This window comes from Macaca fascicularis, chromosome 4, assembly GCF_037993035.2.
Source record: "Macaca fascicularis isolate 582-1 chromosome 4, T2T-MFA8v1.1".
NCBI classification, from domain to species: Eukaryota; Metazoa; Chordata; class Mammalia; order Primates; family Cercopithecidae; genus Macaca; species Macaca fascicularis.
The window spans coordinates 41,037,947-41,182,125 of NC_088378.1; the positions used below are offsets into that span (position 1 = coordinate 41,037,947).

Here is a 144,179-nt window from a genome sequence, read left to right on the forward strand (position 1 = left end):
CCTGTGGGCCCAGGTTACCTTTCCCCAGATTACTCTGCTTTTTTTTGGTTTGCTGCCAGGAATCATCGTGTTGCTCTTTGCTTTGTATACACAAGCACATCTCTTGCCCAAATAGAATTCAGTTTCATCTTGGCCATAAACACCTTCAATTTTAGGAAGAGCTGTATGCTCCCTTTGGTTCTGGAGGCCCTGCTTATAGCCGGCACAAAAGGCCCAAGGCCAGACATGTTTCCTTTTAAGAAGGCCTGTTCCCATCAGGCTCCAAGAGGATAGGAGGGGACTCACTGAGGTTCCTGCTCATATGTGACCATATCAGAGAGACTTTCCCTGACTCCTTAATGTAAAATGGCACCCTCACTCACACCCAGACCCACAAAGGAGGCACTGTGCTCGCTACTGTATGTTCAAGGCCTGCAGCTGTGCCTGGCATATGGCGGCACAATAAATATTAACTGAATAAATGAATAATGAAAATAAAGTGAACACAAAAATATGAAAACAAGATATTTTTGCACATGAAATTGGCAAACTTTTTTTTTTCCACTCTGTCACCCGGGCTAGAGTGCAGTGGTGCAATCTTGGCTCACTGTAACCTCTGCCTTCCAGGTTCAAGTGATTCTTGTGCCTCAGCCTCTCAAGTAGCTGAGATTACAGATATGTGCCACCATGCCCGGCTAACTTTTGTATTTTTAGTAGAGACAGGGTTTCACCATGTTGGCCAGGCTGATCTTGAACTCCTGACCTCAAGTGATCTGCCCGCCTTGGCCTCCCAAAGTGCTGGGATTACTGGCATGAGCCACCGTGCCAGGCCTGGCAAACTTAAAAGTTTAAAACACTTGATAATACTCAGGGATGATAGCGGCATCTGGTAAGATTATAAATTAGTTTAAATTTATAATAAATTATAAATTAGTTTAAAAAGATTATAAATTAGTATACATCATTTTCCCCCTAGAAAACACTTAGAAAATATATTTTAAGAACGTTAATAGTGTACGTGTCCTCTGGGCACGTGACTAGGATCTATCACAGGGAAGTCTTTTAAGTGAGATGGGAATAAAAGTTGTACAGAAGGATGATCATTACCCATTATGGATTAGTTACATAAATTACTATAAATACATATGATTAAATATTATGCAATTTATTAAAATCTTATAGGTAAAATATATATAATGATATGAAGAAATTGAATGCTATAATACTAGTTATAACAGAAATAGAAAGACATACACATTTAAATGTAAATTGATAAACAGAAGCTCATTTTTCTTAATGGGCCTACTGGTTTGTATGGCAAGAGAAGTGAAACTGCCAAAAGTTTAGCCCTTGCTGAAATCCAGTAAATATGCTGGGATAGAGAAACCGACACCAGAAGACACAGGAGCAGGCTCAGCGAACCCTAGACCAACTGGGTGTGTAGACGTGTGAAATGCCTTAAATTCCCTAAAGTGATAGGTCTTTGGGAGACCGAAAATAAAAAAGGGCAGCACTGAGTGAAAAATCTATTGGCCATATCTATATGAAAGCGGATATTTCAAACTAGTACCCCTTCTCATCCTACACTCACGTAATTCACGTTGCCCTGTTAGTAGTTTTGGAGACATAATCTACTTTGTTAGCCAGGGTCTAGATGAGAACTAACTAGATGAGAACTAACTAGATAAGAACTAACTAGATGAGAACTCATCTGGCCCTAGCCAAGGTCTAGATGAGAACTGTTTCTCCAGGGACAAATGCCCTGGAAAATGAGAGAACTGCACAAAACTATATGAAAATCTCCTCTTAAATTCCAAGAGGAAATAGTTTTCTCCTAGACATCCTAGCCCTGGATACCCTCTCTCCCTGTGACTGCCTGGTTAGGTAACCTGGGCATAAAATTCTAAAGAATTTTTTTCTCTCTCTCTCCTCTCTCTCTCCTGCCCCAACCCCCACCCCATTTTGCTTTTCTTCTCTTCCTTCTTTCTCAGATGTAGAACGAATTCCGCATCTTGCCTCTTGAATCTCAATTTAGCATTTTTCTCACCTGAAGTATGACCTTGAGGTCTTACCCTCAATGCTAATCAGTTTATCAAAATATTTCTACCCAATAAAAATAAAGCACTTCCTCAGAGGAATCTCATTTAATAAAAGTTTCTCTGTTTCATTACATCTTTTTTTTTTTTTTTTTTACACAGGATCTCTCTCTGTTGCCCAGGCTGGAGTGCAGTGGTATGAGCTTGGCTCACTGCAACCTCCACCTCCCAGGTTCAAGGGACTCTCCTGCCTCAGCCTCCAGAGTAGCTGGGATTAAGGTGTGCGCCACCACATCCAGCTACTTTTTTGTACTTTTTTTTTTTAAATAGAGACGGTGTTTCGCAGGCTGGTCGAATTCCTGGCCTCAAAAGATCTGCTCGCCTTGGCCTCTCAAAGTGCTGGGATTACAGGTCATTACATTTTTAACAGTGGTGTTATGAAACTTGCAAGTATCATGTTAAAAACAAAATAATGTTAATTGATTCTTTTAGAGACCAGTACTTATGGTGCAATTTCCAGTATTTAGCACTCTCAAGTGATTTCCTTGCCTGATCTTACTCACCTTTCTGGCACCCCATAAAATAAGTGTTATATACTATTATTCAGATGAAGAAAATGAGTCACAAGGAAGTTAAACAGTCTAATGAAAATCATGCATCTAAAAGTGGTGAAGCTGGGATTTGAACCCAGTAGTTGGGTTTTTGGTATGGCATAGACATACATCTACGGAGGGATGAGGGACATTAAATTTTGATCCTGATACTGATGGAGAAGCAGGAGGGAGTATCAGATAAGTAAAACACATTTGGAAATAGGTCCTCAGAAACTTTTTCTTTTTTTAATCAATTTATTAATTATTCTCTATTTGAGATACTGTTCTTGATTCAGGAAGTGAGTTAATCAGGCACAAAACAGTTCTCAACTGCAGGTTTGAGCTTTGTCTTTCAACCATTTCAGAGCCCAAGGAGGAAGCTGAGTGGAGACGGGGGCTAGTGGTTAGAGGTGGCTCCTATACACTGTTCACCTTGTCTCCCAGCTCCTAAGTGAGGGCTGGTCCTTCAGGCTCGGCCCTTAGAGCCAGGGCCCCATTCTTGCACACCCCTTTCTATTTAGACATTCTGATTTCTTCTTGAACCTTCTGCCTCCTCCCTGTTATTTTTCCTAGCCCCTGTGACCTCTGCTGCGTATAGAGAAGAATTCCACTCCCTCACCCTTTCTGAACTGAGGTTGGTGGAAATGACCTTGGATATTGCATGTGTGGTATCTGCAAGACAATCAGAGCACATATGCCCCTAATGGATCTCCCGTGGGTTCTTATGCTCCAAGTCCTTTGCTCTCTCTAGAACTGTGCTACTGTGATTTCTCTTCATATCTGGGCTTCTATATGTGCCAAACCCAGAAAGGGGTAGGGTTGTGGGGGCAGAGGGATAGTGACCATTTTGCTGCCATAAGCCATTGTTTTTACAGCTCTGTTCTGCCGGACATCAATAATGAGAACATATTAATATCACAAAGTGTGATTTTTGGCAAGAGGGACAATAGTGACTATTATTTGGAAGGGATCACATGCTTTTTATAATTTTTAAAAAATAACACAGTCATACAATTATTATTCCTACCATTATACCACTTTTTACAAAATGCCAAAAAGCTTTCAAATCTATTATTTTTTTTACTCCTCACAACAACTTTAGGAATGTAAGTGAGATATGATTATCTTTTATGAATCACAGATTTGCATATTTTCCTCATTACTATTTTACATTTTCTGGCCTGTGATTAATATATTCAAGGAGTCTATTTTACTGCATCTGGCTAGCTTTTCTAAACTGTTTTCCATGGACTAATCTCTGTTTTGTTCCTTTTTATTTCTCACAGTGACAGGAAATAAAAATATTAAATAATAATTGCTACATTTAACATTTTTCTTGGTACTGATTTCAAGGAGGTTGGCTCCAGTGTTTCCCCATTTGTCCCTATTTTAAAATTTTATTTTCCTTTTGCATCTTTGTAAATGCTTGCATTTTTTTTTCTTTCTTGATGACAGATTACTATGCTTTAGAAAAATTTTGGAAAATATAAAAAAGCACAAAGAAGAAAATGAAAATCATAGGTAGTATGAAAATGTTTACCTAAAAATAAACCTGTAAACTATTTTATGTCTATTTCTATCCAGCTTCTCATATCCTCTTTATTGTTATGATACCATAAATTATTGAAATTCCTAATTGTTATGCATTTTTGTTTATAATTTTCCTTTATTTTAAGGGATACTATAGTACAATCTACTTACATAAGTATCAGAATACATCTGATACATTCCTAGTAAAATCACATAATCAATTTTAAGACTTTTGCTGAATAATACCAAAAGGCTATCCAGAAAAGTTTTTTTTTTTTTTCTTGAGACAGTGTCTCACTCTGTTGCCCAGGCTGGAGTGCAGTGGCACAATCTCTGCCCAGTGCAACCTCCACCTCCCAGATTCAAGCGATTCTCCTGCCTCAGCCTCCAAAGCAGCTGGGACTGCAGGTGCCCACCACCACACCTGGTTAATTTTTGTATTTCTAGTAGAGTTGGGGTTTCACTGTGTTGGCCAGGCTGGTCTCCAACTCCTGACCTCAAGTGAGCTACCGGCCTTGGCCTCCCAAAGTGCTGGGATTACAGGCATGAGTCACCACACCCAGCCAGAAAGTTTTACCAATATGTGCTTCCAAAAACATTGCATGTGTATTTTACCATACCCTAAATAGCCTTAAGTATAATCGTTATCTCAATCTTTGCCTATTTGATGAGTACCAATAATACTTTAGTATTGTTTTTGTATTTTAATCTCTCATAAAGCTGAGTATTTTTGGATGTATGAATTGCCTTTTGCCCACTTGCTTTGTCCATTTTTTTCTATTGAGAAGCTAATTTTAAAAAACAATCTGGAAAGAAATATTTCTATACTAAAGATATTAACCTCTCGCCTAGTACATATTTTAATTAGCTTGCTATTTGCTTTTTGAATGGTGTTTTAACAATTTTTTTTCCATTTAAAAATGATGAATGGTTATTGAATTTTACCAAATGTCTTATTTGTACCTATTGATATGTTTTCTTATTTTTAAATTTAAAGATGTGGGATATTGCAGCAATAACAATAAAACAACGTGTCAGACTACTCTTGTATTCCATAAACTACTTTGACATGCTATAATTTTGTTCATATTTGACAGTCATTTGAAAATGACTGGAGAACAAACCATCTCAAGTTATAAAAGATGCCAATCGTTTCCTGCCTCTGGGTCACTTCCACAGCTGAATAAGTGGCCCTGCCTCCCCAGCTCCAAGCCTCTGGTGAGGGCACTACAATTGGACACTTGACCTGAGGGTCCCCTCGGTAGACTCACCAGTGGCCAGGCTGGCATGACAGTGAAAGAGAACCAAATGGGTTTCCCTCTTGAGGACGTGGGACATTGAGTCAGTCCGTGGTGCATGCTGGAGCTGAGAGTTGAAGCCAGAAAGATGGGGTTGCAGGTTGGGCGGGCGGGTGCAACATGAAGGAGCAGGTATGCAAGAAGCCCTGTGGTTTCTGAGAGGTGGAAGATGCTCAGAGGGTTCCTGAAGGCTTTGGAGTTTCTCAGGTTTCCAGTGATTTTCAGATGCACCCTTTGTCCTTGGATTCTGTGAGAGCCCCCAGGATTCTTTCCATCACATGACTTCCTTTTGATTTTCCTTCCTTATTTAAAGTAGTTGGAGTAGGTTTCTGATTATGCAACCAAAAAGCCTTCGTGGGACACTCATGCACCTTCCTATCCACCCCCACTGGGTAAACTGTGTGGTTATGTGCTACCAAAATGCCAGGAGGTCACTGGCTTCCTACTGAAAAACAAAAGAGTTGAACTCAGCATTGTATGATCCTGAAGTTTCTCCCTCAGCGCTCTAGTTCTATGAGTCTTTGGAATTAATGGAGCTTTTTATTGGGACATTTTCTTAACCAAGCTTGATGGAACTCTAGAGGACAAGATTCAGCCCGAAGGGAGTGTGTTGTTGAAACAGACCCTTTAAGACAGGAATAAATTTTCCATTTTGAAAAAAATTACTTTTCCTTCAAATCTGAAGGGGCATTTTGCTTTCCTGTCATTGAATTGAAAAAGTACCTCTGTTTTTTTAAACAGTATAACTACAGCTGTCTGTCTGTGCTTCTCTTCACGTACCCAGACCAGGCGTCCGGCAGTGACGGGTAATCAAATCACCTCAAGGGACACTGAGCCATCTGCCCCTGATCTCAGCCCACAGAAGTGAGCTGTTGGAAAGGGTTCCAGCTTTTCATCTTTAGCCAGCAAGGTCCAATTTTCTCAATGAAAGTATTGATTTAAGTCTTTCAAAACAACCCCAGCTTCACTGACATCAAGGGGATAAATCACAGCATCAAGAGAAAAGAAAATCACACTGTGGATAAAGGTGTTAAGTTTTCTTTGCACTTTGGGAGGCCACAGGGGGAGCATTGCTTGAGCCCAGGAGTTTAAGACCAGCCTGAGCAAGATGGTGAGACCCTATCTTTATAATAATAATAATAATAATAATAATACATAGCCTGGTGTGGCGGTGCAGACCTGTAGTCCCAGATACTCAGGAGGCCGAGGCAGGAGGATCGCTTGAGCCCAGGATTTGGAGGCTCCAGTGAGCTGCAATCCTGCCACTGCACTCCAGCCTGGGTGACAGAGCAAGACCCATCTTAAAAAAAAAAAAAAACAAAGCTTTCTTTTACATGCAAAAGAAAACTCTGAAAAGCATTTCTCAAATCACTGACAGAAAAGATCAGCAAGATTAGCAGGATTTTAGGATTAGGAAACTATAGTCTTAGGAGGTAATGAGGAGGCTCAGAGTGACAAACTATGGTCCCCATGGAGCCAGCCCCATGCCGGGGTGTTTTTTCCACTAAAGCTGCTCTCGGGTGTGAGCGAGAGCCCTACAAAAGTTGGACAGATACATATTTTCTATTTTTTGTGTGTTTTATTCATCTTGTTGGTATAAAGATCGTGACTTTTCTCTTCTTATGGCAATCATATTTGAGTTATCTATCTATCTATCCAGCCGTATTTTAAAGAGACGAGGTCTTTGACTCTGTTGCCTAGGCTGGAGTGCAGCGTTGTGATCACAGCTAACTGCAGCCTTGAACTCCTGAGCTCAAGGGATCTTCCTGTCTCCGCCTTCCAAGTAGGGAGGAATACAAGTGTGTGGCACCATATGTGGCTAATTAAAACAGTTTCCTTTTTTTTGTAGAGAGGGGTCTCACTGTGTTGCCCAGGTTGGTCTTGAATTCCTGGTCTCAAGCAGTCGTCCCGCCTCAGCCTCCCAAAGTGGTAAGATTAGAGGCCCGAGTCACTGAACCCAGCCTGATTTGTGGTATATTTAAACAAATGAATGTATATTTATTTGAACTATCATATTATAATTGAACTGTCAAAAAATTCCTGGGCTATCAGTTGGGACATATGAAGAGTGACAAGGATTTCATAACATTTTTTTCCACTGAAGCCTCAAATGTACAAGAAACATCAAAATGGATTGGGTTTTAAATGATTTTTAAATTCCCGTTAATACCTATTCTATTCAGGAAACTTTGTGTCTTAGGTTGAATTTCCAGAGGTGGCCCCTGAGATGAAAATTCATGTGAAAGTACAGTAGTCCTACCTCATCCATGGGGGTTACCTTCCTTGGGTAGCTAAGCCCGCCAGAGGATGCCCAAAACTGCAGATAGAACCCTATATATGATATGCTTTTTGCTATGCATATGTACCTATGATAAAGTTTAGTTTATAAATTAGGCACAGTCAAGAGATTGACAGCAATAACTAATAATAAAATAACAACACACCAATGTTACTACCTTTACACCTTGGGGCCATTATTAAGTAAAAATAAGGATGACTTGAACACAAGCCTCGCGATAGGGAGAGTTGATCTGATAACTGAGTCGACATCTAAGTGGCTGATGGATGGTTGCATCTACAATATGGATACACCGGATAAAGGGAGGTTTCATGTCCCAGGTGGGATAGGGCAGGACGGCTTGAGATTTCATCATGCCACTCAGAACGGCATGCAATTTAAAACTTATAAATTTTTTATTTCTGGATATTTTATTTAATATTTTCAGACTTAAGTTGACTGCCAATAACTGAAACTGCAGAAAGTTAAACCTCAGATAAGGGAGGACTACTGTAGTCTATCAGGTAATATCTCCGAAGAAACTGGTAGTGGGGTGGGGAGGTAGGACAGGGAAGGGAAGGCCAAGCCAGGGTATGATATCAGAGTCCCACAGAATCTAACTCTTAATCCTGCAAGAAGACCACCTTGACTAGGGCAAGGGTTAAGAATAGATCCCAGGCTGGGCGTGGTGGCTCATGCCTGTAATCCCAGCACTTTGGGAGATCAAAGCAGGAGGATGGCTTGAGTCCAGGAGTTCAAGACCAGTCTGGGCAAAAAGTGAGATCCCTGTCCACCCCCATCTCTACAAAAAATAAAAACAATTAGCTGGGAGTGGTGGCACTCACCTATAGTCCCAACTACTAGGAAGGCTGAAGCAGGAGGATCGCTTGAGCCCAGGAGTTTACTACCTTTACATCCACTGCTCTTCAGCCTGGATGACAGCAAGATCCTGTCTAAAAAAAAAAAAAAAAAAAAAAAATCCCAGGAGATAGCACTTCTGGCTCTAGGGCCAACAGATTTGGCAGCCTGAGAGCAGTTTTGTGATTAAAAAACAAAACAAAACAAAACAAAAAAGCTGCAAATACTGGTTGGGGGACATCACACTGAGGGAAGGTTCTGTGGGGAAAAGGGATCCCATATGCCGTGGGTGGAGCACAAACAGTTGCAAGAACAGCTAAAGCTAACTTAGGTAAAGGGGTATCTCAATTAAGATTGCATTTGGCTGCATGTAATAGAAATCTGACGCAGTGCCTAACCAAAAGAGTTTATGTTCCCAATATACCAAGAAGTTCAGAGATTGGCAGTGCAGGATTAATAATTAATATAGCAGCTTCTCGATGTTATCAGTCAACAACATGCCAGCTCCGCCTTGCTTGTTGCTGCATGATTGCGAGATGGCTCTACTGCCTCCAGCCTCACATCTGCATTCCTGGCAGGAAGAAGAGGACCAGAACAGAAAAGGCTGTATGTCTAATAGGAAAGCAAATATTTTCCAGAAACCTCTAGCAGACTTCTGGTTTCTTTCCTATTGGCCATAACTGAATCACATAATTACCTTTAGACGTAAGGAATTCTGGGAAGGCGGCATATGGTTCCCTTGAAAAGAATAACTTTTCATTCTTTGCTTTTTTTTTTTTTTTTTTTTTTTTAATGGAGATGAGAGAATGGGCAATGACTGGGAATATGGTGGTGTCTACCCAATAGGGGATTTTTTTTTTTTTTTTTTTTGGTAAAAATATAATAGTAGGCTTTAGGAGCTTCCTAAGACAAGATTTAAGTACAGACAGCTTAGATATCTGAGGGATGGTGCCAGAACTGGCCAATGAGGAATTGAGGTAGGGCTAGTTTATGGGCAGTGACCTGTACAGTTAGTTGCACAGGGCCCTGCATGTGGAAGGGCCCTATGTTTGGTTTCATGCTGTGTTTGGTCACTGAGCACTCACATTCTGTCTTTGGACTTGTGTTATTAAGTCTGATGGGACAATGGAGCATATGTGTTTTTTGGACTTGTGTTATTAAGTCTGATGGGACAATGGAGCATATGTGAAGTGGCAGCACACGCCCTTGTTGGCTCAGGCTCATGGTACAGCGTGCAATGAGCAATGTGCATGCCAAGCAGTTAGTTGCACAGGCCAGGATGGGACCTGGGCCCAGATCGGTGGTAGCGATGATGGTGATAGCAGCAGCAGAAGCAGCAACTGTGGAGACAGCAGCCATAGCCCTGGAGACAGGAGAAGCTCTACACGAAGGCAATGCTAGGATTCATGTCGGGAGGTCAGTTTGCTGGTCTATCCCTGGAGCCCATTTCTGGGGCAACTGCACAAATCGTAACTTCTTGGCTAGAAACTGCTGGTTGTCAGGCAGTCAAACTTTATCAGTAAACTATTACAAAAATAAAAATGTACATGTAGACATTGCAATGAAACTTGTCGGGGAGTTATTAAGATTCTCCAGAATTTAGAATCCCTGGTTTTGGAAACTACCACAACACTGCAAAACAAATATTCACAAGGTTAGAAACAGAAATTAAATTTAAAGACAATCTCATTTGGTGAAAAAAACACAGTATTTTCATATAAAGCAATGGATGAATCAATTATTGATGAAGAAGACATTTAAAATTAAATTTTCTCTTGTAATTGAACATACAGTGATAGAATGCATAAACAGGTGTTTGCATTTTCAACAAATCATAAAGCCAGTTTCTTGTAAAACCTCCACAAGTTACAGAGAATGTAAGAGGAAATGAAAGACCATTGTACAATTTGCATTTAAAATAAAATTCAGACTTACATGAAACTGGTTTGTATGAAGAGTTAAGTCTTTTTAGAAAAATTATTCTAAAAGAATTGTCAGCTCTCGATGTACTAATATATATAATTTATCAGACATTTATCCCAATGTCATCACTGCCTACAAAATACTCCTTACAGCTCCAGTAACATTCACATCATCAGAAAAATCTTCCTTAAAATTAAAATTACCAAATTTATTTGCCATCTTGCATATTCCAAGAGCAACTCATGTGGCTTTCAATTATATCAATTAAAAATGAAGTTGCCGGCCGGGCGCGGTGGCTCAAGCCTGTAATCCCAGCACTTTGGGAGGCTGAGACAGGCGGATCACGAGGTCAGGAGATCGAGACCATCCTGGCTAACACGGTGAAACCCCGTCTCTACTAAAAATACAAGAAAATTAGCCGGGCGAGGTGGCGGGCGCCTGTAGTCCCAGTTACTCGGGAGGCTGAGGCAGGAGAATGGCGTGAACCCGGGGGGTGCGGAGCTTGCAGTGAGCCGAGATCGCACCACTGCACTCCAGCCTGGGGCACAGAGCAAGACTCTGTCTCAAAAAAAAAAAAAAAAAAAAAAATGAAGTTGCCAAAAGTATAAATTTTGATGACCTAGTAAACAAATTTGCAGAAGTGAGCCAGAAGAACCTCATGATCAATCAAGATACACTAATAAAGTACAGACATCCTCAGGTTCTGCATCGACGGATTCAACCAAGTGAGGATGGAAAATATTCAGAAAAGAAAAACCAATTAAAAAAAATACCACAATAACAAACAATACACACTAAAAAATACAATATGACAACTATTTACATAGCATTTATGTTGTATTAGGTATTATAAGTAGTCTAGACAGTAAAGTATGCAGGAGGACATATGTAGGTTATATGCAAATACAATGCCATTTTATATAAGAGACTTAAGCATCTGAGAATTTTGTTATCCAAGGGGGTTCCTGGAACTGATTCCCCTTGGATACCAAGGGATGACTGTATTGGCGGTGGTGGTAGCAGTGGTATTGTTACAAAAATGAGAGAAGAAACTCATAGACAGAAGATAAATAATAAATACATTATTATATTATATAAGCTTAGGACACCAAAAATATTTTCTTCAATTCGTAATTCTACTTTGTTACCTATGCATCACGATTACCCTTTGTTATGGACTGAACTGTGGTCACCCAAGATTCATATGTTGAATCCTTAACCCTTAATGTGACTGTATTTGGAGATAGGGCCTTTAAGGAGGTCATTAAGGTTAAATGAGGCCTTAATGGTGGGTCCTAATTCAATAGCACCGGTGTCCTAATAAGAAGAGGAAGAGACAGCAGAGACAGCGCTCACTGAGCCAGCACACCAGGAAAGACCATGTGAAGACATGGTGAGAAGGTGGTTGTCTACAAGCCAGGAAGAGAGCCCTCAGCAGAAACCAACTCTCCTGGCACCTTCCTCTGGGCCTTCAAGCCACCAGAACTGTGAGAAAATAAATGTCTGTTGTTTAAGCTACCATCTGTGGTATTTTACGACAATGCAAGCTAACTAATATGTATGCCCCATTACATTTTACCCATTACATTTTATAAGTAAGAATTTTTTTTTTTTTGAGATGGAGTTTCACTCTTGTTGCCCAGGCTGGAGTACAATGGCATGATCTCTGCTCACTGCAACCTCCGCCCCCCAGGTTCAAGTGATTCTCCTGCCTCAGCCTCCTGAGTAGCTGGGATTACAGGCACGCATCACACGCCCAGCTAATTTTTGTATTTTTGGTAGACATGGGGTTTCACCATTTTGGTCAGGCTGGTCTCGAACTCCTGACCTCGTGATCCACCCGCCTTAGCCTCCCAAAGTGCTGGGATTACAGGCGTGAGCCACCGCGCCCGGCCCAGAAAATATTTTTAAGGAAAAAAAACTTTATATTTTAGTGCCTTTACTGACATTTTCCTCTTACTTTTAAACAAGGGGCTCAACATTTTCATTTTGCACCAGGCAAACTACAAATTACAGAGGCGACTGTACTCTGAATTGAGGTCACACTCTGTGCCTCCCCTACGGCCTCAGAGCGATGGTCTCCCTGCTTCTGTCTGCTTCTTCTCTCTCTAGATCAGCTGCTTCCACCCTGACTCAAGTACACAACATCCACCCACTAATTCTGTCTCCATTTCTGAGAGAAAGAATCTAATTGGCTTAGCCCAGCCCATGCATTTGCTAGTCCAGGGTCAGGTGTCCTGTTCCAATGGGCTGAGGACACCTGGCTGTCCAGGCCCACACTTGCTGGGGCTCAGGTGGAAGGCAGTTTCAGAGGAGATGGCATGGACTGGACTTGTACTTCCAACTGAGGCACTTACGATGCTTTCACAGAGGATTGTCTGGCTTCGATGCTCCACTTCCTTTTACAAGGTGTTTAGCAGCTTCACTCCAAAAGAGAAATATAACCAATCACAGCTTAAAAAGCAGAAACCAATGCCCTGGCCTCAGAAGTATCTCAGGGCTGTCTTGCTCAGCTTTCCATTGACAAAGAACCCATTAAGAACAGGACTGGGGGAGATTTTCAACAGCATAATGCAAATGCTCGTAGGTTTTTAGTAAAGGGCACTCTAAACTCATTTTAGCATGGATTTTTGACATCCTGTCTCAACATTAAACCATGCTTCAAAAAAGTTAAACAGCAGCACTTTGGGAGCTCGAAGTGGGCAGATCACCTGAGGTCGGGAGTTTGAGACCAGCTTGGCCAACATGGTGAAACCCTGTCTCTTCTAAAAATGCAAAAGAATTAGTGCCGGGTGTGGTAGCATGCACCTGCAATCCCAGCTATTATGGAGACTGAGGCATGAGAATCGCTTGAACCTGAGAGGCAGAGGTTGTAGGGAACCAAGATTGCACCACTGCACTCCAGCAAGATTATGCCTCAAAAAAACGTTAGGCAGCAAAAATATAAATAAAAATAGAAATATTCATATTTTCTACAAAGACAAATTTTAAGAACATGTTTTTGGTAAGAAATCAGATTTATCATTAAAAAGCAGTGAAAGCAAGACCCTTGCTGTACACTTTTGGAAGCAAATTTGAAAGATTCCTGTTGAAATAAAAGTAGAAATTAAAATCATTGAATAGTAAAATATTTTATATAGTAACACCTCAGTTACCTAGAAGTAGGACTTAAGGGCAACTCCTGCCATCTGGAATACAGCAACGGAACTAAATTCCCTGAGGCACTGAAATAGTTTTCACAAAATCAGTTCACTGAAGCTCATTTGTTTTAGTTGTAGAAGAGGGACTCAGTCAGAACCTATTCACCCTTACTATTCACTGTCTAAATAACTTTGATTATCCAGTTTGCCACCCGCAGCAGATTAAAACCAACAATTTACTAGGGTAGCAGGGTGCTGCTATAATATAGAGAGTGATTATTGACATCAGGGAGGAAACGGGAAAGGAGGAACTGTCAAACCAGTTTGGAGATATTCAGTGCATACATGCATCCATGTACTTTTCTTAATGCACCTTTCTTACATACATTTAATTAGCATGGGCTGAATGCCAACTATTAGCCTATGACTGTGCTAGGTGCACAGAATACAGAGATTAAGAACTCAGTGTCTGCCCTTAGGGGCTTCTAATCTAGCAGAAAGGTTGACAAATAAAAAGGCAATTACAATATAATGTGGAGAATGATTAAGTGCCTGATTCGGGCTTAAATCAGAAGATAAGCTAAAATGCATTTCAAGTATTTCAGGTAAGACATCTGAAACCCCAAATTAAGATCGGGGTAGTGGGGATGCAGAAATGTGTAAGACCGAACGATGATGGAGGTAGAATTTGCACTGCAGGATGATGGATTGAGGTGAAGGGCAAGGGAAAAAAAAGAGTCCAGGATGTCACTCAGATTTTTGACTTTTGTGAAGAAAGAGTTAGAGGCTCCAGTCTCTCCGGAGGGCATCACCTCATTACAGCTGACATTTTAAATGAAGACTTGGGAATCACTGACAAAAGGTCAGAGAAGTATGAAATCCATTTAGTAGCGACTTTCTCTGCTGGCGAAGAAAACACCTCGTCTTAAATGACTGTTTTACGGAGGAGGTTTTGTAAGTTCCTTGAGGGCAGGACACCCAACATTTATCCTTACGTCCCCAGTGCCCCAATACAGTAGATGCTTAGTGACAACATCTTTATTGGATTTATAGAAACCAATTTAGATCATCTTGACCTTTTCTAGTCATCTCCCTTTAGGGTGTAAGATAAAACTGAGGAAATTTATAGATGTCTTTGGTCCTTGAGCAGATAACGGTCGGCTCTAGACATATTTCTCTTTCAAAAAAAATTTTCTTAGGAGAACTGAAAAGTCGATGTTGTTGTCTTATTGAATCAGATCTTAAGACCCTGACAAGCAACCTTTCCATCTCTTCAGGTTTTCAGCTCCTTTGAGAGTAGCAGACACCAATTAGCTTCCTGACTGGCTCTGGGGTGTTGAGAGAGGCAAGCAGTGGCACCTCAGGGCACCAGAGCAGCCCTCTGTCCCCACAGGCACTCTGCATGCTGACAGGTCCGGAAAAAGACTGTCATACCCTGAAGAAAAGGAGGCCTCATTCGGCTGACCTTGGGGAATAAAATGTCCCCTGAAACCTTTTAGACCCCTAGAAGATTCCTCTGGGGCTTCTCCTGGAAAAAAAGCTTGAGAGGCAACTTGTGAACAATTAAGTCATGACGCACTTAAAAAGAAAAGCTCAGAATTAGGTCAGAATTGGACAGGGGGAAAGAACCGTCTTGATGTGTTATGAAGCTTTTCAGAAACTGTTTCCATGATTTTTATCACTGACATCTATTGGAGTAATGTTATTTTTTATTTGAATATTTAATTTTCAAAGCTAAAGCCTGAGAAATAGAAGCATTTTATCTTTTACAAATAGCTGTGAGTCATGGTTTATATGTCTTGAGTTTTTCTCAGCTTTAAAATCTCAGTTGGTTGTGAAGTGGGGGAGAAAAACAAAATAATGAAATTGCACCAGGAAAACTAACTTCCAAAAACACTCCCAACAATGTTCCTTCTTGCATATGAAAGATATGTTATTACATCAGATTGCCACGTTTGTGAGCTTGAATAGCAGATGTCCTCATTACAAAATCTCTGACTAAGATGAACGTGGTGCTGCAGGGGATGGGTGCTAGAACTAAAACTAAACTGGACAGTGGGCCTTCTGGGTGGAGATTTATGTCCCTTGGCTGGAGGAAGCATGGTTGTGTGTGTGAAAATTCTTTTGAATTTTCCTGAAGCAGCTGTGATTTTCTGCAAAGCTGAACCCGAGGTGAGCTGTTTCCATTTCAGTCACCTCTTCATGGGGAGGTCACTTTGGAAGCATTTATCTGGTATGGGGGCCAAGACTCCTGGTAAGGGGGAGGCAGATGCAGAAGGAGCCCGTCTGGAGGGATGGGGTTCTCATCACCTCTCCCTGGCCTTGCTGCCTCCAACCAGGGGCCATGGTGACTATGAAGGGACGCAGTTAGTCCAGAGCCACCCTGGGAAAGATGTGACCTGCAGCCTGGCAGGCCAAGGACGTGTAGGGGGCTGCACCAGGCACAGCTAGTAACCCTACTCCGTTTCTGAACGTACGCGGGGCCGCTGCCAATGTAAAGCTCCCTGTTAAGAACAGGTCCTGGCCCTCAGCTGAGGGTCACGAAGAAATGACAGACTTTCCTGGCAAGACTGTGGGGATCAGATCCAGCCATTTTTAGATGTAAATGTCTGGCTTTGCCTGCAGCATTTCAAGGAAGACTTGACTGCTGTGCTTTGCCGCCCTCCGCCCCGCTCCCCTGCACTTACCCACCCACCTCGCCTGCGCTGATCCGCAGACGCGCGCGGGGAAGGGCACGCGCGATGCTTTCCCACGCGCTCAGCGGGCGCCGCTCACTGGAAACTCGCTCCGGATTCCGAACCCGAGAGCAGAGCAGAGCAGAGCAGAGGGAAGCCCCTTTGCTGTGGATGCAAGGGCGGCCTGAGCAGCTCCTTAGTGGAGAGCAACGAACACACTGAAATCTCGGAGCCTTCTCTGTCAAAGACATGTCGAGTTTGTGCATTCTGAGATCAATTCTGGGCTTTTCTGAAATTTTACTGGGGGTCCCAAAATTTAATTCGGAGGCGTTGCCTTCCGTTCTTCCCCTGAAAATAGAGATATGACACAGAAATCTTTGTTTACTAGCTCCCTTTCCCATCAGATATGTAGGGTCTTTATAAAATCCTTGTAAACTTTGAAACTTTAATAATTTTTATTCTACATACCATGGGCCTCAAATAGTACTTAAAAGGCAAACATGAAGATTGAAACATTTGCTTATACTATTGCACATTTGTATTTCGGATTCTATACAAACAAAAACGGCTTCCATAAGTGAGCATCTGTTTCCTATCTAACAGTATTAAAATGTTATAAAAATTCACACACCACTTGCAACTACCGAGTTTCCTTTGGTTCTTTTAAACAATTAAAATTAAATCATAATGGTTCACAGGTTGTATGAGCTCCCTTTTCTGTGACTGGGTTGAAGAGCTTTCCTTATCGACACTAGTCTTATTGGTCCTTAATTTCAGCTAGATAGACATCTCATGGAATTATTCATCTTCAGCTGTACTCATCTGGTTTCACTTCTTCATTTCAAATGCATTTTGAATGTTCTCATCTGAGCTTATATGCTGTGCCTGTCCTTAATAGCACTGTTGGAAAGATACTGTTCACTGAATTCTCACCATTCCATCCTAATTACTTTTTCTTTGAGGCTTTGGTCTTTACAATAGCCTAGAGGCCTCTCTGATCCTGAGGGTGGTGCCAGTAACAGAGTAAATGTGCTCCTAATAGAATTTCCACATTTTTCCTTTAAAAATACTTTTAAAATGTCACAAGTAATATATATTCATGATGAAAACTGAAAGTAGGTAAGCAGAAATAAAAACTATGCACTTATATGTACATATTTATAAATATGAATATGTTAAATGTATGCATACTTATAAAAATGTGATACCTTCCATTTTAAAAACATTTTTCTGCTAAATAAAGCATGAACACTTTCCTTTATTCTAATGGCTACTGAATTTGTCCATACAGATGTAATAAAATCAATTCAATTAATTATTGTTGGAGATGCAAATTACTGAAAAATATTTGCTATAGGAAATACAACAATGAACATCTTATATTCTTGTGCATTTGCCCAATTATTTTTATAAGATAAATTTTCTGGGACCCAATTTCATTTTGACCAGAGATTTTACTCATGGCTATAACCTGCCACCTTCAATGGGAGCTGATTTTGCTGATACAGAAGATAGTATTGCCTCTACTGAGTTCTTCATATTAGTTCCTCTGACTTGAGCCTTCATTCTAGTTACAGTCTCTCTGAAAATTTCTCATTTTGGGTTTTCTATTCCTTTACTAGAGACTATATGGAGCTTGGCCAAAGTGGCCTTTATAATTTCCCCATTTCCCCTTACGTTTCAACATCCTTCCTCTGCCTTCTCTTTAAATGCCCACAAATCTAGGCATAATTCTGTTCTTGACTTCCCTTCTTTGTAGTCTATGCTCTCCCTTAGCTAGTTTGTCCTCTGATTCTATTTATGAGAATGATTCATCCTTAAGCTCTTTTTCCCCAATTTTTTGATTTGTATTCCCATATATTCCTTGGTATCTTCCCATGATGATAGTGCAAATATCTTAAAGTTAGTATTCCCCAGACTCAATACTTTATTCCAAACTCCCAGCAAAACAAAAACAAGTGAAAATAAAAAACAAAACCAACCCCACCTCCCAAACAAAATAACTCATTTTCTTCTTCCATATTCTCTCTTTTAAAGTTGAAGGTGCCCACTGATCCACCATCAAAGGGTCATTCAGATTCAGATTGAATAGACATTTATTGATTGTATCAAATCATGTTAGTTTCCTGCTTAAAACTCTCTAGTGGCTTCCCATTGCCATTGAAGTGTAACTCAAACTCCTTACAGGAACCATCAGGCTTCTGTGATCTGGCCTCTGTCTGTCTCCTGCCCAGATCTTCTCCCAGGCTTCTCCTGCCTTTCTATGATCAGCTGCCTGCTTTCTGACCTTCTGTTCAAAGTACAAGTGGACGTGCATCTCAGAGACTGAGCACTTGCTCTTCCTTTGGCCAGAACCCCTTTTTGGATTATGTATTTGGTATTGTAACTAACAACTCATTGCCAACCCAAGAGCATTTCGATTTTCTGCTATATGTTTTTCTTTTGGAAGTTTTCTAGTTTTGAATTTCACATTTAGTCTATGATCTATTTTGAGTTAATTTTTGTGAAAGGTAGGTCTTTGTCTAGATTCTTCTTCTTCTTTTTTTTTTTTTTTGCATTATCTATCCAATTGTTCTAGCACCATTTGTTGAATGCTCAATCCTTTCTCCATTGAATTGCCTTTGGGCCTTTGTCGAGGATCAGTTAAATATTGTGTGGGTCTATTTTTGAGGACTAATTAATATAAATTTAAAGATTCCTTTATTCAAACATTCTATCAGCAAATATTTCATTCAGCAACTACTATATGATCAGTACTGCTTTAGGTACTGGGAACATATCAGTGAAAAACAAAATCTCTGCCTTCCTGGAGTTTACATTCTACAAGTCAAGCGATGTATGACTATGCGAATATTTTTAGAGTTATTCACGTGTCTTTCCCAGGTAAGTATGGCACACACTCCTATGCCTCAGTGTCTTTGCTCACACTTTCCATGCACTTGTTGGCTCATCACAATTTTGCACTGGGTGCTGCACACTGTGCGATGGGGATATGAAGACATTTCCTTTCCCTCCTCTCTCTTTTCATTTTACTTTCACTTTTTCTATTTATCAAAAAAGTGCAATAATATAATTCTTAGATTTAGGCATACCTGAGAAATTAAGTGCAGTAAGAAATGAGATATTGGCTAAGTTACATTTGAGAACATATTTTGATACTTCCAGCAAAGAAACCTCCATTCTAATGATAATTGCCTCTGGGGTTTTCTGAGCAACTGGGATAAGGCCAGATAATATTTATTTGGATTGAAAGGTGATAATAGGCAATGTTTTAAAAGTGTAAACCTAGCATTTATTTATACCTGTCTGATGCATAGTTTTTCTAGTAATGTTCAGTCCTGGTCTAGGAGTCAGAAAGAGATTTACGGAAATAAGTTAGCTTTTGAGTCTCATTTGTACAGTGTTTCCTTTTCTGGCAACCCAAAAACTTCATTAAGGAGAAAAGAAGGAAGTAAAAAGGACTTGCTTAAGCATCATCTCCATGAAGAAGGGGGAGGGGAAGATGACATTTCTAGACTGGAACTCATTTTTTGTAAGGATGAGAACTCAGAGGTGTCACTCTGGTGCTGAGTCCTCAGGGGGGAACTTCTGGGCTCCTGTGTGTCCCATTCTAGGATGGTATATTTGTCTGTTTTTATGCTGCCAATAAAGACATACCCAAAACTTAGAACAAAAAGAGGTTTAATTGGACTTACAGTTCCAATTGGCTGGGGAGGCCTCAGAATCATGGCAGGAGCCGAAAGACACTTTTTACATGGTGGTGGCAAGAGAAAAATGAGGAGGAAGCGAAAGTGGAAACCCCTGATAAACCCATCAGATCTCAAGAGACTTATTCACTATCACAAGAATAGCATGGAAAAGACCAGCCCCCATAATTCAATTACTTCCCCCAGGTCCCTTCCACAACACATGGGAATTTTGGGAGATACAACTGAAGTTGAGATTTGAATGGGGACACAGTCAAACCATATCAGATGAGTATTACTTGGCTCCTCTTCACTGTATACAAAGGGCAAGTTTATGGCAGTATATGAAAAATAGAGAATGAGTTGCAAGCTAGTCAATTGCATGGAATAAAAAAGAAAGAAGGCCCGGCGCGGTGGCTCAAGCCTGTAATCCCAGCACTTTGGGAGGCCGAGACGGGCGGATCACGAGGTCAGGAGTTCGAGACCATCCTGGCTAACACGGTGAAACCCCGTCTCTACTAAAAAATACAAAAAACTAGCCGGGCGAGGTGGCGGGCGCCTGTAGTCCCGGCTACTCGGGAGGCTGAGGCAGGAGAATGGCATAAAAACCTGGGAGGCAGAGCTTGCAGTGAGCTGAGATCCGGCCACTGCACTCCAGCCTGGGCAACACAGCGAGACTCCGTCTCAAAAAAAAAAAAAAAAAAAAAAAAAAAAAGAAAGAAAAGTGATTTCAGGGCAGGCGCAGTGGCTCACACCTGTAATCCCAGCACTTTGGGAGGCCGAGGTGGGTGGATCATGAGGTCAGGAGATTGAGACTATCCTGGCTAACATGGTGAAACCCCATCTCTACTAAAAATACAAAAAATTTCCCGGGCGTGGTGGTGTGCCCCTATAGTCCCAGCTACTTGGGAGGCTGAGGCAGGAGAATGGCGTGAACCCGGGAGGTGGAGCTTGCAGTGAGCTGAGATCTGGCCACTGCACTCCAGCCTGGGTGACAGAGCGAGACCCCGTCTCAAAAAAAAAAAAAAACCCCAAAAAAACAGATTTCAAATATTGTTTTTTCATACTTCATATTAGGCATTGAGAAGTGAAAGGGACTTTAGAGACCATTTATCCCAACGCCCAGCCCTGTGGAGGAATCTGTCTACAAAAGCTGTAGCAGTAACCAGCCTGTACTTGAACCTTTCCAGTGACAGGAAACTCAGTACCTCAGAACTGCCACTTAATTATAGAAGACTCTTCCTTACTCAGAACTGAACTGTGCCTTCCACAGACTCCCAAATGTGTATCCTAATTTTATTCTCTGAAGCAACAGACATATATATCTAATGTCCTCATTTGCAAGAAAGTCCTTTGCATATGGTTATCAGGGGTTCACTAAGTCTTGGATTCTTTCTCTCTGCACTGCCCCTTAAGTTTTGGCTTCGAGACTTTTTAAAGTTGTTTCCTGGTTGGCTGAAGCCCTTGTTAAAGGTGTTGCTCAAAATGAACACAACACTCCTGGTATTTGAGCGAAGGGTTTAGTTGATGTGGGTTGCTAACAAGAGACTTTTTTTTTTTTTTTTTTTTTTGACAGGGTCTTGCTTTGCTGCCCAGGTTGGAATGCAATGGCACCATCATGGCTCCCTGCAGCCTTGACCCCTGGGCTCAAGCCATCCTGCTGCCTTGGCCTCTTGAGTAGCTGGGACCGCAGACACTTGTCACCACATCAGGTTAATGTTTTTGAATTTTAAGTAGAGACAGGGTCTTGTTAGTTGCCCAGGCTGGTCTCGAACTCCTGGGCTCAAGTGATCCTCCCGCCTCAGGCCTCCCAAAGTGCTAGAATTACAGGCATGAGCCACTGTGCCTACCCAAGAAACACCTTAATTATACTTAACTATAATTCTGTTTATATGAATGTCTTACCTATACTTCTGTTTATATGTTTATACTCCTTTTTCTCCCAGAGGTTAAATATTTAAAGTTCCTCATTATGCCTGGACTACAGATGTTTCTACGTGAAGGTGTTGTTTCAATCTGTAATTTCACAATATTTTATTTTGGAAGCTGGTGGCTACAAGCTGGCAGGAAACATGGACCTTAGGAAAAGCAAACACATTCTATTTGCTAATGGTCACTAAGCGATTGTAACCAAGGCAAACTGTTACAGAAAGGAACAATCAGCTGAACTGTAAAGGCAGAGCGTTTGAGAAATCCTAGCCCTTTTTCCCTGCATGCTGAAATCAGCTAACAGAGATAAACTATTAGCTGCTTCTTAAAAAAGGGATTTGTTTACACTACGTAATTTTTATCAGTGGGACAGCCTGTTTGCCTGCCTGAGATCTTATTACTTATTAATGCATTATTACCTGTGAGTAAGAAAAAGGTGCTTGCATTTCAGAAGTTTGTGTGAATCATGTGTCCTCCTCATTTCCTACCAGGGTTCAGGTATTTGTTTATTTTGAATAATGACAGATCTCAGTAAAGCTAAGGTTTTAAGCTCATGCCCTTCTGCATAGAAGCTAATCTGTCAATGGCTCTTTCCTGTTCAGAATTTTAGACTTAGTAAAAAGTTTGCAAACTAAGAGTTTTTATAAACAGAATATGACTTCTAATATACTTGTTTCTGAATTGCAAGGGAAAATGTATGACAGCTCTCACAATTTCAAATGCCTTGACCAACGTCACAAAGCTAATACTGATTATGGAACCCATGAGTATGACACTAAAATTCAGGGGCTTTGGGATTCCATTGTTGTTTTGCTTAATTAAATATACATACATTAGGGCATGTATACTATACATGCTCAGTCTAAAGAGGAATAACCAAAGGAAAACTGTTGTTTTCACCACCATTTAAGGAGACCATTGCCAATTCCAATGTGACCTCTGTCCTTGGTTCCCAAGTGGGAGCCACAATCTCAAACTTTTAGTCATTTCCTTGTCTTACCACATATATATGTATCCCTAAACAATATACTGTTTAATTTTCTATGTTTGCATATTTTATACAAGTGGAATTCTGCTCTCTGTGTTCTTTTAGAAATCAATCTTTTTGCTCAATATTATGTTTATGAGATTCATTCATGTTACCATGTGAAATTGTAGTTCATTTTCAAAGCTTCCTTATGCCAAGCCTTTGTGTTCTTTTGCATATTAAATAAATGAATGATGCTTCTATGAACATTCTTATATGTGTTTTTATTGCTGTTTTTATTGTTTTATTTACTGAGCACTTATTTTGTGTCAGGCACTGTTTTAAGTGCTTCAAATATATTGATTCATTTAAATCTCCTGCAGCCCTCTGAGGTATGTAAAATTATTATCCTCATTTCACTGATGAGGGAATTTAGACCAAAGAGGTTAAGTTGCCTGAGGTGACAAACCTAGAAAGCTACAGAGACCAAGCATCTCGGCTTCAAGAGTCTATCCTTGCAATCAATACACCATACTGATTCTTCTTTGGCTTATCAATCCCTCAGGCAGTCAATTTGAAAAGTTCTAAGGTGTGTTTCCATTTGTCCATATATCCTTTTGTTAATCAAATGCTGGCAAATTCTTTTTAAAGCAAAAAGTCAACAAATTTAATAGAGATCCAATACGCCACATCTCCTTTTTGGGGGCTTGGGGTTAAAATCTCTATCATTTTAAAAATTTTACTCTTATATCAAATATCCTGATGTTTTTGCATTTCAAATCAATTTCAGAATGGGCAAGAATGCACTTGCCTGAGAAGAAAGAATAATATGTAAATAATTTTAACTGTATGAGACCTTTAAGAGCAGTATCTAATTCATATGCCCCTCAAAATGAGTTCCAGGGACAGGCAAATGACCAATGGTGTTTATCCCCGTCAGTGCTCATCTGTCTCAGTGGCCTGTGCATGAAAACATAAACATGAGCCATATGTCTATCTTCTGAGTTGGTAGAAAGCCTCCGAATACCACCTAATCCAGAAAATGACAGATTGAGAAATCTAAAGAGATCTGTTGGGAGAATAAGGGAGAAAATGCCTCATCTGCTTCCAGTTGTAGCAAAGAGCCCGAGCTTCAGTTCCTTGGGACAGGAGCCTCCACCCATCAACACAAGCACAACAGAAAGCACTGCCAAACAGCCTCACACAGCAGCCCTCATCCCCTCCCTCAAGGGAGTCTTGCATGTAGCGATGCTGAAAGAACCTAAACTCACTGGCATGAAAATCAGAAGTGAAAACCAAGGGGAAAATTTATTAAAGATTAAAACTAGTAGGACTGAAGTTTTGCAGCCACCAAACAGGCCAAGGAGGCTGGAGGAACATCAGTCCTGCTGAGATGGTCAAAGTAATGGCCTGCATGGCCAAGGCTGCCTTCAAGCACATGTCACTGAGGACCCAAGGCCTGGGAGAAGTGGTAGTAGGAACTAAGCACCGAGAGTCTAACTCCAATAAGGGATGATACATGACCAGAATAGTCATCCAGCCAGCTTGGAGAGGTAGTAATTTTCAGGAAATAGTGTTTTTGAGAGGTTCAGCTATGCTTAAAGGACTTACAGTATTTCTGGTTGCTGCTTGGCTAAATCTATTTTATTTTCATTTTCATTTTATTTTATTTGAGACGGAGTCTTGCTCTGTTGCCCCAGCTGGAGTGCAGTGGTGCCATCTTGGCTCACTGAAACCTCTGCCTCCCAGGTTCAAGTGATTCTCCCGCCTCAGCCTCCTGAGTAGCTGGGATTCTAGGTACATGCCACCACGCCTGGCTAATTTTTGTATTTTTAGTACAGACGGGGTTTCACCATGTTGGCCAGGCTGACCTCAAACTCCTGACCTCAAGTGATTCTCCCACCTCAGCCTCCCAAAGTGCCGGGATTATAGGCGGAAGCCACCATGCCTGGTCTAAAACTGTTTTAAAGCATTATGTTTGGAAAAAATATTCCCAATCTGTTGTTTCAAATGTTCTAGCTTGAATAAGGTTGGTGCATTATAAACTTAATCTGTAGTTAAAATCAGATAGTTACATATCTTTAAGTGAAAGGAACAAGTTATAAACTAATCCAATCTAATCCCCACTTTTGGCAAAAATATTTGCATACATGCAATGAAAATGTCCAGAAAGTCCTGCACCAAGGTTTATGAAGTGAGGCACTCTTGGCATTTTGGGCTGGATGACACTTTGTTATGGTAGGATGTTTAGCAGTATTTATTCCTGGCCTTGCCCCAAAGTTTGGGGACAAAACTTCCTCCAGTTGAGAATCATTTCTCTATTCAAATATGTTTATGGTGGTTAAATCTGGGTGAGAGTATTATGGGTAATTTTTCTTTCTTCCCCCATTTATTTCTAGTTATTCTACAATGAGTATGTGTACATATATCGTCATATATGTCTTCTATAATAAAAATAAAAGCTATTATTAAAATACCCATAACCACAGCACTATTTATTTTAAAAATTATGGGTACATGCTTTTGAGAAAAATCTTTGAAAAATATCTGTAGATAGAAGGTTTATGGAAGATATAATGTGGGGAATTAAAAAGGAAATAACGTTCTTCTAAGATAATTTAGCAAAAATTAATCTGCAAGATGTGGGGGTGGTAATGTGTGGGCCAGAAATAACTTGATTAATGACCCAGGGGTACCCATCCATGACAACCAATCCTCTGTTTAATGTTCTCATTAGATTTACCAAGCTGGCAGTCTTGTGTTCTGGGCTGTACAAATAGTTTTTCTCTGCACTGACTTCCTTCCAGTTGGGCTCAGCATGGGGGGCAGGGGGCACCAGATCTTTCCCATGTTATGGGCTCCAGTGACAAGTTCACTTCCCTCACTTCCTTCTTGAGAGGAAGACGTGGCGCTACGTTTCACTCACTTTGTAGTGGTGGTATTTTCGTTCACCAGTTGTTTAGGATTGATGGGGTGTGGAAATGGAGCTGCTAATAGATGTCTTTTATTTCTATTAGATAAGGAAAACTTAACTAATGTGCAAGTGGTATATAAAATCCTGGGAATAAACAGGGATAGGATGAACAGTATCGTTTTCCCTTGGTATTCATTGGGGATTGGTTTCAGGAACCCCGAGGATACCAAAAAAACACAGATGCTCAACTTCATGGTATAAAATGGTGTAGATAACCCACACACATTCTCCCGTATACTTTCCATCATCTCTAGGTTGCTTGTAATGCCCAACAGGCCTAGACATCACTTCATTTAAGTGCATTCAATGTAGCACTCAGTGTGATGCAAATTCAATGTTCACTTTTTGGAACTTTGTGGATTTCTTTTTTAATGAATGTTTGATTTGCTATTGGTTGAATCCATGGATGCTGAACCCATAGATACAGAGGGCCAACTGTACTTGTCGGACTCTGAAACTTCAACTTCTCAGCTCTGCCTGAACCTCAGGCATAGAGATGGAATCTGAAGCAGACCAGAGGGTGGCTTCTTGGAGATGGTGAGGCCTGGCCACAGAAGGAACAGGATGCATGACAGCTGCCTCCCACACAGATACACTGCATCTAAGAAGATGTCACCACTCCCATGAGAAATATATACTGTATGCTCATGTTTGAATGTGTGTGTATACCTATATAGATTCAATATATACATATGTTGCAAAGAACTGAAGCAGCAAAATTAGAGAACGCTCAATATTTCTGACATGCTTGGAATAACAAGAGATGTAAAAGCAACTCAGAATTACATTCCCCTTTTACAAAGCCAGATAATGTGGCTGAACCACTGAAGGATTTCAATCTGAGGGCACAAAGTAGGAAACAAATTTACTATTTACTCTCCGGTAAGAAAAACAGAGTTAGACAAGGTCTGCCTTTGAATCACTATAGTTGTATGTCTAAATGGCGTTTCTTTCTGGCAGTTAGTAATGGGACCTGGCAGTTAATGATGATGATGGCAAACACTTAGGGAGCACTCACTATGTGCCCAGCACAGGTCTAAATACCTTCTATAGTCCAACTCTCTTCATTCTCAAAACAGCCCTAAGGCAGCTCTTATTTCTATTGCACAGATGAGGACACTGAAGGACATATTAGGTGCTTAGAAAATATTTTGTGAATGGAATTAATAAGCAGAACTATCATCAATCACTTTATTTTTCTTTTGCTCTTAATAACAATTCATTCTCACTCTTGAACTACTTTTACAGTTAGTGTAATACATCTGTTCTTCAAAACCAGCAGAATCGTTTCCATAAAGATTGAGAATAACAGAACACTCTGCTTAATATAATTACTCTCTAGATTAAACCATTAGATCTGAAACTGTTTGCATTTGTGGGCAATCACAAAAGGTCATGACCCCAGAATCCATCTCTCCTACACGGTTGTCTGCCTGTACCAAAAATATCAATGAGGAAATATGGGTGATATTTGTTTTCTTGAAAGAGCATCAGTGGATTATGAGTTCATGGTTAAAACAAATATATATTAAGGCAAACCATATGAAGTTACTGCTTGTCAGATTAAAAGCAAAATATCAACAATTATATAGGGTTCAACTTAATAGATTTTGTCCCATTTCAAAGCAGTGTGACTGAAGAATTTAATTTTCTTAACGAGTGGTAAAGGAGATGGGAACAGTTACTGGAATTGAGCTAGAAAGCTATTGTTTTATGGCATAGTTTAGTTCCCACAGTAAATTTTGTCAAATTTTAATAAACGCTCCCTTACCTAGTCATTTAACTTATTTCTCTTGCATGTCCTATATTTACTTATGGGTTTTAGTATTATAAGAATAGAGGATATTCATTCGTAGATATTCCAAAGAGTCTTTGAACCACTGCCTACTCTAATGTTTAATATTATAATAGTAACACAGTGCTTTACAATAAGCCCCTACTAAATTATTGAGAGGACACTTTTCTGACTACAAAGAATACTCATTTATGTTTATACTCCAGAACTACTCATAAAGTATTAAAGATGGCCTCTTAAAGTAGCCAAGAGGGTGTGACATCATGAAGGTCTGTGCCTGATGTATTCACTCAAAATATGAATCATGATGATTAAATAGTTGAGGTTTTCAGATGTGACCAACTTACCACCAACCTGGTATATGTGCATGTTTTAAGTATCTCCTCCTGCTCGCAATAAACCCAGTCTGAAAAAGTGGTATTTATAAAGTGAATGATCTTTGGAAAATATTTTTTACAGTGCTATGTACACATGGGAAGTACTCAGAAAATAACTGTACAAGTATGCTTGTTCGAAAATAATGAACACAGAGGCCAGAGTATACCCACCTGAATAAATTCTGCACCCAGTCTGGCAAACATTTATTGACTGCTTTCTCTGCATAGAACAACCGGCCAGCCCCTGCACTCTAGGCACCCACCACCATCGTTAAGAGACCTGTGTGCATGAACCAATCAGACACGTGCTATGAGAATAGAGAAAAGAAATAAGTAATTCTCACAGACACTGACAAACTGGAAAAAACTTCTTTTATCCCAGGTACTTTATGGCTGGGATCAAAGGGGTGAATCACTTGTCTGCACAGTAGGGGTCTGGCAAAAGGAAGTGTTGGCATCAGTTTTCCATCTGCACATATAACCCCCATTCCTCCATGAATTGCATGAGATAGGTTTCATTTTCTCCTGGTGGCCGGTCTGGAGCCGGCTCCTCATAGAGCCTAGACAGAAGACCCTCCTCCCCGAGTCCATCCCCCTCAGAAGGCTCGCAGCCCTCTGAGTCCTGGTCGAAGCTGGACAGCGAAGGAATACACAGCCTGCCAGTTTGGGGGTCCCAGTCGACCAGGGTCGTCGACGGCTCTTCCTCTGGCCCCTCCTCTGAGTCTGTGTGCTCCCGCGTTAGGGGGTCTAAGTCTTGGAGCTGAGGGGTGTATGAGTACTGTAACGTTTGCGGGCCCAAGAGTGCCAACGCTGCCTGTGACTCCAATAATGTTCCTTGTGTGGACACCTCCTCCTGCAACCTGAGCTCCTGCTCTTCAGGCCCTGCACAAATGTCAGTGGTTCTGACATCACATTCATATTCAATGACTGTTTTATCTGGCGGTATTGTTCTGCTGAGGGACGCTTGCTGGGTGAGGGAAGTACCTTCTGCGTTTTCTTCAGAATCACAAACAATTTCCATCAAATGCGAGGCATACCCTAAATGTTTCACCTCCTCTTCCTCCTGAGGGGGCTTCAGGTTCCCGCTGGGCTGAGGATCATTAAGGCTGGATACATCACTGCTTTTTCCCAGTAAACTCATATCCTGATGAGAAATTTTAGAATCATCCGAGATATTGAGGGTGATAAAGTTAATCACGATTTTTTCAGCAGGCACAAAGAATCTTTTGTCAAATTCATTTCCATAAATCAAAATCTATAACGAGAAAAGAGAATGGTTTTCACCTTTTCACTTTAGAGAGACATTAGAAACAGCTGTTAGGTAGAATATCTTGTCACCAGATAGTTTTAAAGACCTACTCTTACCAACTCATCTAAATGAAAGTTATGCTTGCAATATACAGAAAACCTCACTCACTGGGAGGCAAGAGACCCAAGACACACAGAAGATACATGGAAGTGAGAAGCGGTTCACTGGGTGGGCATTTCTCCAGTCCAGGGCTGGGGCTGGGGCGTTGGTGCCCCCTCTTGTAACCGGCAGGGGAGTTCTTCATTTCTCGACCTTTTTTACATTCTGTAAAGTCAGAATCTTAGCCACATGAAGAGTAGCAAAGACTGAATGTGGCAGAGTTTGTGACATTGTTTTATTTATAGTTTGCTATGTACTTGTTAATAAGCTGTGGTTACCTGGGCTACCTGCTCTGTTTTTGGATATATTTGAAATGCGGACAGGCATGAGAACTGGATGTAGAAAGGGAGGGAAATACATGAGCAGGGATGGTTTTTACCCCTTATACCATTCTTATCATGCTATAATAGGGCCAAAAAAGGAAACTCATCTGCCAGTTTACGGTAGAGAGAGAAACTCCAAATCATGTCAGGGAAGCTCAGACGAGATTAAATTATTGCTGTGGGTACCGTGAAAGATACCTGTTTTCTAAGAGAGCATGAGTTACAATCCTCATTGTCACTCTACCATGTGATTTCATTTAACTTTACAAAACAGAACCTTCAGCCTCATTCTTTTACAACATTTTAAGTTTCTAAAAAATCACAGGTGGTCAATTCTCCTGTGAATGTTCCTTCCAGAAAAGGTCTCCCAATGCCATTAGGAAGCCAACTCTGAAACCTGAACGCAGGTAGAATCATAGAAAAACTTATAAACGGAACTAACAGGAACCAAGGTATGTTATCATGTACATGGGAACACATCTTTTAATAGTTCCCAAGAAAATGGTTTTGATTGTTAAAAATATGCTCAGCCCTCCAGAACCCTTCAGCACATGGTCCCACCTCCGTGGGTTTAATTCTTTCTTCTTTCTTGCTGCTTCTTACTGTGAAGGATTAAGTCCTGGCCATGTTCCTCCTAAGTGTGTTTCCATTCCATGTCTTTCTTGCTAACCTGATGTCCCACTCTGGCCTGTTAGACTTGAATCTTCTCTCCCCTGGACAAAGCTAGTTCCCTAGGTGCTTTTCTTGTTTCTAGTCTTACTCAGCTCCAAGTTGTCCTGGAACTAATATCTGGTTGGATCTAAACCTTGATACTGACTATGATGCTCCTAACCTAAAACCCTATGGAGATTTCTCTTTGCCGGTAGAATGAGGCTGAGCTCCTTAGAACAGCGCCTCAGTTCTCCCCTTACTTGGACCCACCGCCCGCTCTCCAGTCTCGTCGTCTTCTCTAGCTCCTCATCTGGAGCCTCCTGGTTTACGAATGTCATGCAGTTTCCACACATCCACCTTGCTGTTTCTTCTGCCTGCACTACGGATCCTAACTCCTACTCACCTCTCATAGCCAAGCCCTGGCATGACAGCTGAACCCCTGTGTAGGGTTTCAGGGCTTTCCTTGTAACCCCCGAGTTCCCAGTGCCTGCTCTCATCTTAGCCTTCATGTATTATTTTGAAATTCTAGTCCCCAACTAGGCTTGAACTTCTAGAAGGGCAAGGCAGGGATCATGACTGAACTTATCTGTGGGACCTTATAAAATTTGGTCATTACATAGAAAATCTTTTCAAAGCTAAGGAAAAAAACTCTGTCAGTGAGCTAATCCAGAAAGCAGGTTTTTTTTTTTTTTTTTTTTTTTTTTTTTTGAGACAGTCTCATTGTCACTCAGGCTGGAGTGCAGTGGCGCACTCTTGCCTCACCGCAATCTTGGCCTCCCAGGTTCAAGTGACTCTCCTGTCTCAGCCTCCTGACTAGCTGGGATTATAGTCATGCATCACCACACCTAGCTAATTTTTGCATTTTTAGTAGAGATGGGGTTTCATGCTGTTGACCAGGCTGGTCTTGAACTCCTGACCTCAAGTGATCCAACTGCCTCAGCCTCCCATAGTGCTGGGATTACAGGCATGAGCCACCATGCCCAGCCCAGAAAGTGTTTTTTAATTCACCAGCTATTTAACTTTAATTTCACGCTGCCCTTAAAGGGAACTGAATCTGCTCTAGAACCTCCTCTTCTGTCCTCCTGGAGGTGTACTATTATAATAAAGATCCCTGCCACACTAAGCACTCACCAAATTTGCTGGGTGTTTCTCTTTGCCGACGTGGATATATCGATAGATGGAATAGCCCATCACAGAAAAAAGAAACACAGTAACGGATACGGGCAGAACATACCAGAAGATGATTTTAGCTTTGAACTCTGATGATTGATCTGTTAAAAAAAAAAAAAAAAAAGGTGGGAAGTGGGGGGAAGGGTTAGATAGTTGTGATTTGATGTGATGGGAAAAACTGATATCGTTAAGTGGCTTCTGGGCAGATCACTTGCATTTGGGAACTCAGTTTTCTCACCTCTACGTTGAGAAGCTTAAGCTAAATGTTATAAGCGGTCTCAGAATTCTTACTCTCCCTGACAAGAGATGGTCTGAAGGAATCATCTGAACACACCTCAAGTGTTTAAGAATACATCAATCATCCAAGTCAGCACATATTCCACCATCATATATCTGGCTATGAGATTCATGCAGGTTTCTATATTTGAAAGTAAGTGTATTTGATATTCAAGTAACTCACAGAACTTCAAACAAACAACAAAACCCTCCAGTGAAGATCCCATTGAATTGCTCCACTTTTCCACGCCACATGTTTGACTCAATCTTTCTGCATGTTCACTGAAGGACATGAATGCATGGCGCCTCCTTTTATGTGAGTAGCAGAACCGTTTTTGTACTGCTTGACTGGACTTTCTGGGTAGGGCTGGAGCCTGGGGATGTGCGTAGGGAGGTGGCTGGACAGGGTACAGTGCGAATGGCAGTTAACTCCCTTCCTGGGCCTGCTGTGCTATAGGCTCATGATGAGTAAAAGTCTGCAGAGGAATGACAATACCTGGGAAATTGTTTTAATAAAAGTTTTAATAAAAGTGCTGGCCCACACCATTGATCAGGCCATATAGCTGATGACTAGAGCTCATTGTGACTCACTCATACTTGTTAAGCCACTGTGGTATACTTGGAAGTTGTGATGGTATATTTTACATGTCTAGTTGGGTAGGCCACAGTACTCAGATATTTGGCTAAACATTATTCTAGAGCTTTCTGTGAAGGTTTTTTTTTTTTTACTTTTTTTTTTATTTTTGGGAGACTAACATTTCAATCAGTAGGTTTTTGAGTAAAGCAGATTACCATCTATAATGTGGGTGGGCCTCATCCAATCAACTGAAGACTTCAATAAAAAATGTCTTCACGACCCAAAGGAACAGGGAATTCTGCCAGCAGACTGCCTTTGGGTGCGAACTGCAAACATCCACTCTTCCGTGGGTCTCCAGCCTGCCTATGCTACAAATTCGGACTTGCCAGCCTCCACAATCGTATGAGTCAATGCCTTAAAATAAATCAATATTTCTAAACAAACATCTATATGTATTCTATTGGTTCTGTTTCTCTGGAGAATCCTGACTGATACAGCTGTAGGAAAAAGAGCAGCTTCAGCACAAATGACAAAAGTCCGAGTGTGCTCCTTACACACTAACAAAACCAGCAGCAGTGTGACCGGAGCATCCTAATCCAGGAGAATGTTGGATGCTCTTGATGCTTGGGCCCAAGAGAAAGCAGCAAAGTCACTATCTGGTTAACTGTCCAGTTGAAAGCCTGGAAACAGATGTGTCATGGCTGATGAGGGTGGTCAACAAGAGCCGGTGGGAGAAGTCCCGCATGTGGGCCTCTTACCCTGCATAATTCCCACGGAGCACATTCACCACCAGCTTCCGCACAGAGACATGCCAGTGCAGCAGTGCGGATGCTGCGGGTGTCAGAACTCCACCTGCCCTGCTTGTAGCCTATAACTCAGTCCAACCCTCTTAATACAATCCCTGGTCCCTGGATTGAGCCTGTGCTAATTGGAAAGAGTCATAACAATGACTGACAGCATTTAGTATACACTAATCCATGTTTACTACAACAAACCTAATAAACTGTATCTGTATTTTAGGGATGGGGGACTAGAGAGCAGAAATGTGTTTTAAAAAATAGTTCCAATAGAGGCAATGCTGATTATTCAGAAAGCAGGTCCTCACACCAGTGTGTTCGAAAGATATCTCTGGTGATCTAACAGCTGGGATAGCAGGGGTTCAGAACCAGAAATAGAGCCTAGTTATTCCGTTAATTTTTCTTTCTTTTTTTTTATTTTTGAGACAGGGTTTCACTCTGTTGCCCAGGCTAGAGTGCAGTGGCACAATCACGGCTCACTGTAGCCTCCACTTCCCCAAGTGATCCTCCCATCTCAGCTTCCCAAGTAGCTTGGACTAAAGGTGTGTGCCACCATGCCTGGCTAATTTTTGTATTTTTAGTAGAGATGGGGTTTCACCATGTTGCCCAGACTGGTCTCGAACTCCTGGGCTCAAGTAATCCTCCTGCCTCGGCCTCCCAAAGTGCTGGTATTATAGGCGTGAACCACTGCACTTGGCCACTTTTTTCATATTAGTGAGAAGGTGAGCTTCATCTGCTTACCAAGAAGTTTTGAATTCAATCTGCATTTCATTGCTTTTGCTCCAATTGTGTTAATGATTTCCACTGGAAATTCATTCCCAGCAGCTGGCACTGATCAAGGTGTTAGTAGTAAAGAGAGCACTTCTCCCAAATACAAATACGATTTCTTCAATAGGCTTTGTTTTGCTTGGCATTTTAGTTTCATTTGATATATGGTAGAGACTCCTTCATTGTAAAAGAAAAGCTATGATAAGCTATGATAAAGACAGAGAGTCAAGGGTAAAGCCTTGCACTTTTCATATGTACTCACAAAGTTCCCTTTCTTTACTCTGGGACAGTTTCATCGTGAAAGGTGGGAGGAGTGAGGGAAGAGGAAAGCAGGGGTTATGGATTCCTATTCAAGGCTGGTGATACAGCCAAGGTGTGGCGTGGAGGTCGTGGGCTTCTGTCTCTAGCCCAGCTGTTTGGAAAAGAAGTGGAGGAACAATGGATGACGAGTCCTTCGACACAGGCAAACTTTAGGATTTATTTTCTTTGAATTTTCAAGTTTTGAGTTCAAGTTCCTCTCACTCTGAAGGCGGAAAAATTAAACGAATGCCAAGCTCACAACTCTATGTCTCCGCATAGGAATGGGTATCTCTAACCACGGTTTCCTGGAAGCCCAGTGTAGAAAATGTGAGCAGGAGATAAATAAAAGGAAACAGAGAGAAGTAACTGTAAGGACAAGGAAGTGATCACTGATTTGCAGATCCCAGACCCTCACTCAGACAATTAGTGGCACCTGAACACAACTGGAAGCACCTATAATTAGTATTCCCCAGGGAAAGTAAAAAATACATTCTCCTTTACAGTGGTTTCAGAATAACACTTTGTTTCTAGCAATAAAATTATCTGATGTTCTTGAAGACCAAAGAACTTCTATTGATCAGAGTGGTTATTTTTTATTTTTTGAGACAAGATCTCACTCTGTTGCCCAAGCTGGAGTGCAGTGGTGCACCCATGGCTCACTGCAGCCTCTCCTGGGCTCAGGTGATCCTCCCACCTCAGCCTCCTGAGTAGCTAGGACTACAGGCATGCACTACCATGCCTGGTTGACTTTATTTTTTGTAGAGATGAGATCTCACTATGTTGCCCAGGCTGGTCTTAAACTCCTGGGCTCAAGCCATCCTTCCTCCTTGGCCTCCTAAAGTGCTGAGATTTCAGGTGTGGGCCACCATGCCCAGCCTGATTATGATTTTAAAGAAGAAACAAGGCATGTGTAAAAGTGCCTCATTGTTATTTCACAAGGCACGTGGATGAGGGACCATGGGAAGATTGCTGGCAGTGGACACGGGACCCGTTTGAGTTCTCCGAGGGGGTGAGAACACTTCTGAACACTGACCAAGCTCAGAGGCAGAGCCTCAGGCTGCTCCATGCATTTCTGGTGGTAGTTGTTTCTGCCTTTGCCTCAACCTGTTTCTGTTAGACACAGATATGTCAAAACTTTGTCTAAACCATCATACCGACTTCTAATTTTAGCACATCTCCTTCCTAGACCAGCAAAGATTTTTAAAAGCTTACCTTTCAAAGTCCTGGCACACTGCTTCTCAGAAGGCTGAGCACGGCGAGGGGGACCTGGGACGAAGGACTCCACGTGGATGCAGTAAAGAGTGTTTGGCTCCAGCCAGGTGAGCACCAGTGTGTGGTTGGTCACACACTGGGACCACTAGGATAGGGAATTGCAAACACTGGTTAGAGCCAGACATTTCTGGGACCACCCCAGACAAATAACTCTAGAGGGAAATAAAAGACCAAGCCACCATTTAATCCTTTACTATCAGTATAAGCTGTTTTTTTTTTTTTTTTTTTTTTTTTTTCCAGCAACAGTTTCAATATACTCTTTTCCTTCAGCGCAGCAGAGCATGGTCAGGAACTGGACCAATGCTGGGAGGGATTCTAAACAACACACAGATAGTGTTCTCATTCATTGTCCTGGGTCCTGCTCACATTATTTTTTCTTCTTGGAGAAAGACTGTGCAAGTGAAAGCTCTCCATCAAAGTCAAGTGTACAATCTCTCTACACTCCAATAACAACACCATATCCTGTCAACAGAGTTTCTGTCAAGAAGATCTGAAGTTAGTTCTGTAAAATTTCTGTATAAAGGTTTCAACTGTATTTTGTGCAGCCTGTCTTTTGAATATCATGACTTCCCAGATTCACACGCAGAGAATCAAGGCATCAGAGTTGTCTGTTCCCACATTAGCTACAGAGGGGTTCATGAACACATGCCCCATCCCATTTCAGGCTTACCGTTCTATTTGATTTAGTATTCGACACAGACACGTTATACTTCAGATTGGAGTATATTTGTCGCATGGAAACAGGAAGGTCTTCTGGATTTCTCTTCCACTTCTCTGGAGCTGTTAGAACAACAGAAATGGACTTCTCATCTGTAGTCAGTGCCACCTCTGGTGGGCCAATTTGTGCTTAAAGTGGGAAGAAAGAGCGTATTATGCTCAGATGAAAAATTACCTTAGATAAAGCTACGATATAATCCTACTTGGATCGAGGCCCTAAAATACTTTCTTTTTCTTTCTTTTTTTTTTTTTTTTTTGAGATGGAGTCCTTTCCCTATCACCCAGACTGGAGTGCAATGGTGTGATTTTGGCTCACTGCAACCTCTGCCTCCTGGGTTCAAGTGATGCTTCTGCCTCAGTCTCCCAAGTAGCTGGGATTACAGGTGCCCACCACCACGCCCAGCTAATTTTTATATTTTTAGTAGAGACGGAGTTTCATCATGTTGGCCAGGCTGGTCTCAAACTCCTGATCTTGTGATCTGTCCACCTCGGCCTCCCAAAGTGTTGGGATTACAGGTGTGAGCCACTGCACTCAGCCTTAAAAGACACCTTCTTACAGGAGGTAAGAACGTACAAAGGTGGGCCTGAGTTATGCCAAATCTTGAAACCATTTCACAAGCCTGATCCAATGTTAGAACAGCAAATTAAAGTGTTCTATTTCCTTAGTCACATGCATAAACAGTAGATGGTTAATACAATCAAAACTCTGTAACATTTATGTGGCTTGAAAAGTTGGTGATAAATGACAACATGATTTGATAAGTGGAAAATCAGAGATGTGATTAGAATGATCTAGAACAGAGACCAGGCGACTTTTATCCTAAAGGTCTGGACAGTAAATATTTCAGGCATAGCAGGCCATATGATCTCTGTTGCACTATTCCATTCTTGTTGTAATGCAAAAGCAGTCTAAGGTAACTATGTAAACAAATGAGTGTGGGTTGTGTCCCAATACAACTTTATGAATAGACATCAATATTTCAATTTCCTTTACTTTTCCAATGTAAAATATTCCTTGGATTTTTAGAAACTATTTAAAAACGTAAATACCATTCTTAACTCTTTGACTGCAGAAAAACAGAAAGGGGGTTGCTGGATTTGTCCCAAGGGTAGTTTTCTGGCCTCTGATCCGGAAGCGCTCCCGCACTTACAGAGCGCTTGCAGAGCTCATTATGGCAGCCCTGAGTGGGTCCTTCATGACTGAGTCAGCCATAGGTCAGGGGATGGCAACGTTATAAAAGTAAATACCAGGAAGAAGTTGCCTTAATTCTGAGTTACACTTGGAAATTACATCATCACACCACCAAGTTCATACAAGAAGAAGCATAGTTGGATAATCAGGACAATCTTTAATCAATCTTGTGGAGACATTAATAGTCCATAAACCCACATTAAATAAAGTCATTTTGTTCCTCAAACAAACTTCCACTAAGTAGCTTCCACTAAGTAGCTTCCACTAAGTAGTAAGACAAAGTCAAAATTTAATATCATTGTCATTTAGTATCAATTTTGGATCTGGGAGAGATCTTAGAGACCACTTGGCTAAACCTTTCACTCTAAAGATGAGACTCAGGCTGGGTGCAGTGGCCCATGCCTGTAACCCTAACACTTTGAGAAGCTGAGGTGGGAAGACAGCATGAGCCCAGGAGTTTGAGACCAGCCTGGCAACATAATGAGGCCCTGTCTCCAAAGTCAGTCAGTCAATCAATCAATCAATCAACCAATAAAGGTGAGACTCAGAGCCAGCAAGGTTAAGGACTTTGTACTGCTCACTCAATCCAGTGGTCCAGAATAGAGCCAAGCAGAGCACCTTCCTCTGGGCAAGGCTGTCTATGAGGCTGAGACTGTTAAACCTGATATTAATACATGTTTAACTGACCATGGCAATAATGGCATTACTTACTTTCTAAAAAAGGATAGAACCGTCCACTTTCAGCCCATTTGGAACAGTTTGTTCCCCAAATGGCCTTAACTTTGGCATAATACTGGTGTTCGTAGTCAGAAGTTTCAGCAGAAAGATCACAGTAGGTTCTATTGATATTTCTGCATTCTGATTTATTCAGCCATTTCTTTTGCCCATATCTGCTAAGAAAGAAGCTGAATTAATAATGAGGTGCCCTCTATACTTTACAATAGAAAATGTAGTCATTTTATAAAACTGAATGGAACTGACGACCTTCTCTTCAGAAAAACAAAGGTGCCTGTCATCGAGATAAAAAAGAATCCACTTTTGCTGCGGGCAATTTTTTTCATTAGCTGTCAGGAACATGAGTCAGAGTTTCTGTAATCACCTTTCTTTCTGTGAATTATAATGTGGATAGTATATTTTGAACGCGTATATTTTATTGTTATTCTTTGGCTACAGTGAAATTTTTACATATTGTGTGATCAATTCTTCTAGTAATTATTTATGTAGGTTTTTAGTCTACTGTGCACACAAGGTCAGTTTGATGGATTGTCTGAAGAACAGTTCGTCATTTTTTTTCTTGGAAGAAAAATTACTTCGACGTTCTCAGTGCATATAAAAATCTAAGCATCAATGATTCTAGGGAAAATACATGAGGCTGGAATGCATACAGAAATTTGCATTTTTGATAATTATAGTGAGGATGATAATATTGACTAGGTTGGTCATATTGATTTTTCTTTTCTTTATTAAAACCACAACCCCCATAGCAAATAGGGAGGTGGCAATATTTTTAGCCCTTTTCAGGTGGGAGAGACTGAAGTGTAGGGTTCAGGTAACATGTGATAAGCCAGTGAAAGGGACAGGGAGGCAGAGTGGGAAAGGTGATGGGTTACAAGTGGCAGCCTAGGGAACAGCTGAGAGGACACTGCAGTGGTCCAGGGGAAGATGTAGGTCACTTGGACAATGATGGGGGCAGTAGGATGAATAAGGACAGGACAAAAGCAGGAAATATTAGGAGACAGGACTTGGTGATAGAAAACATGTGACAGATCAGGGAAATGAAGGTATTAAGGATGCCGTCTCTTTCTGTCTAGGGCAGACGGGTGGAATGGTGGTGATATTTACTACGATAAAGAGCACTGAGACAGAGCAGATTTGGGAAATGGATGGGGAGGCAGAGCAGAAGGGAAAGAAAACACGTTCACTTTTGATGCCTTGAGCCTGAGTATGTAACAGATATCCCAGTGCAGATGCCCAGCGGGCAATGGGTCTCAGGAGAGACATGTGAGTGGGAGGTAGGGATTTTGGAGTCAGTATCATCAAACTGCTCATTGAAGGCACAAGGATGAATGAACGATCCATGGAGACAAAACAAAGTCTAGGATAAAATTTCAGGAGCGTCAAGATTTAAAGGCTGGACGGAAAGAAGGCCTGGAAATAGCAACTAAAGAGGGATGAGGAAAAAACATATCATAAAGGTCAAGGGAAGAGTGTGTCTTGAGAAAGAGGATATGTCCATGTATTGCCAAAGCTTAAGGATATTTTCTCTTTTCAGAATATGGCAACAGATTTCTGAAAGTAGATGTTTCCCATTTCCTAAGTACCACACCTACCAAAAGACATCAGAAATATAGTCAGATCTTACTGATCAACTTCTCCATCTAAGTCATCACTGTTACTTAGGGGCTTTCAATTTTTTTTTGACCATGATCCACGGGGGAAAAATACATTTTACATTTTGATTCAGCTCACAAAATATAAAACTAACATATTAAAACAAAAATTGTGCAAGAAAATATTTAAACTTTACCACAGGCCTTGCATTCAGTTATTTTTCATTCCACTCCATTCCACACCATTCCATTCCTTTCCATCAAAAATAATGTCCCTCAACATTCATTTCATGAATCATCAAAGAGTCTTGAGTTGTGGTTTGAAGACTATTGCCATTGCCTATGCGACCCCTCCCTCCTCCCTCCTCAAACTTCCTCACTCTGCCAAAGGCAAGGCAGCTTCCCATGACAATGCTGATGCAGGAGAAAAGGCTCTTTACAAGATTTTCAGCAAAATAAATGAATGATGCCAGAATCACTCAGCAAATACTCCAGTAATGACACACACACATGGCAAATGGCCATGTGGGGCCCTCAGTGGTCTCTGATTTACAAGCTTTATCTCATCTAATTATCATAATAACCCTAGGGGGTAGGTACTCTTATTTTCATCCCGTTTTACAGATGAGGAAGCTGAGGCTCAGGAAGATTAAGGGATCCACTCAAATTCACATGACTAGTAAAAGGCATACCTGGGATTTGAACCATTCTTCCCTGATGCCAAAACTTCTGTTTTTAGTGCTACATTCTATTTTTTGTATTAATTGTTTTGGTGGATAGAATTTAAACTTTTGTTAAATTTTCATCTTGGAAACAAACTTCACTCAAAAGTATAAACGTATAATCTGCAACCTTCCCAGCTAGGTTCATAGCCTGGCTATGAACTGGGGACCGTCTGACTTCAGAGCTGAGCTTGGAGCCCTCTGGCAGTGAAATATGCTGCCCTATATTCCTGTCCCTCTCACATGCACAGGCATGTAAGAACGCCAACATGGCAAGCTTCTTTTTAAACACATATTTTTAAAAGTTGCACAGTCTAAGTGATCTGCTCACCCAGAGCAGTGATGACTATTTTTTAAAAATCCCTTTCTGAATCACATAAAACATAAAGGACAGAGCAAGCTCTTTGCTCCACCTAATGGATAAGGAGGCAAGGACATGCTCGTGAGTCTTTTTCCCTTTGCAAAGCAGTTTCTTTCCTCTAACACTGGCTACTGAGAAACTCCTTAGAAATGAGAATGAGGTTCTAGATTTGAGGTCACTGTGAGTCGCTGCTGAAGTCTTTCACTGGTTTTAGTGATCTGAATTTTTTTTTCAAAGACAAAACTGACTTTATTCTTTTTTGAAAATATGGTAATGTTTTTAAATTCAAACAATCAAACAATTCAGAAAGTATAATCAAAAGAGAAACAAATCATCCTAAAACCCATTACCCTGGAACATTTGGTGTGTATGATTCTGGATATCTCATTTTGCTTCTGTATAAACAGAAGGATGATATGATAGCAGAATAGATGGACAAAAATTAGATTATACCATACATATGGTTTTAATAAAAGTAGTCAATTCAATGTGCCTTGAACTTTGATAGAAAAAAGAAATTGACGCGAAATTAAAGGAACTGCAGAAGTGCAAATGTTTGTCACCACAAGAGATATTTGTTCCTAAAAGAGCTTTTAAATTAAGAAAATGATTTGTGAAAAATATTGAGAGGTTAATTATTAAAATAATAAAATATTGTCATTTTAGATCACATTGAATGGCTTCTGGCTATGAAAATCAGTACACTTATAGTCCCCCCACCTTTCCATCTTATATTATTGTTTAAATTCAGATTATTTCTAAGAAACTTCTACAATTACATTTCCATCACTATTTAGTCTTAGTTCTATATTTAGATAAATTCAATGCATGCTACCAGTCTTTTTTTGTCATCACTAAGTTCTTCTTTTGGGTTTGTCTTTATCTCTCTGTTAGCTGGAGGTCATCTTTAGTTAGTGCTCCACCTCATCCCCCAGGAAGGTCTCAGAAAAGTGATCTCCTGGGTTCCCACCCGCTTCCAAACACCAGTCTACTGAACTTAGTAAGAGTCTTAGGTCACACTTGTCTTTTCCTCAGAAAATGTATTCTATTGAGTGTTGCCAGATTGAAATTCTCCCTTTCTCCCAACTTGAGTTCTGCTTTTGCTAAAATGGCCATGAATCATTTAATTATCTTAAAGTCCAATAACTTCCCAGGATGTGTCTTGCTATTGTTCTTACCAATTTTTTTCTAGACATACCACACATTTATGACACACAGTTCCAAACAGTCTTTATTACCTGTTCAACCATTACTATCACTTAGCTCTAACAGGTTTTTCATCTTGATATAGTATTTTTATATTCCAGCATTTTCCTAAGCTCTGCACACTTCCTAAAAAGACATGTTCTTCCTGTTGTCTTTGAATCTCTTCTTTCACTGTTTTCTCTTCTTTGAGTTTTACCTTTACAGATCCTGTTGTTTATGCACTCTAACAAAATTATGGACTGTTATGTGTTTTAATTCTTCCTTACTTCCATAGCAAAGCTTTCTGGAAACTTGTATTCTTTTTTCCTCTTTCCCTCTTCCAGTAATTATGAATAGGTGCTATGCTAGTTCCTTTGGGACTTTTACTGTTTGAATGGGGCCAGCTGTTTGTTGAACACGCAAATGGACATAAGAATAGGGCTCAGATAATGAGCTTTTGCTCTCCATAATTTTTGTTTGTTTGTTTGAGACAAGACCTGGCTTTATTGCCCAGGCTGGAGAGCAGTGGCATGATCTCAGCTCACTGGAACCTCCACCTCCCAGCTCAAGCCATCCTGCCACCCCAGTCTCCGAAGTAGATGGGACTACAAGCACGCACCATCATGACTGGCTGATTTTTGTATTTTTTGTAGAGACGGGGTTTTGTCATGTTTCCCAGGTTGGTTTTGAACTTGTGAGCTCATGGGATCCACCATTTTCAGCCTCCTAAGGTGCTGGGGTTACAGGTGAGAGCCACTGCATCCGGCCAATTCTCTCCATAATTTTAAACTTCTGTTTCCATTAAACACCCTCTCACCAAATCTATTATTCCCTTTGCTCCCTGGGAAACCTGCCTGCCCTCAGGTTTGGGGCTGCAGGAGGCTGATGTTGTAGCCTTCCTGGGCTGCCTCCCAGCCAGTGCTACCTCCCTTTCCTCCTGCCCCTGGCTCACTCCCAGCTTCTCCCTGGGCTGTGACAGGGCCTCCACAATGGACATGTCCTGTGTGCCTGATTTCTATTTTAGCTCCTCCATCTGTGACATTCTGTGGCACCCAACTGGGGCTCCACGGGGACATTTCCTTAATTTCTGGTGGTGGCGATCCTTAGATTTCCATGCTCTCAGATTGTTAGGTGGGCTCTTGGTACTGTGACACTTATTTTGTGAAATCATTTCCTGTGATTGGAGGTGTGAAGGTATAGATTTGCTTTCAGTTTCTGTAGCTGTTTTTCTTCAGATACCACAGGATTTGGCTTGGATGGTTTCTAGTTTGTGGTTAGGGTTGTGGCCATTTCCTTTGTTTCTCTGAAGATGGACATTGACTGCCTGTTTTGCATTCTTTCCTGCTTGCAACGAGTTTTGAGGGCCAGATGAAATGTCTGTTCACTGCTATCTTTAAGTGCAACAGCTGATCGCACAAAATGTGCATGTGGTTTCAAGGAGTCTAAGGATGCCTGTAATTCCAAACAGCTTAGAAAATTCAGAGATGATGGATTGCCTTGTTTGCTCAGCCACCTAATAATGTTTTGACCAACTTTTCTGTCTAAATAACCTCGCCTTGCCTGAGCCTCCCAATGCCTCTGTCTCCATGAAGAAACTGTTTTCTAATTTAATCTTACAAAACATCAAGAAAACGTAACCTGAAATATCTAAAACTTTTCTCTTTTTCAAACACATTTAATACCGGAGAGAGTTTATCTTTGCACAATTCACAGGAGTCAGAGTCTTGTGTTTGTAAGCTAGCCAAAAGGAAAAGAAGAAACTTACATGAAATACTGGACAGTGTAAGTAACTTTAACTCCTTGAAGACACTCTGGTGGATTCCATTGTAGGACATTCTTCATGTTGATGGATAAGAAGGTGATGTTTGCAGGTTTAGGCAAACCACCAGAGACACAGGGAACTGAAAAAGGAGCAGAAAGGAATTGAAGTCTTAGTGGCAGAAAAGGAAAACATGATACCTGTAGTAGCTAGTCTCCAGAGATGGCCCCCGATATGGCCTTCCAGTACGCATGCCCTGTGTAACATCTCTCAAATGCAAAAGAGAATGTGGCAGAGGTGGCTCTGGGACTAAGCCAGGACTTTTGCTTTCCAAAAAAAATTCCCGAGTTGCTACGTAAAATGACAGCTAACTTACTAGAGAGACCATGCTGAGAGATTGCACAAAGAGAGGCTCAGTTGTCCTGGTGTCCCAGCTGAGCCCAGCCTTCCAATTAAGAGGCCACAATGAAGTCACTGTGGTCATTCTAGCCCCTTCTGTCACAGACTGAAGCTGCATGAGAGACCTCGCATGAGACCAGCAGAAGAATCATCTGGCAGAGCCCCAGTTAATCCCCAGAATTTTAAGAAATAATAAAATGATTGTTTTAAACCACTAAGTTTTGGGGATAGTTTGTTGTGCACTGCAGAGAACTAAAACAATCTCTTTATTAAATGTTAAAATAAAATTTAGAGTAGGTGACCCCGAGAGGCCAGAGTTTCAAAGGTTAGAATTGGGACTGCCTTTACTAAAGAACATAGTAAAGCAATAATTAGAAAAGGAACCAATGAAATAAGACAATTTATTTAAATAAACACTGATATGTTCACATAGGTGCACTCTAAGAAAAACTGTATCCTACAGGATTAATTTATAGAAATCCTTGTGGAGAAATGGTAAAGAATTGAGAAACTACTAAAAACTTGGAAAAGGAAAGGAGAGGCTACTGTCTTGTAAAATAAAGCAAAGATAATCCTTGAATTAAAGTAAATGAAAAAATTCAGTGGTAATATGTAGGATTCAAAATATTAATTCAAAATATTGGAAAGATCACAAGGCACAGAGTGATAATCAATCAGGTTTTATGAAGAACTAATCCTGTCACAAATATGCACATTCTAGTCAATCAATGAACTTGAAAAATACAAAATATTAACACTGCAAATCAAACTTAGGAAATAAAATTTAGTTCAGTCACTGATGGTAGGTCCAATCTTGGCTAAGTATCATAATTCTTGAGTAAAGTAGCTGGGACTAACGTCAGAGAAAGGAATTATGTGTGAGGTAATCCTTGGTTAAGATTAGTTCTATACAATGTACTGTTATTTTGCAAGCCAAATGAAAAAAAAATTATTTACTTTAGAATTAAACTTTGTAGGATCACCCTGATTCTAAGCAAAATTAGCTCTTTAGTGTAAAGATGGCTGAGTGTAGGTATGCTTGTGCTATAATTGTAATGACTCCTACTTTTAACCTTGCTCATAAAAAAAATTTTTAGTTTTATTTTTAAGAAAAAAGTTACTCACAGAGAAGCACAATCAATTGACCACTGCCGTGTGTGTGTGTGTGTGTGTGTGTGTGTGTGTGTGTGTGTGTGTGTGTTTGTGTGTGTGGTAGGGGTAGGGGAATCTCAAAAGGACATAGCCTGCCTAACATCTTCTTGTAATTATTTGGAACCATTGTGTAGCAAGTGGTGTTGGTATTTTCTGGAGATTACATAGAGTGAATATTTATCAATGATTTAATACTGCTTTATGGTACTACTAGGTTTACCAGGTTCTCAATTTTAATCAGATTTTTGAAGACAAAACAGAACATGGGGAGGCAGCACACTGAGTATAATACTTCTCAGCTCTTCAAAAATGCAGAACCCATTTAACATAAAAATTTCCAAGGATCTTTCCAGATCTAAAATGCTGTGGCCTGCATTTTTAGATGGCCCTAACACATGAAGAGTGGTTACCATGTCTTTATACAAAATAAAATAGACTGTGTATTATAATATCAGTGGTGAAAGACATTGTCAAAACATGGCTTTATAGAGCTGACAGGGAAATCAAATATTTTGGTTTGTGGCAACATGAGTTTGGAGATAGAACACGGAAGTTATCTTAGATAGTATAGTCCAGGCATATCGTCTCAAGTTTCAATCTATACAAATCTTTATCTTCTTCAACACTGTATTCTACTTGTCTTTTTTTTTTTTTTTTTTTTTTTTGAGACAGAGTCTCACTCTGTCACCCATGCTAGAGTGCAGTGGCATGATCTCAGCTCACTGCAACCTCCACTTCCCAGGTTCAAATGATTCTCTTGCCTCAGCCTCCCAAGTAGTTGGAATTACAGGCACCCACCACCATGCCTGGCTAATTTTTTTTTGTATTTATAGTAGAGTTGGGGTTTTGCCATGTTGGCCAGGCTGGTCTCCAGCTCCTGACCTCAGGTGATCCTGCCATCTCGGCCTCCCAAAGTGCTGGGATTACAGATGTGAGCCACCGCGCCTGGCCCTATTTGTTTTTTAATGTGAGTGAACAAATGACAGAACTCTCAAGATGCCTAAAACATACCCAAAAAAGTTTTGAGAAATAACTTGGAGTAAAAGGAATAGGCAATTTTATTTTACTTTAGCTTTTTTGGTTGCTGTCATAAGGAAACAAAGCAATTTTTCTCTTCTGAAATAAACTATACTCTGGAATGTGCTGTCAATAATTAATGTTCATTGATTCAGTAGACATTTTGATTAATGCTTTGTAATTGTCTAAACGGTCCTTCACAAATGCTATGCCAATCGTTGAAATGTTAGCAAACTCTGGTAATGATATTAAACCAACAGAATCAATAATGTGACAATAATAACATTAAAAAATAATGTTCTTATGCCATTCTATTCTTTGAGAATATATTTCATTATAAATGCTGTGGACTATGTACGCCTCCTCTGCACGTCTACATTATGAGTAAATCATTTCTATCACCATGACTGTGGTAGCTGGCCTCCAATAATCCCTTCCTCCTGGCATTCACAGGCTGTATTGTTCTCTCCCACATTGTGCCTGGGTTGGTCTGTGTGTCCAATAAAATATGACAAAAGCCAGGACAAAAGACACTTCTGAGATTAGGTGATAAAAGACACTGTAGCTTCTATCTTGTTTCCTTTGCCTTGGATCGTTTGCATGGGCAACACCAGCTGCCTTGTTGTGAGTGGCCCCGTGGAGGCCCATGTGGCAAAGTAACTGAGGCTTCCCAAAGCTGCTGAAGAACTGAGTGATGCCTCCTGCCAAAAGGAACCTTAGTGATCTTAGCAGTGGATCCTCTGACCCCAGTCCAGCCTTCAGATGCCTGCAGCCCCAGCTTGCCTCTTGACTACACTCTTGTGAAAGACCTTCAGCCAGCACCACTTGGCTAAGCCATTTCTGGAATCCTGACCCTCAAAAAATACGTGAGATAGTATTTGTTGCTTAAAGCTATTAAGTGTAAGGTAATTTGTTACCTAACAGTAGAGAATGAATACAACAACGATTCTAAAAGTGAAAGCATCTAAGACAGACAAATCACTGAAAACCACCCCCTCCATTCCCAATAATTTAATAAATGACTCTTGCCTTAACAATTTTGAGAAATATTCTTTCTAATAGTTCGATTTTATGTTTATGAAGAAAATTAAAAACTACCCAAGGAGAAGACCAGAAACTTACTATCTTTTTAATAGCAAGTGAAGATGACAGTAAAAACTTTTTGAAATTTTTTTAAAAACCCAAATGCTTAGTTAAGGTCATTGCAAATACACTGACAAGGTTTCAGAGTAACAAACACCTTTAACAGAAATCCACTTAAAAATGAATGTTATATTTTATACATTGTATCTGGGGGAAAATACTACAGCTTTTAGTCCTGCAGGTTCTTCCTCTGGATTGACATTATCTTTCCGATGGCAGAGGCAGAAAATGTTATCAGTTTTGGATCATCCTCTTGTCAATAAATCAAACTATTATTCAGGGGCAGACCTATCATGAGAAAAGTAGGTCACGTCTTGATATCAGCCCATCTCTAAATCTCTCCAGGACACAAAATATTCCTTGTTATGACATGGTCTGCTGGTTTTGAAACCTTTTTTTTCCCCTTAAATCAGAGCACATTAAGCCATGTTAGTCACCTTTCCTTATCAGGCAAAGTGCATCTTGTCTCCCTGCTTGTCGACATTTTATTTTCAGAAATGGATGTTTATAAATTGCTGTGGATTAGTAGTATTTTGTTAATTATGGACTTTTAATAGTTTGTCTTTGATCAATGGAAATAGATGGTTCTTACTACAGAGAGGTTTGACTTTTCTGCAAAGAGGAGTTAAAAGAATTCTCTCACATGGACTGCTTGTTCCTTTGGATTAGTTCTGGTTTCACCTGGAAATGGTATCATACATTTGAGTATTATTAAAAATAATGTTGTGGCCAGGTGTGGTATCTCACGCCTGTAACCCCAGCACTTTGGGAGGCCAAGGCAGGTAGATCACTTGAGGTCAGGAGTTCGAGACCAGCCTCGGCAACATGGTGAAACCCTGTTTCTACCAAAGAAAACAAGAAACAAAAATTAGCCGGCATGGTGGTGGGCACCTGTAGTCCCAGCTACTTGGAAGGTTGAGGCAGAAGAATCACTTGAACCAGGAAGGCAGAGGTTGCAGTGAGCCACTGCACTCCAGCCTGGGCAACAGAGTGAGACTCTGTCTCAAAAAATAAAATGTTGAAAGTGGGATCCACTTATAACAGGCTAAGAGGCTCTGTTTTAATAATAATAATAATAAATATCGTGAAAGCCTTTATATGTTATAACGTATTTAGTCGACACGAGCAAGTTGGTTAGCATATAATAGAAATAGTCGCTAACACTTACTAAATCCTTACCACACAGCCAGCATGGTTTATGTGCTTTATACAAACCAACTCATTCGGTTTCCATAACTCCTCTATGGTACGTACTATTGTTATCATCTCTATTATACAGATGAGGAAACTGAGGCACAGAGTTTAGTAAGTTGCCACAAATTCACACAGCTAGTAAGTGCAGGAGCTGGGTTCAGAACCCACACTCTTAACCTCCTCACTCACATGCCAGCGTTGTAAACCAAGTAGAATTTAAACAAAATTTAAAGACAAGAAAAGGCTGATGAGAAAACATGTATTAATCTATGATATTAACACATCAAATAATTTGGGAATTTAAAAATGTTAGATACTAATCTGTTCAGCAAAGTTTTTTGGGATCCCACCACATTTTGTTGTAGGAGGTCCTTTCCTTTTCCTGCCAGAATATGTACTCCCTTATCTGGTCCTAGGGAATGCAAGCAGAAACTCCTTTTTTGACACATTCTTCAGATGATATGGTGACCACAAAGGTAGGGATTCCTAGAAAACTGTGTTGGACTCTACTCTGGTTTATGTTTAGTTGCCGAGAACAGGATTTCTATTCATTTGAAACCACAGTCAAATTTATAGTTGTGGATACATATATTTCACCTTGGCCTTGGACTTTAGCCATTTGTCTCCCATATAAATCATACTATAGTCAATCCTATCTGTATTGATGAGAAACACCAGTTTGAGACTCATCTTATTCACTCATTCAACTCATATTTATTGGGTACTCTTATGGGTTGAATTGTGTCCCTCTCTTGCAAAAACAAATAAATACAAATAAAAGATATATTAAAGTTCTAACCTCTGAGTACTTCAGAATGTGACCTATTTGTAAATAGAGTTGTTGCAGATATAGTTAACATGAGATCACACTGAAGTCAGGTGGGCTCCTCATCCACTATAACAGATATCCTTATAAGAAGACAGCCATGGGAAGACACAGAGACACAAGGAGAATGCCATGTGAAGTTGAAGGACTGGAATGATGTACCTACAAGCCAAGAAATGCCTGGGACCACCAGGAGTTGGAAGAAGCAAGGAAGGAGGCTCCTCTAGTCTTCAGAAGGAGTGTGGTGCTACCAATACCGTGATTTTGACTTCTAGCTTCCAAAACTGTGAGAGAATGAATTATGTTGTTTTAAGCAACCTGATGCTACTTTGCCATGGCAGCCCTTGAATACTAACACGGTGCCTACCATGTGGATATCTTATGGTGAATAGACAGGTAAGTTCCTGCCCTTGTAGAGCTTCCAGGGCAGTAGGAAGACAGACACCATTAAAAAGTAAAAAACAAAAACAAATATATACATAATAAATTGGTGATCAGACTAAGAAAGGGAATAAGGCTGGAGTGGTGGGTCACAGAACCTATTTAAACAAGGCCTTAGGAGTCAGCTGTGGGATGAGAGGGCAGTGTTCTAGGCAGAGACCCCTGAGATGGGAAGGGGCCTATCCAAAAAGACAGTGTCTTTGGAACTGTCAAAAGATCAATTTGGAAAGCTGACGAAGAGGACAATGGCCAAGATGAAATCTGAGTACAAAAGAGCTAGATCCCTCATCTCTCTAAACCCTGGGAAAAAGTCTGGATTATATTTGAAATTCATGGGAAAGTATTGAATCCTTGGCAGCAGGGGAAAATATAAATCTATTTATATTTCAAATGGATCACTACACTCCTGAAGGGAGAAAAGACTGGATGGAACAAGAGAAGAAGGGAGAAGCTAGTGAGACCATAACTGCCGTAGCCCTAGTGTGCACCAAGATGCAGGCTGTGGAGAGGGAGATGCGTGGGAAGCTTGGAGCTCAAGTTTCAAACTAGAAGTGGGACCTGCTGATGACGCAGAACTGCATGGGTCCCATTAGGAAGACAGTGGCTGTGCTGTGAAAGTAAAATTAACAGATGAAGATCTAGCAAGGAATACTCATGCTTTTATCTATTTTGATGATGCAAAGGAGTCATAAAAAACAGAATTAGGCAAGTGCGTGGGCTCACCGGGTGCACGGGCTCACACCTCTAATCACAGCACTTAGGAAAGCCAAGGCAGGCAGATCACTTGAGGTCAGGAGTTCGAGACCAGTCTGGCCAACATGGTGAAATACTGTCTCTACTAAAAATACAAAAATTAGCAAGATACGGTGGCAGGCACCTGTAATCCCAGCTACTTGGGAGGCTAACGCAGGAGAATTGCTTGAACACAGGAGGTGGAGGTTGCAGTGAGCTAAGATCCCATCACTGTACTCCAGCTTGGGTGACAGAGTGAGACTCTGTCTAAAAACAAAACAAAACAGAGTTGGCACTTTTTTTTTAAAGGTAAAGAAATAGTACATTTAAAAAAGAAATAAATTTGATAACTAGTATTCTCTTTTGTTTAAAAAAAATTTGCAAAGTTTTTAGGCACTGTGTTTTTTTCAAGTTTGAAAAGCATGATGAAAGACATTCCTGAATAAACATTTCAATGGAGATAAATCAATTTTCTAACCTGCTAGTACTGATAAGATCACTGAATCAACACCAAAGTGAAAACATATCACACCCACATTGCTATTAGGAAATGTGTGCCAATTTATGGGTAACAAATGCACTTTAACAAATAGATTTATGGTCTGGAAGCACGGCTCTGATTCTCTGAGATATCTGAGATTTCACATCCCAAATTATAAAGCCACTGGATCGGTGCACATAGTTTTTATGTTTGGGGAGTGCCAGACCGTCATGACTTTGGTTTGGTACACAGATTCTTCAGATGGGCAGGTCCAATGTCTCCTTTTGCAATTCTGCCAAATGCACCGTGTTCACCAGCCACATGAAAATACCTTCAATACCCGAACCTACCCTGTTTATTCACATCTTTACAGTTTAGGTCCCTTCTGCCTCCAGTATTCTTTTGGAAATAAGAGACCCCTTGGTCTTCCATGTGTGCATCATTGAATAAATATTGGCTTGTGCTATTTTAATGACATGATTGTGCTGTGATGTGTAGGGTATGTGTGGTCTCTGCTAAAGTGAGCAATCCTGACTACAGACATCTGGGCAGGAGACTGATCTTTCCAGGGGAAGCAGAACTCAGAAGACTGAGGGAAGGGGCATCAACTCTGGACTCCCTTTGAGCTTTGAACGATGGAAGGATATGTGAGGGTGTAAAGATGGCCTCTGCTTTCACAAAGCTGTGAGGAGTTGGCAAGGAACTATCCACTTAATGAACTTCGAGGTAATGATTGATTTCCTGTAGCTTGTAAGCCACATCGAGATTTGTGTCCCCTCTCAGTGTTTATTTCCCTTTTATTATATTATGCCTTGGCACCATAAATGGAATGTGTGTGTTCCTTCTCCCCACCAAAAAATTCACAGGTTAAATCCTAACACCCAATGTATGGTGTTTGGAGGTGGGGCCTTCGGGAGTTGATTAGGTCGTAAGGGCAGAGCCCTCATGAGTGGGATTACTGCCCTTATAAAAGAGACCCCAGAGAGGTCCCTCTCCCCTCCAACATGTGAGGACATAGTGAGAAGACGACCATCTATAAACCAGGAAGTGGGCCCTCCCCGTCCACCAAATCTGCCTTGATCTTGAACTTCCCAGCCTCAGAAGTGTGAGAAATAAACTGTTGTTTATAAGTCACTTAATCTATCACATTCTGTTCTAGCAGCTGGAATGAACTAATGCATTTGGCCTTTGGGAAATTCTTGTAGCCCAGCTTCATTTATGCTCTAGCACCAAAGGAAAAAGTCCTCTGTTTGCTCTTAGGTCCTTCCAGTAGGAAGATAATGGATTACTAAGATAGATCTAAATGGGTAAATTTATCATTAGTGGAGTTTTATAAAATGTGGCTGCTACATTGGTTCTAAGAATTACCTTGAATACAGGTCTGTAAATATAGCAAAATGGTTTGTGACCTTTTCCTAATGGCCTCAAAGTGAATACCAGGGTTGCCATCTAAGTATGTTACAGTTTTAATTATGTGTCTCACAGTAAAAGTTACTTCGTTTTTGTTGTACTCAAGGAAAAGCCTATGCATAGATGAGTGCCTGATGAACACCAGTTAGAAGTGGTAAGGCTCTCAGGGCGAACTCACAAAGAGCCAGGGTAATCAGCCTCTGTGGTTAACCCAACCTCTCTCTTTTGTGGCTGAGGCATTTAGACTTTCCCATTATGGCCATCACCTTCATTAACCAGTACAGAAAGCAAACAAATCGCAAGAGACTGGACAGCCAAATGTGATCACTTCTGGAGACTCCCCTTGGCGACCATTCAAGTTTCTGAAGCTTATGACCAACTGGGGCAGCCCTAGCATTGCAGAAGCCCTGCTCAACCTTGCTCAGAGAAGGTCCCCAGATGTCCGACCCCCTTTACCCTTCTAAGGCTGAAGTTGTGAAGGAATCAGAGGCTCTGATCTGTTGGACACAGGACACCAGGTCTTATAAGGTCTTGGTATTCTCGATGTCTGGCAAATAAATGCTTTGGAAATGAACTGACCAGGAACCCTTGGGGCTGACGCAAATCATGGCAGATCCTAGATTCACATGAGCATTGAATTGAAGTGGAACAGCTTGAACCACCAAATCTGTGTAGCTTGAAATCACCTCGGTAAGCTTACATTACACACAGGACTGCACAGTCAGAAGATACCCAACAGCTGCGTTTTAATGAAGACACAGGAACCCACGGTATGGCAAGTGGTTGCTACATATTTTATGTGTATTTTTAAATAGGAAAATAGCTTCATAGGCTTGTTGGGGAAAAAAATTTCCACCCAAAGTGAGTTTTCTACTGTGGGAACAAGGTTAAAAGGCAGTACAAAAACACCAGAGGATGATTGACTAATTTCAGGAAGCGGATGTTGTAAACAATGACATTCTAACCACCAAAGAGCAAAACAGGTATGACTGCCTTCACATAGATTACCTTAAGCATTGTTTTAATTTCATCATGCTGAAAGGAAAGGCATGTTTTCTTCTGTCCCAAGTTACAAACTCTTTCTCTTGAAAAATATTAATTGATCTCCCTTCTTCTTCCTAATTATATATCAAGTTCCCACAAAAAGTAAGTCTTCTTTTTTTTCTGAGATGGAGTGTCATTCTTGTTGCCCAGGCTGGAGTGTGGTGGCGTGATTTTGGCTCACTGCAACCTCCGCCTCCCAGGTTCAAGTGATTCTCCTGGCTCAGCCTCCTAAGTAGCTGGGATTACAAGCGCCTGCCACCATGACCAGTTAATTTTTGTATTTTTAGTATAGATGGGGTTTCACCATGTTGGCCAGGCTGGCCTCAAACTCCTGATCTCAGGTGGTCCACCCGCCTTGGCCTCCCAAAGTGCTGGGATTACAGGCATGCGCCACGGCGCCCAGCTGAAAAGTCTTCTAAACAGCACTTAAAATATGATTCAATGAGTACCTACCTGAGAAAAAAGCTGCACAACTGTCTTCTATAAAGGACAGAGCAGGATTAGTTCCTTTGCACTTGATTTTCTTTCCCTAACCATCACCTCACTATTATTTCTCTGACTAATTGCTGGAACAGTGCGCTGCCTCAGTTTTCTCTGTAATAATACTGTCCATTCTTACAGGGTACTGCCAACTGCCCTAACCCAGTGGTTTCTAGTCATTGTTTATGTGAGTAGCTCAGGGAGAGATTCCAGAACAAAAGTTCTAGAGTCACACTGGAGCCTACTCCATGCTCTACGTCTTACCAGCTTTGTGCCCTCAAGCCAGTTACTTAACCTCTGTGCCTCTATTTCTCCATTTGGAAAATGGAACAGTACTATCTGCCTGTTAGGCTTGTTGCAATGATTAAGATTCTTCACATAGAGTTCCTGGAACAGTGTCTGGCACAAAGAAAGAGCTCAATAATTATTCGCTCAGTATTGTCCTCCAAAGTTACTATCCTCATTTTACAGCTTAGTGGAGAGAGGCCCAGGGAGGTTGAATGACTGCCCGTGGTTTTTCAGCCATTTGGTGGATGCTCAGGCCCAAGTGTGCTGGCCAAGACAGGGCTCTCCCCTGGGATACTTACCTTTAGGTGAGTGGGAAATGCTCCCAAGTACAGTGTTGTGGGAAGAAAAGATTATATGACCATGATCAATTCTGCATATTAGACTGTAGCTTCTAAGGAAAGATATAAGAAAGTCAATGAGGTAAACTCAAGTATTATTCTTTTAAGCTTTTCCTGGTGGAACTGTTCAGTTATATTCATGTGACAAATAGTTACTGGCACCTACTATGGGCTAGAAGTAGAATCTATGATAGGCACGGGGGTACAGTTGAGGACAGAAATAGACAGAAGGGCTGGGCGCAGTGGTTCACACCTGTAATCCTAGCACTCTGGGAGGCTGAGGTGATTGGATCACCTGAGGTCAGGAGTTTAAGACCAGCCTGGCCAGCATGGTAAAACCCCGTCCCTATTAAAATTACAAAAATTAGCTGGGCATGGTGGCGTGCCCCTGTAGTCCCAGTTACTTGGGAGGCTAAGGTAGGCGAATTGCTTGAACCCGGGAGACATAGGTTGCAGTGGGCTGAGATCATGCCACTGCACTCCAGCCTGGGTGACAGTGAGACTCCATCTCAAAGAAAAAAAGAAAAAAGAAATTGACAGAAGGCCTTGCTCTCATGGAGGAGATATTTTCTGAGTCTGGGGCACAACCATCAATATATTCTTTCTCTGCCAGGTACCTGCACATTTATATGGATGAGCAATACATAAGTCATACAGAAAAATTGGTGTCATTTTTTTATGGCCACACCTCCATAAGTAAATCTATGATGTGCTTAAACATGTTTTTTTAGTATTTTGCTGTTGGTGCTTCACAGCAAGTAAGACTTTAACATAGAGACTATTTAAAAAAATAAATCTATTGAAGTTTACCCATTAAAGAGAGTGTGTACCTTCAAAGTCATTTACTTGGGAGGGTTTATGATTATTCTCATGATACTTCTTAGGTCATGGCATTTGAGGGATGCTTCCTTTCAGCTACAATTACCTTTAGAGGTAGCTTAGAAACACGCAAAAAAAATTCAATCTCATTTTTTTAATAGTTACATCTTGCTTTTGCTCAATATAGCATTACCCAGCTTGATCACCCAAACTTGTGGAAAGTGGCTTTGAATGCTTTCAAAAATAAAATTCATTCCCCCAAGTTGAAAGTTTGCCACTCAATGGAATATTCTGATCAGTGTGTGCCAGGCTGTACCTGCAACTGAGAAAAGGGAGCTTATGAAATTCATTGTTGTGAGATTTTTGTGTGTAGCCTCCCATAATGACTATTATTAATTTGTATAAGCCAGCCCCATTGTTAGAAAACCAGTCCCACTACTTTATGTCATCTCTTAGATTATATAAAGCTCTTCCCTTACCTTTTAGAAAATAAACTTTTTGGGCCAGGCACGGTGGCTTGCACCTGTAATCCCAGCGCTTTGGGAGGCCAAGGTGGGTGGATCACCTGAGGTCAGGAGTTCGAGATCAGCCTGACCTATGTGGTGAAACTCCGTCTCTACTAATAATACAAAATTAGCCGGGCATGGTGGTGTGCAACTGTAGTCTCAGCTACTTGAGAGTCTGAGACAGGAGAATTGCCTGAACCTGGGAGGTGAAGGTTGTAGAGAGCTGAGTTCACTCCACTGCACTCCTGCCTGGGCAACAGAGCAAGAATCCGTCTCAAAATAAAATAAAATAAAATAAAATAAATAAATAAACTTTTTGAGAGTGAGTACCTAATGTTCTTCACATGTTATAATCTCCAAAGCATCTCAGTTGGTAGTAATGATCATCATAGTAACTGGAAAAGTAGATTCGAATGTGGGTTGAAATCTTTACTACTTGGTAATATGCCTCAGAAGGGAACATATAAAAGAAAGAACAAGGTCAAAGACAAACTGTTCAGGACCACTAAAGTACTGAAAAGAATAGCTGTTGGAAACTCCAAGTTCAATCAATAACTATTTCTTAAATATCGACAGTTTATTCCTCAACTCATTTTTAACACTCGTACTTCTTTTTATCCTCCTAGAGGTAATGCAATTCTTCCATTAATACCTTCATGACTTGAAATTTTCAGGAGGAAAGTCAACAAGATAAAAGTGGAAGAAAAAAATAATAGAAAGGGTAAAAAAAAAAAAAGAGGCAGAAATGATTAAATGGTAAATGATGCACGAAAGAACATTAGAGAAAGGGAGGAAAATAGAGATTCTTTCGTTTTCATTAAAGAATTATGGTGGAAAAATGTCAGCAGTTTGTGATTTTTTTTTTTTTTTTTTTTTTTGAGACAGGGTCTGACTCTATCACCCAGGCTGGAGTGCAGTGGCGTGATCATAGCTCACTGCAGCCTCAAAATCCTGGGCTGAAGTGATCCTCCCTCCTCAGTCTCCTGAGTAGCTGGGACTACAGCTGCATGCCACCATGCCTGGCTAAGTTTTAAAACACTGTTTTGTAGAGATGGGGTCTCACTAATGTTGCCCAAGCTAGTCTCAAACTTTTGGGCTCAAGCGATCCTCTTACCTCAGCCACCCAAAGTGTTGGGATGACAGGCGTGAGCCACCATGCTCAGCCACCAGTTTTCAAAGCATGTATCAGTAAGTACTTCAGTAAGCTGAAAAGCAACAGTAAGGCTATTTGGCAAAGAATAAATAAGATTGATGGGATGAAATACAGTGTAACTCTTTTCCCTCATGACACACACTTCTGGGTGCCTCCTTTACTCATAAAGACCACATGTCCCTATCATCAGCTTTCCCAAAGTTTTGTATTTATGTATCTAATTTATACTTTCACATGTGACATTGTCCTTAGGAAGGACAGAAAGAGTAAAGAAAAAGGAACAGTGGGACAAGACAATAACTAACATTATTTTTGTTGCCTTTCTCAAATGATTTAATCTTAACCAATCATTTGAGAAAGGTGGTGAAAATAATGTTAGTTTATTGATTAACCCCAAGAGTTGGTTCTTTTCCTTTTTGAAAGGGAAAAAATGAAAAAAAAAAAAAAAGGTTTCCCAATACTCAGGTGTAGTAACTTTTCAATTTGCCCAGTGGATGAGTACAGGGATGATTCAAACACTCCTTGGACATCTCTGGAGTATGCTTTCAGCATCATCTCCCCTTCACCTCCTCCACTATTATGTACCCATTCTCACCTTTTATACTTATTTCCTCCCAGCCACGCATCTCAACAGTTACTATTCATTGTAAATATTTACTGTTCTTTACCATTATCAATAACTATTGTTATTATATGAATAACTGCCATTATTATCAGTAATAAACATTGCCACGAATTACTTATCTGTGGAAAGCAGGCAAATGGCAGGCCAATGGCAGTGGACATCAAAAGACTTAAAACAGCCCATTTCCTGCAGGTGCATCCAATTCACTCGCCTAATGCTGGATACCCTTCCTGCACAAGTTACCTTTCATCCCATAACAGCCACAATAAATTAACAAACAGTGCTGTTGCTGGGGCTCTGGATGATGCAAAGTACAGCTGGGTATAGCTGGTTAACTGCACTGCTAGCTCAAAGATCAACTTAAACCACTGGTGCACACTTCAGAAATATGTCATGCGCTGCATAACGACGTTTGGTGATGCTGGTCCCATAAGATTATGTATATATAAGATGTGTATGTATTTTTAGGTACACAAATACTTACCATTGTGTTACAAATGCCTACAGTATTCGGTACAGTAGCATGCAGTACAGCTTGGTAACCTAGGAGCAATTGGCTATGCCATATATCCTAGGTGTGTAGTGATAGGCTATTTCATTTAGGTTTGGGTAAGTACATTCTATGATGTTTGCACAAGGATGAAATCACTTAAGGACACACTTCTGAGAAGGTATTCCCATCATCAAGTGATGCTTCACTGTCTAGAACTATGTCCTTCGTATAATCCTGTATCAGGTTGTGATCAAGAAAATGAAAGAGGATGGTTATCCAGTATGAGGCTGGGTGTGTTGGCTCATGCCTGTAGTCACAACATTTTGGGAGGCAGAGGTGGGAAGATCACTTAAGGCTGAGAGTTCTAGACCAGCCTGGCCAACATGGCAAAACCCCACCTCTACTAAAAATACAAAAATTATCCGGGCGTGGCAGTGCATGCACCTGTAATCCCAGCTACTTGGGAGGCTGAGTCATGAGAATCACTTGAACCTGGAAGGCAGAGGTTGTAGTGAGCCAAGATCGTGCCACTGCACTCCAGCCTGGGCAACAGAGCAAGATTCTGTCTCAAAAAAAGGAAAGAAATCCAGTATGGTATCCACTAGGAATGAATTAGAATAAGCTCTGTGGAGAGAAAAAAGATTGTTGTGTTGTTGCATAGGTGGTAATGTGGGGAGCCTCCTGGGGGAAACGTAAGAAATGTGGAGTGTTAGGCAGGGGCTAGTCTCAGTGGCAGGAGAGAGCTAGTGGGAACCAGGGTACAGAGGCCAGCCCCAAGGACAGAGTGACAGGGCAGGTTCCCTCAGGCAGGTGGAGGGCACAAGGCAGGTGAAGTGATGGCCTGGTACTGCCCAGGCAGTGGTCATCTCTGGGCCTCAGAAATCATGGAACCTACTCTTTCATAGATGAGAAAACCAAAGCCCATTCAAGGTAAGTGACTTGCCCACAGAGGGCAGTGGATGAGGAGGGGCTGAACTTCCATCCTCTGATTTCCCGATTGCTATTCTTTCCACATGGCCCTGAGATCCTGGCTCCAAGTTCTCACTTTCTGTTTTGGTGGAAGCATTTGTGTACAGTAATTTCAATGTTGCATTTCTTTTAACTTTCAAGAAAATAATGAACAGTATTTACTTCTGCTGATTGTTGCTTGGAATTTGGAGGCAAATGAGATTGATGGTGTGATCTCAACTGGAATCTCAGACTTTCCAATCACACACTAGGAAGATGGAAGTGTTCAGTAGCCATCAAAAACACTATCAGAATGGTGAATTGTTCTGAAGGTGACCCAGACTAGGATCAGACCTCTTTAAGGTTGAATTATGCCTTGATAAAGTTATGTAACTAAATGCAGTAAAATGAACAGTTTCCACACGCTGAACAGACCTTGCAGCAGTAGACTGACTCTTTAAGGTACCTGCATTATTTTGCCACAAGATATAAAAGAAGAGTAGTCAGGATAAAAGCAGGGCAATAATGAAGAGATGTCCACAAAGAAGAGTCCAAGTCCCTTGTATTAGTTTCCTAGGGCTGCCAAAACAGTACCACAAACTAGGTGGCTTAAAACAATGGACATTCATTATCTCACAGCTCTGGAAGCTGGATGTCTGGTATCAACGTGTCAGCAAGGCCACACTCCCTCAGATGGTTCTAGGGAACAATCCTTCCTTGCCTCTTTCAACTCCTGGTGGCCCCAGGTGTTCATGGCAACATCACTCAAGTCTCTGCCCACCTCAGCCTTCATGTGGCTTTTCTGAGTCCCATCCTCTTCTTACAAGGACACCAGTCCACCCTAATTCTGGGATGATTTCATTGTGAAATCGAATATAGTTTGGTTATGTGTCCTCACCCAAATCTCATGTTGAAGTATTAAAAATTCCCAATGTTAGAGGTAGGGCCTGGTGGGAGGTGATTCGACCATGGGGGTGGATTTCTCACGAATGGAATGCCCACAAAGTGGGCAATAGTGGTTTAGCACCACCCACTTGGTGCTGTTCTCCTGAGACTGAGTGAGTTCTCACAAGATCTGGTTGTTTAAAGTGTGCAGCGCCTCCCCACCATTGCTCTCTCCTGTTTCTGCTCAGGCCATGTGACATGCTTGCTCCCCTTCTGCCTTCTGCCGTGATTGTAAGTTTCCTAAGGCCTCCCTAAAAGCCAAGCAGATGCCAGCACCATGCTTCCAGTGTGGCCGGCAGAACCAAGTGCCAATTAAACTTCTTTTCTTTATAAATTTCCCAGTCACAGGTATTTCTTTGTAGCAAGGCGAGAATGGACCAATACAAAATTCTGAACTAATTACATCTGAAAAAATTCTACTTCCAAATAAGGTCACATTCTGAGGTTGTAGGTGGAAATTACTTTTGAGGGGACACTATTCAATTCACTGTTTCACTGGAACACCTCCCGAAACAACTTGGATACTGGACCCGGTGAGACAGTCCCTTTGATCTTGTTCATAACAGAGTCCTTAAAGGACTGAGTTGACTCAGGAAGTGGTAAATAGTACCTATGTCAGAAGCCACAGCATAATGTGTGCCTTTTGATTACTGTGGTTTGAGTGAGTATTGCAAGGAGCCGCAGACCACAGTGGCTTGCTGAGGCTGCCAATGATCTTGAGGTCAGTGTCCTACAGTCACAAAGCTCCTGACTCCTACCCACTAGATGACTACCACTCAGAAAAATCATCCTTTCCATGGGATTTTGCTATTACTGGCTTTTTGTTTGTTTGTTCATTTTTAGTGTTATAAGAAAGAATGTGAAAAGGAATATTAACTACTTGGTAATTTATACATGGAATATGCTGACAGCAGGACTTAGCTTTATTTGTTTGCTAATATTTAAATTTAAAAGACCTGAATTTATTTTATTTTTTATATTTAATTTTAAGTTTCAGGATACATGTGCAGAATATGCAGGTTTGTTACCTAGGTAAACGTGTGCCACAGTGGTTTGCTGCACCTATCAACCCATCACCTAGGTAATAAGCCCCGCATGCATTAGCTATTTATCCTGATGCTCTCCCTCCCCCAGCACCCCTCACAGGCCCTGATGAGTGTTGTTCCCCTTCCTGTGTCCATGTGTTCTCATTGCTCAGCTCCCACTTAAGAGTAGGAACATGTGGGCCGGGTGCTGTGGCTCACGCCTGTAATCCCAGCACTTTGGGAGGTGGAGGCGGGCAGATCACAAGGTCAGGAGATCGAGACCATCCTGGCTAACATGGTGAAACCCCATGTTATATTTTAAAAATATAGGAAACTAATACAAGGGACTTGTTTTATATTTTAAAAATACAAAAAAAAAATTGGCTGGGCGTCGTTGGGGGGCGGCTGTAGTCCCAGCTATTGGGGAGGCTGAAGCAGGAGAATGGCGAGAACCTGGGAGGTGGAGGTTGCAGTGAGCTGAGATCGCACCACTGCACTCCAGCCTGGGCGACAGAGCGAGACTCTATCTCAAAAAAAAAAAAAAAAAAAAAAAGGAGTGAGAGCATGTGGTATTTGGTTTTCTGTTCCTGTGTTAGTTTGCTTAGGATAATGAATTCCAGCTTCATCCATGTCCCTGCAAAAGGACATGATCCCATTCGTTTTTATGGCTGCATAGTATTCCATGGTGTATATGTACCACATTTTTAAAAAGAGCTAAATTTATATTGAATTATAAATATTTTATATAATACAGATGACAACCTACTTATGACTACTGATTGAATTACTATGGTTTTTCCTAAAAGTATTTAAGGCATTTATTCATAGAAAGGCATTTACTGGGATATCAAGTTTCTTTTCTGATTCACCTTTATCCTTGAGTAAGAAGAATGTGATGTGATATATACATATACATACATGTATATTAATTAACCAACAACTCTTATAAGTCTCAGTTGAAAGGACCTTCCTGTAGGAAGCCCTGCCTGACACTATTATTAGATCAGCTGTGTTATCCTATGCCTCTAAAGAAACTGTTGTCCTCAATTCTGGCATTTATATTTTAATGCAATCACTTACTTGTCTATATTTCTCTGAAGACTAAATGAAGAAAGGGACCTTGCTTTCTTGTTTACCCTGAAGCCTAGAGCAGCTCTTCATATGTGTAAAAGGATGACACTGAATGAATGAGTGAACAAAAAGCACTCGAAGGATTATTTAGAAATTATATTGAGTCGGGATATAGTTAAACTTTTTGAAAACTCAAAATGGAGGCATGGGGTATTAAGGTAATCCTATTTTGTTAAATCTGATCACTTCAAATACCTCATTCCCCTAAATTATGGGCTGCATGTGATATTCTACTTTGCACTTAAAATTGATACGCTAATTTAAAAAAATAACAAGTTGAGCATTTAGTAGATAATTCATAGACATTCTGCAACATAGATAGGTTCGTTGGAAATGGAGAGGGATGCTGGGCTGGAAGACTATGGGTAGTTATGCCTTACATATGAAAACGGTCTTTGTTGGAACAAGGCAGAGGATTTCTCAGGGCAACTGCTCCCTAAAGCAGGCAAGATGGGAGGCAGAGGTCTCAGAAGAGTGAGCTTCTCTGCTGGATATAAAGGTCTTTATTCTTGATATCAAGTAACCACTGACAGCTCTGCCTTATGGTCAAGTTATGGAAAGCACAAGAGAAGAGACCTTGTCCGGGCCCTCAACATTCTCAGTAGAGTCTTTCAGCTCTGACCCTTCTGCAAAAGTTTTCCTTCACTGGACACAGACTCCAAAACATGTTGGAGAGGAGGAACCACTGCATGTGGCTGAGAAAACAGATTCTTTTCCACCAGGATGCCCACAGATCCTGCTTGCTACTCTGTAAGTCTTTGAGGGTGGTAGATGTGATGAGTTGGACTGTCTTGCCCAAAAGAAATACGTTGACATCCTAACTTCAGTACTTCAGAAAGTGATCTCACTCAGAAATAAGGTCTTTAGAGAGATGAGCAAGTTACAATGAGGTCATTAGGGTGGGCTGAAATGCAGTATGACTGGTGTCCTCATAAAAAGGGAAATCTGAACACAGACGGACATGCAGAGTCTTCTGGAAGACTACGTGAAGGCAAACAGGAAGAACGCCATGTGAAGATCGGGGAGAGATCAGGGTGTCGTGTCTACAAGCCAAGGGGTGCCTAAGATTGCCAGCACCACCAGAAGCTCGAAGAGGCACAGAATGGATTCTCCCTCACAGCCTTCAGAACGAATCCACCCTGCTGACACCTTGGTTTCAGACTTCCAGGCTCCAGGACTGTGAGGCAATCAAGTTGCGTTATTTTAAGTCACCCAGTTTGTGGCATTTTGCCATGGCAGCCTTGAGAAGCCAATAGACTAGGTGTCTGTTGCTTCCTCGTATCTTTCCTCAACAATGAGCACAATGTTTATTGAAAAGAAAAATGAATGCTCTAAGAGCTGCTGGAGTCTCCTGAAAGTGAAGATGAGGGGATTGATGTTGAGCAAAAAAACAAAAACAAAGAAAATCCTGCAAAGTTGGTAAGGAGGACATTTAAATAGGGTTGATAATGTAAACAAATGGTTTAACTAGGAGCATATAGCTGCCAAAATATCCCACGTCATCAAAATGCAAATGTAGCTGTATGGAATGGAACTTTGGATTATCCAGCCGAGAGGAAGCTCGGTGAAAAGTAGACATGGTATATATGTTGAAATCAAGAAGTACAAACAAAGCTTCCCCACAAGTCTGTACAGGACAAAGTATGCCTTTTCTCTGTGTTGTGGGTAGAGCTGGCATTTGCTTGAACAGTGGATAGTAATTGAGGTATCCATTTTGGTGGTGCAAAGTGTAATGCAGGGATCGCTACCCTCAAAAAACAGACCCAATTTCGTATAGATATTTATAGTCAATAAAAATTGTCCTTTCAGAAAAGAGTAGCCTTAGTTGCATTTAAGACCATTGTCATAAATTCTAGATAAAACACTATGCCATACTTTCATTCTCTATACTGTAAGAAGCAAACAGAAACAAAATCACCTCCAGAGCAATATGAAATTCTGCGTTTGAATGAGGGTCTGTGTCTCACAGATGACAACAAAGATAAGGAAGGAGGGCGCCTTTTAGACATCAGAGGCCTGTGTTCATCAAGAACCTGATGCTGAATCACTGGAGGGTAAATGAACCTTCCAAGGTTCAGTGTTTAGAATGTCGTAGACCTTCTAACAAACATTGTGCAGTCTCATCATGATCTATAGGAAGTCAGCCCGAGAGGCTGCAAACAAACTGGAACATACACTGGAAATACTGGGAGAAAGAAGGCACCTGGCAGTTTTCTGGGGAAGTGGTTTTCTGGAGAGGAAAGAAGACACAGAGGAAATGTGATGGTTGCATTCAATGATCTGAACAACTTGTCCAGTATGACTTCATCAGCTTAGAATGAGGACTAACAACAAGTGAAAATTGAAGGATCAAGGCTCAGCTCATTTTATGAAAGAACTTTTTAATAGTTGAAATCTGCAGTGACAGGACATCCTGCCTGCCTGGGTGCAGGGTAGTGAGTATCCTGTGATGAGAGGTGCTCACATAGCAGACAGGTCATTACTTGGAAGTGATGCTGCAGAGGACAATCAAGAGAGTGGCAGCTGGGTGAGGTGACCTTTAAGGTCCTGTCAACTCTGGGTTTCTACATCAAAAGGAATTCTGAAAGATAAAGCAGAAGACGTATTTAATTTTAATGTCTCTGACCAGCATGCTTTCTTTCTATAGTTCTTTCGTTCTCCTTTTTTTTTTTTTTTTTTTGAGACAGAGCCTTGCTCTGTTGCCCAGGCTGGAGTTGCAGTGGGGAGATCATAGCTCACTGCAGCCTCAAACTCCTAGGCTCAAGTGATCCTTCTGCCTCAGCTTCCCAAGTAGCCTGGCATTACCAAGGCTGGCTATTAAAAAAAATTTTTTTTGTAGAGATGGGGTCTCTCCCAGGCTGCTCTCAAATTCCTGGCCTCAAGTGACCCTCCTGCCTCAACCTCCCAAAGGTCTGGGATTACAGGCATGAGCCATTACCCTCGGCCTTGTTCTCCAGTTTTATATGTAATTGATAGATCTTGGAATTGATTAAAGTGATTTAATTCATGTTTCTGTATTTTGTGTCATGTAGCATAAACTGTAGACTAAGAACATGTAAAAATGCTGTCAGAGCATCACGATGATAGCAAAAGTATAATGTTATAATTAAGATGGATAACGTGGTTTTACTCCATAAAATATATGCTGCCTTAAGCCTCAGATGATCATTTTTTTAAAATCAATATGGAAGTCAACATGTCAATGACACCTGGTAAAACTGTACTTTGAAGAAAATGGTGCAATAGAAAGTCATTTTTAAAATGTCAATGCATATAATGAAAGTTGATTTTAAGCAAACCATACAACTTTACTGAACAACCATTTTGTGAAAAATACTATGCCAAGCACTAAAAAAGGCAACATAGAGACATGCAGTATTAAAAAATTATAAAAACAGCAAATGCTTTATGTTGAAATGTTTATACTGAAATCTTAATTTTACAGCAGTAATCCCACTTGCCTATTGTCTTTACCCACAGTTTATAAGTAAATGAAATATATACGTCCTACCTCATGGTTCTAAGAGTCAGAGCTAAACGAAAAGGTATAATCAGGGAAGTGGTGCTTCCTCCTCAGCCCTACTACCTCGTTCCTATTCCTCGCCGCTTCCCATGGGAAACCAATCTCCTTGACTGCTCTCCAGGTGGCGAATACTGCCTTTCCTGAATTCATTCTATAGGAAGCTGAGTAGTTCCAGGCAGGAGGAGTACACATTGTGAGGAGTGAGGCTGGATATACCTATAGCCATACACTTGGATGTTGGGTACATGATACTCTCTGGGGAGGCTGGGGCTGGGCCTCAAGCTGATAGATGGCGAGGCCTGCAAATCTATAGATAAGAAATCACCCCAAATCTGCTTGAAAGGCAATAGGAGAGAGGTTGAAAAAGAAGACATTCTTTTTCGATAAAAAGAACACTTGAGCGAACAAATCTTCCATGAGGTGTGGTACAGAAATCAGATTTAGACCTGGATCTTAAAACATACACATATTTGCTCATCGGTGCAAAAGAAATTCAGAAAAAATAAACAAGAAATGAAGGAGATGGCATGGAATGTGGACCAAGAACAAAGTAGAAATGCTGTCAGAATAGCACAATGACAGCGTAAGTACAACGTCGTAATCACATTTATAGTGTAATGGGAAAGAGGTGGTGGTATGGTGAGGAATGGAAAGGGAGTAGTAGGGCTCAGGAGGGAGCCACAGTTCTCTGAGAAAACCGTTTTGTATAGTTCTGACTTTTATAAGCACAGTAATTATTTCACCTAGCTGCCTAATACCCCAAACGCCACAAACAAAACGACTAGCACGGGGGGAACCCAAATTGTAATACAAGTAGTTTAACAAATGAACTGAACTTCTCCCAAATGGATAGAATAACCACACCAAAAGGAGTAAAGAAAAAGAAAGGACTAACCCAGGTAACTTTGGTCAACAGTATCTTCACTGGATATTATAAAGATTAAGACAAGAAAACTGTACATAAAGGCTATAATTTAGTAAGTACATGTTTTTCTCATAGGAGCATGAGTTAGCAATCCTGAAACTATATTAGAATTAGGTAAATACGTCTATTGTAGATAATGACATCTGGGTTTCTCACTGTTAGACAAAGAAGCTATAAATGAAACAGGAGGGCTAGAATGAACCTTGACTGTTAGGTTGAAATTGGTGGCACCATTATAAACTCACGGTCTTAAATATATATACACACCCAGAGATAGATACAGAAATATAGATGTGCGTGTATAATTAGGTTAGTCTACACACACATATTTCTCAGCTCTGTCCACCGAGAGCACCTAGAAACAACATTCCAGTAGCAATAAGCATGCCTCACACCCAAATCTTAGTTTCTAAACACTTTTCTCCAATAGAAGGAACCAGAGCTTCCTAAGGAAGTCATTAATTCCAGGCCTGGGGCAGGGAAAACACAGATGAGTCTGGAATGCTGTTGGTGCTAGAAAGTTAATGAAGCGCTCAAAAAAGATGGGGTTCCTCTGAGGGACACAGAAGCCAAACTGAAGGAACTCTTAGTGGCCAAAGCTGGAACAGCATGAGCAATAAAACTGATAATGATAGTATTGGATTATAAATGAAAGAATAAGGCACATCCACGAGTCCATACTGATATACTTAACCAATTGAATAAATAACTAAAAAAGCAAAAAAGATGGCCCTTCCTTGCAACAGAATTCCAATGAATAAACGTGGAAGAAAAGAGTGAAATAAAAAATCACTACTAGACATAGTAGTTGTTGCAGTCAAAATCCACTGATGGATACTAAAAATAGTTGGGTGTGAGTTTGGGGAGAAGCAGGATTTTTGCATAATCTCAAAGTATCTGTCTGCAAAATATTTATTAGTCCCAAAGTGAAAAATGGTAACTTTATAGTAAACTCTGAAGAGACCACCTTAACCAAGCGATGAAGGTTAACATCACCATTAAGAAGACATGTTGATATTACAAATTCTTTGAAGTGACAATTTACGTGGCATTTTTGCCAAAATGGAATAACCTCATTCTAAGCTTGAGGAAACTTTACATGAACCCAAACTGAGGGATATTCTAAGGAAGAGGTAACCGGGACTCTTCAAAAGGATCAAGGTCATGAAGTAAAGAAAGGCTGAGGAACTGTCACCAATTGGAGGAGACTAAGGGGACATGATCACTAAACGTAATGGGAGATCCTGGATTGGATCCTGAAACAGAAAAAGGGCATTATTGGAAAAACGGGTGAAACTCCAACAAGGTCTATCATTTAGTAAGTAGTGTTATACCAGTGTTAATTTCCTGGTTCTGAACATTGTACAATGGTTATATAAGATGTTCTAACTGGGGGAAACTAGGTGAGGGGGATATGGGAACTCTTTATCCCCCTGTGCTGTTTCTGAAACTTTTCTGCAAGTCCCAAATTAGTTCAAAATTAAAAGTTAAAAAAAGAAAATAATTCTGCAAGTTTAATTAGTTCACTAGAATCATTTATGTCTCTGTGTGTGTGTGTGAGTGAAGTATTTCCAGGAATAACTTCTCAGTGAAATAAAATACTGAATGCTGCTATGTTTGTATCAAAGAAGAGACATTCTGACAAATACTCTCACTCCATTAATTCATTCTAATAAGCATAGTTGTTTTAATATCTAGACTGCAATCTAAAGCTCCAAAACTAAAGTTAGGTTTATTTGTTAATAGACATCATAAGATGTACTTTTTTCCTCTTTGGAGATTTAGGGAAGACCCTGTTGTTTTTGGTTGTTTGATATATATATACTTTAAGTTCTGGAATACATGTGCAGAACATGCAGGTTTCTTACATAGGTATACATGTGCCATGGTGGTTTGTTGCACCCACCAATCTGTCATCTACATTGGGTGTTTCTCCCAATGCTATCCCTCCCCTAGCCCCCACCCCCGACAGGCCCCGGTGGGTGATGTTCCCCTCCCTGTGTCCATGTGTTTTCATTGTTCAACTCCCTAGGGAAGACCTTCCTGAGGGAAGCCCATTGGCAGTGAGAGGCCAAAGTCTGAGCAGGAGTTAGCTGCAGATAGAGTGGGACAGTGGCATTCTAGCAGAGGGGCTGCCAGTATGAATCTCCAGTAGGAACTTCCAGAGGAACTGCCACTATGAGTGAGATGGGAAACACTTTGGCTTGCTCTGGGAAGTAGAAAAACGCCAGGATAGCAGGAACTAGGTGGTGTGAGATAATGCTGGAGAGACAGACAGGAATTGGCCACACAGGATCTTGTAGAAGAATTGAGAATGATTCCAGGAACAGTAGAAGCCTCTGAAGGGCTTTGAGCAGAGGAGACACATGACCTGAGAAGTCACCGTCTCCCACTCTATCTTAGTGACTTTAAATGCCTGTGTATATTATGCTAACCATGGTTCTTCATCTTTCCTGAGGACAGGATACGGGATAGGCCAACAGGGCAGAGTTTGATAAGCCATAGGGATAAACTTCCCTGTGAAATTCTGTCCCTGGAGGGGTCCAAGAGTGAATGACAGTGTCTCGCACCTGCCTTGAGGGGGCCGCATAGACATTCTGAATTCCGTTACAACTTTATCTGAAATGAAATACCATGATTTCCCTACAAGGTTCATGACATGATGAATTTTTTTTTTTTTCCTCTTTGGATGTTTTGGTATTTTACAGCCTGATCTGGCACTGAGGTGCGAGATGAAATTTTTTAAAAGTTCAAAAAATGAGAGCATTAAAGCATTAATCTACCTGAGAGTAGTAAATTCATAGAACTCTTAGTAAGCCCATGTTGTACAGAAGACATTGTAGTTAAACCTTCAATTAAGAGCAGGTAGTATCCAGGTAACTACATACAGCTTCTAAGGAGGTCTTCCCAGCAGTCCTTAGACCTTAGCCCGAAGACCCAGGAGAGGACAGGAACACCCTAAGAAGAGCTAAGAAAGTATCCAGGTCTCTTGGGTCAGAAAAGCGTTCTTATTGTTTCTTTTGCGAATTTTGTTTTGAAGTCAAGAATATTACTACCTGGTAATGTCAGCACCCAACGATTTTATTTCTCTTTCTCTCTTTCTTTGTTCCCCCGTCCCCCCAACAAAGACAGGGTCTCACCCTTGCCCAGACTGGACTGCAGTGGTGTGATCATAACTCACTTCAGTTTGGAACTCCTGGGCACACGGAGTAGCTAGGACTACAGGTGTTTGCCACCATGTCTGGCTAGTTTTTTATTTTTATTTTTTTAATTTTTAGTATAGACAGGGGTCTCCCTGTGTTGCCCAGGCTGGTCTGAAACTCCTGGCCTCAAGCAATCCTCCCACCTATGCCTCTGTCTCCCAAAGTATTAGGATTACAGGTGTGAGCCACGGCGCCCAGCCTTCTCTCTTCGATTAAAAATAAAAACAAATTTCTGTTAGTTGAAGGCTCAATATTTGCCCGTCAGTCGTTTCTTCCCATTCAGCTTACCCACGAATATTAAAAGGCAAAATAACTATAACTTCTGATAAATTTAGAAGATAAAATATTTTATGTATAATAGCTATCACTGAAAATCTCTTCAAGATCTGTGTGCATACTTTTCTTACCGTTGTAACTATATTGAACTTAACTTCTTCTTTAACTACCAAGGACTCCAGATTCACCGTCAACTTTCTTCCCGCATTCACTCTTACTGTTCAGTTCTGGGTTAAAAGACAGCGGGGCCTGAACCAAGTGTCTACAAAGCACAGTATCTGGAGAAACTTTGTTGTTGTTTTTTAAAATAACTTTTTAAAAAAAGGATCCCAGATATCTTGTTTTTTGTTTTTCTGTTTTTTAAAAAAAAAATCTTTTTCTCATATATGAGAAATACAGGAAAAAAAGCAATCAGGTGAATCATTTTGGTTTACTGGATTCCAACTGGTAGAGAGTTTAAACTTAAAAACCAAACAAAACGAAAGAGCTCTTCAGTTACCTTACGTCGTAAACGAGTTAAAACTTTTGTTATTTCTGAAAAATCAAAGAGCACTGTCTGTACATGGTCATAACTGCAAAGGAAACAACGGCGTACCCAGGGCAGGGGGAGCTTACTTTAAGAAGCTGCGTCTTTCTGGATCCCGTTCCTTCGGGGCTGACCCTTTCAGGGAGTTTGGTTTTTAAAGCGCGGATCTCGCGACGCGCGGCTTGCAGGACCGCGGGGCCCGGCGGCCGAGACGCGGAATTCACAGGGGCGCCTCGGCGCGGCCGCGGCGGTGGTGGCGGGAGCCTGGGACTTGCGGGCTAGGGGCCCCGCATGGTAACCGTCCCCGACGGCAAGTTAAAGGCTGTGGGCACTGCGCAGAGCGCCCCCGAACGAACTCCCCCCACCCCACCTCAATCCTCCAGACCGAAAGTGCGGAACGCGGGGTCCTGCAAACTTGACCCCGAGCCAGGGTGCGCGCGGCGGCGGCGAGTGTCCCCCGGGCTTCCCGCACCCCCGGGCTGGAAGCGCCGGCCCCCGCGCACCTCGTACTCCGCCTGCAGGAAAGCGAAACCCGGCCGGCGAGCGGGAGGGAAGAACTCGGTCGCGCGCTCTGCCCGGTGGGGCCCCGGCCGGGAGACATCCCCGACCCGCACCTGGCGGCGCGACCCACCTACCTGCCAGTCCCCACGGCGCCGCCAGAAGCAGCAGCAGCAGCGGCGGCAGCAGCGGCCGCAGGGCCGGGCTGCTGGGAGCCCGCATGGGCGGCTGGGCTGGGTCACATGTCGGGGGGCAGCAGACTGCTCCGTCCCATGCCCGCTGGAGCCAAGCGCGTCGGCGCGGCGCCTCCTTCTCTCCCGAAGCTCTGCGCGCGACGCTTCAGGCGACCCGAGGCCCAGGACCGAGGCGCCGCGGCCGCGTCCGCATTCCCCGGGCTTCCGCAGGAACCAGGGGCGAGCGACTCGCGCAGCCCCCACGCGCGCGACCCCGACTACCCAGCTGGATGGCAGCGCGAGGGCAGTTCTCGGGGATTTATAGTCCCCAGCCACTCGACTGTCAGTCCTGAGACACTGAAAGTTTCCACCTCTCCGGGCTCATGCCCAGACCAACCGAGTCACTAGGCAGGTAAAACCTTCTGGTAATGAGCGAGGTGAGCGCATTGCAAAGAGATTCTGGTATTTAGGCCGGTCTGATGGTCACTTAAAGTTCAATACCGGAAGACGGATGAAATGGAGAGTTATTTCTCAATATACAGTTAGGCACTCAGCCGTAGATCTTACAGTCATGCATCATTTAAGATGACAGGATTACCTCCTGAGAAATGCGTCTTAGGCGAGTTTCTTGTGTGAACATCTTAGAGTGTACTTACACACACCTATATGGTATAGCCTCTTACACGCCTAGGCTCTATGGTATAGGCTGTTGTTGCTCCTAGGCTACAAACCTGTACAGCAAGTGACTATGCTGAATACTGCAGGCAGTTGTAACACAATGGTAATATTTGTGTATCTAAACATGTCTGAACGTAGAAAAGGTACAGCAAAAGTACAGTATAGGGCACTTTCCATGAATGGAGCTTGCAGGACTGGAAGTCGTTCTGGCTGAGTCGGTGAGCGGTGAGTGAATGTGAACGCCTAGGACATCGCTGTGTAGTACTATAGGCTGTATAAACACTGTATTACACTTAGGCTACGCTAAATTTATTAAAAATTATTCCTTCAATAATCATAAATTAACCTTAGCTTACTATGATTTTTTACTTTCTACTTTTAAATCTTTTAAACTTTATTTATTTATTTATTTATTTATTTATTTATTTATTTATTTATTTATTTTTGAGACGGAGCCTTGCTCTGTAGCCCAGGCCGGAGTGCAGTGCGGGGATCTCGGCTCACTGCAACCTCTACCTTCCGATTCTGATGATTCTCCTGCCTCAGCCTCCAGAGTAGCTGGGATTACGTGTGTGTGCCCCCACGCCTGGCTTTTTTTTTTTTTTTTTTGTATTTTTAGTAGAGACTGGGTTTCGCCATGTTGGCCAGGCTGGTCTCGAGCTCCTGACCTCAGGTGATCTACCCAACTTGGCCTCCCAAAGTGCTGGCATTACAGATGTGAACCACCACACCCGACCTAAACTTTTTGACCTGTAATAACGTTTAACTTAAAACCCAAACACATTGTGCAGCAGTATGAAAATATTTTTTCTTTGTGTTCTTTCTTTTTTTTTCTTTTTCTTTTTTTTTTTTTTTTTTTGAGACGGAGTCTAGCTCTGTTGCCCAGGCTGGAGTGCAGTGGCCGGATCTCAGCTCACTGCAAGCCCCGCCTCCCGGGTTCACGCCATTCTCCTGCCTCAGCCTCCCGAGTAGCTGGGAGTACAGGCGCCCGCCACCTCGCCCGGCTAATTTTTTTTGTATTTTAGTAGAGACGGGGTTTCACCGTGTTAGCCAGGATGGTCTTGATCTCCTGAACTCGTGATCCGCCCGTCTCGGCCTCCCAAAGTGCTGGGATTACAGGCTTGAGCCACCACGCCCGGCCTCTTTGTGTTCTTTCTATAAGCTTTTTCTATTTTTCTTTTTCTTTTTTTTTTTTTTTTTGTTATAAACTAAGGCACAACCACACATATTAGCCTAGGCCTGCACAGGGTCAGGATTGTCAGTGCTACTGATGCCACCTCCACATCCTGTCCTCCTGGAAGGTCTTTAGAGACAATAGGAATGTTTCAGCTCCATTATAATCTTATGGGACCACTTTTGTATATGCAGTCTGTCATTGACCTAATTTGATTTCATTCAACTCTCACAACCTAAAATTAGGTCCTGGCCCAGTTTTCAGATGAGGCAAGGGAAACTCAGAAAGTCTAGGAATCAGCGTGAAGTCCCCCAAACCTGTGAGTGGCCTGTGACCAGTGGTGTGTGGACTACCACACAAGGCGGTGTGTTCTAGGTTCCATGCTCTTCATAATGGGAGCAGGGAAGAGTGCAATTAAGAGGTAAGTCTTGAAATACTATATGAAACATCCGAGAGAGGCTTGCAGCTTTGCACCTTTCTAGGTGGTTCTAAAGGTTGGGTGCAGCCGTAGAGAGATACACAATTTACCTCGGATGTGTTCCATCTCTTTTGCCCTTAAATGCCTGTTTTCAAATGCTCCAATGATACTCCAATTAGAGCAACTATTGTTTCCTTTTTCTTTTCTTTTTTTCTTTTTTCTTTTTTTTTTTAAAGTGGTCTTTAGTATTAAAAAAAGATCTTTTTTGGTGAGGAGGGAATAAGGAGATAGAGGATGGGGCACGATTTTCTGAGTTGCCTAAATATGCTACTTTCTCCTCCCTGAAAGACTTAGAAACAGAGGAGGAATCTGGGTCAGAGGGCCCCTTAGGCTGAGATGTTAGCTTCGTGGTGCTGAGACGTGAGGCCTCTTCAAACTACTTTTCTTGTTTGTTAGCTGGTTCTTTTCCTTTCCACCAAAAGGGGCCCTGAAGGAATCCTGAAAGGTGGACGAGGAAAGAAGGAACTTGCTTCCTATTTATTTGCTGTTCTTGTCACTAAGGCCCCACAGTGCCTCTTTACCCTGGCAAGGACAGCTAGTTCCAGGAGCAATTGTTTCTAGTTCCCAGCTCCTTCCTATACTCCCAGAATCAGCTTCACTGCATCTCCTGAGAAATAACAGCACTGAGTAGGCTGTGCCCCATTCTCAAAGGTCTGAGTCCCAGTTTCGTGGAGGCTTTGCTTCTAGGATCTAAACCCCATGTCTGCTTCTAGGATCTAAACCCCATGGTGGTAGTTGCTTCTAGTGGTCACTCTCTCTCTTTCAATCTCAGTATCCCCTTTTTACTTTTCTAGTACTCCAACATTTGTTTAACCAATTCCTTACAGCAGATTCTTTCTGTTGAAATGACTAGTGTGGTTTCTGTCTTCCAAACTGGACTCTTATTGATTCCATTGTAATCCCAGAACATTTTAGGAAGGACTCTGTGTGATCAGTACATTATCAATATTATCTTGAGTTGCTGTGGTTCTTACTTTTTAATTATACATTGTATTAGTTTAGTTTCATCATTATTATCTTAAGTCTTGTGGGTTAAATAGGGTAAATGTTTGCTACAAAAGTGTTTGGGGCCAATCATTTTTAGATATCTAAACTTTTTTATACATTTCTGTTCAAATATGAATCGATCAGATCCTTCAAGAGGCTAAAGCAGACTTGTACAAAGCCTTCCCTTACCTCCTAAGCGTTCTGAACTTGCACAGTGACGTTTCACTATTCCACCAAGTTTTTCGTCCAGCCAGGAAGTGGGAATGGGGTAGGCCATGGGGTAACTGCGAATTGGAGTTTCTCCCCTCATGAGTGGGCTGTCACTTGTTTGATAACCAACAGTTTTCTGCATGCCTCTCGTCCCCTCTCTCCTTTCCTCTTCAAGTTCCCCTTGGCACTTGTCAGAGGCAGTCAAAATTTGACCTCTAAGGCTTGTCTTTTACATATTCACAGACTCACCGCTCTGTCCTCAGAATGCCTAAGGGTTCTGCAGGATGAGTGTGACCTGAGAACTTGCCATGTATGCAGTTGATGTTTCCCATGGATTGAAATAAAGAATGGAGTAATAGTTTTTCTTTTGTTTGCATCTGTGACCCAGAACTCACCTTAGTGGGTTTCCTTAGTACCTTTGCATCTGACCTCTTACCCACCTCTGTTAACTTTGGGAATTAGCAGTCCTGGTTCCTCCCCATCTAAGCCTTCCCAGGCAATGTAATCTTTAGTGTGTCCTTCAGAGATTTTTGAAGTGATGTTTTTGAATTGAGGTTTTCTTCTACTTCTCAACTTTACAACTCCTCTTGTCATGATTTACCACATTGAGATCTTAATTTTGTGGAACCTGATGTATAGGATTTCCAAGCTTCCTGATCAAAAAGGCCATAAACCACTGCTCCTTACCTCCCACCCCAAACACTAATACCATAGACAAAAAATAATTTTTTTCTATCCTAGTTTAATTCCTAAATGGTTTCCAAGGATAACACATACTAATAATATGAAGTTACTGAATTCTTTCTTTGAGTCAGATCCTACCTAAGAAATTTAAATTTACTAACTACCTCCTTCAATCCTGACAACAATTCTGAGAATTAGTCACATTACCCCAAGTTTCAAAACAAGGAGACAGACTTGGACAGGTCATTCCTTTAATAAGCAACAGAAACTGGAAACTGAATGCTGGTTCATCTATTTTCAAAGTTTGTGCTTTTAATAATTTCCTTATATGCCTCTTACACTTGAGAAAATGTTATGATTTAGCTTTTATAATTAGGTCTATAATACATTGAGCTAATTTTTGTATATGAGAAAAGAGTCAAGATTGATTTTTTTCATATAGATATCTTACTGTTTTTTGAGGTCTGAACTGTAAAACAGCATGAATATAATTGCCAAAGGCCTGATATCCAGCGTATGTAATGAATTGCTTCAAACAAATTAAAAACAAAATAAAAAGACAATCTAATATTGAGTTTATATAGGTTACATACCAGTTAGTTGCCACTGTCTTCTTCTGAGAGAGGAAGAAAAACCCTGGCTCCCTAATGTCAACACATTTCTTGGAAAGTAAATTAATTCTCTCAGGAAGGCAAAGGGGAAAGTACCTACCCTGGAATATAAACATTTGGCTATGGTGGGGAGATAAATTTTATTACTCTTTCAATGAGACTAGATGGCTCCAGGTCTAACACCCTTGCAATGTGAGGAGCAAATGACCCTGTGGAAGAGGAGACAGTCTATGGCATAAGCCATCCAGAAACGTGAACATATCTGTGTTTCCCTGCTGTCTCATTATTTGAATATACTCCATTTGATTGCCCATTCTCCAGTTGATAGACATTTGGGTTGTTTCATTATTGAGTTGTAGGTGTCCTTTACGTATTCTGGGTACAAGTTCTTTGTCAGATATGTGTGTTGCGAATATTTTTGCCCACTTCATCACTTGCCTTTTCATTTTTACAATGATGTCTGCAAGAACAAAAGTTTTTAATATTGATATAATCAAGTTTTTCATTTTTTTCTTTATGATTGTGGCGTCTCATGTAAGAAGTCTTTGTGTATCCGAAGGTTGAAAGATAGTTTTTCCTAGAAATGTAGTTTTAGCTTTTATAATTAGGTCTACAACACATTGAGCTAATTTTTGTATATAGTATGAGAAAAGATTAGAGATTATTTTCTTTCCAAATAGATGTCTTACTGTTTTTGTACTATTTGTTAAAAAGACTCATTCCACATTAAATTGCTTTAGCCATTATTGTTGAAAGTCAATTGAAGATATATGTATTGGATCTTTTTTAGATGTCTACTCTTTGGTCTCTTTGTCCATTTTGCACCAATACCATGTTTTAACAAAAGGAACTTTTTAGTTTTTATTTTTGTACTTGTATACTGAAAAGTTTCAAAGGCAGTAGTGCAGAGTTTCTGTACAATCCTCACACAGTTGCATCACCATTGTTCATTTCTAAAACTAAGAAACTTCCATTTCCATTGGCACATTACTGTTAAGCAAACTTAGATTTTATTTGGATTTCTCTAGTCTGTCTTTCTTTCTTTCTTTCTTTGTTTCTTTCTTTCTTCTTTCTTTCTTTCTTTCTTTCTTTCTTTCTTTCTTTCTTTCTTTCTTTCTTTCTTTCTTTCTTTTTCTTTCTCTTTCTCTCTCTCTTTCTCTCTCTCTCTTTCTTTCTTTCCTTTTTTTTTTTTTGTCTTTTTGTCTCACTCTGTCATCCAGGCTGGAGTGCAGTGACATGATCTCTTGCTGACTGCAACCTCTGTCTCCAGGGTTCAAGTGATTCTCTTGCCTCAGCCTTCCGAGTAGCTGGGATTACAGGCGCCCACCACCACGCCCAGCTAATTTTTGTATTTTAGTAGAGATGGGGTTTCACCATGTTGGCCAGGCTGGTCTTGAACTCCTGACCTCAAGTGATCCACCTGCCTCGGCCTCCCAAAGTTCTGGGATTACAGATGTGAACCACCACACATGGCCAGGATTTCTCTAGCTTTTCTATTGCTGTTCCAGGGTCCAATCCAGGGTATCATTGCTACATTTAGTCCGCATGTCTCCTCAGACTTTAGTCTGATAGTTTCTCAGTTTTTCCTTTTTTTTTTTTTTTTGACAGTCTTAAGGAATATTGGCCAGGTATCCTATAGAATGTGTCCCAGTCTGGGTTTATGGGTTTTTTTTCATGATTAGACTGGAGTTAATGGTTTCTTGAAAAAGTACCACAGAGGTGAAGGGCTCTTTTTATGAAGGGCTACTCTTTATATCAAGAGTATATGACATTACATGACATTGATAATGATGTTAACCTTCATCACTTGCTTAAGGAAGTGTTTGCCAGGTTTCTCTACTGTAAAGGTATTGTTTTACATTTTCCTACTCTATATTTTAGAAGACAATCATTAAGTCTAACCTACCCTTGGGGAGGGACAGTGGTGGTGGCCAAAATTAAGCTCCCCCTTCTGACGGCAGGAAGTATCTTTGTATGTTATTTGGGAATCTTCTACAAGGAAGATCTGTCCCTTCTCCCTATTTACTTATTGATTTATTTAAATCACTTATTTAAATTAATATGGATTCAGATGTATTTATTTTATACTTTGGGTTATAGTCCAATGCTACATTCTTTATTTTCTTGCTCAAATTGTTCCAGCTTTTGCCATTGTGAGCTCTTTCAGGTTGACTCCTGTGTCGCCTTGATACACCCCCATACTGTTTTGATTTGTCCTGAGCACTTCCTTGCTTTCTGGTAATGTAAGAGACTCCAGCCTCGTCTTGGATTTATCTCTGCTAGCCCTAAAACCAGCTATTTTTCCATGGAACCCTGGTTTATTTTATTGGAGAATGGTATTCCATTGTTTGGAAATTGCAGAATATAAAGGTACTCTGTGTGTGTGTGTGTGTGTGTGTGTGTGTGAGAGAGAGAGAGAGAGAGAGAGAGAGAGAAAGTTTGTGTGCACTTTAATCTGGAGGAAACCAAGGAGAAACAATTTTTTAAAAGATGGGTCATTTTTATATAGACAGATATATATATATATATCCACCCCCACCCCCAGCCGTGTTCCCAGGCAACCACAGGCTACCTTTATAATATACAATCAGTGGCATCTGGATTTTATCCCTATGTTCCTCTTTCTCTAACAATCACCTACACACTAGAGTTCTTCAGTTTTGTCTTTTTATTCACTTTTCTTCTCACTCTACAATATTTCCATGGGTGATTTCCTTTTTTTTTTTTGGCAGGGGGGACAATGTCTGTGGCACAGGCTGGAGTGCAGTGGCACAATCATATCTCACTGCAGTGTTGAACTCCTGGGCTCATGCAGTCCTCCCACCTCAACCTCCCAAGTAGCCAGGACTACAGGTCCGTGCCACCATGCCTGGTTAACTTTTAAATTTTATTTTTATGTTTGTAGAGATGAGTTTTGCCATGTTGCCCAGGCTGATCTTGAACTCCTGGCCTCAAGTGGTCCTCCTGCCTCGGTTCCCGAAGTGTTGGCCCTCCTGCCTCGGCTCCTGAAGGTGTGAGGCACTGCAGCAGACCAATTTCAATTTTCAATCTCCAATCTAGACCTCTTTGCTGAGCTCTAGAAATCCCTCTCTTAATTCCCCATCTCTACTTGTAAGTCCCATGTACCTCAATTTCAACTTGTCCCAAGCTGAACTCATCTGTACAGTGTCTATATCTTCTGTTACCCAAGTGAGAAGTCTGGGAGTTCTCTTAGACTTCTGTGGCTCTACTCAATCATCATATCCTTCCATCTTCGTCTTCAGTATATTTCTTGCATTACTTCCAGTGTTTCTTATGGCTCCTTTGTGCCACTGTTATATGTATTCCATATATATCGCACAGTTCGGATAATGTCAAAAATATGTATCAATTATATATGTATTTATAACAGTACATTGAAGTGGTTACGTATATGGCTATTAGACTGTGAACTTCTTGAGGGCAAGAACTGTACCTTGTTCTTTCTTCTTTTTTATTTTTATTTTTATTATTTGAGATGGAGTCTTGCTGTTGTTGCCCAGGCTGGAGTGCGATGGCATGATATTGGCTCACTGCAACCTCCGCCTCCCGGGTTCAAGTGATTCTCCTGACTCAGCCTCCAGAGTAACTGGGATTACAGGTGCCCGCGCCTACACCTGGCTAATTTTTTTTGTATTTTTAGTAGAAACAGGGTTTCACCATGTTGGCCAGGCTGGTCTTGAACTCCTGATCTTAGGTGATCTGTCCTTCTCAGCCTCCCAAAGTGCTGGGATTACAGGCGTGAGCCATGGCACCCAGCCTTGTTCCCTTTTATATTTCCAGTGTCTAGTATAATGTTGGGAATGTAGTACATTCCTAATGAATTTTGTTAAAACAAATAAAACCTCTCTGAAGTTTTTTTCTATGTATTTTAAGCTGCAAATCCAAAGGGTCTGTTTCTTAACCAGCATGTATATGCACCCACACAGAAAATACACACATGTCTATGTGCAGACACACTCCCTTTCTGAAATCCTCACATCTCCATTTCAGTGTTCAACTATCCTGTACACGATATGAAGTAACTTGGACAAATTAGCTATTATTTGAAAGTCAGAATCATATCTTGTTTATCATCCATATATTCTGACTTTTTTTCTTCTTTCATCAGTTGTTTTCTTATTCTGTGTATTGAATTAATATGAGGTAAACCTAAGAGAGATTTGCACAGAAAGGATTTATACATTTAAAGTGGAATGTAAAGTTTTGGTGTTAGTTTTGATAATTCAGTTAAGTACTTCTTTATTTACTTAGTATTCCAAGACATGGTTATTCAAATATTCAAATATATCAATCTTGTATATATTCAAATATATCAATCATGTATACCACTGCACAGTAATGTAAGTACTCAATGAACTAATACATTTAAAAATCAAGGCTGTAAATTCTTTGTTTTCTTTTTAATTTTTAAAAAAAGTTTTGTAAGGCTGTCAATTCTTTCCAAAGAAAGAATAGGTTTAATTCCATTCCTATCAAAATACTAGCAAGATTATCTTTTAGATATAGATGAATTTATTCATAAAATGTATGTGGAAAGGCATCTTAAAAATGTCCTGGGTCCAGATGGCTTCACTGGTGAATTCTGCCAAACATTTAAAGAGGAATGACTATCAGTCTGTCATAGACACTTCCAAAAATGAAGAGAACACTTCTTAACTCATTCTAAGTGGCCAGTGTTACTCTAATACCAAAATCAGACACAGATATAATAATAAAATGAAACTACACATCAGTATTCCTTATGAATATAGACACAAACATCCTCAACAAAATACTAGCAAACTGAATCCACCAACATATAGAAAAGATTATATATCATGACTAAGTGGGATTTAGCTGAGGAATGCAAAGTTAGTTTAATATCCAAAAATCAATTAATGTAATATACCATATCAACAGAACAAAAGACAAAAACCACGGACATGATTGTCTCCATAGAGTCAGAAAAAGCATTTGAAAAAGTCTAGCACTCCTTCATAATACTCAAGAAACTAAAAATAAAATGGATTCTTCAACCTGATAAATGGCATGTATGAATAAACAGCTAAGATCACAATTAATAGTGAAAGACTGAATGTTTTCCCTATAAAATGAGGATCAAGATGAGATGTCCACACTCACCTCTTCTGTTTAGTATTGAACTGGAGGTTTCAGACAGGGCAATTCAGCAAGAAAGAAATAAAAGACATGGAAAAGAAGCAGCAAAACTATCTCTATTCACAGATGACATACCCTTAGATATAGATCATGTGTATGGAAAACCCGGAGGGACCCATTAAAAAACTATTAGAACTAATGAATGAGTTCAGCAAAGTTGAAAGATACAAGATCATTATACAAAAATCAATTGTGTTATTTTACATGGTTGCAACAAACAATCAGAAAATGAATGCAATTCTACTTAAAATATAGTATAAAAAGCTATAAAATGCTGAGGAATAAATTTAGTAAAAGAAGTACAAACTTATACTACAAAAACTAAAAAACATTGCTGAAGGAAATTAAAGATCTAAATAAATGGAAATAATTCAATGCTTATAAGTTGGAAGATTTAATATTGATAATATGGTAATACTCCCCAAACTGATCTACAGATTCAATGCAATCATTAATAAAATACCAGCTGGTTTCTTTGCAGATATTGACAAGTTAATCTTAAAGTTCATATAGAAATTTAAGGGAGCCAGAATAGTCAAAATAATCTTAAAAAGCAAAGTTGGAGGACTCAAATTTCCTGATTCAAAACTTACTACAAAGCTAATGTTGCAGTGACGTAAGGACAGGCATATACATCAATAACATATAATGAGAGTTTCAAAATAATAATAATATATGGTCAATTGACTTTTGACAAGGGTGCCAACACAATTCAATGGAAAAAGAGTAGTCTTTTCAACAAATGACGCAGAACACTGTATATCCATAGCCAAAGAATAAAATTCTTTGAACTTTGTCTCATACTATATGCAAAAATTAACTCAAAATAGATCAAAGATCTAGTGTAAGAGCTGAAGTTATAAAACCCCTAGAAGAAAATATAAGGTAAACTTCATGACCTTGAGTGAGAAAATGGTTTCTTAAATATGACAGAAAAAACACAAGCAACTAAAGAAAACATAGGTAAATTGTACTTATCAAAATTTAAAAGATAGGTAAATTATACTTATCAAAATTAAAAATTATCACACTTCAAAGAACACCACTAAAACAGTGAAAAGACACCAAATGAATGACAGAAAATATTTGGAAATTGTATGTCTAATAAGACTTGATTCTAAAATATATAAATAACCCTTATAGCTTGATAATAAAAAGACAACTCAAGTAAAAAAAGGGCATAGGGCTTGACAAGAGATTTCTCCAAAGAGGATCTACAAATGGCTAATAAGCACAGGAGAAGAAGCTTGACATCATTACTCATCAGGAAAATGCAGTTTAAAACCACAGTGAAACCCACACTTCATACCCACTAGGGTATAAGTGCCATATTATAATAACAAAGACAACGATATTGTCAAGGATGTAGAGAAATAAAAGCCTTCATACACTGCTCGTGAGCCTATAAAATGAGTCAGCCACTTTGGAAAACAGTGTGTCAGTTACTCAAATGGTTAAACAAAGAGCTATGATATGACCCACCACTTTCAATCCTAGGTATCCAACAAAGAGAAATGAAAATATATGTCCACACAAACACTTGTACACAAATATTCGTAGCAATATTATTTATAATAGCCCCAAATTGGAAACAACCCAAATGCCCATAAACTGATGAATGGATAAATAAAATGAGGCATATCCACACAATAAAACATTATTTGTCAAAAAGAATGGAGTATGGATACATGGATGGATTAGCCTTGAAAACATATGCTAAGTGAAAGAGGCCAGTCACAAAAGGCCACACATTCTATTTATATGGAATAAATTCTATTTATATGGAATGTCCATAATAGGCAAATTTATAGAGACAGAAAATAGATTAGTTGTTTTAGGCGCTGGGGCAGGTGATGGTTGAGAGTGGTTTGGGGGTGATGGCTAAACAGTACAGATTTTTTTTCCTGGGGTAATGAAAATATTCCCAAACTGATTGTGATGATGGTAGCTGAATTTTGCAAACATGCTAAAAACCATTGAGTTACACACTTCACATGAATATACTGCATGGAATGTGAATTACAGCTCCATAAAGCTATTGCCAAAAAATCACACTGAGAAAATGCATGAGGATCCATCATAACAAAGCAGCATTTATTCACAAAATGTAAAGTTGTTTTAATATCAGAACAATCAGTAGTTGTAATTCACTACAAATACAAATAAAGGAGAAAAATCAGATGTCTATTTAAATAGGACAAAACAAAAAAAAATCTGGCAACTTCTGAATAGAAGTCAACTTCCTTCATCTAATAATGAAGATCTTAGTGCTTCATGAGCATATACTTAATGATCACATACTGAAAGTATCCTTTAAGGTCAGGAATAAAGCAAGTATGTCTTCTGTCATTCCTTCTGAATTCAATATTATGCTGGATGTCCTAGCTATTATGGCAGGGCAGAAAAAGAAGGAAAGTTACAAGAATTAGAAATGATGATAAAATTGTTGTTTTTCATAGATAATATGATTATATGCACAGACAGTGGAAAAGTATCTCTGGGTAATTTACAAATATGAATGTGAGAGTTTATAGGTTTCTATTCATGCATTCAATATTCTCAAAGCAATTGCGTGCCAATAATATATATTTAAAATGAAATTAAAGTGCTATTTTGTAATAACATGAAAGATATCTAAGACATACAAGATCTTTATAGGAAAATGTATGAAATTTCATTGAGTGACTTTGAAGAAGACCTTTTTAAATGGAGGGATATGACTGTGGTTATGGACTGAGGACTCAGTATCTCTCAAAATTAGGTTACAGATGTAATACAATTCCAACAACATTGTAACAGATTTTTATGAAACTTGACAAAGTGATTATAAAATTTGAGTGGAATTGCAAAGGTCTAAAAATAATCAAGATATTTTTGAAAAAGTTTAGAGAGGGAGACTTTCCCTTACACATAACAAGACTCATAAAATTACCTTCAGACATTGTGGTAGACACAAAGATCTGTGAAACAGTATATAGAGTCCCACATTTAGTGACATTTGATAAGTGAAAGGGACATTTCAGATTAGTGGGGAAAGGATGGGATTTTCAGGGAGTGGTTCTGGGAAAACTGGGTATGTACTTTATTTTACATCACCTACAAAATAATTTAGGTAAATTAAAGAGCTGTTATGGGTTGAATGATGTCCCTGCATATTCAGATGTTGAAGTCCTAATGCCCAGTACCTCAGAATATGACCTTATTCAGAAATAAGGTTATTGCAGATGTAATCAATTAAGTTAGGATGAGTTCATACTGGAGTAGGGTGGGCCCTTCATCCAAATGACTGTGTCCTTATCATCAGGAGAAATTTGGACACAGACACATGCACAGGGACAATGTCACATGAACATAAAAGCAGAGATGGGGTGATGTGTCTGTAAGCTAAGGAACACCAGAGACTCCTGGTAAACCACCAGAAGCCAGGAGCGAGAGAGACGTGGAACAGATTTTTCCTCATAGGCCTCAGAAGGAACCAATCCTGCCAACACCTTGATTTCAGACTTCTAGTCCCTCAAAATGTCAGACACTTTCTGTTACTTAAGTCACTCAGTTTGTGGTACTTCGTTATTGCAGCCCTAACAAGCCAATATAAGAGCTAAATGTGAAGGAAGATTTTTGAAGACTAGCTAGTAGAACATCTGTAGGACCCTGGGGTCAGAGAGCGTTTCTTAGACGTAAAAAGACTAGCCATAAATTAGAAGATTGACGGTCTGACTACATTAACAGAAAGAATTTCTGCCATGAAAAGACACTAAAAGGGAGTTAAGAGACAAACTGCAAACTGGAAGAATATATATGCATCATATGTAACATATATTATGCAGAACACTATGTTTTATATATACATATGTTCTGGATGTTAGGTAATTTTCACTTAATTTCAAAGAAGTTTTTTTAACTCAAGGATTTGTAATGTTGTTTCGTCATTTCTTTTCTATTTTGAGGCTGAGAACTACTATGGAAATATTACTGCTGATGACAGAAACAATGGTTTCTAGAAGGGTTTATAAATAGTTGCAGAAGTTACTTTAGTCAGTATCATAAAAAAATGATGGTCATAAAGAAGATGAAAATCCTTGCAAGTGTTGGATGACCTTGGCATTCATGATTACTGAAAAAATTCTCAATGCAACAACTGTTGACAATAATTCAGCTGATGGTTTTACCTGCCAGGGATGCTAATTAGCTAGAGTACGTGAAAAGAAACTAAAGATTCCTCTTATGTGGCATGGAAAAACAAAGCACAATATTAATAGTTTGCTTTAATTCTAATTCAGAGGTAGTCTGGTTTCACCTCAGATGTAGCATAGTTCTCTTTTCTGGGTGATGTAGGGAGTTAGTATCTGAAGAGTTTTGAAAATGCTGGGTTAGCACACGGATTATTTGGGGGCTTTTAATTTTAAAATAGGGCCTAGAAGAACCAAGATAATCTTGATGAAGAAAAGTAAGTGTGGACCAGCTTGGGCAATACAGCAAAAACCTGTCTCTACTAAAAATATAAAAATTACCTGGGCGTGCTGGCATGTGCCTGTAATCTCAGCTACTCAGGAGGCTGAGGTGGGAGAATCACCTGAGCCCAGGAGGTAGAGGTTTAGAGGTTGCAGTGAGCCAAGATCGTGCCACTGCACTCCAGCCTGGGTGACAGAGCGAGACCCCGTATCAAAAAAAAAAAAAAAAAAAAAAAAAGATTGGGCAACTTACATCAAGATATCAAAATTTACTATAAAGCTACACATTAGTAAATTAGATTTCATTAGAATTAACAACTGTTGATTACCAAAATACACCATTAAGAGAGTGAAAAAGTAGAGGTCAGAAGATACTTGAAATACATATGTATATCAAAAGAAAGCAGATAATATACCTCTTACAAATCAGCAGGAAAAAGACAGACCAACCCAGTATAAAAATGGGCAAAACTTTGAACAGATACTTTACAAAAGAAGATATCAAAATAGAAAACAGTCCTCTCAACATCACTGGTCATCAGGGAAATGTAAAGTAAAACCACAGTGAGATACTAGTACACTCCCGTTTTGATGGTTAAACAATACCAAGTGCTGGTGAGACATTGGAACATCTAGAACATTCTTACATTGCTGGTGTTAAATTGGTTAAACTGGTTAAATCAGAAAACAAATGATTTTCCAGATGGAGCCAGCATCATGGACAGGCAATCTGTGTTGTCGCTCAGGGTCCCAAACTCCAAAGAGCTTTGTGTGCGGTTTAATGCTTGCCTATCCATGTCTTGAAACTCTTAATAATTTTGTTTTTAAACTTGTTTTTGTAAGTGAAGTATTATGAGAATGTGGAGCATGCCCAGAGGAAGTAAGGTCAATTTGCGTGTCTGCTGTTGTTCCTTGCTACATTCAGGTCTAGCATTCACCATGCTCCGTGAGTCTAGAATTTTAGTTGGAGCCAAGTATCTGGGAGTTCAATAAGACTCAAAGGAGTACATGGTAAGTGGGGGACTCTGAAAACCAGGAGAGGCCTCATTTCCATTTGAACCAGAATTTGCTTTGAATGCAGAGAGAGGGCAATGCCATTTTAAGAAACACACACACACACAAACAATCCTATCACAGCCTTTCTTACTCCTGTTACTTTCCTGTATTAGCCACATGGCTAGAAATGGCAATAGAGATGGAAAAGGAAAGATAGGGCAGCCTAGAGTTCTTTTTTCTTTCAGTGTTTCTTTTTCACTAATAAACTGAATGTAGAAAGTATTAGCATAATGTGCATGTTTAAAGAAGTGAAAGAAAAATATTTAACTTAGTTCTGTGTAGCATTTTTAAGAATGAAATGCCGATGCATGTACAAACTAATAAATACAAATTACATAATTTAGTGATTCTGCATACAGGTTAAATCCTCTCATATCTGCATTTAAAACTGCCACTGGGTACAATACAAAATGAATGGTAAAATTCAAGCTAATGTTTAAATATTTTAATTTTTTTCTACTTAGAATGACTTGAAATTGCAGATAAAAGAATATCATGACAAGTTGAGAGAGAAAGAAAGTGGAAAAAAGGAAAAAGCTTTACGTTTTCATACCTTTAATGACACTTTTCCCCCCACTTTTTAAATGAGTGACCTTACATTTTCATTTTGCACTGAGCTTTGCAAATTAGATAATTGGTCCAGTTTATGAATCAGTAATTTTAATCCTAGATATGCACTCAACAAAAATAAACACTTATTTTCACCAAAAGACATGCACAAAAATGTTAATAACCCCAAGACTGATTCATAATAACCCCAAACAAGAAATAACCCAAAAGTTCATCAAAAGTATAAACTGTAGTATATTCATGTAATGGAATACTAAACAGCCATGTAAATAAATGATTACTGCTACATAGAGCAAGATGACTGAATTTCACAGACTGCCGAGCAAAAGAACTCAGACACAAAAAGAATATATGCTATTGTAATTTCATCTGTAGGAAGTCCAATACACAGGCTAAATAAATGTATCCTGATAGAAGTCAGAATAGTGGTTAAATTTAGGTAGATGGGGGAATGAAGGAGACTTCTGAGAAGCTGGGGTTGGATTTTCTTTATCTTGATCTGGGTGCTGGTTAAACATATACATGTTAGAAATTAAACAAGCATACTCTTAAGAGATGTGTACATTATTACATATCAGTTATCATAGCCTTTCTTACTCCTGTTTCTTTCCTGTGTTAATCAGCCACATGTGCTAGAAATGGCAATAGAGATGGAAAAGGAAAGACAGGGCAACCCCAGAGTTCTTTTTTCTTTTAGTCCTTAGGTGCTTCTTGATGAGCAGAAATAAGAATGTAAGCTATACTTCAATAAGGAGGAAATACAAGGAAAAAAGGCATATCTTCCCCTTTTCTATTATCAAACACTTTAATGAATGTAAAACTTTCTGTGTGTGTGTGTGTGTCTGTGTGTGTGTGCGTGTGTGTAAAATGCCCTTACCACCAATGGGATGCTTGTAGTTGCATTGTTCCTGTTGAATGTTCTTAGAGTGAGGCCCTGAGTGGCTATTCTCACTCCTGACTAATGGTCTCTTTGCCTTTTCATGAAAATAAATTGTTTAGAAATAGTGGCGTTTTGTTATTTTACTACACTATTTTGAATCTATGTTTCTAATTCAAAGATTGACCACAATTAACTTTATTATTATTTTTTTTTTGAGACAGGGTCTCACTTTGTCGCTTAGGCTGGAGTGCAGTGGCACGATCTTGGCTCACTGCAACCTCTGCCTGCCAGACTCAAGCGATTGATCCTCCCACCTCAGCTTCCCAAGCAGCTGGGACTACAGATACGTGTCATCATGCCTGGCTAATTTTTTGGGGGTATTTTTTGTAGAGGTGGAGGTCTCATTATGTTGCCCAGGCTGGTCTCAAACTCATGAGCTCGAACAATCTACCCACATCAGCCTCCCAAAGTGTTGGGATTACAGGCATGAACCACTGAGCCCAGCTAGATTGACCATAATTAACCTTTGTGCCTTCTGTCTAAAATATGAAAGTTGAGCTTAGGCTCAGAGCTTCTTTTCTTCTTTAACTAAAAATAGAATTAAAATTGCTTTCAGGCATAATTATTTTCCTTTTAACACTGATGATCTCAATTTAAAATTTTCTCTAGAACGTTGGTTCTGCATGAAAGTTATCTTAATCATTTGCCTTTCTAGTTGTGTGGAAGTTCTTCCCTGATATGATTATGATCTGATCTTTCGCTTAATTCCAGTTTCTGCTCAAATGTTTTCAGAGAGACTTTGTATGACCACCCTCCAAAATAACACCAATCCCTCTGTCAAATTCTATGCCTTAATTCGTTTCATTTTTCTTCTTAGCCTTTACCTTGACCTGCCATTATGGTATGTCTGTGTATGCATATGTGCATGTGCATATATATTTGCATGTGTTGTTGTCTGTCTTCCCCAATAAGAATGCAACTTCCAAGAGAGTAAGAATTTCTGTTTTAGTAACTGGCAAGATGGCCAAATAGGAGCAGCTCCGGTCTGCAGCTCCCAGTGAGATCAATGCAGAAGGCGGGTGATTTCTGCATTTCCAGCTGAGGTACCTGGCTCATCTCATTGGGACTGGTTAGACAGTGGGCACAGCTCACGGAGGGCGAGCAGAAGCAGGGTGGGGTGTCACCTCACCTGGGAAGCACAGGGGGTTGGGGAACTCCCTCCCCTAGCCAAGGGAAGCCACGAGGGACTGTGTTGTGAGGGACGGTGCTATCCAGCCCAGATACTATGCTTTTCCCATGGTCTTCACGACCTGCAGACCAGGAGATTCCCTTGGGTGCCTATACCACTAGGGCCCTGGGTTTCAAGGACAAAACTGGGCAGCCGTTTGGGCAGACACCGAGTTAGCTGCAGGAGTTTTTTCTCATACCCCAGTGGCGCCTGGAACTCCAGTGAGACAGAACTGTTCACTCCCCTGGAAAAGAGGCTTAAGCCAGAGAGCCAAGTGGTCTGACTCAGTGGATCCCACCCCCACAGAGCCCAGCAAGCTAAGATTCACTGGCTTGAAATTCTCGCTGCCAGCAAAGCAGTCTGAAGTCAACCTGGGATGCTCCAGCTTGGTGAGGGGAGGGGTGTCCACCATTACTGAGGCTTGAGTATGCGATTTTCCCCTCACAGTGTAAACAAAGCCACCAGGAAATTTGAACTGGGCAGAGCTCAGCTTGGCAAAGCCTCTGTAGCCAGACCACCTCTTTAGATTCCTTCTCTCTGGGCAGGGCATCTCTAAAAGAAAGGCAGCCATCCCAGTAAGGGGCTTATAGATAAAACTCCCATCTCCTGGGACAGAGCACCTGAGGGAAGGGGTGGCTGTGGGTGCAGCTTCAGGAGACTTAAACATTCCTGCCTGCCAGCTCTGAAGAGAGCAGTGGATCTCCCGGCAAAGTGTTTGAGCTCTGCTAAGGGACAGACTGCCTCCTCAAGTGGGTCCCTGACCCTGTGCCTCCTGACTGGGAGACACCTCCCAGCAGGGGTCAACAGACCCCTCATACAGGAGAGCTCTGGCTGGCATCTGGCAGGTGCCCCTCTGGGACAAAGCTTCCAGAGGAAGGAACAGTCAGCAATCTTTGCTCTTCTGCAGCCTCTGCTGGTGATACCCAGGCAAACAAGTCTGGAGTGGACCTCCAACAAGCTCCAGCAGACCTGCAGCAGAGGGACCTGACTGTTAGAAGGAAAACTAACAAACAGAAAGGAATAGCATCAACATCAACAAAAAGGATGTCCACACGAAAACCCCATCTGAAGGTCACCAACATCAAAGACCAAAGGTAGATAAATCCACGAAGATGAGGAAAAAAACAGTGCAAAAAGGTTGAAAATTCCAAAAACCAGAATGCCTCTTCTCCTCCAAAGGATCACAACTCCATGCCAGCAAGGGAACAAAGCTAGATGGAGAATGAGTTTGAAGAATTGACAGAAGTAGGATTCAGAAGGTGGGTAATAACAAACTCCTCTGAGCTAAAGGAGCATATTCTAACACAATGCAAGGAAGCTAAGAACCTTGAATAAAGGTTACAGGAATTGCAAACTAGAATAACCAGTTTAGAGAAGAACATAAATGACCTGATGGAGCTGAAAAACACAGCACGAGAACTTCGTGAAGCATACACAAGTATCAAAAGCCGAATCAATCAAGCAGAAGAAAGGATATCCGAGATTGAAGATCAACTTAATGAAATGAAGCGTGAAGACAAGATTAGAGAGAAAAGAATAAACAGGAAGGAACAAAGCCTCCAAGAAATATGGGACTATGTGAAAAGTCCAAACCTACGTTTGATTGGTGTACCTGAAAGTGACGGGGAGAATGGAACCAAGTTGGAAAACACTCTTCCAGATATTATCCAGCAGAACTTCCCCAACCTAGCAAGACAGGCCAATATTGAAATTCAAGAAATACAGAGAACATCACAAAGATACTCCACAAGAAGAGCAACCCCAAGACACATAATCCTCAGATTCATCAAGATTGAAATGAAGGAAAAAGTGTTAAGGGCAGCCAGAGAGAAAGGTCAGGTAACCACAAAGGGAAGCCCATCAGACTAACAGCGGATCTCTGTGCAGAAACCCTACAAGCCAGAAGACAGTGGGGGCCAATATTCAACATTCTTAAAGAAAATAATTTTCAATCCAGAATTTCATATCCAGCCAAACTAAGCTACACAAACGAAGGAGAAATAAAATCTTTTACAGACAAGCAAATGCTAAGAGATTTTGTCACCACCAGGTCTGCCTTACAAGAGCCTGAAGGAAGCACTAAGTATGGGAAGGAAAAACCAGTACCAGCCACTGCAAAAACATACCAAATTGTAAAGACCATTGACACTATGAAGAAACTGCATTAGCTAATGGGCAAAATAACCAGCTAGCATCATAATGGCAAGATCAGATTCACACATAACAGTATTAACTTTAAATGTAAATGGGCTAAATGCCAGAATTAAAAGACATAGAGTGGCAAATTGGATGAAGAGTCAAGACCCATCGGTGTGCTGTATTCAGGAAACTCATCAAACATGCAAAGACACACATAGGCTCAAAATAAAGGGATGGAGGAATATTTACCAGCAAATAGAAAGCAAAATAAATAAATAAATAAATAAAATTAAAAAAAAAAAAGAGCAGGGGTTGCAATCCTAGTCTCTCATAAAACAGACTTTAAACCAACAAAGATCAAAGAAGACACAGAAGTGCATTACATAATGGTAAAGGGATCAATGCAACAAGAAGAGCTAACTATTCTAAGTATATATGTACCCAACACAGTAGCACCCAGATTCACAAAGCAAGTTCTTAGAGACCTACAAAGAGACTTAGACTCCCACACAATAATAGTGGGAGACTTTAACACCCCACTGTCGATAGTAGACAGATCAATGAGACTGAAAATTAACAGGGATATTCAGGACTTGAACTGAGCTCTGGACCAAGCAGATCTAATAGACATCTACAGAACTCTCTACTCCAAATCAACAGAATATACATTCTTCTCAGCACCACATCACACTTATTCTAAAATCAACTACATAGGCCAGGCGCGGTGGCTCACGCCTGTTATCCCAGCACATTGGGAGGCCAAGGTGGGCAGATCATGAAGTCAGGAGATCGAGACCATCCTGGCTAACATGGTGAAACACCGTCTCTACTAAAAATACAAAAAAATTAGCCAGGCGTGGTGGCGAGTGTCTGTAGTCCCAGCTACTTGGGAGGCTGAGGAAGGAGAATGGCTTGAACCCAGGAGGCAGAGCTTGCAGTGAGCCAAGATTGCACCACTGCACTCCAGCCTGGGTGACAAAGTGAGACTCCATCTCAAAAAAAAAAAAAAAAAAAAAAAAATCAACCACATAATTGGAAGTAAAACACTCCTTAGCAAATGCAACAGAATGGAATCTGTCAGTCCACAGTGCAATCAAATTAGAACTCAGGATTAAGAAACTCACTCAAAACCACACAACTACATGGAAACTGAACAACCTACTCCTGAATGACTACTGAGTAAATAACAAAATTAAGACAGAAATAAATAAGTTCTTTGAAACCAATGAGAACAAAGACACAACCTACAGAATCTCTGGGACACAGCTAAAGCAGTGTTTAGAGGGAAATTTATAGCACTAAATGCCCGCAGGAGAAAGCAGGAAAGATCTAAAATTGACACCCTAACATCACAATGAAAAGAACTAGAGAAGCAAGAGCAAACATATTCAACCTCTAGCAGAAGACAAGAAATAACTAAGATTAGCACAGAACTGAAGGATATAGAGACATGAAAAACTCTTCAAAAAATCAGTAAATCCAGGAGCTGCTTTTTTGAAAAGATTAACAAAATAGAATGCTAGTCAGACTAATAAAGAAGAAAAGAGAGAAGAAACAAATAGACACAATAAAAAATTATAAAGGAGATATCACCGCTGATCCAACAGAAATACAAATTTCCATCAGAGAATACTATAAACACCTCTACACAAATAAACTAGAAAATTTAGAAGAAATGGATAAATTCCTGGACACACACAGCCTCCCAAGACTAAACCAGGAAGAAGTAGAATCCCTGAATAGATCAATAACAAGTTGTGAAAGTGAGGCAGCAATTAACATCCTACAAACCAAAAAAAAGCCTAGGACCAGATGGATTCACAGCCGAATTCTACCAGAGATGCAAAGAGAAGTTGGTACCATTCCTTCTGAAACTATTCCAAACAATAGAAAAATAGAGAATTCTCCCTGACTCATTTTATGAGGCCAGCATCATCCTGATACCAAAATCTGACAGAGACACAACAAAAAAGGAAAATTTCAGGCCAATATCCCTGATGAACATCGATGCGAAAATCCTTAATAAAATACTAGTAAACTGAATCAAGCAGCACATCCAAAAGCTTATCCATCACGATCAGTTGGCTTCATCCCTGGGATGCAAGGCTGGTTCAACATACACAAATCAATAAAGGTAGTCCATCACATAAACAGAACCAATAACAAAAACCACATGATTATCTCAATAGATTCAGAAAAGGCCTTCGATAAAATTCAACACCCCTTCATACTAAACATTCTCAATAAACTAGGTATTGATGGAATGTATATCAAAATAATAAGAGCTATTTATGACAAACCCACAGCCAATATCATACTGAATGGGCAAAAGCTGGAAGCATTCCCTTTGAAAACTGGCACAAGACAAAACTCACCACTCCTATTCAACATAGTATTGGAAGTTCTGGCCAGGGAAATGAGGCAAGAGAAAGAAATAACAGGTATTCAAATAGGAAGACAGGAAGTCAAACTGTCTCTGTTTCCAGATGACATAATTGCATATTTAGAAAACCCCATCATCTCAGCCCAAAATCTCCGTAAGCTGGTAAGCAACTTCAGCAAAGTCTCAGGATACAAAAGCAATGTGCAAAACTCACAAGCATTCCTATACACCAATAATAAAAAAACAGAGAGCCAAATCATGAGTGAACTCCCATTCACAATTGCTACAAAAAGAATAAAATACCTAGGAATCAACTTACAAGGGATGTGAAAGACCTCTTCAAGGAGAACTACAAACCACTGCTCAAGGAAATAAGAGAGGACACAAACAAATGGAAAAACATTCCATGCTCATGGATAGGAAGAATCAATATCATGAAAATGGCCATACTGCCCAAAGTAATTTATAGATTCAATGCTATCCACATCAAGCTACCACTGACTTTCTTCACAGGATTAGAAAAAACTACTTTAAATTTCATATGGAACCAAAAAAGAGCCCCTATAGCCAAGACGATCCTCAGCAAAAAGAACAAAGCTGGAGGCATCACACTACCTGACTTTAAACTATACTACAAGGCTACAGTAACCAAAACAACATGGTACTGGTACCAAAACAGATATATAGACCAATGGAGCAGAACAGAGGCCTCAGAAATAACGCCACACATCTACAACCATCTGATCTTTGACAAACCTGACAAAAACGAGTAATAGGGAAAGGATTCTCAATTTAATAAATGTTGTTGGGAAAACTGGCTAGCCATATGCAGAAAACTGAAACTGGACTCCTTCCTTACACTTTATACAAAAATTAACTCAAGATGGATTAAAGACTTATACATAAGACCTAAAGCCATAAAAACTCTAGAAGAAAACCTAGCTAATACCATTCAGAACATAGGCGTGGGCAAAGACTTCATGACTAAAACACCAAAAGCAATGGCAACAAAAGCCAAAATTGACAAATGGGATCTAATTAAACTAAAGAGCTTCTGTACAGCAAAACAAACTATCATCAGAGTGAATAGGCAACATACAGAATGGGAGAAAATTTTTGCAATCTATCCATCTCACAAAGGGCTGATATCCAGAATCAACAAGGAACTTAAACAAATTTTCAAGAAAAAAACAACCCAATCAAAAAGTGGGCAAAGGATATGAACAGGCACTTCTCAAAAGAAGACATTTATATGGCCAAGAAATATGAAAAAACCCTCATCATCACCGGTCATTAGAGAAATGCAAATCAAAACTACAATGAGATATCATCTCATGCCAGTTAGAATGGGGATCATTAAAAAGTCAGGAAACAACAGATGCTGGAGAGGATGTGGAGAGATAGGAACGCTTTTACGCTGTTGGTGGGAGTGTAAATTAGTTCAACCATTGTGGAAGACAGTGTGGTGATTCCTCAAGGATCTAGAACCAGAAATACCATTTGACCCAGCAATCCTGTTACTGGATATATATACCCAAAGGATTATAAATCATTCTACTATAAAGACACATGCACACGTATGTTTACTGCAGCACTGTTCACAATAGCAAAGACTTGGAACCAACCCAAATGCCCATCAATGACAGACTGGATAAAGAAAATGTGGCACATATATGCCATGGAATACTATACAGGAAGCCATAAAAAAGGATGAGTTAATGTCCTTTCCAGGGATATGGATGAAGCTGGAAACCATCATTCTCAGCAAACTAACAAAGGAACAGAGAACCAAACACTGTTCTCACTCATAAGTGGGAGTTGAACAATGAGAACCCATAGACACAGGGAGGGGAACATCACACACCGGGGCCTGTTGGGGTTGGGGGACTAGAGGAAGGATAGCATTAGGAGAAATACCTAATGTAGATGACGGGTTGATAGGTGCCGCAAACCACCATGGCATGTGTATACCTTTGTAACAAACCTGCATGTTCTGCACATGTACCCCAGAACTTAAAGTATGATAATTAAAAAAAGAATTTCTGTTTTATTATCTGCTTAGCACCTAGTAGGTACACAATAAACATTTGTTGACTGAATAACAAACCTTATTTTGAAAAACTAGAAAAAAATGTAATTTTGGAATTTTACATTTTATCAACTGTTGAACATGAACATTTATCAAATTTTATGGTGCAATTTAAAACATAGTAACTCTAGCAAAAGATAGGTGCTTATCCTGAAAGTAAAAAGTGTAGCAGAGAATATGGAAGGATAAATATTATTGGTAGGACCTGGTGTGCAATTGGAATTTTCCTGGAGTTTCACAGGGTTCTCCAGCTTGAAAGGACAAAAAGCAGAAGTTGGGATCTGGAGCAGAGTGGGCTCCACCCTCAGCCATCTCTGTGCCCAGCACATTGGAGATGCAGCCTGCTAACCACTGGATGTCACTGTTCTCTCATGCTCCTCAGTCTGGGTGTCCTGTCAGGTCTCTTTACGCATGAATATGCAATGTCCTGGTTTACAGCCGTGACAGAGGGCACAGACTCACCTGTACAGGCCTTCTCAATATGGAATCACATACTGTTCCTACATAAAATTGATTTCCGGTTCTGAGCAGCACAGAAAGGTTTGAAGACATGAGTAGTCTCAAGTGCGGCTCTCAGCTTTAGTGTCAGCCCTAAAATGGCTCTCAGGAGTAGGAACACAGCTGCCAGGACAGCTCCCTGTCACTCAAGAGCTGATAGGCTTTTCTTCAGGTCAAGACCTACAGGCAAGGACTGGAAATCATTTGGGTTTCACAGCTGGTTTAGATGATATTCAAAAATAACACCGAAATTCTTCCATTAAAGAACAAAACAAAAAAATAGGAATTGAAGAACAAGGGTTAGTGAATAGTTTGTGTCGAAACATGTCAGCTGCTCTTATTTGAATGAAGTTATCTGCAACACAAGGTTACAGCTCACCTGGGAAGCTTATCTTCAGCCAGTCTCATTAAGATCTCCCAACCTGCAGGCAACACCTGTTTGTCTCCATTACTTACCCACCATATAAATATAATAAATAGGCGAGTTGCTATGGATTGCTTAATTGTGGCCTGCTGTCTCCCGTTGGAGCCTTTGCTCACATTTATTGATTTCAAGGCATGAATAATCCTCAGAAACTTGCTCCACTCCCATTAGGAGTATTTCCTTTAAAATTCATTTATTCAGGCCAGACCCTATGGCTCATACCCTATGGCTCACAAGGATTGATTGAGCCCAGGAGTTTGAGGCTGCAAGGAGTCGTGATTTTACCACTGCACTCCAGCCTGGGCCACAGGGTGAGACCCTGTCTCTCTCTGTATATTATTAAATATATATATTAAAATAAAATAAAATAAAATGTATTTATTCAATGACTTACCAGACATTTGTTGAGTGTCATCTCTAAGCCCCATGCACTGTTTTAGGGGCTGGAGATACAGCCGTGATACAACAAACAAAGTCTCTATTACTGCGTAGCCCACATTCTAGTGTTTGGTAGAGATTAACTAAAGGAAAACTGCCCAGATCATTTCTGTAGGTGTCAGGAGGCAGATCTGGCCTTCCATCACCAAGAAGGTGGTTTAGTAGCTCAATGAGTAGATAAGGCTTTAGTGAGAGCCATCACATCCCAGTATAGGAACTGGCAACAGCCTTGAGCAGCCATTTTCTTCATTTTCATTTTTGCTCCCTCCAGTCAGTTCACAAATAGCCAAAGAGATTCTTCAAAGTCAAATCTCATTTTGTAGCTTCTTTGCTTCAAGTCCTTCAATGGTTTATCACTCCTCCTAAAATGACAAGACAATTCCTGCCATGGCTGTGAGTTGGCACCTGCCTATTTCCCCAGCCTCCGCTGACAGTCATGCTTCCACTGTAGAGATTCACTGGCCATTTTGCCCTTCCTCTAATTGCCAGGCACTTTTCTGCATCAGAACTTCTGTATATGCTGTTTCCTTTGACTGGAAAGCTCTTTTCCGATCATCCCTCCCTCCCCTCACATGCAAACTCACCCTTTAGTGTCAGCTTGAACTGCAGCCACTTCTGCAGGGAAGCCAGTCCCCCTAGGTCAATCAGGTTTCCCTAGTTCCATAGCCCTTCTTCTTTTTTTTTTTTTGTTTTGACACGGAGTCTCACTCTGTCGCCCAGGCTGGAGTGCAGTGGTGCAATCTCGGCTCACTGCAAGCTCCACCTCCCGGGTTCAGGCCATTCTCCTGCCTCAGCCTCCCTAGTAGCTGGAACTACAGGCGCCCGCCACCACGCCCAGCTAATTTTTTTTTCTGTATTTTTAGTAGAGATGGGGTTTCACTGTGTAAGCCAGGATGGTCTCGATCTCCTGACCACGTGATCCACCCACCTCGGCCTCCCAAAGTCCATAGCCCTTCTAACATTGATGCCCATCATACCCTCTCAAACACCTGAGCCAGCACATTGTTCCCCAGTGCTATCTCATTCCAGTCGCTGAACAGTTTGGCAATTGACCTCTACAATGTGTCAAGGTATCGGTTCTGTACCTGCCACACTTCGGGTGGGGGGTCCTTACTGCAAGCTGGCCAAACGGGTAATCTGTTTCCCAAATCTCATAATGGAGTCTGCCTCCCGGGACCACTTCTGTAACCAACTGTTTATGTATGTATGTATGTATGTATGTATGTATGTATGTATGTATCTATCTATCTATCTATCTATCTATCTATCGGTTTTGGGGGAACAGGTGGTGTTTGGTTAAGTTCTTTAGTGGTGATTTCTGAGATTTTGGTGCACCCATCACCCGAGCAGTGTACTCTGTACCCAATGTATAGTCTTTTGTCCCTTACCCACCTCCTACACTTTCCCCCGAGTCCTCAAAGTCCACTGTATCATTCTTATGCCTGTGCATCCTCATAGCTTAGCTCCCGCTTATGAATGAGGACACATGATGTTTGGCTTTCCATTCCTGAGTTACTTCACTTAGAATAATGGTCTCCAATTTCATCCACGTTGCTGTGAATGCCATTATTTTATTCCTTTTTATGGTCGAGTAGTATTCCATGTTGTGTGTGTGTACATATATGAAATTATGAGATATATATATATAATTATATATATATATCTCATAATTTCTTTATCCAGTCATTGATTGATGGGCATTTGGGCTGATTCCATATTTTTGCAATTGTGAATTATGCTGCTATAAACGTGTGTGTAAGTATCTTTTTCGTGTAATGACTTCTTTTCCTCTGGGTAGATACCCAGGAGTGGGATTGCTGGATCAAATGGTAGATCTACTTTTAGTTCCTTGTGGATCTCCACACTATTTTCCAGAGTGTTTGTACTGGTTTACATTCCCACCAGCAGTGTAAAAGTCTTCCCTTTTTACCACATCCATGCCAACATCTATTATTTTTTGATTTTTTGATTATGGCCATTCTTGCAGGAGTGAGGTGGTATCACTTAGTGGTTTTGATTTGTATTTCCCTGATCATTAGTGATGTTGAGCATTTTTTCATCCTTGTTGTTCATTTGCATGTCTTCTTTTGAGAATTGTCTATTCATGTCCTTAGTCCACTTTTTGATGGGACTGTTTATTTTTTTCTTACTGATTTGTTTGAGTTCCTTGTAGATTCTGGATATTAGTCCTTTGTCGGATGTGTAGACTGGGAAGATTTTCTCCCACTCTGTGGGTTGTCTGTTTACTCTGATGATGATTTCTTTTGCTGTGCAGCAGCTTTTTGGTTTCAGCCCCATCTATAGATCTTTGTTTTTGTTACATTTGCTTTTGGGTTTCTGAAATCTTTGCCTAAGCCAAGGTCTAGAAGGGTTTTTCCGGGTTTTTCCGATGTTATCTTCTAGAATTTTTGTGCTCTGTAACCAACTGTCTTCGGTTGGGTTCCCTGAAAACAGCTCTGACATGGAGATGTGTGGGCAGCAGTTTATTGCTGAGTGCACCGAGGATCGACACGGGGAAGGTGCAAGGGAAGCGATATTCCTAGAGAGGCAGAACTGCGATGTAGTTTCAACAGAAGCTTTGGCCAAGCCCAGAAGGGGCCCTGGAGCTGGGATGGCCCTTCAGAATTGTTCCATTTATAGCAAGGGACTGCTGGGCCTTGGAACCTGCAGCCATTAGCCCCTGGGTGCTGGTTGCTTCTGAAGAGGGCAGTATACTTTGAGTAAAGCAGCTTTCTTCAGCCAAGGGCAGTTCCATCAGAGAGACACAACTGTGAGCAGCCAATACTTCAGTCTGAGGTTGGGATCTTGGTGGTACAGCTGAACCCCCACTACAGAAATCCTGCCAGACTTCACACAGTGGGTTTTCAAGAAATTATTGCTGGGTTATTTTAGTTCTATCAAACATGAGCCTGTTACTACTATTGCGGGACTTTTTCCCTAGTTCAGCTAAATAATTCTTATCACACGGCCAGGAAAATGTAGGCTCACAGACGATTGAAGGGTGAGAATTATGGAATTTATTGGGCAAAAAGGAAAAAAAAGGAGGGAACAGGGACTTTCCGCAAGGCCAGAGTTCCTACTGGGGAACTTCCCACCCCGCTGTTTGAACCCCAGGTTCCACACAGGAAGAGGAGGGGCCAGGATCCTCCCTGCTGCAGACAGAGCGAACCTCGGTGGCTCCACCCCAGCGCGCATTCCTCCCAGCGCGCATTCCTCCCAGCGCGCATTCCTCCCAGCGCGCATTCCTCCCAGCGCGCATTCCTCCCAGCGCGCATTCCTCCCAGCGCGCATTCCTCCCAGCGCGCATTCCTCCCAGCGCGCATTCCTCCCAGCGCGCATTCCTCCCAGCGCGCATTCCTCCCAGCGCGCATTCCTCCCAGCGCGCATTCCTCCCAGCGCACAGGCCAGCTGGAGTTTTTCCAGGGACCCCCTCCCACCTGGCTTTCTCACTATCTTGACCCTTCTTTGCTTCTGTCTCTGCTCTCAGATACAATCTTTGTTGACTCATCATCTCTACCTTTATTCTTCTAAATATCTTCACCTGGCAGAAAAGAAAAATTGGACTAAAATGTCTACTATCTAGCAGGCAGTATGCTGGGAACTTCACATATGCCCTCTTTCCAAATACTAACATTTATTCCTTTTGTCTTCCAAAATTTGCTAAAACTCTTTATTTTACCTCTGTTCCATCATCTTTTTATTTCTGAGATTTTATTTCATAAAGTTGTTCTAAACTTCATTTTTAAATGAAGACATCTGGTGATGGCATGTACACTCATTTCAGGAATGAAATGAAAATAGAAAAGAACCAAAAAGATATTTCCCCAATAGCAATTAACCATATTATGAATTACTTCATTATTTTATTGTTACTAAAATTGATACATACTTCCTATTTAACTATAACTTTGCAATGGCAAGAACTGTTAATAAAGGTCATATATTTATATATGTGTATATTATTAGATTTCTGCAAACAATAATTGCAATAAGAATAAATTTTGTTTGTTTGTTTGTTTTTTTGTTTTTGAGATGGAGTCTCGCTCTGTCGCCTGGGCTGGGCGCAGTGGCCAGATCTCAGCTCACTGCAAGCTCCGCCTCCCAGGTTCACGCCATTCTCCTGCCTCAGCCTCCCGAGTAGCTGGGACTACAGGCGCCCGCCACCACGCCCAGCTAATTTTTTGTATTTTTAGTAGAGACGGGGTTTCACCGTGTTAGCCAGGATGGTCTCGATCTCCTGACCTCATGATCCGCCCGTCTCGGCCTCCCAAAGTGCTGGGATTACAGGCTTGAGCCACCGCGCCCGGCCAAGAATAAATTTTTAAATGAATCATTTCACAGCTCTCCATAAGCCTACTCAATCCTGTATCATGCACTCTATAATTCTTAATGAGATATTTATTTCTAGTCTTTTGTTGCCCCAGCCAGGTAGTAAAAATGAAATGATATCACCTGGATTGCCATTTTTGTCTATGTGACCTAGTATCATTTTTTAAAAACTTGGATTATTATATTTTTATCTTAGAATCTGCTCACTGTTTTGATCTATTTCCTCATATGGTTTTAGGTATCTCAATATTCAGTCTAGTGGAATTAGCACAGTACTAGAAGTAAAATAGCCTGGGTTTTAGAATGAGCCTTGGTTTTCTCACATGTGAAACAGAATTGATGTTCATATCATATGTTGCAATGAGATCAGTTAAGAAAAACCATGGAGAAGAGCTTTGAAAACAGCAAGATGTTGTAAAAAATGAAAGTATTATTACTAAAATAGAAAAATATAAGAAGAAAGAAAAGTAAAATCTGTTCACTGGCAGGGGCCTGTGTTGCAGGCACTTCACACAGATTATTTCACAGCCATGCTGCGAGGCAGGTATTGTTTATCCCCATTTTATGGATGAGAATGCTGAGGCTGAGAGAGTCTTAATAACTACTTGATGCCATTGATTGGTAATAGTGTCTGAGTCCCAATTCACATCTAGCTCTTTGGATTCCGAGTCTTGCCTTCTTTCCACTGCACCAAAAGTGACTCTCAATTAATTGTGGATAATCAGTGGAAATCAGTTTACTCTTGGGAATCTTTCCATTTACGCCCCCTCCCATTGCTTTCAAAATCACCTCTGGTATGTTCCTTGAAATCTTAGCGAGACGGTGGATTGTAATTTAAGAATTCTTGCTTATAGCAGCACAGTTTACCTTGTTGCCCATATTTGTTCTGGATCAAGGGATCTGAACCCTCAAATACATGCCAGCACTGCTAGTTACATGTATTTTTCTATGTCTAATTGCAAGCCTTAGTAAGAAGAAATGGGTTTGAGGATGCATCTTTCAGGTCAGTTCCAGAAGGTCGGGAGGTGCAAATGAGCTGAGCTGTTGATTCAGTTGAGATCATTTTGATGAGCACATGCTTGCATGTGGGTCTATAATGTGGTTCATCTCCATAAAATCCCAAGCTTTATGGGTTTGAAAGCATTAACTCATGTCTTAGAAACATCCCAGATAGATTATTATAATTCTTGGTGTGCTGCCTGACCATCTGCTTACCTACAGGAATTACAATCACATGTAATGGCTCTGCTCAAACCTAGGCTCAGAAAAGAAATATGAGAATACCTGAGTCCTTTTCTGTTTTGTCGAAACAGCACTATTTTTTTACACCCTGCTCAGCATAATAATGAAAAATGTGTTAATTTGTGACTTTTCTTGCTTCAAATTGATCAGAATAGGAAAATACTTAGTTGTATACTTTTTGCTCTTGTTGTTCCATGAGAATATATTGATCATCTCATGCAGCATGCAAGTCAGTTAATGGTATTTAAGTACTTGCTGCCTTGTATCCTGTCACGGCGTCTACTTAATTTCACTTTGCAGAATTAGCAAAATCACAGTGAAAAATATACAGCAGCTCTGGTAGGTCATCTGGTCAGGGTTTTAATGGAAAAAGTAAGGGAAAGTGTGAGGCAGAATGACCAGATTCCCATGATGTTCCTCCTCTCCTGATAATGGAGTATGAATTTCTTAGCGGCATGTAAACAATATAAAAATACCACACTTAACCTTTTCTCATCCCATTGCATTCTTCACATGACTTCATTTGACCATATTGACTTTATCCAGGTATAAAACCCAAATAGATTCCACAGTACAAAAACTACTGTTTTTTTTTTCTTCTCTGAAAATAAAAGTGTTTTATTGTAAAGACTGGTTATAAATGAAAGTAATGTCACAATTTAAGGCTTATTTGGTTAGTTATCTCATATTTGATGGCCATAGATATACCCTTAAGCCCTGGGCTACTGGAAGACCAGGCAAGAGAGTGTACATTCATCATTACTCTGGGAAAGCAATCAAACCTCACAAAATAAAAAAGCCAGATATGGTGGCTTCCACCTGTAATTGCAACACTTTGAGAGGCTGAGGCGGGAGGATTGCTTGAGCCTAGGAGTTTGAGACAGCCTGGACAACATACTGATGACCCGTCATAACAAAAAACTAAAAAATTAGCTGGACATGGTGGCATGCACCTGTAGTCCCAGCTCCTTGGGAGGCTGAGGTGGGAGGATTGCTTGAGCCCACGAGGTCAAGGTTGCAGTCAGCCGTAATCATGCCACTACACTCCAGCCTGAGTAACAGAGTGAGACTCTGTCTCAAAAAAACAACCAATCCATCCCTTCCTCCCTCCCTCCCTCCCTTCGTTCTCCACAGATATTGTATTGACAGCTGTTAAGTGCTGGCACTGTGCTGGTCTGCAGGACACAGAAGCGAACAAGCAGTCACAGCACTTGCCCTTATAAGCATCACACTCTAGTGGGTGAGACAGACATGAAACACAATTTCGCTGAGAACCTTGGGATTACACTTGTGCTCGCTATGTTTGAAAATTTCTGGATGCTGTGAGAACAATGGAGAGGAAATAGGAAGAATAACTTATTAGCATTTCCTTAAGTGAGATTATTTTTCTTGTTATTTTGCTGTCAGAAAGAAACATTACAGAATTCAACAGGCCATTTCTCATGGCTTTCTTTTCTACTTTCCTCTCGGCTTCTTGGTCATTCTCAGCAATTGCCTGCGGGTGTTTTGAGCAAATGCAATTTTATGGGGAAGTAGTTAGAGTTCCAATGCCTTTACTTAGTCTAAAAACCACTATGCACCCCGATCCCCCGAAGCTCACATTTTAAAAATTAGTTTTTATGTTTTTATTCTATTTTTCTTAGACACACTCCTAATATTGTCTTGTTTAGGTGCATGTATTTTTCAGATACTGCTGGCTTTCAACTAAAGACAGAAGTCTAATTTCCACCTAAGCTCAAAGAACTTCAAAGAGTTTTATCCTAAAAAACAATGCTGATCTTAGCAGGTAACTAGGGCAGGCCACAGGGAGGAAATGAAGAGGGATTCAGGCATTCTGGTGCTGGGACAAGGCATGGGAAAGCAGAGAATGAGTTGGTACAAATCCCAGGGCCTAGCATTGTGTGGGTGATTCTGGTACTCAAAGGTTTGGCTTTGAAATGTGGCTATAACCTTTTAAAAAAATTTTAATATTTTATTTAATCCAATATATCAAAAAACATTATCATTTCAATATGTAAGCAAAATAAAAAAATACTAATGAGATATTTTGCATTATTTTTTCATAGTAAGTCTTTGAAAGTAGGTATAGCTATTAATTTTTTTTCAGCTGGCTTCACTTCCTCTTTGTTTAATTATAGAAGGTCTTCCAAAGTATGCCTGGAAACAGTAATTCTGTGGAATGTTAACAAGTGTTAGATGAAAAAAAGAAAAAATGAAATTATCTATGGTCAAATAAGTTTCCTTTCCTTTTTTTAAGATGGGGTCCTGCCCAGGCTGCCAGGGCTGGAGCAGTCCTCCCAGTTCAGTCTCTCAGATAGCTGGGCCTATAGGCACGGGCCCCCAGGCTAAGCTCGAGTTTCTTTACTGCAAGACTTTTCAGAAAATTTAAAATCCAAAATGCATTGTGAATCATCAAGAGAGGAATCCTAAGCAGTTATGCTCAAATCTATTTGGTGATGACCCTCTTTTTTATAGAACATCTCCTAGGACTAGCATTGCGTGCAATGAAGTTTGGAAAACATTAGGCTTAGATTATTTTCTAAATAAATTTATTCTTTTGAAGATAGCAATGGATGTCAGGGAAGATGCTTCATAACATGTAGCATAGCAGGGAATAAAATGGGTCTGGGATGAAAGTGTTGTTACAGATAATCCACAAAATGGCGAATTCACAGGGAACAAAGTCATTGAAAGAGTTGACAGTTACTATCATTTAATTTCACAACGGCATGGTGAAGATGCACACCAGTGTAGTTTTTATATATACTGTGAGATTTGGTGATAGCAATTCATTGCTAGGATCCATTATGTAAAGTTAGAATCTTTTTGGATTAATTCTTTTAATCCACCAGAGTTGATTTTTAAAAAATTCTTTTTTCACTCGTTTGGTTTAAATATCACAGATTTGTAGTATTTCCATCCTTCTTTTACTGGAAATGAATGTCCTGGTTAGGATATGGCCTCACTAGAGATGAATAAAAGTGAAATACAACTAAATGCTGCATGATTTCATAACTCTGTAAAAACATATCGACCAATTTGAATTGCTCTATGAAGATCTCTTTCTGTTTATTTCGATACCAGCTTTCCTGATTACTCTCACTTCTGTGTTCAGTGGGACTTTATGACGTCTCTTTGGATTCAACAAATGTTGTAATTCATTGCCAAGTTCTTTTTCCTAATGTACTGATAGAAGTAAAAGGTGTAGTTGTACTTTTTTCCTCTCTGGCATCTGAAAATAAAGTTTGCGTTCTCTTTCTGAAACTAGATTCTTAAATCTACCTTTCTTTATCATCCTTTAACACATTGGCCTTATAGTTAGAAAATTTACTTAAAACACAAAGTATAAACACATTTCAGATAGATGGAACTGTCCCCACTTGAAGTTAAAAATGGGGTCCCAGCTCATATTGCAGATTGAAGGTGAGAGATGAATGAGTAAGTAGAATTGAGAGAAATGGGTTTTGATTTTGACATTAGAATTCAAAATTCTACCAAGTGTGTTCAAATAGAAATCATGTTTAAAAGCTATAAGAGTAAAAGGGAACTTCACATTACAATATTTTTATAAAGAAACGAAAATGCATTTGTTCTAATTCAGTTCTGCTTTTGAATTCTTATGTGACCTTTCCTGGGTCCCTCTGTGCTGCCCGGACATAGGAAATATTCTTTCTGTGAAATGGATAGAGCCTTCCTCAACCCCACAAAGTTTAATGAATCATTTATTGCTCCTCCACCTTTTTGCTAAGGCCTAGCGCAATTAGTCTTTGTTTTTAAAGTACTCTAAAATGCTAGGTCATAAGGTCTACCAGATTAATAAATTATTGTAAAGCATTTGTGAGTAAGGAGGCCTTGTCTAAACATTACGTATTATAAGAATGGGATGGAAGTGAAGCTTACCTCTTCCTGGGGTGTCTTCCTGTCAACCCAGCTCTTGGAATACTCCTTTAATTGTCAGATTAGGTTTCTCAGTCAGTGCAAAAGTGGAATTTCTTCCTTTTCTTTTTAAATTTCATTAGGATGTAATTCTGATCCCAATATATTGATTTTTCAGATGTAAAGAAATTCAGACATCTATTCAATAATTATGGAGGGGTAGATTAGGTACCCACATAGTATTCTCTTCATTTCTTTCCTGTCCACTAAGTGAGGAAAACATCTCCATACGTGGAGAGGGTGTCCTCTTGGTGTTGGGTTGGGCAGGTGGCTGACTGAGCATATGGTTTGGGACTATGGCTTGGGGGAGCTATGGTTCACAGAAGGTGAGCACTTAGGTAATTGAAAATAATCATTCATTCAGTATAGATTGAGCACCTACTTTATGTCAGACAATATCTTTGCAGGGTCAGAGACCTAAACAACGTGAAATAGAGCTAAGGTTGAAATTGTTATCCGTTGCCAGAAGGCCTGGATATTTCCCAGGAGTGGCTTAGAACAGATAGAGGGATTTATAATAATGATCTGAGTTTGTTTCAGTCCTCCCGTGCTGTTGGGGCTTCCAGATATTTAAAGAGCTGGTACTTTCTGCTCTGAGTAAAGGTTTTAATTAAACTGGGATTGTAACTGCAGTCGTTAGTGAGCAATTCAGGATAATGCTAACAATGATACCCCATGGTCCTTGAAACGTTATACTTTAGAAAGAACTTTCATAGGAATTAATTACTTTAACCCTTATAGTTCTGTAAGTTAGAAGGCTTTGACCTGCCAGTATCACAAAAACAGTAAAATCAGGAGTGTCTGACCACATGACCACTCTCATTTGTCTCCCTGATCTGTGTTCCCAGGGCTTAGATCAGGGATCAGTAAACTGCAGCCTGTGGGACAAACCCAACTGGTTTTCAACAGCCCCTGGCCTAAGAACAAATCTTGTATTTTAACAGGATTATAAAAACAAAGAATATGTGACAGAGACAGCATGTGGCCCGCTAAGTCTAAAATATTTGTGTGTGGCACGTTATAAGAGTTTGCCAACCCTTGGCTTACAGGCTTACATACAGGTCTTCCTGCTGTGTAGGGACTATTAGCATAATCCAGTCTAGAAAAACATTTGGAAAAATTAACAGTAACTCAAAAAAGTGTTCAAAATTCTTGCAAAAATATTTTAAAAGGCAAAGGCAAACCTGTTTGGCTTTACTGAAGAGTGTGAAGAACACCAGCCGAAAGTAGACTGTCCGTAGCTCTGCGCCAGTGATGTGTCAGTACCAGCTTGTGAGAGCAGAATGGACGCATCTCTTCCCATCTCCAGGTACAGCGATGTCAAGTGGATAGCTTAGAATCAACCAAAATATAAATATTTATACTTCAGAAATTGGCAAAATCTACAAACTGGGGACTTTTCTCCTCAGAAATCTGGTTTTGAGATGTTTACCATTATGCTACTAAATGTATGTCATTTGATGTCTGAAGTCATTTATAACCCAGACTCATGTATTTATCCTAGCAATAAGGAGACTTGTGTTTTGAAATTTAATAAAAGCCATTTTTTTACCTGATAATTGATAAATTTTCTTAGAAGCAGAAACTGAGGGCATATATAGTTATATGTGATCTATATAAGGAGAATAATAAAAGTAACTAGATTATTGGGTCATTATGAGAATTAAGTGTGTTAGTAGATGTAAATTTTCAAAGGTAAAGCATTTAAAGCAGTGCCAATATTAGCTTCTAGTATTTCCATATCCAGACTCTAGTTCTATGAAACACAGCACATTTAGACTAATGCCATCTAGGCTGAGTCTGGAGCAGACCCTGGGCTTGGAGTTGGCAGAACGGTTTGTCTATCTTTGATTCGCCATTTCCAACCATGTATTCTCAAGTAAGTCAACCTCAGTATGCCTGACTCTTTTCATCAGTAGGCAAAGCTTAATGTCACCCATCTTGCCAGTTAGTGGGAGGATAGACAAGATAATACCTGGGAAGGCACTTTGCTAATGGCAGCATACCACATAAGCCTAAGGTATTATTATCTCACAACAATATGATCTTGAAATGTGTGCAGTAAGACTCAGGCTGACATTCTGTTGAAAAGAAGAAATAAATGAGTCACATCTTCCTTTGCCTCTCACCCTTTTCTGTCAAAAGCAGTGAATCATTGACCAAAAATGAAAACAAGGTTGTCAGAAAGGCTCATATGAAAGTTTTATTCTACTTAAATAAACTCTGAAGGTATTGACTGGAAACCAATATACTGAACTCAACTACTATAGAAACTAACATGAGGCTGGGTGTGGTGGCTCATGCTTGTAATCCCAGCACTTTGAGAGGCCAAGGCAGATGGATTGCTTGAGGTCAAGAGTTTGAGACCAGCTTGGGCAACATAGCGAAACCCCATCTCAACAAAACAAAACAAAACAAAACAAAAATTAGCTGGGCATGGTGGTGCATGCCTGTAGTCCTGGCTACTGAGGAGGCTGAGGTGGGAGGATTGCTTGAGCCTGGGAAGTGGACGTTGAAGTGAGCCGATCCAAGATCATGCCACTGCACTCCAGACTGGGAAACAAAGCAAGACTTTATCTCAGAAAAAAAAGAAAAAGAAAATAGAAAGAAAAAAATGAACACAAAGGTGCTCAATATACCTTATCTATTTTTCTATTATATAAAATACAATTTTTATTTAAAAAGTATTTTACCTTCTTTTTAAAAATATAAGTTGTGCTATGCATTTGCAAAATTGGTTTTATATTGATACATTTTATCACTATTGCACAAGTTTGTGAAGAAATTTGTTGTAAAATACTATCTAAAAATAAAAAGCTAAATAAAATGATAAATGTTTAATAAAATAACTGTTAAGAGTGAGCTGAGAGATCTCCGCTCCTTCTAGGATCTCCTCCTGGTTCGGCCCGCCTGCCTCCACTCCTGCCTCCACCATGTGCATCAGAGTGACCCAGAAGTCCTACAAGGTGTCCACCTCTGGCCCCGGGGCCTTCAGCAGCCGCTCCTACACGAGTGGGCCCGCTGCCCGCATCAGCAACTCGAGCTTCTCCCGAGTGGGAAGCAGCAACTTTCGGGGTGGCCTGGGCGGCCGCTATGGTGGGGCCAGCTGCATGGGAGGCATCACCGCAGTCACGGTCAACCAGAGCCTGCTGAGCCCCCTTAACCTGGAGGTGGACCCCAACATCCAGGCCGTGCGCACCCAGGAGAAGGAGCAGATCAAGACCCTCAACAACAAGTTTGCCTCCTTCATAGACAAGGTACGGTTCCTGGAGCAGCAGAACAAGATGCTGGAGACCAAGTGGAGCCTCCTGCAGCAGCAGAAGACGGCTCGGAGCAACATGGACAACATATTCGAGAGTTACATCAACAACCTTAGGCGGCAGCTGGAGACTCTGGGCCAGGAGAAGCTGAAGCTGGAGGCAGAGCTTGGCAACATGCAGGGGCTGGTGGAGGACTTCAAGAACAAGTATGAGGATGAGATCAATAAACGTACAGAGATGGAGAATGAATTTGTCCTCATCAAGAAGGATGTGGATGAAGCTTACATGAACAAGGTAGAGCTGGAGTCTCGCCTGGAAGGGCTGACTGATGAGATCAACTTCCTCAGGCAGCTGTATGAAGAGGAGATCCGGGAGCTGCAGTCCCAGATCTCGGACACATCTGTGGTGCTGTCCATGGACAACAGCCGCTCCCTGGACATGGACAGCATCATCGCTGAGGTCAAGGCACAGTACGAGGAGATCGCCAACCGCAGCCCGGCTGAGGCTGAGAGCATGTACCAGATCAAGTATGAGGAGCTGCAGAGCCTGGCTGGGAAGCACTGGGATGACCTGCGGCGCACCAAGACTGAGATCTCCGAGATGAACCGGAACATCAGCCGGCTTCAGGCTGAGATTGAGGACCTCAAAGGCCAGAGGGCTTCCCTGGAGGCCACCATTGCAGATGCCGAGCAGCGTGGAGAGCTGGCCATTAAGGATGTCAATGCCAAGTTGTCCGAGCTGGAGGCCGCCCTGCAGCAGGCCAAGCAAGACATGGCGCGGCAGCTGCGTGAGTACCAGGAGCTGATGAACGTCAAGCTGGCCCTGGACATTGAGATCGCCACCTACAGGAAGCTGCTGGAGGGCGAGGAGAGCCGGCTGGAGTCCGGGATGCAGAACATGAGTATTCATACGAAGACCACCAGCGGCTATGGAGGTGGTCTGAGCTCGGCCTATGGGGGCCTCACAAGCCCCGGCCTCAGCTACGGCCTGGGTTCCAGCTTTGGCTCTGGCGCGGGCTCCAGCTCCTTCAGCAGCACCAGCTCCTCCAGGGCCGTGGTTGTGAAGAAGATCGAGACACGCGATGGGAAGCTGGTGTCCGAGTCCTCTGACGTCCTGCCCAAGTGAACAGCTGCGGCACCCCCTCCCAGCCTACCCCTCTTGTGCTGCCCCAGAGCCTGGGAGGGAGACCGCTATGTAGGGTACCACTGGGAGCAGGAGACCCACCTGAGGGCCCTCAGCCCACCCACAGGGGAGTTTACTGCGTGGGGACCCCCCTTGCGCATGCCTCCAGCTATAAAACAATTCAATTGCTTCTTTTTTTGGTCCAAAATAAAACCTCAGCTAGCTCTGCCAAAAAAAAAAAAAAAAAAAAGAGTGAGCTGAGAGAGAGCAACACTTACCTTCTTGTTAATGTTTGCTACTAGTTCTCTTGTGCATATGAATCCCCTTGGCATGTAGTTTGAATGCAGATTCCATTGTTATGTGAGGTGGGGCCTGATACTGTGCATTTCCCCCAAGCACCCAGGTAAAACCCACGCTGCTCTTCTGCAGACCACACTTTGAGTAGCAGATGGAGGCTGTGCAACAGTTAGGAGGGAAAAAAAGGATTTTGAGTAGCCAGTGGAGGCTATGCAACAGTTAGCAGGAAAAAAAGGATTTTGAGTAGCCAGTGGAGGCTATGCAACAGTTAGCAGAAGAAAAAGGATTTTTTGAGCCTCTGCTGACTGACCGAAAATTGTATTCTGGCTGCCAGTTGCTGAGGTCTTCAAGAGATAATGCCACCTCCCCTGCTTTTTTTTTTTTTTTTTTTTTTTTTTTTTTTTTTGCGCATAAGTTCTAAACTAGTTGAAAAATGAAAGAAAAAGGTAAATATTGAAGCTAAAGTCTCACCTTTATTACTAACGGGAGTCTGAGGTGAAGGATGCAGCTTAGCATGAGAGTCAAAGGGGCTTACTCTCTGACTGGCAGCCGGGCCCGTTTACTCACTCTGCCCGAGCAACACTGCCTGCGGCAGACAGACCCCTGCTCCAGGAAAGCTGAGGAGAGCTCCTGCACCCTCAGGCCGGCTCACTCCCAAGAGGAGGAAAGGCCAAGCACAGCTGAGAATGCCTCGTTAGTCTTCATAAATTGACCAATCAGGTAATGAAAGGGCTAGAGGGCGGCCAAGAGTTCTGATACCTTGCAAAAGTAAACATCTCGAGGACCCAAGAGGCAGTTCCCGTTAATGTCAGTGATGGAAATTTCTTTTGAAAGAGTTATTTACTCATTTTTTTTTTTGGCTTCCTATAAATACCTTTCTTCTTTTATTCTAGAGTGCTCCCTGAAAGTTTGAATCATGATTTGATGCTGTGGATTGGGGAAGGGTAAAAAGCCAGGCCTAGGGTGGGCACCTTGTGAGTTTAAGGAGAAGGGACCAGATGAGATGCAGGAGACCTCAGGCTCAGGCAGAAGGGCACAGTGTAGTCCACTCTCAACTGCTGCCTGTGTACCAGGTGGCTCTAGGCCAGGCCAGGTCTCCATCTCTAACCCTTAGTGGGCAGGTGCCTTGGAGGGAGACAAGCTCCTCTGGACTCCTCAGCAACCTCGTGGTTTAGACAGGGGAGCAGTCTGCACCTGTTTTCATCAGCTTTTCACCTGAGCTGTACTTTTGGGCTGTTCACATGGAAACTCTTTGCTATGGAATGAATATTTGTTTGTGCCAGCCCCAAATTCACATGTTCAAACCTAGTCACCAGTGTGATGTCATTAGGAGACAGGGCCTTTGGAGGGGGTGATGAAATATGAGGGTGAAGTCCTTATGAATGAGATTAGTGCCCTTATAAAAGGGACCCCAGAAAGCTCCCTCCCCCTTCTGCTATGTGAAGACATAGCAAGAAGGTGCCATCTGTGAACCAGGAAAAGGGTGTTCACCACATACTGAATCTGCCAATGCCTTGATCTTGAACTTCCTGGCCTCTAGAGCTTGGAGAAATAAATTGCTGTTGTTTATAAGCAGTTTGTAGTACTTTGTTATGGATGCCCAAACAGACTAAGACACCCCTGGACTCTAGGCCAGGCAGGGATTGTCATGGGACAATGTGGGGAAAGCAAGAAAGAACCTCAAATGTCTCTCCTGGTCTCACTACCTCCACCAAGGAGGCATCTTCATCTCAATATTATATAGGATGGAAAACATCAAGGTAATAAGTAGAGCTTAAATCTGCATAGAAGTCAAGAATTGGGGGTGGGGGAGAGCAAAAACTAAGAAGAAATGTTCAGAGAGTCACCAAAATTAAACGTCTCATAGATGACAGAGTTATATATACTGAAGAAGATATAGCAAATAGGCAAGCCAAAAGATGCTCCACGAATACCATTAGTCATTAGGGTGATGGAGATTAAAACCACAATGAGATACACCTCTATTACAGTGGCACAAATCTAAGAAAAATGGACAATATCAAATATTGGTGAAGAGGAGATGGAGCAGCCAGAATGCTGTCATACTCTTGGTTGGAACGTACAACAGTACGATCACAACAGAAAATCATTTGACAGTTGCTTAAAAAGTGAAAATACACTTATCATAGGTCCCAGCCTTTCACTCCTAAGTATTTGCCCAAGAAAAATAAAAGCATCCGTCCATACAAAGACTCTGTCACATTGTATGGACGAGACTATTTGTAATATCTCTGAAGTGGAAACAATCCAAGTACCTATCAACAGGTGAATGGATAAACACATTGTGATACACTCATATGGTGGCATTCTACTCAGAAATAAAAAGGAATGAACTACTGATATCACACAACACACACGGATGAATCTCAAGATAATTATGCCAAATCAAAGGAGCCAGACAAAAATAGAATATACTATGTGATTCTCTTGATATGAGATTCTATAAAATGCAAGCTATCCGTAGTGAAAGAAAGCAGACAAGTGAAGGATTGCCTGTGGACAGAGAGGTGGGTAGGATGGCGAGGCGGGACAGAGTATACAGGGGTGTGGTGAGACTTCTGTGGATGATGGATACATTCAGTATCTTAGTTGTGGTGATGGTTTCATGGATGTGTACCGATGTCATAACTTATCAAATTGTGCACTGTAAATATGTACAATTTGTTTTATGGCAATGGATGTAATTTGGATGCTTTCCTCCTCCGAATGTTTTTCCTCTCACGTTGAAATGTGATCCCTGATGTTGGAGGTGGGGCCTGGTGGGAGGCGTTTGGATCATGGGGGTGGATCCCTCATGAATGGCTTGGTGCCATCCTCGTGGTGATGTGTCTGTTCTCTATGAGTTCACATGAGATCTGGTTGTTTAAAAACAGCCTGGCACCTCCTCCCTGTCTCTCCTGCTCCCCCTCTTGCCATGTGACATGCATGCTCCCCCTTTGCCTTCTGCAATGATTGGAACCTCCCCGAGGCCTCACCAGGAGCAGATACGGGTGCCATGCTTGTATAGCCTGCAGAACTGTGAACAGAATAAACCTTTTTTTCTTTGTAAATTACCCAGCCTTGGGTATTCCTTTAGAGCAATGCAAATACACTAACACAGCAATTAAATGCCACTAAAATAATGAACCTTAAAAAACCTCACTAACCTTTTTGGAGCACGCTGTTTATTGCTGTGGGTGTGTGACAGCTGGTAGACAGGGCTCATGGAAAGGTCAAAGGAGGCATGTGCACCCATTCCCCTTGCCCCTGTTGTTGCTGCAGATTACGGTATGTTGCTCAATATCATATCAGTATGACTACCCAGAATCCTGGGTGATAAGAAGTACAAACGGGAGACTGCGACACACACAGTGACTGCTTCTGCAGTGTGGGGATTCTGTATAAAATGCCTTCCCCCTGGCTCTAGGTACTGGCCACCCTCCCAAGGAACGTGAGGTACTTCTGCAACCTCCTTCCTCCTCCTGTTTCTCTCCAGCCTGTGCAGTGCGGGGAAGAGCACCGGCTCTCATGCCACACTGCTGGGGTCTGCTTTTGTGCTTCCCCACCTTGTGGCTCTGAGACATTAGCCAAGCACTCTGTCTTCCTGGGGCTGCTGTAACAAAGCACCACAAGCCGGGCGGCTCAGAACAGCAGGAATATGTGTCTGCAGGCTGCACGTCACATGTGTTAATAGGATTGATTCCTTCTGAGAGCCACCAAGGAGACTGTTGCAGGCCTTACTCCCAGCTTCTGGTGGTTTGCCAGCAATCTTTGGCATTCTTTGGCTTGTGGCACCATAATTCCAGCCTTTTTTTTGTGTGTAACAGAGTCTGTCTCTGTCGCCCAGGCTGGAGTGCAGTGGTGCAATCTCAGCTCACTGCAATTTCGGCCTCCCGGGTACAAGTGATTCTCCTGCCTCAGCCTCCTGAGTAGCTGGAATTATAGGCACCCATCACCATGACCGGCTAATTTTTGTGTTTTTAGTAGAGACAGCATTACACCACGTTAGTCAGGCTAGTCTCGAGCTCCTGACCTCAAGTGTGCTGGGATTACAGGCGTGAGCCACCGTGTCTGGCCATTACATGGTATAATCACTATGTATGTGTGTCTGTGTTTTCACATAGCATTCTTTTTGAAGGACGCCAGTCATATGGGATTAAGGGCCCACTCTACTCCAATAAGACCACATCTTAACCAACGACATCTGCAACCATCATATTTTTGAATAAGGCCGCATTTGGGGTACTGGGAGTTAGAACTTCAACGTATGAATTTTGTGGAGACACAATTCAACCCATGAGAACAACAGATTTAACGTCTCAGTCTTCTTATCTATCAACCAGAGATGTTAGTAATATCCACATTGCAGAGTTGGTATAAAAAAGATTCAGTCATTTACTAGACAGTTGCTGTAACCAGCTAAGCCTCGAAGCCTCATGCTCAGTCATCTGGAACATGTTAAGCACATCGAGACACCTCTGGCTCACAGCCAGCAGTTGGTAAATGTGAGCCATCATAATTGTTCACAACTGCAAGTGCAGATTTTGACCCTGGGGGGATTTTTTGTTCTAGATTTACAAACTAACACCCCTACCCCTCCCATCTGACCTTTGACCAAGGTTTTTACTACACATATAAAAATAATAATATAAAGGAGTATGAGCCAAGTACTAAAGTCCTGAGGAGGTGATATTTCTGTGTGCCAAGCAGTCATGGAAGCCTTCATGGGAGATGTTAGCAGACTGTATTAGTCTGTGCTTGCACTGCTATCAAGAAATACCTGAAACTGGACAATTTATAAAGAAAAGAGGTTTAATTGGCTCATAGTTCTGCAAGGCTGTGCAGAAAGCGTGGTGGCTTCTGCTTCTGGGGAGACCTCAGGAAGCTTCCAATCATGGTGAAAGGCAAAGGGAGAGCAGGAGTCTTACATGGCTGGAGCAGGAGCAAGAGAAAGGAAGTGGGAAGGTGCTGCACACTTTTAAAAGACCAAATCTCGTGAGAACTCATTCACTATCACGAGAACAGCACCAAGGGGATGGTGCGAAACCATTGACAAGAAATCGCTCCAATGATCTCATCATCTCCCACCAGGCCCCACTCCCAGCACTGAGGACTACAATTTGACATGGGATTTGGGTGGAGACATGTATCCAAACCATATTACAGACCTTGAAGATGGGGAAGGGGATTGAATCCTTTTTTCAAAATCCTATTTTGTGCCTCTGATTTTGGGAAAAATCAGTGATCTTCCTTGAACTTCAATTTCTCTATAAAATGGCAATAATATAGTTGTTGCAATGATTACATGAGACAAGATAAAGTGTTTGTCAGATGCCCCAAACACAATAGGTGTTCAGTGAATTTTTAAAAAAAATATTGAAGTTGTGTTGTGGGCAAAGACTTGGGCAAATTTTTAGGAACGAGACTGTGGCTTTTGGGCAGAGCACAGTTGGACTTACTGGCTCAGTAATTCCACATTTGAGTTCAACGACAACTAGTTTCTCAATGATGACACATCAGGATCAAACACCCCAGGGACCTCTCCTGCAATTGCTGTTCTCTTTGAAGAGACAGTACCTTGAAATATGGCCACAGGAGGTCAGTAGCGTGCTGTGGTTCTACACAGAAGCAAAAAACTGAGTCCCCTCTCAGCATCTTTAAGCCATAAATTCCTTCTTGTAAACTAAGAATATGTTATTTCTTCCATATTTTCAGAAAAATTGACAGGTTACCAGGAAGGAAGTATGCTTTCAGCTTGTAAGATGGAATAGGCAGGCATTAACTTATTTTTAAAGACTCGTATTATGACACTGCTGTGTCTGAAGAAATTTTTGTAGTTGTTGTTGTTGTTTTAATGAAACCTATGTTTTGGTCAAGAGTGTTACCACATCCAGATCATAACTTTCCTAAGGAAATACACTCAAAGACATCTAACATTAGAATGAGATTAATCATAACGTAAGATTTCTCTGATGTTTGCAATGGGGCTTCAGTATCTTAGATCTCATCACGATGGGCGATTGCTTGTCTTTTTCAAGCTTTGATTTCTCATCTTTAAAACAGGAATGATGCGGCTGTTGTCATAATTAAGTGAGGAAATGTAGTTCAAGTGCCGATCACCAAGCCCTAAACATTTTGTGCTTCTGTATGCCCAGTATCCTTCCTATCTGGGGAGAATCCGAAGATGAGTGAGGGACAGGGCTTGCCTCTACCGCAGTGGAAGTCAAAGTGGGACAATGTTTCTTCAACTCTTTGACCCCTGGCTGCTGGAGCATGGTCATGTGACCAAAGCGTGGCTGGGCATCTCAAAGGCTCAGCCACTTGCATATTATTTGTGATGGCATAATAGCAAGTACCTGGGATCAGCAGGGCCCGGCAGGATGTTGGTGGGGCTTCGCCTACCTTCGTTTCTGCCTAAGCATGAGGAGTTTTCCCAACAACGCTGGGAGCTAATTTATATCCTTCTAACAAATTTAGGTTAGCCAGAAAATCTACTGTTGTTTGCAACCCAAAACACTGAAGAGTGCAAGCTTCAAGTTTAAGTGCAAAAGTACTGGTTAAAGGATTCTGGCTGGTGGATAACAGAGTTTCTCCTGAGTTTTTTTTCCACAGTACAATCGATGATTGTGAAAGAATAGCTGAATAATTGGAAAAAGGCCTAGTGTTTTGACATGACAATAGAAATAATATTTACTAGACACACAGAGCAGGGTTTCAACCATCCTGTAATTGTCAGCCATGCAGCAGGGCTGTGTGAGGATGCTGTGCATGTAAATCATAGCTGTTGCCTGGATGAGATAACTAGGTTCCGGGTGGCTTCCCCTTCTTCTGGCCTCAGAGGTTGCACCCAAGCTTGGTTTCCCATGGGCCCAGTGACTTCCTCTCTCATACCGCACCCCCGTCCAACACACCAGACCTTCAATGAGACTAAATGGAAATACCTCCGAAATCCACTGATGAGAGAGCAGTAGAACTGACACTGTATATATGTGTGTGTGTACATACTTCAGTATCAAAACAGAAATTCCTGTGAATAAATTGCATAACAATACCATGTGGCCCCTCACCAGTGCATCAGAAGGTAAATAGCTTCACTTCAGATGATGTTAGAATAATCATTTGTTCAGTTATTCAACTTAAATGTCATCTACTTTTGAAATGTTTCATTGTGATTTAAAGCCTGTAACTAAAAACAAACCCCACACCACCACCACAAAACAAAAACCAAAAAATAAAAGCAAACCACTGCTCTTTGCTTCTCAAACTCTCTCACTGCCTGACATCACACTCACCAGGACAATTTTCTTGGTGACAGAACCTCCATTTCCTCACTGTCTCCCTCACCCACTACCCTACCTCCCATCAGCCCTGGCTTTAGGAATGAAGTGGTCAGAGAAAATGATCTCCTCATAAATGTTTGATGAAAATGGGCTTGCCACTCTGTAATATGGGAAGACATTTGTATCATCTATATTCTAGGTTGATCATAAAACCATCTTATAAAATTGGTTAATTATGCTGGGGTTCAACTGTTTATTATGTCAGACAAGTAGGGTTTTGCAGCAGGTCTGAGATGAAGAGATTGGTAGTCAGGGAAGACTTAATTTATGGCTTTTACTACCAGTAAAATCTGAAGCCTTGCAAAACCTCAATGGTGCCCAATTATATAAAACCCAGGTAATTTTTCTTGCATCATCAATATTTAAAAGCCACTTGGCTGACCATGTTGGGACACCTATGTTTTGAAGCATGTGAGGAAACATCTGTGCGCACATTTACAGTATTCTATCGAATAATATGCTTCAAATTCAAGAGGCGTAATTTCATATTAGTAATGTTTACAGACATGTCTGCATCCATCGTACCTAAAAGAAAGTTAAAATGAGACAAAAATCTGGGGAAAAAAAGGTGGCAGCTCATTTCCTACAATTTCCTTTGCTTTTTAAACTCTTACTTTCAACTTAATGCTTATTGCATGATTGTCTTCCCCTTTAATTCTTAAATTTTCCACATTGACGTTAAAGTCTTTAATGACTCCTTTTAATACCAAATAACTCTCTCTTTTTTTCTTTTTACCAACTCTCTAATATGCAAACATACATCTGGAGTACCATAAAAAGGATTTTATTTTTCAAAATAAGCAAAGGGAGAATGTAGGTAACAAAATCTAATACAGAAGATGCATTTGACATCATAGTATAGTAGAAGAAACCAAGTTATTCTTTCTTGCATCATTGATGTTTACAAGTCACTTGATGAGCGATTATGAAACATCTCTGTTTGTAGCATGCAAAGTTAACAGCTGGGTTACATTTATAGCATTCCACTCAATACCATGCCTCAGAGTCCGGGTTGAGAATTTGTCATTTGCAATTGATAGGCATACTTGCCTTCAGACATTGGAAAACTCTGAAATAGAAAAAATAATAGTGAAGATGTTATAAAGTATTTTTTTCCCTCTGGCAAGTAAAAGATTAATTACTGATAGTATACCAGTTCTTTCTTATAAGAAATCATCCTAAAATCCTAAAATATAAGAAATCATCCTAAAATCCTAAAATATCCTAAAATATCCTTTCATATCAGAGTCATATCTAGAATCCTCTTTCCATGTCTGTCCTAAAGGACAAAATGCCCACCCTCCAAACAGTTGAAGACAGATTTTTCATGGGGCATATTGTTGAATTTTGTGATGAATCTTGCTGAATTCTTCAGCCTTTGGCAGCAAAATGTGGCTGGGAAGAACGTGGACTGTGTGGCTTCACCACTGCAGCTCAGTACATGTCCTGGGGCTTGAACTTTCTGAACTTTGGCTCACTCTGATGAAATGGGAAAAACAATGGCAACTTCACAGAGTTGTTTCAAAGACTATATGAGAATTACAATAATAGCTAAGATTCTTGAAAAAATTTCCATTTGCCAGACACTGACTAGAAAGATTGATATAGATTTGTCATTTCACACAGATCAAGTCTATATGGAAAAGGCACTTCATGAATTAGCCCACAGAAATGTGAATTTATTCCTCCTTCCTCTGTCATTTTAAATTCTCATAAAAGGGACTCTGTTTTTTTTTTTGAGATGGGGTCTCACTCTGTTGCCCAGGCTGGAGTATAGTGGCATGATCATAGCTTCATGCAGCCTCCAACTTCTAGGCTCAAGTGATCCTCCTGTCTCAGCCTACTGAGTAGCTAGGACTACAGGTGTGTGCCATCATGCCTAGCTATTTAAAACAATTTTTTGTAGGGGTCTTGTTATGTCTCCTAGGGTGGTCAGAGACTCCTGGCTTCAAGCTATCCTCCTGCCTTGGCCTCCCAAAATGCTAGGATTACAGGCCTGAGCCACTGCACCTGACCAAGAATGATCTTTTTTTTTTTTTTTTTTTTTTTTTGAGATACAGTCTCGCTTTGTCACCCAGGCTGGAGTGCAGTGGCGTCATCTTGGCTCACTGCAACCTCTGCCTCCTGGGTTCAAGGGATTCTCCTGCCTCAGCCTCCCGAGTAGCTGGGACTACAGGCGCGTACCACTACGCCCAGCTACTTTTTTGTATTTTTAGTAGAAACAGGGTTTCACCATGTTGGCCAGGCTAGTCTCAAATTCCTGACCTCAGGTGATCTACCCACCTTGGCCTCCAAAGTGCTGGGATTACAGGTGTGAGCCACTGTACCCGGCCACCAAGAATGATTTTTAATGATCATCTAACAGCTTAAAGGACACAGCTATGTACCTTACCATTTCCCCATAGTTGAAGTGCCTTAAGATTTTTTTCTACTTTTTGTTTGTGTTGCAAAATGAGTATTATAGTTTAATCCCTTTTCTGTTGATAGGTGTGAATAGTATTTTGCTTAAAGTTTTAAAATTACTAATTAATTGAATCATAAAAAATTACCAAAATTTGTATTTCCTTTTATAAAACTGCTTATGCCTTTTTCCTATTTATTTATTGTCTTCATGTTTTTCTTATTGATCTATAAGAGTTCTTCATATGCTAAGTATATTAACTTTTTATTCATTAACTGTTGCAAAAATTTACACCTCTCTTTTTGTCTTTTAATTTGGTTTATGGTAAATTTTAAGGTTCATAAAATTTATAGCTTTATGGGGTTATAAAGTCTATTAGTCTTTTTTCATTATGACTTCTTCCATTGTTTTTATATTCTAAAAGCTATCTACCTTCCAGAGATCAGAAAGATGGTAAAGTGCTTTCTTCTAAGTTTATTTTTGTTTTTCAATTTAATTCTTTGGTTAATCTATAATTTGTTTTGCTGCATGGTGTGAGAGGAGAGTGAGAACTTTCTTTTGGCCTAACCACAATGACAGGCCCTTATATCTACCTGTTAAAATAAATGAAAAAAGACATCCAAGGCAAATACTCAATGCCAAGAAATCGATTAATAGATTTTCTTCTTGGAAATACTATCTTGTTACAAAGGAAAAAAGCTTAGGTAACTTTTATATAGCTTCAGGTTTAGCCCAAGAGTTTTTAAACACAGGAAAATCTCTTTTCTTTTTTTCTTAGTTATTCAAGGCATACAGTACATTACTTTTACCTTATTTCAGAGTATTCATGTCTGGTTTTGTTGATGTATAAACACTTTGAGGCTTGTCTCTCTCTCTCTCTCTCTCTCTCTCTCTCTCTCTGACTGTCTCTTGTCACACATCCATATCTTCCTCATTTGACCACCCCCTCACTTCCTAAACCTGATAGGAAAAAAAAAGGGTTACCTTCAGGTGAATGAGTAACTTAGAGTTGTGATACAAAGGACTTGCTGGGTTAATTCCCTGCCACGTTGCAAGTTAAGACCTCAGGAGGGATCCTGATTGAGACTGAAGCATATACATAAATAAACCCCTAGCCAGTGCTTGATTTGAATAGATATATGGGAGCTGGGGACAGAACTGACCAGATGCCGGACCATATGATAAGCACAGAGGATCACGGTGTGGTATAAAACCCGGGTAGTTCCATGGTACAGCTGGCCATGCATAATCTTCTGCTAATTTATAAGGCGGGAGCATCTGCTCTTTCGCTGCCACTCTCCAATTTTCTAACAACCTTATCCTCGGGTCTCCGGGTTAATAGAGCAGCCCCATGATGTGGCAGGAAAGAAAGGAGGGTTATCACCAGGGAAAAATGACACCATCCAGAATCCTGCCTTTCAGAGGAAAAAGAGAGAAAGTCCTTGATACTTGGTCTTATCCTGACTAAACCTTCTTTTTTGGATAGTGTCATTTTGAAATCATTTTTTTAAATAGGGCATCTTGGGTTGCCATCACTGGATAGTGTCTTTCTCTACAAGAAGAAAGCGTCTTTCTGCTCCTTAATCTATTAGAGGAGGCCGGGCACTATGGCTTATGCCTGTAATTCCAGCACTTTGGGAGGCCGAGGTGAGTGGGTCACGAGTTCAGGAGTTCAAGACCAGCCTGGCCAACATGGTGAAACCCCGTCTCTAATAAAGGTAGAAAAATTAGCCAAGCGTGGTGGCTCATGCCTGTAATCCTAGCTACTTGGGAGGCTGAGGCAGGACAATCACTTCATCTCGGGAGGTCGAGGCTGCAGTAAGCTGAGATCATGCCACTACACGCCAGCCTGGGTGACAAAGCGAGACTCTGTCTTTAAGAGAAAAAAACAAGTCTATGAGAGGAGAATTTAGGCCAAACTAAAGCTTTCAGTTAGAGATAATATTGTTTCTATTTAATTCAAATCAACTAGTATTTTCTGGGGACTACACAGGCAAAATTGAGAAGCAGGAGTTATGACGCCCTCCTGGCCCTGAAACTTCCCAAACACCCGTTGAGAAGGCCTGTCTCCCTACTCATGGTTCTTTCTCCTCTTACTCTTTCTCTTGCGACTTCCTGCCAGGCAGGTTGGGGTTATGGTGGTGGTGTGCCTTTCATTACCTACTACATTAGGCTCAGCTTTCTGCTACATCTCTGTTTAGCCCCACTGATGTATTAGTTGATAGAGGCTTAAAATATTTTGATTTTAAAAGAGACATCTGACACTGATGTTAGAAGGCTCAAAGGAATGAATATCTTAATGATGGAATTTCGTTTTCTGGGACTCATAGGTAAAATAGTTTAAAGAAATGGATGACGTTACCTTCGAATAACACTCTCTGAAAGAAACTCATTGGTCTAAGGATTAGAAGAGGTTTTAGTCCTTATTCTGCCACTATTATAGCCTCTGACATTGGTCACACCACTTAATCCCTCTGAGCCTGGAGTCTTAATACCTTTCTCCTTTTGAATGGCAGAGAAAAGCAAAACAATACACTTGGACATTACTCCCTCGAGGCATTTGGGACAGCCCCAATTTTTTTTTTTTTTTTTTTTTGCCGAGCCCTAGAAAGGGATCTGAGGAACCTTCAATTAGAAAGTGGGAGTATACTCCAACATGTAGATAACCTTCTTGTGTGTAGTCCAACCCAGGAGGCATCTGACCAAAAAAGCTTAAAACCATTTTGCATTCCTGGCACTCGAATCAGAAGAGCACATGGATCTGCCACTAACGAGTGGACTGGGATCACGACCTCATTCATTGCCCCGAGATCCTGTAGGATGGTATTCCCCCAAAATCTTTAAAATGGGTAAAATGAGAGTATTACAGGGAGAATTACAGGATTTTAGAAGTCCATGGGCAAGCAGCCCCTTAACTACAGACACTACGGCCTTTCTTGCTTCCAGCTGAATTGGGTATTGTTTTCTGTTGGGAAAATGACTGGGGTCTTTGAGCTGTATTTTGATTGGCACTGCCATTCTAGCTCTTCCAGCCCTCCCAGTACACTGTGCTAGTGGGTTGACCTGTTTGTGTACAAAAGCCACTGTCAAGGATACCATAAAACTCATAGACAAGCTTAGGTTGCTGTCATATTTGAATTCATCATATAAATGAATTTACCCCAAAGTGTTTATGGCCAAAACACTCAACGAAAGTTACATTTATGACCTTCTGAAGTTTCCCTTTGACCCAGCATCACCTTGGCCATTTGTATTCCCTTGAGCCTCCTGCCCTCCCCATCCAATGGACAGTGGAGTAGCAAAGGCTCATGTCAAGTGGTTGAGATGATTTTTGCAGTGCTATGTGTGCCATGGGCAAGGGTCAGGGCAAAACTTTGACCCTGTTGATCCCTTCTCACACCCTCCTTCAGCTTTACCCATTTCTCATGGGCCTGTGTGCCATCTTTGAATGCCCTCAATTTCTCACCATGTCCTGCTCAAAGACCGTATTCACTGATGGTTCACTGGCTTTTGGTATTATAAAGATTCCCAAACTCCTCTGATGGTAAGAATCACTTGGGCTGCTCACCTTGTAATTCTGAGTCAGAAAGTTTGGGGTGGGTCCTGCTGATCTGTGCATTTAACCAAGATTCCGGGTGACTCTCATGATCACATGAGTCTGAGACACATGTATTTAATGACTATGAAAGTTGAAAGATGCCCCTGAGATCATTTAAACCAGTGGTTCTCAAAGTGCAGCTCCCAACCAGAGCATCAGTGTCACCTGGGATTTGTTAGAAATGCAAATTACTGACTCTGTGAAGCAGGAACTCTGAAGGTGGGGCTCAGTTCCCCGTGTTTTCACAAGCCTTCCAGACAATTCTTGCATAGGCTAAAACTCCAGACTTACTGATGTAGACCAGCCCTCTCCTGTTGTCCTCTATTTTACAGATAAGGAATGTTGGCACTCTGTCTATCACTTTGGGACCTTGGGTGCTGAGGTTGGGGAGTGGGACAAGTGCTACAATCCCTAGGTGACTGTGAGAAGAGAGATGGTAGAGGGCTCCTGAGAATGGGCATCAGTGGCGTCATCCTCAACTTCCAATTCCTATTCCCTGAGCAGGAGGTCTTATCTGTAGATAAGGACTCATGTTTGCTGAGGGTGCTGCTAAAAGACACCAGGTGTCTGAAGGGCCAAACCTTGGTGGAAAACCAGAGCTTAGATGTTTATAGTAACTCTCCACTAAGAAATCCCCTGAGAACCCAGCCACCAAGAAGCCCCAGTTCCTCTAGAGAAAGACGTGTCTCACTCTTAGAGAAGTTTCAGCTCTGCTTTTGGTGGTTACTGCCTGCTCATTCTCAGGATGGTTCATGAAAGACTCTTCTACTTAGTGCTATGGAAGAACCATCTGAATTGCAAGCTGTGGGTAGATAGTACTGTGGTGTAATCACACATCTTCCTGTCACACTGGTGGGAAGGATCAAGGGTTCAGCATAGTTCAGCCATCCCTGTTATTCTTAAAATCAGTGTTCCCAAACTTCAGTCATTTGGCTATAATTTTCACAATGTTTCTAAATTCAAGTACAATATGTATTGTCATTTTATCTAATATTTTTAATTTGCTCAACTTAAAAAAACTAAGAATATTTTCAAATTTTCAAAATGATTGTGAAGATAGTACAGAGAGTTCTCATATATATACCCCACACCTGGTTTCCCCTATTGTTAAAATCTTATATTAGTATGGTACACTTGTCACAAATAATGAACTAAATTAATTGATACATTATTGTTAACTAAAGTCTGTGCTTTATTTAGTTTTTACTTAATGTCCTTTTTTTTTTCTGTACCTGGATCCCATTTACGGTACCACATTAAATTTAGTCATCACGTTGTATTTGGGTTCTATTCCAGACCTAATAAAAAGTGAACTGATGCAAAAGAATTACACTCTGGTTAAAGCTATTGCTGTGAGTATTAAAGCCCTTTGTCTCTGATCCAAGAGTCTCATGTCTTCTGCCAGCATCTAAGAAACACTGACAAGTCAATTAGTTAGTTTCCAAATAGGGTAAAGTCTCAGATATCTCACAGTTCTTGACAACTTTTTTGTTGTACAATTGAAGTATTCAAAAAGGGTAAAAAATATATCAAGTTCTTAAATATTTAAACTAATTCAATTAAATTATAAAAGACTTCTTAAAAGTGATGGTTAAAAGTTGTCAGATTCATAAACAAAGTAATAAGGTTTATGAGTTGAACTTAAAAATTCAAGGAATAATGAGGAATTTGAATTTGTAATTTTAATAAATAAAGTATTAATTTAAGAAAATCACAGTATCCCCTTAGTACTTTTTCCTGCCTACAAAAGCCCCTATCAAGGATGCCACAAAACTCATCTAGATAAGCTTGGGTTGTCATATTGGAACTCATCATATAAATAAATTTACCCAAAATTGTTAATGACCATGAATGACAAAGCTTTAAGCACATTTGCATTTTAGCATAAGATGAACAGTTGTTCAAAGAATGAATGTCTAATGGTGAAATTTTGCCACCAGTGTGGGTCTAGTGTCCCTCGTGTCACATTATGAGGTTAGCTTCTTTCACAGATTCAAAGGATAAAACAAGGACCCTCTACTTTGTCTCTGCTGAATCCTCGAGACATAGAACAGGCACATAATTGATGCTTATTAAAGAGTTCCAAATTAATGATCAGATTTTAGCCAGGGCCAGATTTCAGTTTTAGAAACATCACTCTGGCTGTAATATGAAAGTTAGATAGAGGTGGTAACACTAAAGAGGAGACAAGCAGGAAGTCGGTGGCAAGCTCTGACAGTGGACACACAGCCATGGCTTCCAGGGTTTTGGACTAAATCCTATCCTCTTCAGCAAATAACTAGTCTTATTCTGGAAAACATCTGTTGGCTTATTAGTGGTCCCTGAGGGAGGCTGAAAGTCTGACCCCGGGGTCCCCTGTGACCATGTGGCCCATGCTTCTCATCATGCATGGGTCTTCTCTGGACCATTAAGCCATGAAACAGGAGGAGCATAGGAAGACTGGATCCAATCTTACAGCACAAATAAAACTGCAGGATGTCAAGGATCAATGGAGAAGGTGATCTGCTCTGTGGACATGTGACCTAGTCAGTCTCTCATTTTCTCAATGTACTCATGAGCAAATGTCTGTGCAGTAGAGATGGGGGTCCCGTGTGACTCAGAAGCATAGGCCTCCTCTCACTGAAGCTGATCTGGCTGCTGCAGGCCTGAGTGTCCCGTCAGCCAATGGCAGGAAGCAGCCTGTGAACATCTTGGAGGGGGCAGTGATTTGTCCTCTAAGGGGTAGACACATCCAGATTTGGGTTTGCCTTCTGAGCCCATCATACTCATGTGACTTATTGAATGTCTTAGTCACCAGGGTGTTTTACCAAACACTGCTTCTGACTAAGAACTCAGTTGGTTTTGGGTCTGCTTACTTAAAGTCAGTTACCTGGGCCACTGACCACTCTCAATGTTCTTTTCTGCACGTGGATCTTCAGGCTGACTCATTTCCTGGCTTGTAGGTTTGACACACTTTTCTTTCCTCTTTGAGTGGTAGGTACCTTGAAGCTACCTGAAAAAAAAAATTGGCTTGGGTAGGAAGGCAACACCCTGGATTTGTTCTTTGCCTGAGGCTTCCTCTCTGTTTGGCTGAGAAGTCTTAACAGGCCTTTGAGAAAGGGTGTGAGTAATGGTTTTATCATCTGCAGCTCTGGTTCAATTAAGTGCTATTGTAAGCCTTTTTACGTATCAGTTGGCTGGTCAACCCTTGTAAGTCTCATCTTTTTGGATGCTCTCTACTTTCCTCCAACTCTGCTTGCGAACTTGCCACTTCTTGTCTTAGTTGATCACTTTTAAAAAAACCTGTTTATAGACAGCAAAGAGCAGCCAACGCAGATTGACATTCGGATTCTTTCCAATAGCTTCATTTGAAGTAATAGGAGAAGTGATCTGCTTCTCCAGTTATCGTAGGTAATAGTTTTGCCAAATGTTTTGTGACAACAGAACAAGGATGGTCAACATTTTAGCCTGAAATACCCACGTCTCCATCACCTGCGATTCTCTCATCATACCAATGCCACATCTTAAGTTTCAGTTTTGGCAGCACCGTGCACATTTCTGCATTATTTAGGGCAAGTGCTAAGCTGCTGTAAAGAGAAGCCAAAATGCCCTGGTTTAAATATGATAGATATTTATTTACCTCACTTATTACAGTGCAGTACAGTGCAGGTTCTGTTCCAGGAAATCATTCAGGGACTCATTTGAGTGAAGTCAAGCAATTGTCTTCAAATCATAGCTTCCACAGCTGCTGAAGACAGAAAAAGGAAGGGTGATTTGAAAGTAAACATCTTTCAGAAGAGGAACTGGAAGATGAACATACCAATTTCATTCATTTCCATTTGGTGAGAACTCAGGTAACTGGCTACATCTAGCTGCAAAAAGTTTGAAAAAAGTCATCTCAAGTGGGGCAGCCCCACCCAAGAAAAAGTGAGAATAGTTTTGGGGGGATAACCAAAATTATAGTCAGCATGCTGGTCTACCTTATTCTTTATAGTGCTTATGTAGCATACGACTTAATAGACATACTGTAATTTTTCAACCATGTCCCTCTTGGAGGATTTTTAGATTGTTTCCAATGTATTGCTATTATAATCCCTCTTTATGCATGAATATTTGTGCCCTGTAATTTTATAATTTGTGTCCAAACTGCCCTCTGAAGTTGTATTATCCTATCCTCACACTAAGGGTGTGCTGGCTTCACCATGGCTTCACAAAATTTTGTCTTATCTGACTTTTTAGTTTTTGCCAATTTATTAGGTAAAAGATAGTCTCCTGTTTTAGCCTGCATTTAAAAAATTATGTTTAGCATTTTTTCCTTTCTTTATAAAATCATTTTCTTCTTTCCTTCCTTTCTTTTCTCTTTCTTTCTTTCTTTCTCTTTCTTTCTTTCTTTCTTTCTTTCTTTCTTTCTTTCTTTCTTTCTTTCTTTCTTTCTTTCTTTCTTTCTTTCTTTCTTTCTTTCTGTCTGTCTTTCTCTCTCTCTCTCTCCCCTTCCTTCCTTCCTTCCTTCCTTCCTTCCTTCCTTCCTTCCTTCCTTCCTTCCCTCTCTCTCTCTTTCTTCTTTCTTTCTTTTCCTTCCTTCCTTCTTTTTTTTTTTTTTTTTTTGAGAGAAGTCTCACTCTTTTCCCCCAGATTTGAGTGCAATGGCTTTATCTCGGCTCACTGCAACTTCTGCCTCCCAGGTTCAAACGATTCTCCTGCCTCTGCCTCCCAAGTAGCTGGGATTAAGGTGCCTGCCACCCCGCCCAGCTAATTTTTGTATTTTTTAGTAGAGATGGGGTTTCACCATGTTGACCAGGCTGGTCTCGAGCTCCTGATCTCAGATGATCCACCCGCTTCGGCCTCCAAAAGTGCTGGGATTACAGATGTGAGCCACCGCGTCTATAAAAGAAGGAAGGTCCCTTCCTTCCTTCCTTCCTTCCTTCCTTCCTTCCTTCCTTCCTTCCTTCCTTCCTTCCTTCCTTCCTTCTCTCTCTCTCTCTCTCTCTCTCTCATTTTGGAACTGCCTATTCTAATCCTTTATCATCTTCCTGTTGAGTTTTAGGTAAGTTTTAAACATAAATTTTAATGAGAATTTTATAGATGTATAATGCTTTTCCAAATATAGTATTCCTGGGTGTCACTCAATACCAGAGGTGGGCAAACTATAGCTTGAAGGCCACATCTGCCCTGTAAATGGCATTTTATTGGAACACAGTCATGTTCATTTGTTAACATGTGGTCTATGGCTGCTTTTGCCCTACAATGGCTGAACTGAGTGGTTTTGACAAATATTATATGGCCTTGAGCCTAAAATATTTACTCTCTAACCTTTACACAGAAAAAGGTTGCTGATTCTTGCCCCAGATTCCCTGAAAGAATCTCCAGTGTTGTGGGCTGCACACATATATTTTGAAAAAAGCTTCCCAAGTTTCCAAAGTTTGAGAAGCAAGTTTGGGAAAAAAGTATCCAAAGTTTGAGAAACATGATTTAGTTAGTAGTAGAATACAGAAAGACATACTTTTTCATCAGATTCCTTTTCATCTCCACTGCATTTCTTCCCCTTTTTTTCCCACATCTGACCACCCCAAAACCAAAGTTTTAAGAGAAACATCTAGGGGGTTTCCAAGTTAGTATGGCTAGTAATAATCTGTCTTATTACTCAGGCATTGCAAAATTTCTTAGTTGTAGTAAAACTTTATAAACAGTAAAAATTTGGGGCAAAAGCAAAATGTGGACATTTCTTGCATGTTAAAGAAGAAAACATAATTCTTCTCTTTAGAAAATAATATTGATATGCACAGTTGTACATGTGTGTGCCTAGATGTGCATACATTAGCATAATGATGTGTGTGTATGCTTATGCATAACACACATGGAAACATATACATTGGAAACACTACTTGGGATCAAACTAATGATTCAGAAAGTCCAGTATATTGTTTCTAGTACATGTCCCAAGCCACCCTCAGACCTGCCGAGACCAGCTCGGTCGGGGAGACCCTAATCCAGTGGCACTAGAGGAATTAAAGACATACACACAGAAATATAGATGTATGGTGTGGGAAATCAGGGGTCTCAGAGCCTTCAGAGCTGAGAGCCTCAAACAGAGATTTACCCACATATTTATTAACAGCAAGGCAGTGATAAGCATTGTTTCTATAGGTTATAAATTAACTAAAAGTATTCCTTATGGGAAACAAAGGGATGGGCTGAAATAAAGGGATGGGTTTGGCTAGTTATCTGCAGCAGGAGCATGTCCTTTAGGCACAGGTCGCTCATGCTATTGTTTGTGGATTAAGAATGCTTTTAAGTGGTTTTCCGCCCTGGGTGGGTCAGGTGTTCCTTGCCCTCATTCCAGTAAACCCACAACCTTCCAGCGTGGGCGTCATGGCCATCATGAACATGTCACAGTGCTGCAGAGATATTGTTCATGGCCAGTTTTGGGACCAGTTTATGGCCAGATTTTGGGGGGCTTGTTCCCAACAAAACCTTTCATGAACAAAGAAATATCCAATTAAACATCTGAAGCTTTCATCTCAACGTCAATCTCAAAGTTACAGGATGAGTCTGAATGATCCTACTTTCCCTTAGTACTCCATTTGACTCTGTTATTCATGACTTTATTAGAGCCTCTTTAAAAGGTATTTACATTTTGTCCCTACTCTCATTCCACTCCAACAAAGTGCAATAGGATTCTGCTCCTAAGGACAGAAAACACTCCAGGTGATGGCATGCAGTTATTATATAAGTCACTAAAGCAGCATTTATTTTCTGTGTGATTTTCTCTCTCATTGCAGGAAATGTTTCAATACCACCTGAATTTCAGGCAAATGCTCATATAAAGTTTTTTTCCCTAAATGTAAACAGATTTAATTTCCTAAATGAGAGGAAATTCTGTATATGCTACACTGATAGCCTAGAATCTTCTTATGTGTGAACTAGAATTTCAAACAATTTCATAATTTAAAAGGTAGAATTGAAGCATACCAAAAACAATGTAGGCGTTGCATATGTTCCTTCAGCTTGGAGTTTAGAATTGGTATCTCCTTTCAGATGGTGCATTTAGGGCCAAAGGTTCAAGGGACTGTTTCATTTAATAGGTGCATTATGTTAGAAACAGTACTCTGGATCATAGAATTAATAGATTTTTCCAGAAATGGAATTATTATTATTATTCAGAAAAAGAAATTAGGTGCTTCATAAGATTTCTAGGCTCTTAGCAAAGGAATTGTGGAATTTAATGGGCTGACCAGGGCCCGTCTGTTCTGAATATCTTATGGTTAGTTCACTGTGTGGGAATTCTATGTTCATGCCCAGTTTGAGCCATGTGCAGAGCTATATATGATCCTGCATTAAGATGTCCTTTAAACACAATGCACACACTGAGATGTTTTGACTTAATAAAAGTGAATATTAGTTAATGTGATGGTTAATTTTAGACATCAACCTGAAAGGGCTAAGGGATTCCCAGATAACTGGCACAACATTATTTCTAGGTGTGTCTGTGAGGGTGTTTCGGGAATAGATTAATATTTGAATCAGTGGACTGGGTAAAGAAGATCCACCCTCACCAGTGTGGGCAGGTGTCATTCAATTCGTTGAGGGCCAGGATAGAACAAAAAGGTGGAAGAAGGAGGGGTTTTCCTCTTTCTTGAGCTGGGACACCCATCTCTTCCTGCCCTTGGACATTGGAGCTTTTGGCTCTCAGACCTTCAGACTCTGGGACCCAGACTAGCAGCCATTGACTGAGTTACACCATTGGCTTTTCTGGCTTTTAGAGTCACACATCATCAGCTTTCCTGGTTCTCCAGCTAGCAGATGGCATATTGTGGGACTTCTCAGTCTCCGTAACTATGTGAGCCAATTCCCATAATGAATCTCCTTTTATATATCTATATATCTATATCTTACTGGATTTGTTTCTCTGAAGAACTAGGACTAATACAGTTACCTTTTTTTTTTTTTTTTTTTGACGGAGCCTCGCTCTGTCGCCCAGGCTGGAGTGCAGTGGTGCGATCTCGCCTCACTGCAAGTTCCCCCTTCCGGGTTCACGCCATTCTCCTGCCTCAGCCTTCCGAGTAGCTGGGACTACAGGCACCCGCCACCAAGCCGGGCTAATTTTTTTGTATTTTTAGTAGAGATGGGGTTTCACTGTGTTAGCCAGGATGGTCTCGATCCCTTGACCTCGTGATCTGCCTGCCTCAACCTCTCAAAGTGCTGGGATTACAGGCTTGAGTCACCGCGCCTGGCCCACAGTTAAGATTTTTAAAATCTTCAAGGTTTTAAGATTCATATTCCTTACCCTATTCAATACAGATTTAGTTTACCTGTTCATTTCATCCTTAGGTTTGAATAACTTTTATTTCATCACTGACAACACCTTTTTTTCTTAGCGTCTCTCTTCACTCATGTAGATCATGTAGGTCAAAGGCTGGTAAACTATTGAAAGTATAGCAGCAAAAGAAAAAATAAATACATTAGTCTACACCAAAATTAAAAACTTCTGTGCATCAAAAAACACAATCAACAAAGCGAAAAGTCAGTCCACAGAATGGGAGAAAATGTTTGCAAATCCTATATACGATAAATGGTTAATATTCCAAATATATAGAGAACTACAACTTAAAAGCAAGAAAACTTGATTAAAAAATGGGCAAAGGACATGTATAGACATTTCTCCAAAGAAGATAGATAAATGATCAATAAACACATGGAAATATACTCCACATCATTAATCTTTTAGAGGAATGCAAATCAAAACCATATAACACTTTATATCCAGTAGGATGGCTACTATTAGAAAAAACCGCAAAGTAACAAGTATCGGTGAGAATGTGGGAAATTGGAATGAAGCACTGTTAATGGGAATGTAAAATGGTGCAGCCTCTATGGAAAAAAGTATGGCAGTTCCTAAAAAAATTAAAAATACAATTACCATATGACTCAGCAATGCCGTTTCTGGGTATATACCCAAAAGAATTTAAAGCAGGGACTTGAAGAGAGATTTGCTCACCCATGTTCATAGCAGCATTATTTGTAATAGCCAAAAAATGGAAGCAACCCAAGTGTCCATCAACAGGTGAATAATTTGTAATGCATGTTAGTGATTTCTTTCTTTGCTCCTATAAGGCTATTGATCCATCCTGCACAATTCCTTGAGGAATTGTCTGTCTAATCTACTTATCTATTGCTGCATAGCAAATGATCCCTAAAGGTAGCAATTTAAGACAACAAAGATTTGCTTTCTCATATAATTTAGAATTAGGAATTTGGAACAGATTAGTTGGGTGGTTCTGGTTTATGAAGTTGTATTCAAGCGGAGCTGGGGATACAGCCTTCTTAAGGCTTACCTGAGGCTGGAGGATATACACAGAAACCCAAGCTCATTCAGGTGGTTGCTGGCAGGAAGCTTCAGTTCATCACACTGTGGATTACTCCATAACGTTGCTCATGACATGGCAGCTGGTTTTCCTTAGAGAAGTGATCTGAGAGATAAAGATTGGAGATAGACAAGTATATATATGTAGATATGCAGTAGTACCCTCTTATCTGAGTTTCGCTTTCTGTAATTTCAGTTACCATTGCCAACTGCAGGCCAAAACTCTTAAATGAAAAATTTCAGAAATAAACCTTTCATAAGTCAGTTGCATGCCATTTTGAGTAGCCTAATGAAATCTTGCACTGTCCTGCTTCATCCTGCCTGGAACATGAATCATTCTTTTGTCCAGTGGATTCACGCTGTATGTGCTGCCTGGCCATGAGTCACTTAGTAGCTGGGTCAATTATCAGATGGCAAAAACATAGTATATATAGGGTTCTGTACTATCTGCAGTTTCAGGCATCTACCAAGGGTTTTCCACTGGGGAACAGATCCTCCGTGGATAAACAGGGATGGGGAATACTGTATATAGTGTCTTTTATAACTCAGTCTCAAAAGTGACATGCTCTCACTTCTGCTATAATGGTCAGGTCTGACATAATATTGCGGGGGGACTACACAGGGTGTGAATAGCGGGAGGCAGGGATTTTGGGGCAATCTTGGAATCTGGCTACCACACCTACTGATGCTTTGTGACCCCTCAAGTTTCAGCCCTCAGTAGCCTGCCCTACAGCAAGTTCCCCCCTGAGTCCTCCAGCTCCAGTAGCCCTCTTGTATTGAGTTCCTTCAAGACAGCTCATACCCAGCTACTAATTCGTCTCATGAGAAAATTGCTGTCTCTGCCATATTGATTGAGTGGTAGAAACACAGACTTGTGCTCCTGCCTCAACTCTACCCTTGTGCTGCCATCATGAGCCACTTTAGAAGAGTCTAGATAATTCCCTTTGTTTTCTTTAACTATTTTGCTATTATTTCCAGATAAGCATCATTATACTTGATCAAATAGACATATAATATTACTCTTTTAAGAACATCACATCGGTGTTTTCTGTTGGTGTTTACTTGCCTTTGTTTAATATTATCGATTGACGGCCGTTTGTTCAGTCTTTTCAGTTAAATAATTTTATGCGTGCAAGTGGTGTGTCATGATCAGTAATTACTTCTTCATTTAGTAAAGAATGTGAAGTTGCAGGGGTTCTGTCTGAACTAATTAAGCTGTGCATTTGATGATAATATTTTTCTTGCTTATTTTCATTGGTTTCACCAGTAATTAAATTTTTATGAAAGATTTTTAAAGTCTAGTTTCTCTCATTGTTTTCAGATTTTGAGTTTAAGCTAACCATTTCTTTGAAGATGTTCTTATACATCTTTTTCTTTTTACCTCCCCCATCTCCTTTTTTAAATTTAAATTTTAAGCTCTGGGGTACATGTGCAAGATGTGCAGGTTTGTTTCATAGGTAAATGTGTGCCATGGTGGTTTGCTGTACCTATCAACCCATCCCCTAGGTATTAAGCCCAGCATGCATTAGCTATTTTTCCTAATGCTTTCCCTCCCTCCCACTACCCCACCTCCCCCAACAGTCCCCAGTGTGTGTTGTTCCCCTCCCTGTGTCCATGTGTTCTCATTGTTCAGCTCCCATCTCCCACCCCTTTGACACATGTTTGATCAAGTTCTATCATTAGGCAGATGAAAAAATTATATAAGATTTGTTTTACATTATGAAATCCAGATTTTTAATTCCTACCATATTCTTGACTTGTAGTTATTCTCAATGATTTAGTTTTAAAAAATATAATTGTGTTCAGACTGGAATCTATATTTATATTTATCTACAATTAAAATAAATGTTAAAGTGAAATACAAAAACTATATCATTTTTTTTTTTTTTTTTTTTTTTTTTTGAGACGGAGTCTCGCTTTGTCGCCCAGGCTGGAGTGCAGTGGCCGGATCTCAGCTCACTGCAAGCTCCGCCTCCTGGGTTTACGCCATTCTCCTGCCTCAGCCTCCTGAGTAGCTGGGACTACAGGCGCCCACCACCTCGCCCGGCTAGTTTTTTGTATTTTTTAGTAGAGACGGGGTTTCACCATATTAGCCAGGATGGTCTCGATCTCCCATTTTTAAAAAGTTATTTTTCACTAACATATTTGGGATATCTTGTTAAAATAAAAGGTAAAATAAAACTATAACTAATAAACTATATGTATAATTGAGGAGATTTTAGAAGCAAGATGATCTAAGCTGAAACAACGTTTTTTAATTTTAATTAAATCTTACTACATATATTAATGAAAATAACACAATTTATAATTCTAGTGTTCCATCTTGCTTTAGTTGTCTAGATAAGTAATTGAGATACTACATATACACCTATTAGATACAGTTTTAAGAAAAACATAAATTGTTCAATGTAGAAAAGTATTTTTTAGCTACCAATATGTGCAACTGCTGCACATCTCACACTAATTTGTGAAAGTCTCTAAAACATGTTTTGAAGCATGAACAGAAGCAAGTAAATGGATGCTTCTGGAACATGGTGCTTCATGATGCAAACATTTATTAGTTTAATGCTGTGAGGAAGGAACGATTTGGCAAATATATTTTTCTTTTCTCTTTCTAAGCACTTCTACCTCGCAAGTCCTCCTTGATGTCTTTCTGGCATACTCCATAGCAGAACCCATCACTCTACACCCTACTTTATTTCTAGCCATAGGGTAAGAGGTGTGAACCACAGTTATTCCTGGGGTATAACTGGTATTGGTCAAGAGAGCAGGTGTTTTGAGTTATGGGTTACACATGCCAGCACATTGGATGTGGTGTACAATATATGTTCAATGTATTTTTACTGAGTCAAATCGTCTATAGTAGTTAGTTCACCTTAACTGAGACTGGATCTAGTGCTACTGAGGCCATGAGACTCAAAGCAGAAGGATATTGAAAGATTCTTTAATGTCCTAGGAGCTTTAATGTTTGAAGGAAATATGTTCTTAATGGTTGTAAATTGTTTAATGTTCAATTAAGAAATAATTTTAATTTATTAATCAATTGCCTTTTTTTTTTTTGAGACGGAGTCTCACTCTTGTCACCCAGGCTGGAGTGTAGTGGTGCAATCTCAGCTCACTGCAACCTCTGCCTCCCAGGTTCAAGCAATTTTCCTGCCTCAGTCTCCCGAGTAGCTGGGACTACAGGCACGCGCCACCACGCCTGGCTATTTTTTTGTATTTTTAGTAGAGACCGGGTTTCACCATATTGGCCAGGTTGGTCTCGAATTCCTGACCTCAGGTGATCCACCCACCTTGGCCTTCCATAATGCTGCAATTACAGGCGTGAGCCACTGCGCCTCGCCAATCAATTGCCATTTTTAAAAAGGTGACATTTTCCAAAAGGATTATACGGCACTTACACAAGTAATAAAAAAAAAAAAGTCTTATGAGTTTTACCAATTAGATTTTGCCAAATATTTAAACATTTATTAAACATTTAATTAAAGGCCTTTTACATTTTAATTTAAACGAAGATTCGTAAGTACTTAAAATCCCATAAGAAACACAAATGTATAAAATATTGCAAAGTTTACAAAACCAGTCAAAGATGTTATACCAAAATGATTATGAACAGAAGAGACAAAATATTACTTTTTGTTCTTATCCTGCACCTTCCCAGGGTTTTATTTTTTACATTTTCTAGGGGCTTCAATAATTCTGCCAGCCATTGTTTTATTACTAGCTTATGATTTTTGTAACCCTACCAGACCCAAAGAAAAATGAAGGTTATTGCAGAATAGCTGATATTGCAGGTTCTTGGGTAGAAATCACAAGTTCTTGAGTGGCAACATCCAAGAAATTCAAACCCAAGTGTTGGTAGCAGACTGAGTCTTTCTATAAAAATGCACTCATTTCACTATGGGACTCACAGGTCCTTGCCTTTTATGAAGATTCTCAGTTTTTGAGACATGTCTTTCTTCAAATGGGGCATCCTTTAAGTTTTTGAGAATAGCTGTACATTTTGGTATATAGATATAGATTGCTGATATTTTAAAAATACAAGTATTTATCAGTGTTTTATTAAAATTAGTTGCTATAATTAGTAGAAATTTTCCTTTCCTAGAAAATAGGAGATTGAGTTTGTCTGGATAGTTTTCTTCTTTAGAACATTTGGTGAATATGCCCTTTCGGAAGCCTCCTGCTGCCTGTCTTTGTAACTGATCGTACTAAGAGAACCCACAGGTGCTGGGCCTTCCTCTCTCTGCCTATTGTATAAAATCAGCGGAGCTGATCAGATCTTCCTGTTCTTGGCAGAGTTCCTACTTTTCTGGGATTGTTTGGTTCACTCACATGTTTTTGTTCACCCTTTCCTGTTTACATAGAAACAAATACAAATATACAGTTTGAAATATATATAGATGCTTAATTGAAGAACAAAATCTCCATAAATAGCACCCTTTCATATATTCATGATTTCATCAATATTTTTATATTTGTATTTATATATATATTTTATACATATTTTTATATTTTATATGTTATATATTTAAAAGTCATTAAAAATTAAAACCAATTATTTTCATTTTTATTATTACAACCAATTTTTTCTGCATGCTATGTTGACTTTTCTCTTTTGAGCTTTGCTTTGAACTCATTCTCAAATTGGCATAACTTGGCTGACGGGAAGTAAGCTACCTTCTACTTCATCCTTTTAGCTCTGCCCCTGATTTTCTTATGACAAAAATAGTATCATAAGAAACATCTGGGTTTTTTCTTCCATACGGACTCATTGAAGAGTCCTGTATCTTTGAATTGGAGTTTAGTGTTAGAGACCTCAGTCTGAGGGTTGGGATGCATCTGAGAATTGTGAAGGGTGAGAGCTGTCACTGCTACCATGGATTGAATGAAAGGTAAAGATATTTTTAAGGTTATGGCTTCACATTAATCTTCCAAATTTAGCCTAGTGCCATATCTCATTTTAATTATAGTCAATGGTTTTATGACCCACCAAGATATCCTTCAACAGGCCGGCCCTGACTCACACCTGTAATCCCAGCACTTTGGGAGGCCGAGGCAGGCGGATCACCTGAGGTCAGGAGTTCGAGCCCAGCCTGGCCAACATGGCGAAACTCTGTCTCTACCAAAAATACAAAAATTAGCCAGGCATATTGGCGGGCGCCTGTAATCCCAGCTACTGTGGAGGCTAGGCAGGAGAATTGCTTGAGCCCAAGAGACGGAGGCTGCAGTGAGCTGAGATGTTGCCATTGCACTCCAGCCTGGGCAACAGAGCAAGACACCATCTCCAAAAAAAAAAAAAAAAATTTAGTTAGGGACTACGTGCCTGTACTCCCAGCTACTTAGGAGGCTGAGACAGGAGAATGGCTTGAACCTGGAAGGCGGAGGTTGTAGTGAGCTGAGATTGTGCCATTGCACTCCAGGCTGGGCGACAGAGCCCTCCAAAAAAATCTTTCAACAGTGACAAAGCAGAGCTTAGTAAAGAGAGAGTGTGCTTTTAGGGGATTAGTGAGATCCTCCAGTTGGGTCATCCAGAGGAAAAGATTTATGTATGTATGTATGTGTGTTTGTATGTGAGATGTGTGTGTCATGTGGTATGTGGTATGTGTGTAGTGTGTGGGTATGTGGTATGTGGTATGTGAGTGCATGGTGTAGTGCATTGTGTGTGGTGGGTATATGTGTATGGTGTGTATGTGGTGTGGTGTGTGGCATGTGTGGTGTACTGTGTGTGTGTGTGTGTGTGTGGTGTAGTGTATTGTGTGTGTGGTGGGTGTATATGTATGGTGTGTGTAGTGTGGGGTGTGATACATGTGTATGATGTATGTGTGTGTTATGTGTGTAGTGTGGTGTAAGTGCGTGGATATGGCACATATGTAGTGTGTGTATGGTGTGTATGTAGTGCGTTTTCTGTGTGTGATGTGTGGATGTGGTATGTGTGTGTAGTGCATTGTGTGTGGTGGGTATATATGGATGGTATATGTGGTGTGTCTGTAGCGTGGTGTCTATGTTTGTATGTGTGTAGTGCATTGTGTGTCGTGGGTGGATATGTATGGCGTGTGTAGTGGGGGTGTGGTGTATGCATATGGCGCATATGGTGTATGTGTGTGGTGTGTGCATAGTGTGTTGATGTATATACTCTATGTGTGTGGATGTGGTGTGTGTGTGGTGTGCATGTAGTGTGATGTGTGTGGTGTACATGTGTGGATGCGGTGTGTGTATCATGTGAGTTGGTGTGTATGTAGTGTTGTGTGTGGATGTAGTGTGTGTGTGGTGTGTGTGAAGTGTGGATGTAGTGTGTTTTCTGTGTGTGGTGTGTGTGTAGTGTGATGTATATGTGGTGTATGGTATGTATGTGGTATGTATTTGGGGGTTGTGTATGTGTTGTGTGTATGTTGTGTGTGCATGTGTTGGGATAAGAAGAGGGAGATTGGCTGAGACTTAAGCTAAGACGGGTATGGCAATCCCAAACATTCTTGAAATTTTTGATATAAAGTTTTATTTTTTCCTATCTTTTGATATTGATTGAATTAGGGTAGTGGTTAGTATTGCTTTTGAGTGTGTTGGTATTAGAAGCATTTTAGCTTGAGTCAAAAGGACAAATAGTATATAACCATCACTCTTTTTTGCCAGCTTTTTTTTTTTGAAGCAAAAACAAAATTCTAATTCCTTAAGAATGAGCAAAACATACGCCCACATGACCACTGCTTCACAAGTCAGAGAGAAAGTCTAGAGGGGAGCTATGGTGACACTAGTTTAAGTGACAATGAAGTTACTTACATACTTTCAGAAATTTATACAAAGAGGGCTTTGTGCATGGAGGCAGGCGGGCCAGGCACATCCTGGTAGTGCAACAAGCCCTTGGAAATCTGGGCACAGCTTGTCTTTCTACTTTCACATCCTCCTGTATGTAGGGGCTTTTGTCCTTATTCTTGTTGCCTCAGGGTTAAAAGATGCTTTCTGCACCTCACAAGATGCCTTCTGTCGACTCTACTATCAGGAACCAGGGGGAAGAGGTGAGGGTGAAAGTTGTGGCAGGACCTATTTAATAACATAAAGTCTTCTTGAAAGTTCTACCCAGCATAAATGGTGGAAATAGAGGAAAGTGGATGGATTTGAGAAATATTTAGAAGGGAAAATTAATAACACTTGGAAATAATTAGATATGAAGGATGAGAGGGAGGTGCTAAGGATGAGGTCAAGGTTCCTGGTTTGGGTACCTGGACTGGTGATGGTGCCATTCACTTAGAAAATTGTGGAAGGGAATTGGGTTTTGGGAGAAGATCATGTGTTTTGTTACGTTGAGCATGAGGTGCCTCCAAAACATCCAAAAGGAGATGTCCAGTTGAAAATGAGATATAGTTGCTCTACTTCTTCCTTGCAACGAGAGTTCTTTTATTAGAAGCAGTATTGTGCGGTAAAGCATGATGGCCAATAAGACGTTCAATAAGTCCACAGGTGCTGGCCCAGACAGAAACACGATGAGCTAGGATGGTAAACCCAAATCTGGATGTGTCTACCCCACTGGGGACAGATCACTGCCCCCTCCCCAATACGCTAACATCCAAGATGTTCACAGGCTGCTTCCTGCCATTGGTTGACGGGACGCTCAGGCCTACAGCAGCCCAGGTCAGCCTCAGTGAGAGGAGGCCTGTGCTTCTGAGCCATGTGGGACCGCTGTCCCTACTGCATGGACATTTGCTCATGAGCACATTGAGAAAACACCAGGGTGTCTGGGAAAGAGACTGAGTAGATCACATGTCCACAGAGCAGGTCACCTTGTCCATTGATCCTTGACATCCTGCAGTTTTATTTGTGCTGTAAGATTGGATCCAGTCTTGCTATGCTCCTCTTGCCTCATGGCTTGATGGTCCAGAGAAGACCCATTCACGATGAGAAGTATGGGCCACATGGTCCCAGGGTACCCCCGGGTCAGGCTTTCAGCCTCTCTCAGGGTGAGTAATAAGCCAATAGACGTTTTCCAGAATGAGACTAGTTATTTGCTGAAGAGGGTGGGATTTTAGTCCAAAACCTTGGACACCATGGCTGTGTGTCCACTGTCAAGGTTTGCCGCTGACTTCCTGCTTGGTCTCCTCTCTAGTGTTACCTCCTCCATCTAACTTCCATATTACAGCCAGAGTGATGTTTCTAAAACTAAAATCTGGCCCTGGCTAAAATCTGATCATTATTTTATTCAATCACAATCTTTCAACACATCCACCTATCTTGTTTCAGTTTTGCCTTCCCAAGATCAGATCTTAGATTCATAATTTTTTTTTTCTTAAAAACGTTTTGCACCTGAACAAACTGTGTGGTTCCTCTGAGGTTCTTCCCAGATTAAAAATTGATTTGTTTGTTTGTTTAACTTTATAAAAAGTGGAGGGCTAAAAATAATTAACTTTGAGGTGGTCTATTTTTCTTAACTTGTTCAATGCTATCATAAGAGCGGCATGGAAAAGGTTAAATAAATGAGGCTCATCTTTTCCTAGGTTAGTTCTGTGCTGGTAAAGTCTTACTGATAAGTGTGTTTCAGAGCTTGTTATAACTTGGCAGGATGAATTGGAAAGCCCTGGATATTTGTTAAAAACTCTGTTTATAGACTATTCTTATCTTCAGGGGAAACATTGATCAAATCCTCAGAAAGTAATTATGTATTATACCCTAGTAGAAAATTTTACTGTCCTTCATTCTGATTTTGTTAGTCATTACAATAACTGCAGCCAGTCTGTCTTCTTATAAACGAGTGGTCTCAGCCCTTCTCTTATACTTGCCTGAAGGCTGTGCTATAAGCTACAATTCTAGAAATGGATCGTTATCAGAAAAGGATAGTTTCAGAAATTTAGCAGAAAGAACTCTTCCAGAAACTTCTACACCTATTGTTACTTGCAAGATTGAACTCATGCAGACATGGTTTCCGAGTAGACATTACTTAGACAACTGTCAGACTGTTCCATGGGACTAAGATTTCCAGAACTCTTTCCAGTCCAGAAAGACATGAACTCTTGAAACTAGACTGCTCCTCAATATCCAGTGAGGCAAGACTTAATTAAGACAAATGATGGGCCAGGCACAGTGGCTCACACCTGTAATCCCAGCACTTTGGGAGGCCAAGGTGGGTTTATCATGAGGTCCAGAGTTCGAAACCAGCCTGGCCAAGATGATGAAACCCCGTCTCTACTAAAAATACAAAAATTAGCCTGGTGCGGTGGCAGTGCCTGTAACCCAAACTACTCAGGAGGCTGAGGCAGAAGAATTGCTTGAACCTGGGAGGCATAGGTTGCAGTGAGCTGAGATCATGCCACTGCACTTTAGCCTGGGCAACAGAGCAAGACTCCGTCTCAAGAAAAAAAAAAGAGAGAGAAAAATGATGAACTGATGAGAATACAAAACTATGATTTTTATTGGAATAATGTTAGCATTAGTTTGATATTATATCTTTTTCTTCTTTTTTAGCTCCCTGCAAGTGTTGCATATCAATGTTATATTTTTGATAGGTATATGATGGATATTGCTACTTAATCTATTCTTAACTCTTTTATCTCTAATCTTACTTTAGTAGCACATTCAACATACTAAAACCTGTGAAATGCAGCCAAAGCAGTTC

General features: G+C 40.7%; 2 protein-coding genes and 2 long non-coding RNA genes across 9 annotated transcripts; 1 reads left to right on the forward strand and 3 right to left on the reverse strand.

The window, feature by feature from the left end:
* Positions 1-8,120: 8,120 nt before the first annotated feature.
* Positions 8,121-20,392, reverse strand: LOC107129418 (uncharacterized). The gene is made up of 3 exons (XR_010586078.1): positions 20,006-20,392; positions 16,323-16,658; positions 8,121-9,143 (listed from the first exon to the last, which is right to left on the reverse strand). It is a non-coding gene; the product is annotated as an uncharacterized lncRNA (long non-coding RNA).
* Positions 20,393-27,043: 6,651 nt separating this feature from the next.
* Positions 27,044-71,674, reverse strand: IL20RA (interleukin 20 receptor subunit alpha). 6 transcript variants are annotated; one of them, XM_074039012.1, is made up of 7 exons: positions 71,525-71,674; positions 43,853-43,988; positions 38,201-38,379; positions 36,251-36,360; positions 35,521-35,665; positions 31,552-31,691; positions 27,044-29,293 (listed from the first exon to the last, which is right to left on the reverse strand). In XM_074039012.1, the coding sequence occupies exons 1-7, from the start codon at positions 71,607-71,609 to the stop codon at positions 28,496-28,498; spliced, it is 1,593 nt and encodes a 530-aa protein (XP_073895113.1). In that variant the 5' UTR covers positions 71,610-71,674; the 3' UTR covers positions 27,044-28,495. The 6 variants fall into 6 exon arrangements, with proteins under 6 accessions (XP_073895113.1, XP_005552003.3, XP_005552004.3 ...); XM_005551946.4 differs by having other exon boundaries at positions 36,251-36,426; XM_005551947.4 differs by having other exon boundaries at positions 38,201-38,382.
* LOC141410213 (uncharacterized) lies at positions 64,801-71,050 on the reverse strand. The gene is made up of 2 exons (XR_012434414.1): positions 70,979-71,050; positions 64,801-65,017 (listed from the first exon to the last, which is right to left on the reverse strand). It is a non-coding gene; the product is annotated as an uncharacterized lncRNA (long non-coding RNA).
* A 36,723-nt stretch (positions 71,675-108,397) lies between the features above and the next one.
* LOC102142723 (keratin, type II cytoskeletal 8-like) lies at positions 108,398-111,878 on the forward strand. The gene is made up of 2 exons (XM_065543452.2): positions 108,398-108,532; positions 110,111-111,878. The coding sequence occupies exons 1-2, from the start codon at positions 108,507-108,509 to the stop codon at positions 111,606-111,608; spliced, it is 1,524 nt and encodes a 507-aa protein (XP_065399524.1). The 5' UTR covers positions 108,398-108,506; the 3' UTR covers positions 111,609-111,878.
* The last annotated feature ends 32,301 nt before the right edge of the window (positions 111,879-144,179 follow it).

Excerpts from the sequence above, each read along its gene's own strand:
- IL20RA (XM_015448715.3), bottom strand. The coding sequence starts at position 71,609 with ATGCGGGCTCCCAGCAGCCCGGCCCTGCGGCCGCTGCTGCCGCCGCTG. Across the intron at positions 35,666-36,250 it reads ATACTAAATCAAATAGAACG|TGGTCCCAGTGTGTGACCAA; the intron begins GTAAGCCTGAAA and ends TCCCTATCCTAG. Across the intron at positions 29,294-31,551 it reads AGAAACACCCAGCAAATTTG|ATTTTGATTTATGGAAATGA; the intron begins GTGAGTGCTTAG and ends TTCTCGTTATAG.
- LOC102142723 (XM_065543452.2), top strand. The coding sequence starts at position 108,507 with ATGGACGCATCTCTTCCCATCTCCAG. Across the intron at positions 108,533-110,110 it reads GCATCTCTTCCCATCTCCAG|GATCTCCTCCTGGTTCGGCC; the intron begins GTACAGCGATGT and ends CGCTCCTTCTAG.